Raw genomic sequence first — 133,738 nt, 5'->3', positions numbered from 1 at the left:
AGGTTCTGAACACTTGGAAAACGTATATGTGAAGCCTCTAGAAACTATAGACAAATAATCAAAGATAATAGTTTCTATTTTGGTTTTGTAAAATTTTACAGTTAAGATGTTGACACGACAATAACAAAAAGCAAGCGATAAAAAAAAAAAGCAAGCGATAAACGGATAATATCTATATAGTTACATTAACATAAGATGCATGAAGCATGATCATATTTAATATCAATAAACTTGGGTTCCACACTGCCATATTCCGGCAAAAACACTCAACCTTTTATGGTTTGGATTTAGGCTGAGATGGGCTGTGACCTTAGACACATAAACCAAATAATTCTTCGTCTGATAGAATACTTTAACACTTGTTTCGTAGTAATGCCATAATAATAAAATATAATTATATTTTATAGCTTAACTTCTATCTTAAATACGGTAATAAATTGATCATTAAATTAGCAAAAATAAAATTGTCAGTAATTTATATATTCTTTATCAGATTCACGTACATTAAAAAAAAATTGATAACAAATTTTTTTCATTGTATTTAGCAAAAAACAAAAAAAGTAATACAAAATAAATTACAAATATCACGAGCAACGTCATGTGGTACAATATAGATGTCAACTTAGGATGGACCTACAAGGGCTAAATTATAAAGAGGAACAAAGGAACTAGAACTTTGTGTTGAGTGTTGAAGAGAATGAGGACTGAGGAGTGAGTGGGCGTGGCTTGGCATCATCTCCCACGAGGGACTTCGCTCCCACCTCCCTTATTTCCTCATTAATGTCAATCTTTTCACAAATTTATAAAAATAATTAAAGATACTAATAGAATCTATTGCATTATTAAGAATAAATGTTATATACTAGACCCCCTTCTTAAACTGAATATTGTGATGTTGAAGCTAGTCATTATCACATTGCATATGTGGGCAAGGATCTATAAAGATGAAGGAAATAACTGAACAGAAAGAAAAATATATATTAGGAGCAATAAATTACTTTCAGGAGCTTTCAAATTAAATCTTTTGATGGTTAAAGAAATACTCACATAACTTTATCAATTATATTGGTACTATTTGTCTCACAAACAACAATTTTATTTTTAAAATAGTCATTTCTTTTCAGAGATTTCTATAGAAAGAATATAAATATTATGATATTTATTTCAAACAATATATATACATATTATATATATATATATAATATCTCACATTCTTACGATTTATTTGTTTATTTTTGTATGATATGGGTAACCAAATTCATAATTTTAGTATTTTGTGTGGAAAATGATTACCCAAGCTTACATTTTGATAGTTTTCTAATTAATAAACTCGCAAATTATAAGAGTGTTGTAAGTGCAACGGTCTTTTGGTTACGTAATAATAAGTTGGATCTTAGCTAACCGATGTTACGTCAAGAGTGAGCTCATGCAAACTAGATGAAGAGTCTTGCAGTATCTGAATTTCATATAATTTATTATATATTAAATAATATTACGACAAGAATCTAACTTTTGTGAAAATCCTACCGATGATTCTTCCACATAAGGAAAATAAAGAAATTAACCACACACAAAATACAGAAACGAAAGAAAAAATATATTCCAAATGAAAAGCTAATTCCTTATCAGGGGTATGTGGACCCATAATTTTATATTATTGTAACAAACAAATGAAATACTTTTATTTTTATATACATAGCCAGGTGTAATACGGGTTTTCTAATATTCTAGCACGCAAATTCAATAATTTGCATATAGAAATTTTATAATAGTCTTCAGTTTTTATATCCTTTCAGTTAATCTCCATAGAAATTTACGGCAATGCTATTATTAAACAAAGGAGTATAGATTAGATGCAAGTGCTTATTTAACAAAAACCAGCCGGTATTAGTTTACAAAAAAAAAAACAGCCGGTATTTCTCTATACCAAATCCAAAACGGAATAGTCATAGATTAGTCAAACAAAAAAAATTGCGGCAATGCTTACGTCGCAAATATGACGATAAATTATTTTCTTAACTCAAATATTATTTAAACTACATCTGGTTCCGAATAAGAACAGTTGCTTTAATTTTTTTGGATTTGAGTTATTCTTTGTGTCCAAATGTGATATATACATTGGTGGAAATTGATGGATAAGATTCGTCCCTTTCGAGAATTCTGGAATTCTAAATATAACATATAAATAAATATAATCATAAAATATTTATCAGTCCTATCTAATAAATAATATATATTTATAAGAATCTTGAAATGACCCCTTTACAGTTTCCTTCTATATTATAACCTTCTATACAGTTTCCTTCTACTCAGCAAAATTAACAAGCTCATTGTGAAGAGCAATCATAACAAAAAATCCACACACGAAACCCTAGTTCGTAAACATTTATCATCACAATGTCTGGTGTGTGGGTGTTCAACAAGAATGGAGTGATGAGGCTGGTTGAGAATCCTTACAACCAATCCGGAGGAGATTGGTCGGAATCTTCCTCCTCAGGTGGTAGCCAGCAGCAGAGTATGAGGAGGAAGATTCTTGTCCATCTTCCGACTAGCGAGGTTGTCTCTTCGTACAAATCACTTGAGAGGATCTTGAAGTGTCTTGGATGGGAGAGGTACTACAATGGAGACAACGCCGACCATCTCCTCCAGTTCCACAAGAGAACATCGATTGATCTCATCTCTCTCCCTCGCGACTTCTCGAAGTTCAATTCCATTCATATGTATGATATCGTCGTCAAGAACCCTAACGTCTTCCATGTCCGAGACATGTAGTAGCCGATATGAAAATTAAAACTGGGTCAATTTGATTCTCCAGATATACTTGCAGGCGTTTGCTTTGCTTTATTTACTGTTGTGGGTTTGTTCTGTGTTGGTCGATGTATGGTGGTCTCAAGCTAGAGCCATTTTAATAAATTGTATCATTTTGTGATTTGAATGAGCTTGAGTCATGTCTCTCAAAGATGAAATAGTAAAGAAGACAAATAGTTTACCACACATAAATCGACAGTCGAAAAATTTACAATCAATTATGTACAGCATTCTAGTATAGCAGTTTCTCGACTAGTCTTCACTAAAACAAGAAAATACGTGCTTTATGAATAGTAACTACATCTCAACATTTCACCAATTTTTTTTTTTAAAGTACTAATTACTTTCTTTTGAAAAACATTGACGTTAAATTAATGATGATAACTACAATGATTGATTAATCATAATAAACTCAAGTTAAAAATCTAACCACATGTTTAAATGGGAAATTAATAAAAAAAATTGGAAGTTAACAGGAAAATAATAATTGAGAAAGGTTAAAGTGAGAAACATGTTTTTAACTGATAACAGTTTGGGCAATGCCCTAATCTTCGTCTAAATCCGGGACCAGCTTTTGTTTAGACTCTATGACATGGCTGAATTACCATGTGTTAAGCTACTAATCTTAACGCACCATAAGTAAAGGATAACTAAGTTATCTAAATATATATACAAATATATATCGTATTATAAGTAAAGAATACATTCAGAAAGAAAAAAATGTCAAAAGATGTATATAGATACACGGCCATACTGAAATACAAATGTAAATCTCAAACAAGACGAAATCTAAAGAAGGAAAGTCAAAAGATGTCCAATAAGAGAAGGTCCCCAAATGTTTGGGAAGACAATGGATAAAATGATGGGAGCACGTGATCTCTCATACTTTTCTACTGAATTTTGACAGATGTCAGTTTCTGATTGCTCATTTCCTCATTTGGTCACATGCTAAATGATGGGCGCACGTGATACCTAGCCTTTCACTTAGAATCTACGCACGTGTCGATTCCCCCATTGCCCATTCTCCCCACTTTGTCACTTCCTTGTCAATTTCGAACAAACTTTCTTTCTTCTATCAAATAAATTCACACATTATCCTTTTTCGTTTAACACTCTATTCGTCCCTTCTTACTTTTTCATAAAAAATATTTATTTACTCCCTCCGTTCCTAAAAAATGTATGTTCTAGAAAAAAAATTTGTTTCAAAAAGATACATTTTTTATCTTTTCAATGTATGATTTTATGAAAAATTGTAAGTTTCAAAAAAATTAATAGTGTTTATTGAATTTCTATTGGCTAAAAATTATGGAAAATTGTTATTCACAAAAAATAATGCATATTTAATGAGTTTTTTTAATATATGTGAAAAATCTAGAATATGCATCTTTTAAAAACAGAGGGAGTAGTTTGTATTATTTTGGTATTAATTTCTTGAACTAACATCATGGGTCTAAAACTTTTATATGAGGAGTATTTAAAATAAGGTTTTCATGAAAAAAAAACGAAAAGCTTTTTTCAAATGAGATATTCAGAAAAAATTGACGAGAACCCTATAATACATTTGTAAAATTATAAGCTTATAACTATTCAATCTTTTTTTTCTATCAAATTGCATAGAAAAGAGTCTATACAATTTCCCATGGATAGAAATGTTCTAATATGCTGGACCATTATTTCTTCTCAAACAAGTTCCTGGTTAGGATTATTTACCATTCGGATGTCCAAATTCGCTATTTGTGTATATGAGATTACCGTTTTGATCCCCAAATCTCTTTACACAGATACATAAACAATGGAAGTGATCATACAAGTTTTTCGCACAAACAATATTTATTTTTTGTTTACAAAACAAATTAGCTATCCCCTTGATTTCCTTTGGTTTTGAAAGAACATATCTTATTTATTAAAATAGAAGTCTTGACATTTTTCATGTGTGATATTTTTAACTGGCCTATTATTTAGCAAATTAAATGTATTTATTTAATGCTAATAATATTTAATCTTTTAACTACTTTAATCATAATACTTTTTGTTATTTTTAATTTAAAAATTAATATATATATATATATATATTTAAAAATTCTAAAAAATCTGTTGAAAAAGATTATAACAAGATTTAACTGTCAAAAACTATATATATATATATATATATATAGATATATATTCACTAATTAAGTAATTAGTAACGAAACGTAATTATACATCAATATGTATATTCAGTTATCTTTCGTAATTGAAAAAAACATATGTCATGTTTTATCTATTTTATAATAATATCTATCATTTTAAAATAAAACCATTATATTGAACTATAAAATTATTTTAAATTGATAAGTTAATATATTTTATTTTCATAAATATAAAACATCTATATTAAAAAATATAATATGTTGGCAGAACGGATTAACATTAGTAATACATATATAAAAATTAATATATCTTAAACTTGTATATATACAATAATTTATTATCTTAAATGAATAAACATTAAAAAAATTGCTAAAGAAAATATACCGCTTTGGATTACGGCCAGAATCATAATAAATTAAATACAAAATAATTTTTAAATATGTTGTTTCATGCATAAAAATTTTGGTTTGATAATCAAACATAAATTCAATAGAACAAATATATAATAATAAGCAACATATATATGTGATGATTTGAAATAATTAATTAATTTACATCATGAAAATTATAAAATTATTATATTTAAAATAATTATATAAACATTTAAATATATGCATAACATTAAAAATATATACTAATTATGTAAATAAAAAAAATATATATATATATATACATAAATGTGAAAATAAATACCCACATGGTTGTACGAGTCAAAATCTAGTTATACTTTTATAACACATTGCATAGGTTAATATGCTTGATCATAATTTTATTTTATTTTATATCTTTTTTTTTCTAGTTAGAGAAAACTAGTTAAAATTAGCTAATTATTAATTAATCAACATATTAACCTCATCACTTTTTTAAAAAAAAGGGCATTGACCTCATCACTTTTCCACGGTAAACTTAGTGCACAATCAATCATCACTTATTTCGTTTAATGTAAGCCACTTGTCCTACTACAAACTCTCTATGAGTACCTTAATTATACCCCTTTTGTGTATACCCCTTTTGTGTCTAGTTCTTGAATACCATTTTTTTGTGTTGTGTGAATAAATTATGCTGCACTTATGTTTTGGGTTAAACAGTAACTCTACTTTGTTATTTCAGATTGTGGACTTGTACAAATTGGTTGAAGACTGCACTTGATATGCCGGCCGTTCAAGGTATAGGATATGTCCCGTTTGACTTTTTTATGGTCCTGTGAACATGATAATATCTCTAGCTATGGATTTAGCAGTTAACAAGTTGTATGATTCCGAAAATATATTCCTTTCACTTTCAATACAGATTCACTTTCACTTGTTACTCTTCTAATGTAGTTGGGTACATATATATATATATATATATATAGTAGAAACTCAATAAATTAATATTCGATAAATTAATAAACACCATAAATTAATAAATTTCTCCGGTCCCAAGTTGGACCGGTTCAAAATATGACACAAATCGATAAAATAATAAGACAATATATATCTTTTCAAAAAATCCAATGTAAATATGTGGTCCCATTAAAATTATAAATTAATAATTTATATGTATATACATCTTTTATAAGTACAAACCAACCATTATATTATTTATTTTATATTAACCATGGAATTATCTTTGTATTGTCTTAACATTTAATATATTTTGATGAGATTTAGTAAAATTATATCTAAAAACACATTTAAATTCTTTGAAACATATTTTATATACACCAAATAATATAGTAAAATTAATACAAATGTCGAATTTCAAAATGTTAATTAATGTATATACATTAAAATAATAAAAAAAAATTTATTTTAGAAAAATATATCTTAAAATAGAAATAATCTAGAAAATGAATTTTTTTTGTAAATTATTAAAGTCCCAACATTATTAATTAATTTATAGAGTTTTTACTGTATATACATGAACATTAATCAACATCATTCATATCAAAGTTGTAGTGTTGGTACAACAATACTGATAAATATTAAAGGCCCTATAAATTAAATTAATAAAATTAATAATCTCTATAAATTAATACTAAAGTTCCTAGAAATAATCTTTATAAATTAATAAAATATTAAAGTCTCAATATTATTAATTAATTTATAGAGTTTTTACTGTATATACATGAACATTATTCAACATCATTCATATCAAAGCTGTAGTGTTGGTACAACAACATTGATAAATACAAGGGACCTTAATACAATCTGGTTCTCAGATCCGGTTAACAACATTACAAATTCTATAGTCTATACTTTTCAAACATACAATCCGGTTAGCCAATTTGTACTTAAACCGTTTCCGCGGTAAACCATTATAAAGAAAAAAAAGTCTCTGTGCCGCCAAATTGGGAGAAGAAGAAGAAGAGGAAAGGGACCTAAGCACAATTGAATCTCACTAAGCTATGCAACCAAAGATCAATTCTTTCTTCAAGCCCTCGTCTTCGCCTCCTATCGCCGCCTCAGTAACACCAGAAACAGACGATGGCTTAACCGCCTGGGAGAATAATCGGAACGTCATCGTCAACACCTACGAGCGTCGATCTCCCAAAGCCGATGGGTAAAGGAACTATCTTTTGTGGTTTGATTCTCTTCAGCTTCTTCGAGTTTTGTGGGTTTCTCTTAAAATGTTTGGTGGCACTCCAGAAGTGAAGTGCTTAAGGAACCAATCGAGGAGCCACCGAGGAAAGGACCTTCCTTTGCACCTAAAACACTCAACAAGAAGCGTAGCTATACTCAGTTCCACTTAGAGCTGGGCCAATCTGACTTTCTTCTCAGATATTGCGTAGAGTGTGGAGCTACGTATGCTCCTGGAGATGAGTTGGATGAGAAGAGCCACCAAAGCTTCCACAAGGACTATATGAACGGAATCCCTTTTAAGGTGACGTTAAGACCCATCAAAGTTTTTATGTTTTTTTTTTGTTTTTTTGTAGAGGTTGTTTGATAAAGTTTCGGTTTTTATAATTGGGTTTCTCAGGGTTGGCAGAACGAGAGAGCCTTCACATCACCTTCTTTGGACAAGAACCGTGTTGCTATGGTGTTGGAAAATGATTCTCCTGCACATAGGAACAAGGTTCATACTTTTCACAGTTTTTGTTGCGCTGGTTCATGTAATGGTTCCTTCATTTTGAAGATCTAATGGGTTATTGTTTGCATTTTTCAGGTGCAAGAGGTTGTGAAGATGATGGAGGTTGTGCTTGGTGAGGATTGGATTCTTCACAAACATTGTAAGGTAATGAGTAGCTTTAGTCTTTATCCACGACTTAACAAAATCTTTTGTATAGATTCCATAGCTCATACATGATTATTTGGTACTTGCTACAAAACACTTGCTTTACTTATCAACCTCAGGAAGAAGACATTGACTTATTGTGATTCTATGTCTATGACTAGCACTGTAATCACAAGAAGAGTTTCAAGAGCTAGCTTGTTGTGTGCTATGTATAGTTCTTTACTTTCACAGCGTTTTCAAGAGTTACTTTGTTTGTGCAGGTTTATCTGTTTGTTTCCTCTCAGAGGATCTCTGGATGTCTAGTTGCAGAACCAATCAAGGAAGCATTTAAGATCATAGCTCCTCTTGATGATAAAAGACAGTTAAAGAAAAAGAGATCATCGCCTTCAACCACCATTCATTTCGGAGACATTGTGTTGCAAAGAGAAGTATCAAAAAGATGTCCAGAATCAGATGATAGATTAGACAACAGAGCCATTGTATGTGAAGAAGAAGCTAAACCGGCTGTTTGTGGAGTTAGAGCTATTTGGGTCTCACCTTCCCACAGAAGAAAAGGCTTAGCTACACAGTTGCTCGATACAGCGAGGTAAAAGAATACTCTTAGCAACCAGTCTCTCATTGTAAATGTCGAATCAATGTTTATGTTGGTGTAAAAACGCAGGGAAAGCTTTAGCAATGGGTGCGTTTTGGAGAAATCTCAGTTGGCGTTTTCACAACCAAGCTCTTTGGGAAGAGCTTTTGGATTTAATTATTTTGGAACTTCTTCTTTCTTAGTTTACAAAGCCCAACTATCTGTACCATACCCAATACTTTAGGAAGGCCCAACTAAAAGCATATTGACTTGCTATCATCTAGAATATTTATTATTTGTCATTTTAAAATTAAACATATAAATTAAAATTAAAATATATTTATTTTTATAAATAAAATAATATTAATTATCTATTTATGCATATTCTAATCGATGATAAAAATAACTACATCATATAATTTTTTTTTAAGTTTACATTAATTATTAAAAAATTTATCTTTCATAAATTAAAAGTTATAATCTTAAATGATAAATAAAAGTGTAGAACAGAAAATAAATCTTTTTATGATTTAACTAGAATTTCAAAATTTATATATAAAAAGAAAAGGCCACAAAAGAAGAAGGTCACAAAGTAAAAATTAAAAAAATGTTTTTTTTTTAATATTAGGTGTAGTGACATTTCTCTTTGTAAAATCACAAGTGACATGTTTTCCAACATTATATCAATCAATACATCATTTCCCTATGCGATCTGAACATATACTAAAATATTATAACCAGCATTTAAAAAATATTTAGACTAATCAAGTAAACCTTTATTTTAATAATGATTGAAAAGGTAAAAGTAGTACATGGTGGACTGAGAGAGGAGAGAGATAAAAAAAAGGAGGAGGCTTTGCTTGAAACACTCTATCCCCCACAAGAAACCCCCATCTCGTCTTCTTCCCCTTGAAACTGCTAATCTCAAAGGTCAGCCTTCTCCTTCTTCCTTCTTCCTCCTCTTCGACTTCTCGATTCGATCCTTCTCTGTTGATATTGTTGCTTCTCAGATGTGTTTGCTTATTTATTGATTTGGATCTGTTTCTAGCTCTTTTTTGCTTAGGGTTCTGCTTATAGGTTTCTGAATCGGTTTGATTTTGGAATCCAATTCTCATTTCTGCTAGTCTCCTTAACTGGGTTTGTAGTGTGTATTCACCAGAGACTGAATCGTTTCCAAAGGTTTAGGCTTTATGAGTCAGCCTCCATCGAATCGTCTCTCTGCATTCTTATTCACAGGCTGTCTCCTTTTACTTGCATACGCAGGCTGCTTTATCAAGGAATGACGTAGGTAGAAGGGTTTGCATCGAATCTCTGTTTATAGACACTTGACTTAAAACAAGTTTGGAACTTTATGGCGGCGCTACAACATGTTTGCGAGAACCACCTTCAAGCAAAGACCTTTTGCAGCCAGGTGAGGATCAATTGGGACGACTTAGTTTGTCCCATTTGCTTAGACTCCCCTCACAACGGCGTGCTTCTCCAGTGCTCATCTTACGACAACGGATGCCGTGCGTTCGTCTGCAACACAGACCACCTTCACTCCAACTGTCTGGACCGTTTCATCACCGCATACGGAACAGACCCACCACCTCCTCCTCCTGATGAGCCAAGGTCAAAGGTCTTAGAAGAGAGTTGCAAACCTTTGTGTCCACTCTGCAGAGGAGAAGTCACCGGGTGGGTCATTGTGGAAGAAGCTCGTCTCCGTCTTGACGAGAAACAACGTTGCTGCGAGGAAGAACGGTGCAGGTTCACGGGTACTTACACGGAGCTTCGCAAGCACGCTCAGTCAGAGCATCCGGACTCTCGTCCTTCCAAGATCGATCCCGCGAGGAAGCTCGACTGGGAGAATTTCCAGCAGTCGTCTGAGATCATCGACGTGTTGAGCACGATTCACTCGGAGGTTCCGAGAGGAGTTGTTTTAGGAGACTATGTGATTGAGTATGGAGATGATGATACTGGAGATGAGTTTGAGGATGTGGCTGGCAATGAAGGAAGCTGGTGGACATCTTGTATATTTTACAAGATGTTTGATAATATAAGGAATGCGAGGAACAGAAGAAGAGCAAGGAGAGGAGGGAGTAGCCGTTCTAGCTATGATAACTCCAACTCTGATGACAGCTCGGTTGCGTCGATTGAGTTCCCGGAGTATAGAGTAGATGAGATTGATGATGAGTTCATCACCACTACAAGTGGAGTTAACAGAAGTAACTCTGTGCATCAAAGGTCAGATTCATCTACTACATAGATATACATTCTTGTTTTCATAGTTTATATGATGGTGTTACGTGATGGATGTTGCTTGATGCTATTGGTTTTTACAGGTTAAGAAGACATCGTTCCCGTTTCTATGAAAATTAGGTATCATTGCTGTTTCTACACTCTGTGTTTTATCTTCTTATTTTCTATACATTAAACTTCTTGTTTTTATTCTCTCTCTGTCACCTGGAGATTGAAGCAGACCAGCCTATTCGTAGTCAATGGTGGATGTTCTTGGTTTTGGACCTCTCTCTCTCTTCCTTTCTTTTGTGGCAGTAGCATTCTTGTACAAAAACGTAAACAGAAAAAGTTTTTTTTTGGATATTGTACCGTGTTTCGTCTCTTACATTCGTCTTTCAACAATGAAGATATATATTTTGACCCAAAAAAAGAAAAATATTTTGAGAGATGGAATTGTTGCTACACATCACATTTGATAATAACTGGCACAAGCTCAGAAACTAATATGAGACATTGCTTGACATTGCTTAGTAGATTGTCTAGCCTTGATCAACTTTTGTGTACACCACATGAATTAAAAACTCAATTTTGATTCATTGTTAATTGTGGTTCAAAAAAAATATTCATTGTTAATGATTATAGTTAAACTTTAATCCCATCGTATTTAAAAGAATGATGTTTTATATTTTTTTTTATATTTAAGAAATTGATGTTTTAGATTTTTGTTAATGTATTTTGTTTAAATTTTAAATATAAACTTAAGTGTAAGAATATGAATGGTGCAATATTGATTGATTGAAATAAAGGCAACAAATAAACACAAAAATTTATTATTTTTAATATTAAAACCTGACCTTTAAAATACAGAAAAAATTATTATTTCAGTACTTTTTTTTACTTCGCTAAATTTTATCAGGGGAAATAAATTTTAACAGTTGGCCTGTAATATAGGAAACTAACTTTTCACCCAATAATAAAAAAAAAATAGAGGAGAACAACAACAAGACGACAAATAACGACCAAATTCCTTAATATTCCGATTAATCCCTCTCAACGAACTCTCTCCCTCCTCCTCCTCCCATGGACTCCGTCTCCGGCTACGCCGGTCCACGTCAGCCTCGAACCGGAGGCAAGATTGTTCGACCACGCCGGACCTCCGTCGTTAGGACGCCGTATGACCGCCCTGCTCCAAGATCTCGGGATCCTCCTCAGCAAAACCCTAGTTGGATCTCCAGGCTCGTTTACAAACCTGCCACCGCCATTGCCTCCGGCGCCGGGAAATTCATCTCTTCCGTCGTCTTCTCTGAGTCTTCCTCATCTTCTTCGGAGGGTGAGGATTCGTCTTCAGGTATGTGTTGTCTAACTCAAAGCTTCCCACTTTTAACAGTGTGTAATAAAATTCATTTGTGCTCAGACAAGTTTAGTTTGAAAGATTGAAACCTTGGTCGGAATCTGAAACTTACCGTTTGGTTTCAAATTTTGAATTTTGATTAAAAGCTTTCTCCTTTTGTTCTCTTTCCTTCAATAATGGTTGGTGAAGTACTGTTACTCTATTTTAGCTAAAGTTACTTACTTTAAAAGCTGTCAACTTCGTATTAATCCTCAAGCTCTAAGCTTTTTCATATACGGATTCAATTAGGTTTGACCCATCATTATGCCCCGTCTGAATTGAGAATGTAGCTCTAAGCTTTTTTCATATATAATGTAGTTCTGGATTGAGAAAACTAGCCAGCTTTGCGTCTTCGTTTCTCTCTTTTGAAGTAGTTTCATATGGTCTCCTCCTTGTTTTCAGATATTGAAGGTGATGAGGATGTTGAGAAGAACATCACTGAGTTTGCAGAAGATGAAACAATGGTAGAGTTACTAACCACCCTTGTCGTTTATGTCAATGTTTTGAACGTGGTTAGAGACAGTGTTCTTATGATCGGTTTTCTCAAATCCATGGTTCACACTTCACATAATTGATTCAGCTCTTTTTGACTAGTGGTTGGTGTTGTTGAAGATTGTAGTTTAAGTTTTTGGTAGTTTGGTACTGAGTCTACCTTTTCACTGGTTCGAGCTTTTATTGCGCATGTGTAGATGGTTTCGTAGAAGTAAAGTTCACAAAGCTAACGTTTTCCAACAATGTAATTAATGGAAGCATGATTTAAGTTTATGTGGACTGAGTATGATGTGTGTTTGGTGTTAATAGGACCTTGTGAATGCCCAGCAATCAACCATCCAAAGACTCGGTTCTAAGCGTGTAATTGAGCAGCTTCTCATGCAAGAAACATTTGCAAGGTATTTCGAAGTGTCTTTTTTTCGTAGCCATATATTGAAAATATATTATATATGTGACATTTATTTAATGATGTCTATGTGGTTTCAGGGAAGAGGGAGATAGATTAATAGATATCATCAAGGCGAGGGTTGTAGATCATCCCAGTGCCCTCGCTTCTAATGAGGGTAGGCATAGTGACAATGGATTGACAAGTGGTATGTAACTGATGGTAGACTGTGCAATCTAACTGGACTAGTCTATGTGATAACACATCTTCTGGCTTTTTTATTTCTAGAGGTGAATGTGGGTGAAATGTCCAATAAAGCTGTCATGGAAGCAAAAAGATGGTTGGAAGAGAAGAAATCAGCATCCAATTCAAAATCCAAAGTAAGTTTTGGAAACTCTGCTCTTATGTCTTTGTTTCCCTGAGTCATTACTTGCTGTTATACTAAAATTCAATGTCATGCTTTCTCTCCATTTGATTAATGATTATGAGTATGTCTATCTGTCGGAATTAGTTCATAAGAATTGTTCATCTTCACCATTTTACCACTGCTTTAGTAAAAACATCACCATCTCCAGCAAAGTTATGTTCAATCTCCAGGCAACTGAAGATGGTGCTGGATCTCCTGTGGACGTGGCCAGGTCATATATGCGATCTCGTCTGCCGTGGGGATCTCCGGCTGCAAACAACTCAGAGTTTCGGTCACCATTACCAGCAGGGATGCAGTTTCTTAATGAAGGGACACCGTTTCCTTATAGTGCTGGAAACTTATCCTCTTCCAAGGTACATCAGAAAGCTTTCCAATATATTATGCAGTGCAGTGCTTACTTTTCTTATGATTAAATGTTTTTTTTTTGTTCATCTACCAAAAGAAAAGTTGCATACGAGCGTGTACTTCTAGAGGCTCTCTAGAGTTATGAATATGCATTCTGACTTTTTTGGTACCAAAATTGCAGATGAAAAGGAGATCCCGTTCCAATCCGTCATGGAATATTCAAGATGAAATTCGTAAAGTCAGAGCTAAAGCAACAGAGCAAATGCTTAAAACTGTATCCCCAAGTAGTGTAGCACCGTTGGAACCTAAACATATCACCTATGTTGATGGAGGTATTTTTTTTCTGTATGTGGAAATAGTTTCTCAGCAAGAGACAACATGAAACAAAGCTGTAACTAATTTTGCTTCCCGTTCTTTCAGCTTTACGAAATGAACAAAGCGGGGTTCCACCAGAGTCAACGATACCGACCTCTGAACATAATCAGGTAACAAGCAAGCACTCTTAACACCATGTCTTTCTATGACAAAAAAAAATTTAATCTCATTTTGAATTCCCTCCTTGTGTGTGTTTACTTGATTGAAGACTACGGAAGCTAACCAAGACGTTGAAGAAACAGGAGTTAGATCTCGTTAGTTTCTCCCTTCATCCTTTCCTTGTATTCACTCCCTCGTGTTTGATATCATATAAGTCTGTCTGATGGATTCAATTTCTTCTGATAAGGTGGAGTTGTTTTGGACATGAAATTGATCTCCACACAAGGAGTCAAGACATCTGAAGATACAACCGCTCCTCAAAGGTTTCTTCTTGTCAGATCCTTTTTTTTTTCAGTGTATTCATTAAGTTTCTCAACCGTATTTGATAGTAGAACCGGTGTACATGACGACTTGATCCAACCTAGCTCGACTATTGGAGACACCACAAATGGTAACACACTTTGGATTTGTTACTACCATTGGTTTTGGATGATGTTTAGTTTGGTTCTCTTTATTTACTTGCACTCTTATATGCAGCTGTATTGGCTCTTGGAGCAACTGGGAACCTTTGTATCCCAAAAGATGTGTTTGAAACATCAAAAGAAGCTGATGAAGTAGGGGCAGCACATCCTGCTTCTAACGGTTTCCCATCTTCATCACCTAGGTGAAAACACAAGCTCCTTTGTATGGTTGGTCTGACATGATAATAAGATGACATAAACAATGCCTTTGTTTTTTGCAGTTCACCAGTGGCTATGGAAGGTGAACCAAAACCGAAACCACCAGATGAAACCGAGGCTTCTCAGCATGTAGCTGAAACTCCTGATGATGTCTCAGATGGCACGATTGACAAAGAAAACAATAACAGCGACTCGAGTGGCTCGCATGAAGAAGAGTGGCTCCCAGGAGACCAGTCTCTACCGAGCTCAAACTCGGCAAGTAGCAGCCCGGATACTAGCAAGGTCCTGGCGTACACGAGAAGAGGAAGAGGGCGAGGTAGGGGAAGAGGTCGAGGGAAAGGACGGGGAAAATAAAGAGCTGTACACAACAAGAACAACCCAATGCAGTAGGAGAGTATTATGAGGTAGGAGGAGTATGTGAGACATCTCTTTTAGATTTCAATCCCACACTGTTTGTCTCCTCTACCAATGTCTTTTGTCATTTCCTTATCTCTTTAGCTTCTTTTTTGTAGTCAAACTGTGTCTCTGTTTATTTTTATTTCTGAATCTTTAATGTTTGTGTTGTAAGTTTGAAACTGGAGCAGCGAAACAAACTTTTTTTGAACACAATAAGCAAATTTTATCAAGAGAGAGAGACAGAGAAAAAAAACACAGACAGAATAAGGAAAAAAGTTTCCTAGCTACACGAAGTTTACACTAATATGGTGGAAACCATCCAGTGTATGAGAATGTGTCAACAACTACACGAAGTTTATGTTAATACATGTCACATGTACGAACTAAATAATAATATGGTGGCAACATCACAATCGGTTTTAATTGATTTTAAACTAAGTTAATGGGGTCAATCCGTAATTTACTAAACTTAATAAATTTAATATTTTTTTTAATTTTAATAAACTTAATTGATTTTGTTAATAAACTTAATAATTAATTAAACTTACTTAATAAACTTAATAAATTTACTAAACTTATAAAAATTAATAAATTTATTAAACTTATAAAAATTAATAAATTTATTAAACTTAATAAAATTAATCATTTATTAATAAACTTAATCATTTATTAATAAATTTAATAAAATTAATCATTTATTAATAAACTTAATCATTTAATAAACTTAATAAACCTAATAAATTTGTTAAATTTATCAAGTTTAATAAGTTTATTAAGTTTAATAAATTTATTTTTATTAAGTTTAAGTTTATTAAGTTTATTAAATTATTAAGTTTATTAAGTTTAATGAATTTATTAAGTATATAAATTATTAAGTTTATTAAGTTGAATTTTATTAAATTAAAAAGTTTATTAATAAAATCAATTAAGTTTATTAAACTTAATAAACCATTAAGTTTATTAAGTTTATTAAATTATAAAGTTTATTAAGTTTAATAAATTTATTAAGTATAATAAATTATTAAGTTTTTTAAGTTAAAGTTTATTAAATTACTAAGTTTATTAATAAAATCAATTTAAGTTTATTAAACTTAATAAATCATTAAGTTTATTAAGTTTAATAAATTACAGATTGACCCCATTAACTTAGCTTATAATCAATTAAACCCGATTGTGATGTTGCCACCATATTATTATTTACTTCGTACATGTAACATGTATTAACATAAACTTCGTGTAGTTGTTAACACATTTTCATATATTGGATAGTTTCCACCATATTAGTGTAAACTTCGTGTAGCTATGAAACTTTTTTCCACAGAATAAAAAAGAAGAAGAAAACGAACAAAACCCAATAAGCAGCGATCGAAAGGGCAATAATAAACACACAGAAAGCGAAACTTTCAGACATTCAAATCTGAGAGCAAGCAATACAAACAAGCCCACCAAGAATTGATCCGACAAGCCGATAGAAGAAGAACACTACTGGTTTGGTCGGAAGAAGAAAGTTACATACTTTTTTTCTTTTGTTCGGGTTTTTGTCTGAATTCGAAATTCCGGTCAATCTGAGCAACAAAAAAAAAAAAGTTGCTCAATTTTCAATCTTCCAAACACTTGTTTCTCGTCTTACAAAGCTTTGGGTCCCGCTTCTCATTGCCCGCTTCCCCCATCTTCATCAATTCGAATTCGTGTGCTCTGTTCAACTCCACTGATCTCGACTTTCTCCAGCTGAAATTTCCGGTAATTCTCGACTCCTCAGCTTCTGAATTGGGCGTGGAAGAGATTAAAAAAAATGCAGATTCGTGTTCTCACCCGCTCGTGAAGTTGGTGACTTTTTGATTGATTTGGTAACTTTTTTTTGAGTTAGGGTTTGTAATATATATATACTGAATCAGCCAAGGTGGAGATTTAAGCTTCTTGGAGTCAGCTGAATAGTATTACTTGATGAGATTTGGCTTCGCACTAAAAGCTTCAGCTAGGTTCTTGAAATGCTCCTGGGTTTGAGTTTGAGAAGCTACAATAAGTTAATGAGTTGGATTTATTGGTGTGAAAGATAAGCTTAGACGCTGAGAGGCTGCGTCTCTGACTGTTTCCATCGGTTGAAGAAGAAGAAAAGAAGAAGAAAGAGAAGTATGCAACGTCCTGAAGATCATCCCAGGATTGATCTGGCCGAGCTGAAAGCGCATATTGTGAAGAAGATTGGGGTTGAGAGATCTAGAAGGTATTTTTACTACTTGGGGAGGTTTCTGAGTCAGAAGCTTACTAAGAGTGAGTTTGATAAGTCGTGTCACCGTCTTTTGGGGAGGGAGAATCTTCCTCTACACAACAAGTTGGTTCACTCCATCTTGAGAAACGCATCTCTTGCTAAATCCCCACCTCCTGGTCACAAATCTTTGGTGCTTGGGAAAGAAGATGGACCTGATAGGAATGATCATGTTCGGTCAAATGGGGTGTTACATAAGGTTCGGTCTGGAACGTGTGTGGGGACAGTCAGAGATAGGCCTAGTCCACTTGGTCCAAACCATCAGCCACTTTGTAGTAGAGAAGACAAAAGTGGTAATAGAAACACTGAGAACGAGGACTTTGGTCCGTCTGCTTATCATAAATCAAGTCTATATTCTGATGAAAGAGGTCTGAAGATACCGGATAAAGGTCAGGCCGTAGATGATGAAGCTCAAGGTGAGCGAGGCAGATTGGTTGTTTCCAAGGGTCCTGTAACGGCACCTCTAGGGATACCATTTTGCGCAGCTAGTGTCGGTGGGACCCGCAGAACAGTTCCAGTTTCGACCAGGGCTGACGTCACTAGTTGCTATGAGAGTGGTGGATTATCAGACGCAGAGATGATGAGAAAGCGGATGGAGAGTATTGCAGCAGCACATGGTCTTGGAGGAGTTTCAGCGGAGTGTTCTAGTATGTTGAGCAACGTGTTGGACGTGTACCTGAAGAAACTGATCAAATCATGCGTTGATTTGTCTGGAGCTCGGTCACGATGGAGCAGAGAGGAGATTGTAAATGGAGTGTGGCCGAGTAATAGCTTGCAGATACAAACTGGCAACCAATTGTCTGGCATAACGCAAGAACAGGATTCGGTGTCTTTGCTTGATTTTAGAGTTGCAATGGAGCTAAATCCAACTCAACTTGGCGAAGACTGGCCGTTGCTTCGGGAGAGAATGTTATTGCGTTCGTTTGAGGAACGAGAAGGGGTGTGAAATTCAAATGTTTGTGATGTTGGATATTTGCAAATTGTCTGAGGAAGCTGCTCTGGTTCAAAGAAACGGGCCAGTGGTTTTGGTAGCAAGACGGTTCAAAGAAATGGACCTGATGGCTGAGAGAGACACATCTAAGTCCTGCAGCCACAGACTCGGGCCACTGTATATGAATACGAAATATACGTGTTGTTGTAAGGTCATTAATAACTTGGCCACCCCAGCGAGTTTCAAGCTCTGTGTAACAACGCAGGCTGATAAGGGAATCAAGAGAAAGTTTTGGTGGAGATACTGTGGGAGAAAGATACAAACAAACAAGCATGTAATAGCTGCTGTATTGCCTGTGTATGTAACATAGTCTTAGCATTGTTCAGAGTTGATAGCTTGTAAACGCATTGACATCACTTTTTACTTTTTACATTTACATTTTTTGTTTTCTCCTTTCAATGAAAAAGTTATTTTCACAGTCCTCGATACACTGTGTTGAGAATATGCAGAAGGCTACTCTTCGAAGGTCTTTTTGCAAGTTTTTCTTCAACAGAACTTATTGCATCTAGAGATCCAAATTCCAAAGTAGGGTGTAAACCGCTCATTACAAGACCTTTGTTCCACATTGATCAAAGCTAAAACCTTACTTATGGATTCATTTGTAGGGGAGGAATCGAACCTATAACCTACAACAACATCACTTACCTCTCTCATCTTCCAAAAATCCAAAACGTTGAAGAAACTCAGCATTAAAAAAAGAAAAGCCAGACAGCACTCTAAGCATTAGCTTCTAACCACCCATGATCATCTTGGTGTGATTCTGACCCTCCAGCTTCGAGAGAAGCTTCTTCCTCACCCTTCTCTTCTCCGCCTTTATCTCCATACATCTTTCTTCTTGCTTCCTTACGAGCTTCCCTACGAGCCTCTTTCTTAGCTATATTCAAGTCTTTGAACCCTTGTTCGAACTTGGCTTCGTCCTCTGGATTGAAGAAGGCTACTTCCATTTGACCTAGCTCTGCGTATCTTTGCTCCACTTTGGTTTTCCAGAAAAGACCCATCTCTGTGTCCATCTTCTGGTATGGTGTTTTAAGCAGGTACTCGTCTATCCCTCCTGCCTTGTCGATGCAGCGGAGAGCGTGCGTTGTGACTTTGACTTTAATGTGGCGGTCGAATATGTAGCTGAACAATCTCTTCTCTTGGACGTTCGGTTTCCAACATCTTCTTGACCTGTTCGCAAATCACACCACAAAGTCACAACTTTCAGATTAACAAAAAGTTACAAAACCATTCAGACTTATAGAAGGACTTAAAAAAACATATACGTATTCCATTTACATAAATTCGATCAAGAATGCAAGTTTCGTCACACAGAGGTACATGAATCCTCTCCAAAGTGGATAACTTTAGTCACGCAGAGGTACATAACTCCAAAGTGGATAACTTCGTCAGACAAAATGTAAATGAATCCTACATTTCTATCTCTCTAAAGTAGATAACTTTAGTCACACAGAGATACATGAATCCTACATTTCTATCTCCAAAGTGAGAATCTTTAGAAAGGCATGCATGATCTCGAGAGCTAGTAGATAGTTTCAAACGAAAATCAAGATTCATTTTAACAATCTAGTAAGCCTCAAGAAACCAAACATTTTAGCTTCTTAGATGCTATTCATCTACACCAAAAGCATCACAAGCTCTAAAAGCAAAGAGATAGAGAGGGGGAAAGAGACTGACTTGTTGCCACCGTCTTCACTAACGCGGTTGCCGTACTGGATATGGCGGCCGGCGTAGAGACCGCGCTTGGCTCTGCCCATCACGACTTTGGAATCCGGAACACAAGCCTTGAGCTTCTCTTTCAGCTCCGGCGTTAGAGTCTCCGCTCCGACCTTCTTCACCAGCTTCTTCATCATCTCCTTCCCTCTGAACGCCATTTTCCGTTTCTCCTCCTAAGATCACAGATCGCGAAACTTATCGGCGAACGCTGCTCCTCTCTCTGTATAACCTGGGGAAAAATGGTTTAGTTTCTGTTTTTTTTAGCCGGAAGAAATTAACCAGTAAAATCCGGTAGGCTAATTCGACTAACCGGCTCGATTCAAACCTCGGTTACGAAATTAACCGAAGAGAAGAAGACCTGAAGTGAACCGGACCACATAATCGGTCTCTAGCCAGTATATGAAGAAAAAACAGAGTCGACGTTTTTTTAGCTGGCGCCTGGAGGTCACGACGTCGTTCAAAGTTTCTGATTTTTGGGCTTTTTCTCTTGTTTCGTTCACTCGTAGACCCAATTTAATTTCTCCTCTTAAACTACGGTCCGCTATTTCAATTTTCCATATAAAATTTCCCCTTCATTTAGATATACATCTTGATAATGGTTCTCATTGTTGTGGAAATACCCACCAGTATAAATATATGTAAATGGTAACCGTAAAATAGAATTAATGGAATCAAAATAGGTGGAATAAGATGAATGAAATTAGTTTTTTTTTTTGTCAACGAATGAAATTAGTTTAAACTATTCATTCATAATCAAAATTGCAAAGTAATGTGTAGTAATGTTTTTCTTTGTATTTATTTTTTGGAATGTTTTTGGAGTTGATGAAATGAGAATGTATTAATACATTCATGTAAAGTGGTAAACCAAATTATAGTATTAGTGGATAAATTACTCCACACTATCCAAAAATCAACAATTTAGTTGTAATCTAATCATCTTTTCTGTTGATTAGGGTTTTCTAATTAAATATCTTGTCTTTTTTTATTATATGTTTATACTATCAATGTTTAGTTTCTCAAGTAGCATAGTTTTGCGGTTGACGATTTTTTTTCACAATGTCACGTTGGTGTTACAAGTGTAATTGTTAAAATATATTTTAATAAACAGTTAAAATAACACTTAATTTAGAAAAAGAGAGTTTAATTCGTAAAATTTAAATTCCATTTCTATTCCTTAGATATTAAACTTTAAATTCTAATCACGAAATTCTAAAACTTACAAAGAAAATGTATATTTGTTTTTTTTTTTTTTTTAATAAATGATATTCTAAGAAAATGTCCTAATTTTGTTATAATATAACTTAGTGTTATTTGAGTCTAGTTTTTATTTGTTATGTGGTGACCTCCTTTTCAGATCAATAAGACATTTACTTACTACAAAACTAGGCCAAACCATTTAAGTAATTGTTTGTTGATTTTAAAGAAAATTGTAATAATTACTATAAAATAATTGATCTTTTTTTTTTATGTTCTATTGTGAATATGTCTCATTGTGGGATAATTTATGTTTTGTGATGTGTGATATGTCTCATCATGGGAAAGGATGTGCGGATATCTGATTTTGAGAGCAATAAGACCATTAATTACTCCACCACTTGGTCTCACCATTCAAATATTCACTTGATTTTAGGGAAATTGGTGAATTATGTGTATGATTTGATGATTATGAGAGTTATTGGTAACTGAATTCTAATGAACTTTGAAAATTTTGAGATTCCATTATTGTTGGTTTTTGGATTTCAAAAATCTTAATAAAATATATTGTTATTGATTTAAGAATTTTCAAAATTCATTCAAATAAAAGTTCGAAAAAAAATTATAAAAAGAAGTTTGAATTTGAAAAAGTATAATTCGAAAACATAAAAAAACTTTTAAATTTTTAAATTTTATTATTTTATTAAATAATTATTTATTATATATATAGAGAACAAATGTATAAGAGTCTTTTGTCATTTAATGAAGAATATATTTTTGAAACTATTTATTTAATTGTGGTAAAAATGATTAATGATACCATGAAAGTGGTAAACATGAATTCTTCCTAGAATTTTTCAGAATTCAAAATTTTATGTACCAGCATTATTATAAAAGGTTATAAAACCTAAACTAACAAATGGATTATATATTTTAGTTATCTTCAAAATACAAATTACATTTTATCAAGTAATATTTGGCTATATAAACGTTTATCAATAGATAACAAATTGTTTCATTAAATCTTAATTATCAACATATAAGATTGTTGTCACTGCTAAAATTGGATGAAACCGATCATCACAATAGTAACATAATTCTAAGAAGAACGGATATCTAATTAAACTTTTACAATTTGCAATAATTTTATTTTTCGTTTTTATAAATTAAAATAAAAAGAAATTTAACCGCGTTAAAAAAAATCTAGTTTAATAATTATAATCAAGCTCGGTTTATAAAGATTGGGCTTATATAATGAAAACAATTAGACACGTAGAGGAACACTATAATAGCTCAACTTCTATAGAACTGGGCTTTCCATCAATCAATCAATCACTGGGCCTTTTAAGGTTCACTCCATCGTTCCCTGCTTCGTTTCCAAATCAGGCAAAGCAGAAAATAAATATCGCGCATCTCGACGAGTAAACACAAGACGAATCCAATCCACCATCGTACGTACATTCTCATCTCACTTTCCGCGTGAGTGTTCGTTTCACGAGATCCGAAATCTCTCTTGGATCCATAGCTTAGCGACTCCGTGGATCTCCTCCTCTCTCTCTCTCTCCGGATCTCCCACCTTGAGGTTCGTCTCTCTGCTTAACCACGACCTATGATCCAGATTTTATGTAGAGATCGATCTCCTTTTCGCCTTTTCCTTTGTGTAAATCTACAATGTATCGGTTTTCTCGGACGTTCTCTGTTTGATCTCGATCCGATTCCCTTAGGAACCCGATCTTCGTGTTTATGCAGCTGAGTGAGACTGCAAACTATGTAGATTCGATCGATGCTCTTCAAATTCGATAGAGAGATGTGCATTCGTTTTGAAATCTTACTGGATCCGAAGCTATTTTTTATTTATTTATTGAAAATGATATTTGTTTAATGTTTTGATCGTATTTGTAGCTGGATCTGAGGATTCGACATTACCGATTTTTCTTCTGTAATTGTGATTTGATGTGATGTTTGCTCATAAACCATGAATTGGAGAACAGAGTTCTTGATTGTAAAAAATTGAATTTCCAAATGCGGAGACATGCTTCATACATTGTATAGAAATTTAAGTAGAGTGGTGTAGATTATTGCTGAGTAGGTATGTGGATACTATTGAACTTCTTGTATAAGATTTACTTGACGAGCTAGTAAGGTTCTTGTGCTCAGTAACTGAAACTGTAAACCGCACGAAACATTAACATTTTACTTATCTTGTTTTTTAATATGTTGATCTGTATGTGAAATTCTGATTTTTGGTTCCTGTTTTCTCTATGCACTTTCTATATGCCTTATACTGTAGTGGTGATTCTTCTTGCATGATGTTCCGTTTTATTTGAGCTCAAAGTTTTTCTCATTTTGGTTTCTCTTTCACTCTCTGTGCAGCGACCGTAAAGATGGACAAGTCTAGTACTTTGCTTGTACATTATGACAAAGGGACTCCAGCAGTTGCCAAGGAGATTAAAGAAGCTCTAGAAGGAAACGATGTGGAAGCGAAAGTTGATGCCATGAAGAAGGCGGTTATGCTTTTGCTGAATGGTGAAACCATTCCTCAGCTTTTCATAACTATTATTAGATACGTGCTGCCTTCTGAAGACCACACGATCCAGAAGCTTCTGCTGCTGTACCTGGAGTTGATTGAGAAAACCGATTCCAAGGGGAAGGTGCTGCCTGAAATGATTTTGATTTGCCAGAATCTCCGGAACAACCTTATGCATCCTAATGAGTACATTCGTGGAGTGACACTGAGGTTTCTCTGCCGGTTGAAGGAGACTGAAATAGTGGAGCCTTTGACTCCATCAGTGTTGCAAAACCTGGAGCACCGTCATCCTTTCGTTCGTAGGAATGCGATTCTGGCCGTCATGTCGATCTATAAGCTTCCAAACGGCGAGCAGCTTTTCGTTGATGCACCTGAAATGATCGAGAAAGCTCTGTCAACAGAACAAGATCCGTCCGCCAAGAGAAATGCGTTTCTGATGCTCTTTACCTGTGCTGAGGAGCGAGCTGTGAACTATCTTCTGAGCAATGTTGACAAGGTTTCAGACTGGAATGAATCGCTTCAGATGGTGGTGCTGGAGTTAATTAGAAGTGTGTGCAAGACTAAACCAGCAGAGAAGGGGAAATATATTAAGATTATCATTTCTCTGTTAAGTGCCACTTCGTCTGCAGTTATCTATGAATGTGCCGGGACGCTTGTTTCTCTCTCATCTGCCCCTACTGCTATTAGGGCTGCTGCCAACACCTACTGTCAACTTCTTCTTTCTCAGAGTGACAACAATGTGAAGCTTATTTTGCTCGATCGGTTGAGTGAGCTTAAGTCATCGCACAGAGATATCATGGTTGAGTTAATAATAGATGTGCTCAGAGTACTCTCAAGCCCAAACCTTGATATTCGCAGGAAGACACTTGACATTGCCCTTGATTTGATTACTCATCACAACATTAATGAGGTCGTTCAAATGTTGAAGAAAGAAGTTGTAAAGACACAGAGTGGAGAGCTTGAGAAGAATGGAGAGTACAGACAAATGCTTATTCAAGCAATCCATGCTTGCGCGGTTAAGTTCCCCGAAGTTGCAAGCACAGTGGTCCATCTTCTTATGGATTTCTTGGGAGATAGCAATGTGGCTTCAGCACTTGACGTGATTTCATTCGTTAGAGAGATAATAGAAACTAATCCCAAGTTAAGAGTTTCAATCATAACCAGGTTGCTGGACACGTTCTATCAGATTCGCGCAGGAAAGGTCTGCCCTTGTGCACTGTGGATCATTGGGGAGTATTGCCTTTCACTTTCGGAAGTTGAGAGTGGCATTTCAACCATTAAGCAATGCCTTGGTGAGTTACCATTCTACTCTGTTTCTGAGGAATCTGAGCAAACTGAGGCATCAAAGAAGATTCAGCCAACCTCTTCTGCCATGGTGTCCTCGAGAAAGCCCGTGATTCTTGCTGATGGTACTTATGCTACCCAAAGCGCGGCCTCTGAAACCACATTCTCAACACCAACAGTTGTTCAAGGAGCACTGACTTCTGGAAATTTGAGAGCACTGCTTCTAACTGGTGATTTTTTCCTAGGAGCAGTGGTTGCGTGCACATTGACCAAACTTGTTCTTAGGTTGGAGGAGGTTCAGCCATCTAAAACTGAAGTGAACAAGACAGTCACACAGGCGTTGCTGATCATGGTTTCCATGTTGCAACTTGGGCAGTCTCCTGCTTCCCCACACCCTATTGATAATGATTCATATGAGAGGATTGTGTTGTGCATAAAACTGCTTTGCCATAGGAATGATGAGATGAAAAAGATATGGTTGGAATCCTGCCGCCAGAGTTTTGTCAAGATGATATCTGAAAAACAACTTAGAGAGATGGAGGAACTTAAGGCAAAGACCCAGACAACTCATGCGCAACCTGATGATCTAATTGACTTCTTCCATCTAAAGAGCCGGAAGGTAATATTACTTTCCAAACTATCGCTTGCTTCATTGTCTTTATTATTATTATTATGAGTTTTTTGGAAATCTGTTCATTTCTTATACGTAGATTCTGCTTTATGGGTTACCATTTTCTCAAATTGAAAGATAACAGAAGTTTATAGTGGCTGGTTACATTTTTTTGGGTCAGTACATCAAATTACTGATGATAAGTTTTTTTCAGGGAATGAGTCAACTTGAGTTGGAAGACCAGGTACAAGATGACCTAAAGCGTGCTACCGGAGAGTTCACCAAGGACGAGAACGATGCGAACAAACTCAACCGCATTCTTCAACTCACAGGATTCAGTGATCCAGTCTATGCTGAAGCATATGTGACAGTCCATCACTACGACATCGCACTCGAGGTTACTGTTATCAACCGTACAAAGGAAACTCTTCAGAATCTGTGCTTGGAGTTAGCAACCATGGGTGATCTCAAGCTTGTTGAGCGTCCTCAAAACTATAGTCTTGCACCTGCAACGAGCATGCAGATAAAGGCAAACATCAAGGTGTCGTCCACGGAGACCGGAGTCATATTCGGGAACATCGTCTATGAGACATCAAATGTGATGGAGCGAAACGTCGTGGTTCTTAACGACATTCACATTGATATCATGGACTATATCTCCCCTGCTGTTTGCTCAGATGTTGCCTTCAGAACCATGTGGGCAGAGTTTGAATGGGAAAACAAGGTCACACACAAAAACCTTTTTACACTTTGTGTTGAGTTTGGTGTTTAACCATTTGCGTTGTGGTCTTCATGTCAGGTTGCTGTGAACACCAAGATTGAGAACGAAAGAGAGTTCCTCGACCACATAATCAAATCTACAAACATGAAGTGTCTCACTGGCCCGTAAGTTCAGATTCTTATTTCTTCTTTCTTCTCTTATAGACCGAAACTCTTCTTACTAACCAATGCTTTTGTCTATTTGCAGATCTGAACTAGAAGGAGAATGTGGGTTCCTTGCAGCAAACTTATACGCAAAAAGTGTGTTTGGTGAGGATGCTCTTGTGAACGTGAGTATCGAGAAGCAAACAGACGGAGCATTGAGTGGCTACATAAGGATAAGGAGCAAGACGCAAGGGATTGCTCTAAGTCTTGGAGACAAAATCACCCTCAAACAAAAGGGTAGTAGCTAAGGTTAGCTAGTTCTTGATTTCCACTTTGATCTATTCATCTTGAATCCTCACACACCTTACCATACCCAATTGATTGTTACAGGCTTGGAATGGTGGGGCACAAGGTAAACAGGTTTAGACTACGTTCGTTTCTCTCTTAGAGCAATTTTTTTTGTTGGTTTAACCTGTTTACTACGGAGGGAAGCGTTTAAGACTTTAAGCAATAATGTAAAGATTAATCTGTTATCACTCCTTGGCCGGTATAGTTTCCGGTATGGTACGGATTGATTCTTACTCATACGGCTGAGTGTGTTCTTCGTTTTATAGTACTTGGACGATTTCGTGTTATTTGTAATGTCTTTTTTCTTTATATAATGTCATTTGTTGCGGGAGATTAAACCATGATTTTGGTGAAATGCTTTGCTTTTTCTATTTTTTTTGTTTATCCACTATAGTTAGGGGTGTTAATTCGGGCTGATCCGGCCCGGTCTAAACCCGGTGAGTCCATAAATATTTGAGTCTGACTCGGGTTTTATAGAGCTATAGGGTTTTTCGGGTTTTTTTGGCTTTTTGAAAAATAATTTGTTATTGTTATTTCTATCGTTTTAATACATGTGAATTTTCACCTAAGAAAACAGTTTCATATTTTGTTTTAAAATATAAAATGAATTTAAACTTTTCTTTTTTATCAATTTTTTTTTTACTTTTCGTATATTTTAAAAACATATTATAAACAAACCAAATTTAATAAGATTTAAATAATCAAATATAAACTAAAATTAAATATACAAGAACAAAATTTATGAAAAATATGGTCAAATTTATATTTGTAAAATTTAAAACGTGACACTTGTAAGGGCAATTGTCAATAATAGCACATTTTGAAGTTTATGTCTCAAAAATAGTACTAGAAGGAGAAAGTCACAAAAATGACATTCATTAAAGGGTAAAATATCTCTAATACCCTTGATTTAAAATTAAATAAACAAATAAAAATAAATAAAATAAAAATAAAAAAATGAAAAAAAAAATTATAGTTTCAGATTATATGTTTTCAGATTCGAAATTTTTATAATTTTTTTTTTGAATTTTTTTTTTAAAAATTTTTTTTTATTTTTTTTTCAAAATTTTCTTTTTATAATTTAAAAATACTTTTTTTGAAACTGTTTTTTAAATTTTTATTTTTTTTTTAGTTTTTATTTTTTATAAAATTTTAAACCCTAATTCCAAAACCCCACCCCTTAACTCTAACCCTAAGGTTTGGATTAATTAACCCAAAGGGTATAAGTGTATATTTACCTCTTTAATGAAACCTATTTTTGTGACTTTGAGCCTTGAGTGCTACTTTGGGAACAAAAACTTGGTTTGATGCTATTCTAGTCTTTTTCTCTACTTGTAATGATCAAACAATAAACTGCATTAACAACTTTTATATTTGTTTTATTAGAGTTTAGATAAAAATATTAAAATAATATATTAATACTAATAATAGTTTGATTGCAAGAATGGTAATATTTAAGGTAAAATATAAAATTTTAAGTTTTTGAGATGGTCTTATCCACTTAGGCATAAAATATCCAACGCCCAATGAATTTAACCTGAAATACTTAATTTTTTGGGGTTTATAAAACTAAATCTAAATCTGGTAATTTTTAGGACTAGACGGATTCGGGCTGGGTGGACTCGGACTGCGGGCTTCAGCCCTAATTAATATGTCTAACTATAGTCTCTCTTTTTTATCACGAATTTATCCACTATAGTATAGTAGTTATTATGAGAAACGTTATTAGCGATGCAAATAAGACAAAGCAGAACCATTTTTGTTGGTGAAAAAAGAAAGAAAGAATATGCCTGAGAATCCTAACTATCTTATGGATTCGAATATAAGGTTGCAAATGTTGGTGTTTGCATCGGGAATTTTATATAATCAACTATTTGATGCCAGCTCTGATGAAAGAATATGCCTGAGAATCCTGAGTTCTTATAGAATATTAGTAGTTTGAATAGCCATGACTCATGCAAAGCAAAACAGCATGACTTATGCAACATATTGAGAAATTCAGAATACAAGTGGAAACATTATCTTAGACCTTTTAAGCAACAAAAAAAAAAAACATTATCTTAGACCTTTGTTCACATTGAAGACTTATATGAAAGAATATGTGTGAGAATGCTGAGTTTTTAAGGAATATCAGTTAAGTAGTTTGAACAACATGACTCGGACTCGTGCAACGCAATGGCATGGCTCATGCTATGCAACTTATTTCATAAGAATACAAGAGTAAACCTTATCTTAGACTTAAACCTTGGTTCACACTACACCTGACTTGACCTAACCAAATTTTATGAAACATTTCTTTTTGGAATCAAATAATGGAACGATATCCATTAAAGATTACGGGCAAGTATGATCATATTGTTTAATTAGTGGAGATCAAATCATATGCACAAATAATCCAATTCATTAAACATTATTATAAGTTCAACAAATTTATTATCATCTAAATGGTTAATTATCTATTTTCCCTTCAAAAATCATATACCCATTAAATAAATATTAAATACACAATAAATACCCGTCATATCTACACGAAGTTAAGCCTACATTTTATATACCCTTTAAATAAATATTAAATACCAGTTTTCCATGAATTTCAAAGTTTGAATCGTATTTACTTCAAATTTAAAGTTCAAAATCAGTTCACACCTATATCATAAGATTTACTGTATATACACGCTTAATCATCAAACACCAAATAAAATTCAAATTAAACAAAAAAATACTTCCAGTTGACCCGAAATAAAACCTAAAACTTAAAAATTAGAAAGACAAAATCCCCAAATCATCAAACCCATTAGTGATAAAGTAATCCGGCTCTTCTCAAAATTTGAGGATTTTGACTCTTTAGTTTTCGAGTTTTTTGTTTTAATTCAGATGGATATGAAATTCATTACTTTAATCGCTATTTTCTTATAATTTATATTTTGACTGGTGTCTAAATAAACTAAAATTAATCATGGTCCGGATGTGAATAGCTTCAAACTTTAAATTTTGAAAATAAATATAATCCGAACTTTGAGTTCATAGAAAAACTAGTATTTAATATTTATCTAATGAATATACACTACAAGAAAACACAAGTTTTACGAGGGCAGTTTTCTTCGTTACTTCGTCGTAAAAGCAGTGTTACGACGAATTAGCGAGAAAACACGTTTCGTCGTTATACGTTTGTCGTAACGCATATATCCTCGCTAATTCGTCGTAAGTTAGCGAGGAAATAATTTCGTCGTAAAAGCGAAGGAAGATATTTCGTCGTAAAGACCACGTAAAGATTCCACGTAAGTACGTCGCTAAGTTTCCTCGTAAATACCACGAAAAACTTTCCTCGTAAAATCCACGTAAATAAATACTCGTAAAATAAACGTAAATACCTTGACAGCTTTCCACGTAAAGAAAACGTAAAAACCTTGATAGATTTCCACGTTATTTCCTTGTAAATGTTTCCTCGTAAAAACCACGTTAAGCTTCCACGTAAAGAAGCCGCAAAATTAGCTACGAATTTACTTCGTTTCATTATTTTATAGAAATATAAAAAATTATAATTATAAATATAATTTAAATTATTTAAATTATTAATAAAATTAAAATTCTAAAAAAATCAAAACCAAAATATTTTATATATAAATAAGTTTTGAATTCATAATACAAGAACCGAAATTAAAAAGAACTAAGGGTGGTCGTTAATTAATCGCCTCGTAGAATTCATCACTCCTCGCCTGAACATCCGCCTCGGCATGTGAGTCGTCGGTCGGTGACTGGCCTGGGATAGGATTTTGTTGTCGCATGGTCCTCAACAAAGTCGCCCATTCCGGATTTGTGGCCGCTACAACGTCCAAGAAGCCCTCGAGTCCACCCATACGAGATCGCAGCTGAGTAGACTCTCTACGCAGCTGAGTAGACTCTCTACGCAGCTCTTCGGACTCCCTACGCAGCTGAGAGACTTCATCATCCCGTCGCTGAACATAAGACGATGTCGCTCTCGGAACATCGTTGACGGAACCAATCCCCAACGTCCGTCCCTTTTTTTTAGGGACAACCTTAAAAACAAAAAATAAATTTTGTTAGTAAAAATTTAAAGTTAAATTAAATGAATATTTAAAAAAATTAAAATTTTAGAAAATTTACCTCCTCGTAAAGCTTATCCACTTCAGGTGTGGATAAGGTGACGGGTAATCCATCGGTGGACTGTTGGGTCAGCTGGGTCTGGCGTTCTTCAACCCGAGCAGCCAAATCGTTGTAGATTTGCTCGGACTTGCCATCTATAAATCGGCCCGCCTTGTTCTTGTGGGTCCTCTCGTAAAGTTGCATAAGAGACGGGAATTCTCCCGTCTCTTTGGCCTAAAAAAACATTTAAGAAAGTTGTTAATTAGAATATATATAAAAATATACTAAAAATTTAATATAATTAAATTTTTAATTACCATTTCCAAACGGACACCGGCGTGGGGTTTTTGGCCCGTAGTGTGAAGCATCGGCCCGTTCCCGTGCTCATCGACTGTGTTACGGGAGTTAGAGCAAGACTGGGCGATTCTAATGGAATCAGGAAGACGCCAATATCGGATGAGGCCATCCCAGACATCCGTGGTGAGCTCAGCTGGTTTGCCACGCTCATACCCCTTCACGATCCAGTCACCCTTCCAGTTGGAGACCGTGTCCAACAAGCGAACTTTCGCCTTCGCGTCAAACTTCTTCCTCACCCTCTCAGTGATCCCCAAGGCCCAATTATATTTTTGCTGTTGGAAAAAATAATTTATAATTAGTTTTTCAGAAAAAAATATATATATAAATAATAAAAAAATTTAAAGATATATATTTAATTAATAGAACTTACAGCGTAAATTTTGAACCACGTCTTTCTGACGTAGTGGGGCGTCGTTTTCCAGTTCGGATGTGCCATGGAGAAGTAACCTTTTATCGTGTCGGTTACGTCCGATGCAAGACATCCGTCAATCCCCCACCTGAAAAATACAAATTTAAAATATAAATTATTTTTTAAAGTTATAAAAGAATTTAAAAAGAATAAAAAAATAATGAAACATACCATAAAGTTCCGTCCGGTCGGTCGGGGTCGATGACTGGTAAACCTTCTCTGCCTGGCAGACGGGGTCGATGACTGGTAAACCTTCTCTGCCTGGCAGACCGAGAATGTCCTCTACGGTGTACTGCGAGTAAGGAGCACTCGGAGGCACCATCAAATCGGGATGAATCTCGGCCGCGGGCATCGGAGGTGCCGGCATCGTAGGAGGCACAGGAGGAGGAGGCATCTGGGGAGGCACGTGAAGAACCGATGGTGCACTAGAAGAAGGAGATCCAATGACTCTCTGAGTGTACTGAGTCTCGGGGACAGTCTCCTGACCCGAAGAACCGGGAGCTGAAGAAGACGACGGGTCTAAACGACTACCCGGCTCACCGAACATCTCTCTGTAATGGGCAGTAAGTCTACCTTTTCGAACCTGAGAAAAAAATTTAATTTTTTAAATTTTCATGGACATATACTTTCCCAACATTATCCACCTAATCAACACTAAATAACATAAGATCCGTAAACCTATCTAAATTCCCTATACTAACCACCTAATCTATCCTAAACTAATCAAACTAGAGAGGAATTAGAGAGACTTACCATTGCTACGAATTAGGGAGGAAGTGGAGAGGAAGTGGAGAGGAAAGACGGAGCGAGCTCGCTCGGGATTTATATAAGATTACTTGTCCTCGTAATTTCTTCGTAAACTTACGAGGAATTACAGAGGCCCGCGTTTTCAGTTACGACGAAATAGCGACGAAATACAAAGGCCCGCGTTTTCGTTAACGACGTTTTTACGACGAAATGGGTTACGTGGAATTAACGAGTTAACCAGTTACGAGGAATTAGCGAGCCTTTATTTTCTATAAATACCCACAACTTTCCTTCTCAAACCATACACACAAACTCACAAAACATACCCTATCTCAAATCACACTCCTCACCAAAATACTTTTCAAATTAGAAATATTTGAAAAAAAAAAGAAGAAAAGAAGATATTAGAATTTATGTGGGTGAGACTTAAGTCTCGCCACATATAATTCCAGTATCTTTCTTTTTTTCTTTTTTTCTAGTTTTTATACTATGAGGAAGTAGCAAGTCCCGCTTTTCACCAATTTAGAAAATTTGGAAAAAAAAGAAGAGAAGAAGATATTTGGAACTCATGTGGTCGAGACTTACGTAAGTCTCGCCAGATGTGATTCAAGCATCTTTCTTCTCTTCTTTTTTTAGTATTTTTAATATTTTCGTCGTAATATCGTCGTTAGTTTACGACTCTTTTACGACGATTTTGGCTTACGTGGAATTAGCGTGCCCCGCTTTTTTTAATTTCGTCGTAAACTCCTTGTGGCCTTACGAGGTGTTTACGACGAAATCATCCTACGTGGAATTAAAGAGTGCCTCATTCGTCATTTACTTTACGTGGTATTTACGTCAATTTACTTACGAGGTCTTTACGACGATTCTGTCCTACGTGGAATTAAAGAGTGCCTCCTTCGTCATTTACTTTACGTGGTATTTACGTCAATATACCTTACGAGGTCTTTACGACGATTCTGTCCTACGTGGAATAAACGAGGATTACGTCGTACATTCGACGTCAAATTACGAGGAATTAACGAGCAGTACGTTTAAATCCCTAAAATCCGAAACCCCAAACCCCAAAACCCCATATTCCTTATCTTCTACTTCATATATTCCAAACCCCATCTTTATTTCCATTCCAAACCACAATTAAACACATTGTTAGTCGTATATTATTTTGCAAACTAGACCGTTATAAAATTATTGTGATATAAAACACTACGAACCTGCAAGTGCTTCATGTACGTTTGTTGGAAGTAGCTCCGCAAATGCAAAGGGCAGTAGTCGTTGCATAAAGACATGACAATCATGACTCTTCATCCCAGAGAACTTTTGACCCTTTTCAACACATCTAGAGAGATTTGAAACATACCCATCGGGGAACTTCACTTCTGATGCCACCCAGTTGAACAACACCGACTTTTTTTCTGAAGACAGTCTGAATATCGGAACGGGAACTTGTCCATTGCTTTTAATATGTAACTCGCTTCTTGAGCAAATATCCGGCAAGTCCAACCTCGATTTTATGTTGTCTTTTGTCTTCCCTGGGACATTCAATATTGTATTCATGATGTTCTCAAAGAAATTCTTCTCTATATGCATCACATCGAGGTTGTGGCGCAGAAGAAGATCCTTCCAATATGGCAACTCCCAAAATATACTCTTCTTGTGCCAGTTGTGATGAACACCGTAAGAATCAGGCATATTACGAGGGACATGCCAATTACCACCCCAACGAACTGTTTCGTTAGCTCCGTAGTAGTCGATTTGTGCTTCAATTTGTTCTCCAGTTAGATATGGTGGAGAAGTGTCTCTCACAACCCTTTTGTGCCTAAACAAATTCTTGTTTCTTCGGTAAGGATGGCCAATGGGAAGAAATCGACGATGACAATCAAACCAACTTGTCTTCCTACCATTCTTCAGTTGAAACGCATCTGTCGTTCCATTACAATATGGACAAGCAAATCTCCCATGTGTAGTCCATCCAGACAACATCCCATATGCAGGAAAGTCACTTATGGTCCACAAAAGCATAGCTCGCATCGTAAAATTCGTCTTCGTTGAACAGTCATACGTCCTCACCCCTGTTGACCACAAATCCTTCAACTCTTTTATCAGTGGTTGTAGGAAAACATCCAGGGACCTTTTTGGATGGTTCGGACCAGGTATCAATATCGTCAAGAATAGCAACTCCCGTTGCATGCACATCTCCGGTGGCAGGTTGTATGGCGTAAGAAAGACTGGCCACAATGAATATTGTCTCCCTGACATTCCGAACGGACTAAATCCATCTGTGCATAATCCGAGATACACATTCCGGCTATTGCTAGCAAAATCCGGATGTACTTTGTTGAAATGTTTCCAGGCTCTTGCATCTGATGGATGAGTCATCTCACCATCCGTCTGAGTATGCTCGGCATGCCATCTCATCTTTGCAGCAGTCTGCTCTGATTGATACAATCTTTTCAATCTGTCTGTAATTGGTAGGTACCACATCCTTTGGTACGGTACCCTATTACGTCCCCGTCCTTGCGGCTTGAATCGTGGCTTCTTGCAGAATCGACATACTTCTAGCTTCTCATCATCTCCCCAATAGATCATGCAGTTGTCGATGCAGACATCTATCATCTCCGAAGGCAACCCAAGACTATAAACTAATTTCTGAATCTCATAATAAGAATCAGCAGACACATTGTCTTCCGGCAAATACTCTTTAAACAAGTCCGCCCATTCGTTCATGCAACTTTCAGGTAGATTGTGATCAGTTTTAATATTCATCATTCTAGCAGCCAACGACAATTTAGAGAGACCTTCTCTACAACCACTGTTAAGTGGTTGATTCGCCGCGTTTAACATTCCGTAAAACTTTTTTGCATTTATATTAGGTTCTTCATCTTCATCATGAGCTACGAATGCATCAGCTACCATATCATGAACCCTATCATAATCTACCATCTCCTCCTGATGGTAACTATGTTCATTATGCAAATGACGATTAACCGGTTCTTCCTGAAAATTGCTATTACTACTACTAGCTTCATTCTGATCATAATTATAACCTTCCCCATGTTGAAACCAGATATAGTAATTTAGCGTGAAACCTCTATTTATTAAATGCTTCCAAACATTTTCACGGTTTGCCAATTTCGAATTGTTGCATTTCCGACAAGGACAGAACATCTTACCACTTTCTTGGGCGAGCGGTGTTGAATCTGCTTGGTGCATAAATGTCTCCAGCCCCGCAAGGTATTCTTTCGTCACTCTCCCGTTAGCATCTCTATGCATATACATCCAATTCCGCAACTCGTAAATAGTCCCAGAGCCAGCCATTTTTTTTTCTTTCACGTTTTTTGTTGTTGGTGTGTTTAAAATGATGTTCCAACATCCATATTTATAGAAAATTTCGAATCTGGTAGTTGTAATTTTACTATGAAATTACGACGAAAATTAATTGTATGGCCAAAAAAAAACGTGAGCCACCTACCAAGTTGGTGGATTCAAAATTTCCTCGTTAAGTACACGTAAAATATTTCGTCGTAAAGCACTCGCGAAATTTACGTGGCTTTTACGAGGAAAAACTATTTCCTCGTAAAAGCCACGTCAATTTACATCGTCTTTACGACGAATATTTTTTGTCGTTACCTTACGACGAAATAACGATGCTTTTCTTTCTCAACGTACTTTCCTCGTAAAATCAACGTTTTTTTACGAGGATTATTTTTCCTCGTTAAACTTCCTCGTTAAAGTTACGTTTTCTTGTAGTGATATAAAATGAGGTTTTAACTTTATAAGAATATGGGTGATATATGATAATACGATAGTTAAAAGATCGGTAACCCACATCTTAATGACTAGACAACTATTCTATCAAATCTTCAATCAATTATTGCCAACGAAACTTATTCTACGCTGACAACAGAAACAAACAAACAAACAGAACACAAGTGGAGAAAATAATGGATTATCGATCATCATCTTGAAAACTAGTTAAACATAAGCAGCTATGAGTTTGAACCACAAAATCTCTATTATTCGTTGTCATCTTCATCCTCTTCTCTTGCAACTTACTAATTTCATCATCACTACTATCATCATTATCATAACTGCATTTGTGATCCTCCTCATCAGACTCTTGCAATGCAAGTAAAGGCATGGAACTAAGGTTATTATTAGTCTTGGAGTAGATGCTAAAAGAAGACAGTGATGATCTCCTTAGCTTGTTAGCAATAAGCAATCTCCTTCTCTTGTTCAACGGACTCTCCACTTTCTCTAGATCCTTGGCCTTGCTCGCTTCCATTAAATTCCCAAATGATTTTGATTTCCCTAGGTAATGATTTGATAACCCTCTCCTAAAAATTTAAAACAACAACAAATAATAATTAAATTTCGGAAAATTAATTAAATTTTGGAAATTTTTTTTCTTTTTTTTTTGACAACAATTTTGGAAATTTAATTGATTGATTAAGGAAAAACGTACTTAATAGGAAGAGAATCTTCAAGAGTGGAACCAAACCATGTTCCTCGTGACGAAACGGCACCGTCCTCTTCCTCGTTTGCGCTGCTTTCCCCCGACACGACTACAGATGATGAAGAACTCTCTGATATCTCCTCCGACAGAGACTTAACACATCTCCTTAATCCGATCCCGCTTCCACCGCGGCTAGATTCCTCCGTCAAGAACAGAGCCGCCGGTGCAGCTTTATCCTGCACCGCCGTACCAGCTTCAAACGTCGAACCTGCCAGAAACTCCATTTCTCAGTTCTTCTAGCCTTCTCCTCTTCGACCTCGTCTCCTCCTGTTTATCCACCAACCGGACTTAGCTGTCATCAACCGGCGATGAGCGCAAGTTAAGAGCTCGAGTTAAGAACTAATCTCCGGAGAGAAAGAAAGTTGGCGTATAAAGAATTTATTATATACGCATAGCATGAGTCACAGTATTTGAGTCTCTCTGTGTAATTACGCGTAAATGTTCTAAAAATAGAAATAGTACCCAGAGGGAAAAGACGCTAACGGCGACTTTGACGTTTTTGACAAGTTAATGATGTGGTGGTCTCTGCAGATTGGCTAGCTCTCGGACCTTAGCCGTACGTTTCGGAGTTACTGTCTCCGTTAAGTCCGATGCTGTCCGATGTACCCGATAGTTCAGTGGTCGTTATAACAGCCAAAAACCTTATCCAATTCTCATTATTACTGATTTTCAGTTTGTAAAAAAGGTAAAAGTAGTAAATTTATGTCAGTGAAACCAGATAGGATTTGAACTAATTCATAACGTACTGAATTACTGAAATGATATCTACACGGATTTAACATAATTAGCTTAGTTTTTGCAAGTATAATAATAATTTGAAAGGCACAAACAAACTTTATCAAAGTGAATTTTGGACACAATGATGTCTAAATGCATGAAGCAAAGGGTCTCTCTTGAATGTGATGATTGTATGCAAAAGATTGGCAAGGTGTGAAGAATCTCACTACAGTACTGCCCTCAGGGGTGTAACCAAGTCTAACGAGCTTCCTTGGAGATAAAGAAAGAACAAGGAAACTGTTTTGTTCATACATTTTCCATTATTTAAAAAAAAAATTCATAAAATGTCACAAACGTAGCACAACAATTAAGAACAAGAACATTACTGATCTTCTAGCTATCTCACTAAATAGAATAATCTTAACCCCTAACATGAAACCTCAAGACATAAATGAACTAAGGGGACTTGATCAATGACTAAAAAGCTATACCTAGAGTGACAGTATCTTATATACGTATAAAAAGTCTACATCTGCTTCTCCACTGAAGATAATCCTCCCAGGAGATGGAAGAGCAGACACAACATGATCACATCTTCAGACAACGGAACATGGCTTCAATCATACAACAGCTGAAGTAGTGCGTCTAAGATCAACATCGTTCCTGAGTTTCTCACTCGGCGGTGTACCCTTAAAACTCCCATATCTCATAGGCCTAGGTATGTAAAGAGAGCTGAGAATCTTCTCCAAAGCCACCACAGTGTACCTCACGTACTTGCTCGAACTAGCGTCTTTCTCAACCAACGGCCCATAGTTCTGCATATAGCTTCTGTAAACCGGCACAACAGCTTGAACTATCTGCTGACAAACCCTCTCCCTCAAATCTTTCTCAGGCACGACCCACGTGGACTGCTTCTTATACATCTCATCAAACGCATCGTTAAAAGACTTCAGCCTCTTCTTGACGAGATCACGCGCCGTGGCGTGCCCGCCAGAGAAGAGTATAAGCCCTTCCCTGCTCAAATGGCTTGGGAGCTTACCCCAAGTGTCTCTAAGGAAGACGGTAGCGTAATACTCTTTGTACTGATCATGCTCCTTCAGCCAGGAGTCTCCTAACTGATCTCCAATCCTCGTACCCTTTAAGCTCTTGTATAGATGGTAATGATTGTTCATACCGAAGAAATGAGCTAGCGTTTGATCCGGATAGGCTTTCATCCACGAGTCCATGTTCTGCTCAATCATTTTGATGATTCTTAGAATCTCAACCGTTAGCTGATTCTCTTGAAACCTCTCTGATCTCCAGCTCTTATGTATGAGCAGAACTTGAGTGAGCGTTGATTTGTACTTATCTCCTACAAGTTTATTGCAGTAATCAGTCACAAAACTGACTAGCCTAGGCAGACCGCCGTCGCTAGGCGGCGGGATCTGCTTCTGAATCTCCACCTGAACCAGAAGCTCCCAGAAGATCTCCGCCGCGCCGTCTATCAGCTTCTTGATGAGATCTCTAGTGAAGCTTTGGATCTCAGCACAAGCTGCTCCGCCGAAGAGACGGTTAAAGTCTCCCCTCAGTTTGTTTAAAGAAGTGAAGATGTCTAACAGCTTCAGAAGCTTGATTGGATCTTTCTTGGAATCGGTAACTGTTTTACCAAACTGGAGAAACGCCAGCATCCCCGCTTGAGCAGCGATCTTGGAGAAGCAATCCATCCACACATTTGAACCGAATCTCTCAAACACATCGTTGCAAAGCTTGAACTCTGCTTCGAAAAGATGCTTAACAGCAAACTCTAGATGGTTCCCCCACTGAGATATATACCCTTCTATGCTCTGCACGTCGTTGAACTCGGTTACTGATATGTCTAGATAGTCTAAGTCAAGCGCTTGAAGACTAGCTCTAACGTTAGAGCTCCTCACTTCCACGTATATCGAAACGCACTTTTCGAGTCTGTTATTCACTCTAAGTCTTCCAAGAACGGCTTGCAGTTTGTGGATTACGGTCACAGGCAGCTGAGACGGCGCAATGCACGCTTGCTCTCCTAATGACGGCGACGGAGACGCCATGGGAAGTGGGACGCTGTTGTCCTTCAACAGCCTCCTGAACTCGTTCTCAAGCTTGTCCAAAGCAGCGTCCCTAAGCCCGCCGTCAAGGCGAGCTTTCTCTTGTTGAAACTCTCTCAGACCTCTCAAAGACTTCTTCAGATTCGAAAGATACTTCTCATCAGCAACGCTGTGGTCTTCCAGATACTCGACTATGTCCTCCAGCCACTGGATAGCTAACCCACAGTTCTCGCCTAGGAACCTCAAGGCTTCCTCTAACCGCTTTAATACGGCTAAGTAGCCGGAGAGATCGTTCTTGGGGTCTGATAGCAAAGACTTCTCGAGTCCGTGGACAGCGTCGAACACCTTGAGGACTGCAGCTGCTGGACCAACGGCTCGGTTAATGTGGCCACCGACAGCTACGAGAGCTTCTCTGTCTGCTCGTATGGGTCTTACAGCGGCTTCAAGGGAAGGTAGTCTCTGCTCAATCTCATCAAATCTAGGACCGGTGCGCTCCAAAGCTACACCAATGGCTTTAGATTTCTCTAGACTCGATTTCAAATGGTTAGCTGCAGTTATTAAGCTATGTATCCCTCGTTCCACCATAGCAGGTTCCGCCATTACTAAACTTAAATCAGAATAAGAACCCTAGAAAACTCAGACCTCTCACTCCAAGAAAGCAATTACCTTTCACTTAATAAAAATGGAGACTTTCAATAAATCAAACCAAACCAAACCCAGAAGCTACTTAGCGATAACGCTAGACAAATAAACCTCCACAGCTACCAAGCAACCCCTGAAACAATAAAGTTTTCACCTTTTTAAGAGGAACAACACAAATGAAAGGGATCAAGTAGAGGGAATGTCTTTTACTGTAATGGGTCGCCGGAGCAGAGTCGATCCGGCGGCAAAGGCGTGAGCTTGGCGGAAGAAACGAAACGGCTTGAGATTCTCCAGAGAGAGAGAAGAGAAAGAGAGAAACTTTTTATTGTTTTTTTGACAGTTTTTTTTTTGGCCGACGGAAACTGACAAAGTGCATGACAGTCGAGCACAAGGTTTCATACAGTATCACTTGCGAGTTGCGACTACTTTGGTTATAAACGGAGCTTTCTATTTAAAAAAATTAGATTCATTAAAGTTATAATAACATAACTTTTTGTTTAATAATTTCATTTTTATGTTTTGCTTTTTCTGTCGATAAAATTATGCTTCATTTGTGATTTACTTTTAGAACATTTTCTTTAAAATGTGTATGGACTTTCCGAATCTTTTTTTTTTCTTTTTGCCTTTCTGATTTAGTTTCGTAGACTTGTGATCATCTGCTTTTAGTGGTTACCATTTTTCAACTTTGTGGTAACGTAGGAGTTAGGCCTAAATTTAACTCACTTTGCTTCCAGCATAAATGATGATTTTATTCTTTTGTATGCATTTTTTTAAGTTTTAACATTTGACCGTTGAAAAACTAAAAGTTTAACATTGACCAGATGAAAAATTCATTAAAAGCATTTAAGTTCAATACTTCCTCACTATCCTAACAGAAAAGTGTTATTTTAATATAAATTTTTAAATTAAAACCCAACTTTAACAATATTATTTGAACATGTTAATTATAAAATTAGTGTATTTAAAAAATATAATTTTCATATAACAATAAATAATTTAAAATATATGTGAAAACTTTCTAATTGACACTATTTTTTTGGCGTCAGTTGACAGTACACTATTTATAAAACAGAATATGGTTTGTCTTGAGTTGGTTTAACTTTGGTTGGTTAGATTTGGTTTAGGTTTTTTCTAACACCTAATAGTTAGTTTAATTAATGTGATATGTATGACTAGGGTATATACTTGAATGAATCATACGTTATGTATGACGTCTTCTTTGCTTTTTCAACTATGCTACATATATGATATATCTTGCTGTATAGGAAAATGCATAAATGTAGTATGTGGGGTTTGTCTATTTGCCTCACACTTCATGTTGAGGGCTTTCTGTGTCGCCGTGTCGGCATGATAAAATGTTTAACAAAATCCGAGTAAAACGAATCATGTAAACCAATAGAGAGGTTCATATAAGTACGAGTTACCTATATGAGCTTTTCTATAAAAAAAGTTACGAATTACCTTGTCAAAACTAATGTCAATACAAAATAGCGGTTTGATTGGACCGCACTAGAAAACAGATCTCTGCCATTTTCTATTGTAAGTATGGCAACTAAGATAACGAAGATAAGTGCATGTCAGAGAATAGAAGATGTGGCCTGAATCTGATGATATTATAAATGCTTATAGATTACACTTGCAACACGCGATTATTTTAGAAATTTGTCATACCATATAAAGTCCCAACTGTCACACACTCATTACACATTGTTGACTGTTACGTATAATTATAGATTCAGTTAGCCTTTTGATCATAATGATCAAAATTGATGTAATCGCGTACGTCAGTCGTCAGACTCGTCCCCAAGTTGGTTCAATGTTCATGTACGAGGAAATTAAATAAAACAAAACAAAGGTCCAAAGATATGTTTATGTATTGAGATATAATGTTTATAGTCAAGTCGTTTGGTAGAAGATAATTAAGTTTTACGCAGGGAAATGACCTGCGAGATCCCTCACCGACCTCGTCAATACTTCTTGCTCACTGAGATTCCTAAAGCGGCTATGTTCTTGTACTAATAGGTGTTTAAGATGAGCTTGACAAGTTCCACATGGCACTCCATTCAGGGGCAGATGTAGCTTACGACAGACGTGCCCCTGATATTTAATTTTATTTAAGTAATCAACTCAAAAGCTTGATTTAAAAAAAAATTGGCTCAAATTATATGATAATTCTCCCGGCTAATTTAAAGTTTATAGTAGTTTTCTCAGTAACTCGGTTAAAAGTTCTCCTATATCAGCTACCGATTCCATTACCGATTGATTGTAAGAATCTCTAGTCACATGACTCGCGTTTATTATGTAACTCATCATTTTGTGTCTGTGGATCAACCTCCTAGACGCAATCTTTGATCAGCTTAACTACTTGTGTCGGGTTGACTTTTTGTTACTCCTTGTAGACAGGAAAGACTAGATTTCTGATAGGTCATTTGCCAAGAGATATCAATGTTGATCTAGAAACATAAACACACAAGAGAACACAACAATACACGTTTTTTTTTTAGTAGATAAGTCTACCTCTTTTTGTCTTTTTCATTTTTTTAAATAGAGAGTACAAAAGCAAATAACAAAAATTAGAAAGTGGAGTCATTAACTCCTTACAAAATGGGAACAAGGGAAAGTGGAGAACTGTTTCCTACAAACAAGGAGGAGACTAGTTCTCGTTATTGAATAAGTAAAACAAATGAAAGAAAAGCCACAAGACTCTTAACTGTTGACTTCTTTGTTGCATGTATCCTATCAATTTCCGATGTGGCGATAAGTGCTATGGCAGAGGAGAAAATTCCATTTCTTTATTATTATTTGTTTGTTAGTGTTTTCTCTCTTAGAGTAGGTTGGTTGATTTTACGTCTTTGATGACCAAACGTATTTACGTGGACCAACACCAAAAAGAAACTTGCATATACCAAACAGAGTATTTACGAACATGACGTTTGATTTTGTCTCATCTTGATAAAATGTATTGGAATAGAATATCCCACATCGAAAATTTAATAAAACCTTAAGTAATATATAAAAAGTTTAGATCAACCTACTTATTACTAATTGATTTTAAGTTGGAATCCCTTAACAAATCTGAATCTTTCAAAGTATTCAAACTAATTCTCATAACCGGTAAAAGATAAGTATAACCCTATGGTTTAACTTTCAAGTAACTTTTTTGTTTTATTTACAAAGGTATCTAAAGCCTTGGTTTTGAAAGATTTTGCTGAGAAAGACAGATGAACATTTGTGGCAACAAAGAGCGTACACAAAACTCTTTTACAAATCTCAAATGAGGACTTTTGTACCACATGTTTTGGTGTGGTCGTCTTTGTAAACACATGTTATCGTGTATCGTATTTCCGAAGGTGGGACAAAGTGTTAATGGTCTTTGAACTTTCCTCCCAAACAAGAAGCTGAAACTTTGACCATTATGTTTTTTTCGTACCCTTAACAGAGCGATAAGGTTTTGATACATCGTGCCAAAGTGTCTGTCTTATGGATTGATGTTGATATACTTAGACACATGAAAAATGGATTAAAAATTGTCTAAAGTATTTATCAAAAGATAAAATTGTCACACGCAACTTCGTTCAAGACTCCAAGCTCAACTGCATACATTAATATAGTTGACTCTTAACTTGTCTTCTAACTAACACAAGATAATAAATTGAATTCACATTTATTTAAAGATACGTGACTTCAACACCCAACCTGAACTAACTCATTAATAACTCATTTGACTTTCTAATCATTAATCCCGTAGTCAACTTTACTTTTATTTTAGAAAAAAAAACTTTACTTTGCCACCAACTATATACATCATTTGTATTAATAAAACAAAATAATGATTCACGGAAAAAATGAACATAAGTCCATAATCTTGCGCAATTAATTCCATAACCACTACCTTATACCCATATCGGCAGATAATCTAATTTTATAATGCACCAGGATAATATTTTATAAAAATACATTTCACCAGATTAATTGTGTCTAATCAAAATAATTTTTCTTTAGTAAAAGATTTACAAACCAACCCCTCTAATACTCTCAAAAACAAAAAAACAATACAAGTCAAAGTCATGCCGAAGCAAACACCAAATCATTAACGCCTGAAGAAGAAACATTCTCCTGCATCGCGGACTGGTTATGACGGTGCTCTCCTTCATAAGTCACAATAAGCATCGTTGAATCATCCAAAGCTCGTTCCACATGTTTTCTCGCTGGACACCCTCTAAACGTACTGCACTTGTAGTAGCCACTGGATCATAACACATATAAACACCGTTAGATCTTTATATCATGAACATATCAACGGTTGATAATAGAAGGGTGTATGGTAGTTACCGTGGGTGTGGTGAGCCTTTGATCGGTTTTTGACCGTACTTCCTCCATGAATACTCGTCCGGTGGAATATCGGCGATCTTTGAACTTATCGCCGGCACCCTCACGGTTCTCTTCATCCGATTTTTTCTACTGTAATAAATAAAAGAAAGAAAAATATATTAATTAAGGAAATCTTTTTAATTAAACAAGACCTAATAATTAATTTAACGTGCGCTGTGTAAGCTAGAATGAGCTGGATGCATGAATCAGGGTGTAAAAGTCAACGGTCAAGACCACCCCTGAGTTCTTACAGAACTTTAATTGTCCCTGGTCATTGTCGGAACCAAACCGATAACCGGGAAAATATACTAAACCAGGAATTTATCAATCTAATTGAATAATAAAGTGGCGGTAATAGTCAACTAAGCTTTGAATATTCGCAAATTAAATAACTGAAGTGCGCAGTTGTTAAAGCGACAGGTGGGTGACGTAACATACCGTCTTTTGCAAGGGCAGCCAGAGCCGGAGATCTTGCCGGAAAAGTCCCCCGAGAGCGAGTGCTCGTGCTCGAGGCATTTTTTTCTATAAGGATGAGCGGCTAACGGTGGCCTCCCGGAGGAAGTGACAGGCTGCGACGGAGCAGACGTGAGGAAGATTGAGGATCCCTTTGAAACGCTGCCGTCGCCGGTTATCCCCGACGACATGCACGACGAGCTTAAAGAGACGCTGAAGTTCTCCTTGGAGAATTCAACAATCTCAGAGCTCTTGGATCCGAAGATGGTAGGTTTGGTGAAGTCGAGTGTTAAGCTCGGCTGATTCGAATGAACTATCCTCGACGGAGTCGCAACAACCGCCGCTGGTCTCGTCGGTTGAGAAACTATCGGAGCCTCCGTTTGAGCGATTTTCACGATCTGACTCTGTTGTTGTTTCTGAGGAGACGCCGCGGTGGAGTGAACCGGTCCGCGCCTGAACCGGGCGTGACCTGTACGGTTAAGGAGGGAAATAACCGTTTTGAATTTGGAAACGGTGTAATCGGTTATCTCAGAGCAGTCGACGTTGTTGTGTTTGTCGGGGCGGTTAGAGAGGACACGGATCAGATGCTCCATGCTCTGTAAACCTTGCGATGCAGCCTCCTCTATAGCCGCTTGATCATCTATCTTAGGAAAGCGCATAAGATCGACGGCCATTATAATTTCACTGTAAACTTTTTTGAAGATCAGAGAAGAGGGATCAGAGAGAGAGAGAGAGAGAGAGAGAGAGATGGGGGTGAGAAGAGAGAAGAGAGCATGGCGTAATATATGGGGAAAGGAGGTGACCGGGTCAGGCTGTGAGATTAAAGTCAAACCCGGATCGTTTTGATCTAACGGCTGTGATTGAGTTGAGAGTTTCCCAGGAATAAAGCAATCAAAGTTTGGTCTCCTCTTGTAACTGGGACCCACTCGGCATCCAATTTTAATTAAAGATATTTTTCCAAATAAAAATCATAATAATGGAAAAGAAAGAGAAATAAATTATAAATAACACATAGAATTAAAAATACTCAAATTTCATAATTATTTAGCAAATTTGAAATCCAAATTTAGCTAAAAACAGTACAAACTATTGATTGATGATTAATATATTAAGATTACATTCACTCACACAACAGAGAAAGAAGGACCAGCTGGATTTTGGTTTGAGGAAGAGTTGTCAACAAGACATGGAATATGGATGATTGGGTTAAAAAATAATAATTGAGACATTTGACTTCTTTAGCTTTAATTATATTTAATGTTCTCTCTCGTTAAAATCTTATTTATACTTTCAGATTCAACAACAGCATTTGTCAGCTATAATTACAATTAACTAATTCAATAAGTTGCATATCTAATTGATTCATAACAATTAGGTTTTAAGATTTTTATGTCTCATCAAAATTTTCTTTATACTTTCAGATTCTATAGAGTCAACAATATTTGTCAGCTACTATGGATTTGTTGAATAAAGTATTCAACTTCTGAATTTCCAGAATGGTAATGTTGAAAAAATCACAAGATCTATGTGGATTAATCACATTTGAATATATTCAACACCGTTAAAAGGACATAAATAGCATCCATATTAATGTTGTGGACAATTTCTTCAATAACATATAAAGAATATTACATGTATTAAATTATATTCGGTGGATAAAAGTTTAGTTGTTTATGCATTCCAAATTTTATAGATCAATTAGTTTTTCAACTATTAGGGGGGGGGGGGGTTGTTTTAAGACTTTTATGTCTCATCAAAATCTTTTTTATACTTTCAGATTCTACAGAGTCAACAGTATTTGTCAGCTTTAATTACTGTGGGTTTTGTTAAATAAAGTATTCAACTTCTGAATTTCCAGAATGGTAGTGTTGAAAAAATCACAAGATCTATGTGGATTAATCACAGTTGAATATATTCAACACCGTTGAAAGGATATAAATGGAACCCATATTAATGTTGTGGACAATTTCTTCAATAACATATAAAGAATATTACACGTATTAAATTATATTCGGTGGATAAAAGTTTAGTTGTTTATGCATTCCAAATTTTATAGATCAATTATTTTATAATACATAATTTTTTATTAAAAATATTTATATCAAAATTCATCATTTTTTAGATTTTATAAATAGATACTTGGTTTATTTAATTTGAAAATAAAAATATTTTTACTATAATAATTACATTTTTATGATAAATTTTTTTTATATGTATATACAAAAATAGGAAAAAGAATTTGCAATAAAAATAGTAAAAGAGGGGGGGGGGGGGGGGTTGTTTAAGACTATTATGTCTCATCATAATCTTTTTTATACTTTCAGATTCTACAGAGTCAACAGTATTTGTCAGCTTTAATTACTGTGGGTTTGTTAAATAAAGTATTTAACTTCTGAATTTCCAGAATGGTAGTGTTGAAAAAATCACAAGATCTATGTGGATTAATCACAGTTGAATATATTCAACACCGTTGAAAGGATATAAATGAAACACATATTAATGTTGTGGACAATTTCTTCAATAACAGATAAAGAATATTACACGTATTAAATTATATTCGGTGGATAAAAGTTTAGTTGTTTATGCATTCCAAATTTTATAGATCAATTATTTTATAATACATAATTTTTTATTAAAAATATTTATATCAAAATTCATCATTTTTTATATTTTATAAATAGATACTTGGTTTATTTAATTTGAAAATAAAAATATTTTTTACTATAATAATTACATTTTTATGATAATTTTTTTTTATATGTATATACAAAAATAGGAAAAAGAATTTGCAATAAAAATAGTAAAAGAGGGTGTTGAATGTTTTTTTTTTTACATAAACCATTGTAGGATACAAATGTTGAATAAATATTGAATGATTAGGTAGAGGAAAGAAAAAGTGATGTGGATAGTTAAAAGGTTAAAAAGTGGGTGTTAAATTAAAAAACCATTACATATAGTCTTACAATTAATTCAATAATTTTCATATCTAAGTTGATGACCCTATTAAGGGGGTTTCATAACAGTTAGAATTTAGAGCAAATTAGCTCAATATACTGAAAAGAGTGAGATATCATTGAATTGGGGAAAAATGGTAGTGATGGGGGGAAAAAATTTGAAGGGAAATAGTGTATGGAGTGCAAATAGGGGGGAAGTTGTGTGTAGGGAGTACAAATACTCTAGAATTTAAGACTTTTACCTCTGAGCCACATATATATTATTAGTATCAACGGAAAAAAGTTATCTAAAATATTTTTTTCATTTCTAGAACCTCTTTACTTACGTTTTAGTAAACATAGTCTTTTATTAACATCTAATTCACCTAGCTATCAGCATATAGTGGGAAACAACTAATAATCATTATGTCTCATCAAAATCTTCTTTATACTTTAAGATTCTATAGAGTCAACGGTATTTGTCAGCTTTAATTAGGTTAAGTACAATGGACTTGTTGAATAAAGTATTCAACTTCTGAATCTCCACAATGGTGGTGTTGAAAAAATCACAAGATCTATGTGGATTAATCACAGTTAAATATATTCAACACCGTTGAAAGGGCAGAAATGGAGTTCATATTAATGTTGTGGACAATTTCTTCAATAACAGATAAAGAATATTACACATATTAAATTATATTTGGTGGATAAAAGTTTAGTTGTTTATCAATTCCAAATTTTATAGATCAATTATTTTATAATACATAATTTATTTTAAAAAATATTTATATCAAAATTCATCATTTTTTGTATTCTATAATTAAGGATTTGGTTTATTTAATTTGAAAAGAAAAATAATTTTTCTTATAATAGCTGACAAACCAATATAAAAATAAAGTACAGTGGCACTAAAAATACAAAGATTATTATTTCTTTAAACATATAGCCAGTGACTACCTCGGTAACCGGGTGGTCCCGTTTTTCTCGTATATGAAACCGTCAGATTTTCTGAAGTTTGATCCAACGGTCGAACTTCACAATGTTTATGATTCTATGAGCCTAAAAAGTCTCCTGCCAACTATTTGGTTCTCCTCACTTGTAGACTTTGTAATGTATCATCATATAGTAAGGATTTCTTCTAGGTAGTAGATAGACATATACTACTAGTTTATTATCTACAGTTTTAATATTCTGTAAAAAAATGAGATTTTATAATTAACCCAACAACCGGAAATATGGATATTCAATTACAAACCGATTCAAATAAAGTAATCTATTTTTACGGTTCCTGAACTAGATTCGCTCGACCAATCACCCCTGGCGCGTTCCGTTAGCTCGTAACCATAGTCTTCGGGAATCAGAAATTATTATCAAATTTTAACGTAACCTCAAGAAAGTGAGATTAACCTCGTTTCCTCGGATGCATGGGCTTCTCAAGAAGCTTTCGGAAAATAGACTTATTGTAACTGTCATCATCTATAATTAAGAACTTGACAATTAAAGTGAAATAGACATGGTAGTATCACCTGAGCGAACACCTAGACTCTAACTGTACCATCACTTCTAAAGCCAACCGAACAGCATGAAGCGGGTCGGTTCACAGACACATCAATTCTAGAAAGCATCCAAACCTGCAAGATAAGTCAAATAACACCACCACCTTTTAGAAAGCCTCTAAACCAGTCACGTGCGCACCGATCGCCGGAGCAAACACACACGCTTCTGAAAGAGAGGGTCGAGAGAGGGAGATGTTTAGGAGAGAGAAAAAGGTTTTCTTCAACTTCGTGTGCCAGTTTCAACATTTTACCTTCTTAAAATTTTATTTTATCATTTATTTTTATATATAAAATCAATTTTTTTAAAAAATAAATATTTATATTAATCAGTCCAGAAAGAACATCCAAGTCGAAATACAAATCAGACTCTAACAAAATGATCTATATCAATATATTTGCAAATCTTTCGCATCACCAATAATCACTAGACTATCAATGATATAAAATGAAGTTGTTCTTTGAATGCGGTTTTTCTTTTTGAGAATTACATGTTTACCACTTTCATAGTATCGTTATTCATCTTTACCACCACTAAAAAAACATTTTCAAAAATACATTATTCATTAAGTGGTAAAAGACTCTTATACATTTGTTATATATATATATAATTATTTAAATAAAAAATTAAAAAATAAAATAATATTTTTTTATGTTTTCGGATTACAAATTTCAAATTATTATTTTATACTTTGAAAACATTAAAAAAAAATTATTTTTAAAAAAAAATTCTTTTTGAAAATCAAAAGTTATGTTTGAAACTAGTTTTTAATTTTTTTTATATATATTTTAAGTATTTTTTTATATATTTATTAGAATTTTAAATTTCACATTCCGAAAATCATATCTCATTCCTCAACTCTAAACCCAAATTAAGTTTAGATTAATTAACCACTTTAGGGGTATAAATGTTTTTTTCTTCATTAAAAGTGAAAATAAAAATAGTTAATGTAAATATGAAAAGTGATATTACGAATATCGTATTCGTTGTAATTTTTTTTTTGTACTCTAAGTTGTTAGGGTAATAGACTATACGGGTTAAGAAAAACTATACGATTTAGCTATGTGAAGAGAACGTGTTGTGTGTCAACGTGTCATTGACGCAGACCGAAGCATTAGTTGTTATTTAAAACATTATTTTTTGTCAACGAGTAAACTATAACATGGATTAGTTGACCCGACAAGTTGTATTATTATTGTCGTGCACGTCTATCATCTATGTAGTTATATTGCAATGCAAGAAAATCTCGTTGATCTTTTTCCCACTTAATACATGAGAATGAATATGATCACATCTATTAAATTATTTCTGTTACTTATTCAACTTATAAAGTATATATTAATAATTCTGAAGTTTAATAGTATTATTACATACATGGATCTAACTGTAAATACATATTTGTGATTAGTTATTTCTTTTAACGATGATAATCTTTTATAGTAGCATTACAAAAAGGCCGAGCAATCTCATGATCCACCGACTTCTTCTATCACATGGACTACTCAGAAGTCAGAAGTAGATTAGCATCTCATACCGATGGTTTCACGAACACTATCACGGACTCAACCACGTATCCTCAAACCAAAGAACACCATATATATTCTCGACAACAATTTACGCTCATATGTTTTTCATGTTGTTTTCGCTCGGTACACACTATAAATAAATAAAAACACAAGCTATAAAGAGGCCCACGAGCCTCGTCCATTCTTCTTGTATCTTACAAATATTCTCTCCTAAAATTTGTTCACATGCTTTGATATTATGTGTGTTCTGCTACTGATTTTGTTCCTGAAATTTTGTCATTCTCCTTGATTAGTTTCAACACGCAAAATATATCATAACATATTCCTGTATTTTACAAATAATTTATACAACACAAACTAATCAAACATAACACAAATAGCCAGCAAAACACATTGAATCTGCACCAACCAGTTCCCAAAGTCTACAATACTACTTAACATTAGCACTTGTCGAATCTTTTACGATGCGAATATGCGTTCGAAGCTTCGTAATTCTAATATATCATCATTATATACATGTTCGTTAACATTATATAACTATTAGGAATTGAACGGGCCATAGTTTATTTTCAACATTGAAGTTAGTGAGAATTTTTAAAGATCAAAACAAGTTATACGTACCTCTTTATTATTAAAAAATACGATCATGATTTACACTATTAAATTAAAAACGATTATTATTTCGAATGGAACCCGCCTGATCGAACCACTGATAAGAAGGTTGGGCCCAATGTTATGTAACATTTTCAAGAAGTCAACGTAAAGAATAATAGACATGGTATTATTCTATAAACATTGACTGTGTACACACAATGAACACACGGAACTAATCCCTAAGATGCGCGAAGCCTGCCGTCTTACTGATTATAGGCCAATCAGCTGCTGTAACATTGTGTACAAATTAATCTCCAAGATCATTGCAAACCGCCTAAAACCGATATTGACCAAATGTGTCAGCCCGAACCAGGCAGCATTCTTAAAGGGTCGCAGCTTGGGAGAAAACGTCCTCCTAGCCACCGAACTCATCAAAGACTACAACAAGTCTTCTTGCCTTCGAAGCGCCATGCTCAAGATCGACATACGTAAAGCTTTCGACACAGTGTGTTGGGACTTTGTGATTAAGGTGTTAGAAGCGCAGCAGTTCCCTCCCATGTTCATTACTTGGATCACTGAATGCATCTCTTCACCGAGATTCTCAGTGGCTATTAACGGTGAACTTGCTGGGTTTTTTAAAGGGAAAAAAGGGCTAAGACAAGGTGATTCTATCTCCCCCTACCTATTCATTATGCTAATGGAGGTACTCTCCCGCTTGCTGGACAGAGCCGAATCACAAGGCTCTTATAGGTTACATCCGCTTTGCTCTTCCCCTAAGCTTACACATCTGTTGTTTGCGGATGACTTACTAGTTTTCTCTGATGGGTCTCAATCATCTACTGAGGGGATTAAAGCTGTAATGCATCAATTCAAAGAGTGGTCTGGTTTGGATACTAATGAAGCTAAAACTGAGATTTTTTATGGAGGCTACTCAGCCGTTCAAGCTTCACATCTGAGCACTCAGTAGGGCTTTCGCCGCGGGGAGTTTCCAACCAGGTATCTTGGGTTGCCCCTAAGTCCCAAAAAAATTTCGGCTGCAACCCTCCAACCTTTCCTCGACCGTATTACGTCGAAGGTACATTCCTGGACGGTAAAGGTTTTGTCGTTTGCTGGTAAAGTTACAATGATATACTCAGTGATTTATGCTATGGTTAATTTTTGGAGCTCGGTCTTTGTGCTGCCCAAATCGTTTTATGCAAAAGTGGACTCTCTTTGCTCTGGTTTTCTTTGGAAGAATAGCACTACCTCTGCTGCAGGGGCAAGAGTTGCTTGGGCTAATATTTGCACGCCAAAATCGGAAGGGGGTCTTGGTCTGAGAAAGCTTGAGGATTTTGAGATGGTTTTTAGACTTAAGAGGTTATGGCTGTTTTTCTATGGTTCTGGCTCATTATGGGTCCCTTGGTTAACAAATAATAGGTTTGGGGGCAGAAGTATTTGGTTAATCAATGATTCTCCTAGATTCTCTAGCACTGTTAGAAGCATGCTTCGGCTGAAGCAAGATCTTCAACCCTTCCTACGCTGCAGTGTCAGGGATGGTAACAGGGCCTTGTTCTGGTATGATAATTGGACGGACCTGGGTCCATTGCATCTCCTTTTTGGTTCGTCCGGTCCTAGGGATCTAAGGATACCTCTCAATGCTACTGTAGCTCAGGTAGTACGCAATGGCCATTGGAATCTTCCTCCCGCACGATCTGAGCTTGCGGAAACACTTCAGATTATCTTGTCTACGTTGTTGGTCCCCTCTCCAGTAAACGGTTGCGATGTTTATTTGTGGAGGATTCAGTCTGGTGGCTTCGGTCCGTCTTTCTCTTCCCGGGTAACTTGGGAAAGGATTAGAGCTCCAAGTCCCCTAGTTCGCTGGCATTCTGTTGTCTGGTTCAGAGAGGAAATCCCTCGATGTTCTTTTATTTCTTGGACTGCTTTCCTTGGAAGGCTTCCAACTAGAGACCGTTTGATTTCTCGGGGAATATCTGTTCCGCCAGGTTGTGTTCTTTGCTCCAATGCTGATGAATCTATTTCTCATCTCTTCTTTGAATGTTCTTTTGCGGTTGCTGCTTGGACTCGTTTTTGTGGCAGGTACATGGCGTCTCCTCCCCCGTCTCTACCAGCGATCGTTGACATGTGCCAGCAACTCCAGGGCTCTCATACTCCCCGTGCTGTAGCAGTTCTGAAGCTTCTCAATCAAGTCATCATCTACTCCCTTTGGCGAGAGCGTAATGCTCGTATCTTCAAAGGCTCATCTTTGACTCAAGAGGCTTTCTTCGCAGTGGTTGACCGTGCAATGAGAGATAGGCTCCTGTCTTTGTCTCGACCTACTGTCACTGCACCATTGCCTTCTTTGCCTGAGTTGTATTTTTGGTTCCTCTCCCCTTTTAGTTAAAGCTACTCTCTTTATTTTCTAGTGCTCTTTTGCTCCTTTCTTTCTTGTAATAAGTTGTGTTTCACAACATGTAAACTCTAAAAATGGTATAAATTTTAACATTTAGAACAAAAAAAAATGAACACACGGATTTAACACGCCTTTTGTGAAAAAAATGTTTCCTATCTTCACATTCACGTTTTGGAAAAAATGGTTCCTAACTTAAAATATTCTCATTTTTTTGTCTATGCTTTACCATATTACCAGTGTCTATATTCTATTCTATTCCAGTGTTTGTATTGGCCATGTGTGATTTTTATTAATTCTTTAAAAATATATTTCTTTTTAATTCTAAACAAACAAATACAAAGCTAACTAGTTGTCATCTATTAATTTGGTTTTAATTATTTTTTCTTCATCTGATTATATATTAATTCAAGAGTATAATACAAAATCGAATACAGACGAAAGATATTGATATTTCCATAAGTCAAATCTCAAACAAAAAAACTAAAGTCTAAACACGAAAACACAAAGAAAAAATTGGATAAATCTAAATTAAACTCCTAAATTAAAGGAAGTTATCTATAATAATAATTTAGAGTTTTCTCCCACCTCAAGCAGCCACGTCTTTTTTTTGGTGGGGCATATGTTGCCACGTGTCATCTATCATTCCGCTCACGAAAACTTTCGTAACTATACTATGGGCCGTTTGATGGGTCTTATGTAATGTTTTCTATGGTTTAGGCCCACATGTATTTAGGGCTTCACCACTCTCCGTATTCTGCTTACAAAGCATTGTCGTCTTCAAGTTACAGATGACGTCGTCTCCGATTCCAACTATGTAACGTCTGTTATTGGCAATTATTGGGTGCTTAAATCTGAGCATTTACATCAATTATACAACTCCTTCCACTCTCTAGATTTTAATCAAGCTTATCATCTTTCTAGGTAACCGCCGGAATCTTCACCTATAAATGTGTTTTCAGCCAACGATGAACGGCATCCCATATACGAAATCTGAAAACACGATCCCTGCTACTCACCAACTCAACAATGGCGCAATCCTCTATCTTACCTGGCGATTTGAAAGCTAGCCACTGTACAAATGCCACCGAGGTCTGTCTTCTGAGGTTTAGGGAGGCCAGGAATGTGAAGAAAGGGCGAGAGTTAATAGGTGTCGACATGCTACGGCTTGACGAGAATGTAATCACAGTCCTTTCCTATTAACAATATATATGAGCCTCTGAAATCCTGTTTTCTAATTATATTGTTTTCTCTTGCCAAACAGTTGACCCTATCCAATGGTCCGTCAGTGCCAACCGTCTCAGCCCTTTCCTTGACGTTCAGTGTAGGATCATTTTAAACGTTCAGCAGTTTCGACGTCACAAGGAGCAACAACAAGTTCCGTCTGTCTGAGACTCCCCTCTCCATACACTTCAATGATGGGACGTCTTTTGTAGAGCTAACCGATTCGGTGAAATAAATACCAACTGAACTGTTACGATTTCGTAGACCAGCTACGTGCATTGGCGAACACCAACAGACAACTACCTGGTATATTTTTAATCTTCTTTATCTATCTTGTCGCTTAAGAATCCTACGTTTTAATTTTCAAACATAATCGGTGAGCTAACTGCAATCAGGAGCACTAATAACGATACACACGGGTCGCAGCGCGTAATGCTTACTCTTTGCATAGAGAGGTTGTTTGTACAGTCAAACTCCAGTGGTTTGCGTGTTTTACAACTATATATTCCAACGTAACTCTCATGGAACTCTATATTGCAGTTATATCACCGTGGTCATTAGCATCTTCTTTGCCTTAACCCTTGCATTTTATAACAAACTCGAGAGCTACGGGACGGAACCAACAATTGTACTTGCCACCAGCAGAAATCCGAAAATTGTTGGAGGTCAGTAAGCTAGGGTCTCATTCATACGATAACTAAAATCTTAAACAAACATAGCTTCCATTTATTAAATTTCAGTTATGCAGGTCGATTGTTAATGTCACATCTGGAACACATCTTTACTTCGACACGGAGACCGCTGTTGGAAAAGAAAAGATTGACAAGCAAGTGACCCTCATTCTAATTAGATAGAGACCACTTGGTTCACATTAAGCATGTTTCCATCTGCTTTAGTATATTTTTTGACTGTCATTCAACACTTATCTCTTAATAGGTTGACAGGTGAAGGTACATATGAGACAACATCTTCATCGAAGGTGGTATATGCACAGAAAGAGGCCCTGATCGTTTCAGAGCTAAAGCAATATGTTATCGCTGCCGACCCTCAGGTTCGCTTCTCGTCTAATTTAGAAAGCGCTATGAATTAACCAAACTAATAGATAATGTTTTCTTTGGCATCACAGATAATTGAGTTTCTTTGACCGGAATTCTGCCAGGCTTTATTAAAGATGTTGGTACCTAATCCTAATTTAGTTATGCTGCTACCTAAATTATATAAACGATGTATTTGATATTTTGAAAACAGGAGGATGAAGAGGTTCCTGATGCTCAGCTTCCTGGAGTGAATGCACTAGCTTCGAATGGAGCTGCTGATGAGAACTCCAATGTTGCGCCCCACCATCCATGTCTGCTGATCCAGCTGCCGAAGGTGAACCATCAACCAAACAGCAACTTGATCCGAGCTAGAGTGGATCCAAGAAGGCACGCTTGGCATGAGTTCACATAGATACCTTTGATAACCATTGAATACTTATCACGTGGATACTCTTAACAAAAAGTATTAATGCTTTAGCATCTTTTTCTACTTTTGTTTTCAACTCACTGTAGTGATCAGTGTTTGAATTATTAATGCAAGTTTATTTTATACAGGCAACATTTTGTTAAGATAAGTCAAGTAGTCATGCTACCTTACGTATGAAGTTCATACTTCTAAACACTTGGTAGTCTATGTAAGCAATTGATGATAAAGTTACATGTCTACTAACTTTTTCTTAAAAAATACATAAACCATACAATTAAGCAGTGTACACTTCAAGTATTTCCTCAAAACAAGATTAAAAGCATCAAAATTACGGCATCCAAGTCTCGATGAGTACATCCAAATCTACACTGCCGGTGCCACTGTCCCTCAAATACATGTTACATGTAAATTGTTAAAGATGTACATTTGTTGAAAGGTGTTGACGTATATATATAATATATTTGACGTCCACACCACTAAAAACGTTTGTCCATGTTATCCAAGAATAAAAGTCAAAAGAATAAATATAAACCATTACATTTTTTAAACTCATTTATTTAAAATTTTGTGTTCTCTTAAAAAAAACCATTACATTTTTTAATTCAATTATTAAAAATTTTACGTCCTCTTAAAAAAATATAGTGGTTCTTTCAACTCAAACCAGCAAAATTAAATTTACAATACAATCTTAGAAAGTTTTAAATTTATCATATTCAATTTAAAACAATATTTCAAATGTTCTATAAAATGTTTTGATCAAATGTTCTATAAAATAAAAATATATTTTAAAATAAAACAATTTTTTCGTAAATTCACCCGCCCGTAGGGCGGGCCAACCCCTAGTAGATCATAGAATAAGACATTTGATTTTGGTTTTCATCTATTATCTTTTTTAAATAGTTTTATTTTTAGCGAAGATGTGTTGGACCTAGGTTTAGAATCCTCTTTCTACCGGGTGGTTAGATTATTTCTTTCTTTGTTATGGTGTTCTAATTCGGGTTTTTTTCTAACTCTTCCATTCTGTGATCATACAATATGTCGTTTGAGCTACCAACATTTGGTTTATGTCTTTATGAATCACATGCAACTATCCAAGTATATTTAATACAGTGAAACATTTATAAATTAATAATGTTGAAACTACACCAAAACTATAATTTTTTTATTAATTTATAGAAATATTAATTTATCGATATACTAATTGAACTAAAAATTCAATTTAAAACTATAAAATTATATTATTTTATAGAGATTTTTAGTGTATATTAATTTATAGAGTATTAATTTAAAAAAGTTAAACTGTACATGTATTATAATTCATAGTGTCTACTATGGTATGTCTGTTGTAGGTTTTTCACAAAATTAGTTTCCGTTACGATAAAACAATATAATAGACCTTGAAAGAAAGCCGCAAGGACGAATATGTAAAATAAAAGCTATCATGAGTGTAGAATCCAATGTGGACTTCGTGTAAATTTATACATTCTCCATTCATGCTTTTCTATTATTATTTCTAAATTCAAGTAACGTTGGGTGTCGATATTTTTGATTTATATTGTTTTTTTTTTGTCAATTTTGATTTATATTGTTATTTATTGTTTAAACAAAGAAGCTGCACATGGGTAGTCTCGGAAGATGAAATGTAATACAAAATAAATTATCATATCACGTCACGTAATATAATTTTAAAAGTATACTGCTTGACTTTTGTGTTATATATGTAATTTAAATTAACTGAAACCTATTAAATAAATATACGAATAAATATTCGTATCAGTAGAGGTAGCACAGATCAGAGAGTACCATATTTTTTAGTATTTGTGATTTTCCGACTTACTTTGTTTCGAAAAAATACAAATATTCGGTTTTTCGGATATCCAGAATTTATAGATATTTTGGAATATTCACGAATATTTACAGATACTTTATTTACTTTATACAATAAAGTAAATTTATAAAACATTATAAAAAAAATTTCTCTTAAAATAAACTTTAAATAATATAAAATATAAGCTGAAATTAATGAAACAATGTGTTTTATGAATTTTTAAAATTAATGAATTTTTCGTATAAAAGAAATATTTTTAGAAAAATTGTAGTTCTCGTTAAAGATTTTTATTTTTCTTAATTTTGTTTTGTTTTATAAGTAATTATATATAAAATTATATGCTAAAATAATAATTTTATAAGATTATATATTTAAAATTCTACATTTAGTCATAGATATGCATCTATATGTATATAAACCGGAGCGGTCGGATATCCTCCGCCTCTAAATATTTTAGTATTTGTGATTTGCTTCGCTTTTAAAAGATATTTATTTTTAATAATTGTTTTGCTTCAGAAACTTACGAATATCCAGATTTTCGGATCGAATCGAAATAAATAACGAATCAAATCAGATTTAACAGATAAAATGTCCGGCCTTAAGTATCAGCTAGATAGATTTGATTCTGTTTCAACAAATGTATGAAACATGCTTCATATGCTATCACATCTCCTATATAATAAGCGAAGAATAATAAATATCACTATCATGGGCGGTTCAATTAGTTTAAGATGTATTTATCCTGCGATGACATTTTGGTTTGCAAATTTAAGGCGTGAGACAATCATTAATTCAATTATTATGCATATATTTTTATTAACCATCTGCACCATATATACATCTTTTCTTAAAAATAAATGAATTCTAAAAATAAAATTGGGTTTCAGTCTAATATATTCCTCTAAAATATAAAAGTACTATTTTTTGGGAAAAAAAAATCATGCATAATATCATACTACGATATAGTACTATTTGATAGTACTATTTGATCATAAAAAAATTCATAGTACTATTTGATCAAAAAAAAAATCATCATACTACAATCCAAATATCCAATCTCAATAAAGAGCCAATCTCTGGCTACGGTTAAAATTGGAACTCCTCGGTTAGGTCTTTTTCAGAGGTTAGGTCATTGTCCTTGTAATATTGTGGTTTGAGAGACAGTTTATCTTCACCGGTTATGGTAAGATAAATTTGTTTTCGTGGTGGTAAAGTGATCGGTTGTTAGGTAAGGTAATGCAGGATCCAAATGAATGATCCTAGATGATGTTATATCTTTTATTCATATATCACATTATGGTTAAGTCTCTGTTGAGGCACTGTGGTCACAATTGCTTATAACAAAACATTTGGATGATAAAAGTTGAAGCTGAGGTAAAAAAAATATCATACACAATTCTCCCCTAAATATCTAGTAGTATAACTATGAGTCGATGACAGTCTAGGTAAACAATAATTCACAAAATTTTGGATGTGATACACTATAATTTTTAGTATGTTTAAAATATATCCAGATCAGACATTAATCATGCATATACTAAGATGGTAGATTATGTTTGATGAATGATTTTTTTTTTTATGAATGATTTTATAAATGGGCACTTTTCAATTATGATATTCTTTAAATTATGCTACTATTTCATTAGTGTTTTACACTTTATACTTAATTAGAATTATGTTAAACAATTGTAACTAGTGGACACAATCATTCAATATATTCATATACTCGATTAAAGTTGACAAAAAGACTAAAGTTTTGTATTGTTTGTAATTTTTAACCTTTTTTATCAATTAAAAGACTAATGAATCCATGGTTTTATATATCTGAATTTTCTGAGCAATATAAAATTTATTTTTTGGTGTGCAAACCGAATCGGACCAGAAGTTCTCATTTTTTATGAGCTTCCAAATCAGACAATGTCTTAGCCGGTTTAGCCTTTTTCTGCCGGTACTTGGCATAAGAGTACCACACACCACCAGCTGTGTTGACCACCAAACCGGACACGTTCAGAGCATGTACTTCAACACCACCCAAGAGTACAAAACCGAGCGTCTGGAAAATCAAAAGACAAGAAGATACGCAAGACTGAGAAAATGATGGCCTCAAGATACTAGCTAGATGAGAATATAGTATACTCACAGTGGAACCAACGCCTTTGAGGACACCAACGATGGTTGTTGTCAGTGCAGAGTTCACAATGGTGCAAAGAAACATGGTGAAGTTGAGGACAATGCCCATAACCAGTGAAAGAACAAGCATCACCAAGAACGGCAAATATGAACACTGCAGAAGAGAATAAAATAGTTTGAAACCTTTTAAAGAAGAGTAACTGAGAAAAGCCGCAAGAGGCATATGTCAATACTCTAAACGAAGTTTACACATAAGTCCCACTCTTTGCGAAAAAACTCTCTCTCTCCCGTAAACTCAGAAGCCGCCTCCTTCAACCTGAAACCCTAGCTCCGGCCTACCCTTGCGGTGGTGCCGGAGGCGAAACTCCTTCTCCTTTCCTTTTTTCCTTTTGCTCTTCTCCTCCTCAATCAATCCTAGCCGATATACTTGCTTCTCTGAACCAGTTCGAGCTTTCGCCGAGACGCGGTCTTGCTCGACGGTGACGATTCCCGACGTCTTTGGAGAGGCGGTGAGGCTTCCGTGAGACTGGGGAGAGATGAGTCGGCGTTTAGGATCGAAGACCTTGTCAAGATCTGGTTTTCACTTTTTTCAGATCTTCGACGAGAGCTTCATGACGTCGGCGCGTGTACCGGCCTGACAACTTCTCTAGCTCGGATCTACCTTCTAGCGTGGAGGTGAGACAGACGGAGAAGATTTTTACAGTGCGGTGGATGAAGGATTGTACCCTGGTCCTCGGGGACATCACGCTCCAAGATACAAGCTGATGGAGTAGTCAACCGGAGGTCTGGTTTTGGTCGGGAAGCGTGGCGAAGCTCTACTTCCCTGCACCGGAGTTTGGTCTGAGGTCATCCCGGTGGTATGAGTTTTGCACCTTCTGAAGCTGTGATACGAGGCATCGGTCATGCTAACCGCACGTCAAGGTCCGTCTTTCAGTCCGGATGTAACTGTCCGGTTTTTTGGCTAAGGATCGAGGCAGTGGAAGAGAACGGGTATGAACTGAGACTGAAATGCACCTTTTAGGTGTTGAGGCGATTGATATCGAACTGAACTCGGATTATTGGAAGATCAATTGCTTGTTCTCTGTATTGTTAGTCAGTTTAAGTCTCATTGTCTGTTTGTTTGACACTGTTTTCGCATCGTGTGGTCTAATTTAGGGTTTAAGAGACGGTTCATTCCGGGTAGTGGTGAAAAATACAATATCGGATTGATTCGGGTAGCGTAGGATCCTTGTAAGTGTTCCTGGGTGGTACTAGATCTCGATATTGTATGTGGGGTGAAAATCTTGTGAGGTTGTAATCTCGTTACCACAAATTGGTTAATGAAAGTTGAAGTTGAGCCAAAAAAAAAAAAAAACTGAGAAAAGCCGCAAGCTTAGGATGATGAAAGTTTCTGACCTTTGCGAGTAGAAGCGATATAGAGTTTGGGAATTCGCCTGTAACAATGATGAGGAAGGACAAGAATGGGAGGGAAAGGAAGCTGTTATAGAACATTATCTCTATCGAGGAAAGCCCGTCTTCTGCTCCAGACTTCTCCACCAGCACGAGGTACATGGTCTGCAAGCGACAAAGGATGAAACCATAATCTCTTTTATCATATGGTTGATGGGAGGATTAATGCAAGAGAGAAGGGAAAGAAGAATGAAAACCAACCTGGAAGAAGACAGATGTTAAAGCCAAACCATACCCGAAAAGATCAAAAGAGAAATCTCCAAGAGCGGCAATCACACAACCTGCAGCCGTCAGTAGTACAGATAGAGCAACCTGAAATTTGAACAAGAGATTACATAAACATACATAGATCAAATACTATTCCATAAACATATCATATAATGGTATATATACCTGAGTAGTCGGTTTGCCTTTACCAAAGAGATAACCAGCAATCAAAACAGCGAGTGGAGTGAGTCTCTTAATAGCAATATACATAGGAATATTGACTCCTTTCAAGCTAGCAAGAGCAAATGCAACATTAGCATTGTAGAAGATCGAAACAGGAAGAAGCTTTTTCGCAGTAGCCAAATCGATTCCTCTGGCTCTTGTGTACCCCATTCGTCTGCCACAGTGTATAAGCAAAGAAGTCGCCAGTTGCTAATACATAGCAAACAAGACCAATTCATTGTTAGCTTTTTTAAAGAATTGAGTAATCTAAATTATCAAACACTGACGCATGATCAGAACCTGTAGTGTAAGAACAGTCATGGAGTGTGGATACTGCATGATGACAGCTTTGTTGATGAAGACCATCGCCATTGAAGCAATGCCATAAGAAACAGCTGCGATTAAACTGCATCAAGTAACGAACAGAGTATTTAAAGCTTACTCAAATGCTCTGTTCTCAACATGAATCTCGAGATCAAGATCTACCCAGATAATGCAAGCTCCCAACTTTCATAAAGCCCTCGATTCATTAGACCAGTAATTACTAAACCCACGTCCTAAACTGATCAAATTCAATTCCAGAAACTTTTCTTAACTGAATTGAAAAAAACACAGCAAATCAAACGAATGTTAAATGCACAGATCAACAAGGAAGAGTAGTACCTAATGGACGAGGTGGGCTCCATCTCGGGTTGAACCTCCATGGAAAGAAGAGTGCTTTCGAGGTATAAATCTATGCACAGAGATCAAGTGAACAATCGCGAAATGATTCCTCAGAAAACACGTTTCTTAGCTGCTTCAACGTGATTCAAACGCATTACAAGGAGAAAATTGATTGTTTAATCAGCTTTTCATTTTCTAGTTTCTTGCTCTCTGATTTTCCTGGGATTGAGGATCTTAAGCGAGCTCGAGTCAGTGGTACATGGAGTAAGTAAACACTGAAAAGTCAGCAACCTTCTGAGTGAATGAGAAGGTCTTAAACACGTTTTAGTTCACCAATAAGCCTATCTCTGGGGTCCATTTCAAGAGGTTGGGCCTAAAGGCCCAATATGGACAGTGAGCTCGTAGAGAGCGCCGCTGGTTACTAATGTAAATAAAAGTTGATCCATAAATCTTTCAGACAAGCCACTGGTACTAAAGCAAGACTAGATCATCTTTATAGAACTCTACAGAAGTAACAGTACTTGTTCCTATTAAACCTCTTTTTCTTTTTAATAGTTTTGGTGTAGTGTAGGCTTTTGTCATAAACTCATAGGTGATGATGGGTAGTTTGATTGTTGATGGGTGGAAAAGTGAGTTAGAGTGTGTAAGAAAAAAGAGATGATGGGTTTACATCAATGTCAAAGATTCACATCATGTTTTTTTTTTGTTTTTATTAGATTCGATACCACTCTTCTGTAACGTAACTGTATATTAAAAGCCTAACTCCATCATTGTGAGGAAGATCAAACATTAAAAACAGTTTTGTTGCTCTCAGTTGAACAATGACTATTCCTCCTACATTTTCTCTGTTTCACCACAGATTTATTACAGGAGACAAACCAGTTCTTGTAATGCTTCTTCTTACATGATCTTTTGTTAGTTTTCTATCTTTTTCATTTCATTTTGTTTTATTTTTGCTTTTGGTTGCAGACTGTAGACGATGAGTTCTTGAGGAAGCACACGAAAGTGTTGCTAATATCAGACTCGTCAGACAAGATTTGGAAAGTGAAACTAGACGGAAGCAGGCTCGCCGGCGGCGGCTGGGAAGAGTTCGCCAAAGCTCATAGTTTCAGAGACGGAGACCTCTTGGTTTTCAGACACGATGGAGACGAGATCTTTCATGTATCTGTGTCCCCTCGGTCGGATTCTTGTGACATAAGTCACCACGCGTCTCCTAGCTTGGTTGATACTGACGATGTTGAGACTGATGATGACTATTCTGAATCTGATGATGGAGAAGACGAATATGATGATGATGACGATGGAGGAGAGGATGACGCAGGTAAGGTGTTTCCGTTTCTTGAAACGACATAAGTGGTACATGTTTTGAGTTTTTGGTTTGGTAGTAAAATGTAAATGAAGATTGTTGTGATTCAGGGAACATTATGGTGAACAAGAACACAAAAGCAGGTTTCTCTTGTATCCTCAGAGCACGTGTCACACCTTATAGCCTCATCAAAGATCGTTTGGTAACTAATTACTACACTCCTCGTTTACCTTTTGTAAGTAGTCAAGTGTATGATACTGTGAGTGATGTATTATTTCTTTGTTTTTTTTCCAGGATCTTTCTAAAGACTTTACGGTTGTGTCGTTTAATGAGCACAACAAGCCCTGTGAGATAGATCTAGTCAATGAGAAAGGAAGAAAATGGACACTGCGTCTTTCAAAAAACAGCACAAGTGGTGTGTTTTACATCAGACAAGGCTGGGTTAACTTCTGCTCCGCTAATGGGTTAAGTCAAGGTGACATCTGCAAGTTTAAACTTTCAGAAAATGGTGAAAGGCCTGTGCTTAGGTTGTGTCCATCTAGCAATAGCCATGAAGAAGAAGAAGAGTGCCTTGAAGCAGATGCAGTGAAGACTTCTTCTATAAGAGGCTGCAGCAAAGAGAAGAGAAAGGGAAAGAAGAAGAACAGTCCTTCTCAGTTTTTGACAGTAAAATTAACACCCAACCGTTTACAGACCGGGCAGCTAGTAAGTTCATGAACCTTTGTCATGAGTTTGTAGTGTCGACAACGTTACTAATTGTTGAATCTTGTTTCAGTACATTTCATCGGTTTTCGTAAATGAGAGTGGCATTAAGAAGTCTGGGGAGATAACTCTGATGAACAAAGACGGAAGAAAGTGGCCATCTTATCTACAGATGACAGGACAGTGTGGAAGTGAATGGTTTTATCTGAGACATGGCTGGAGAGAGATGTGCAAAGCTAATGGAGTTAAAGTAAATGACTCGTTCGTGTTGGAGTTGATTTGGGAAGATGATAACCCTGTGTTTAAGTTCTGCTCTAAGGTAAACCACCAACACAACTTTGTGCTTATTAGTTAAACTTAGAGCTTAAAACATGGTAAAAACGTCTCGTGAGGTCCTTTTCAGGCTGAAAACAAGGGAAATGGAAACGGAAGACTTCGTAAGAAGAGAGCTTGTGAGACTTCGATAGTAGAAACTGAGAGACGGAAGAGAGGACGCCCTAGGGTTTCAAACACTAACTCAAGTAACTTGCAACGCACGCGACAAGAATCTTGCTCAGTCTCTGATCAAGTTGCCAGCGTGAAGCTGAGCATTCTAGACACTCTGAACACTGTAAGACAGTTCCGAGCAGATATTGAAGCAAGGGAAAAGAATCTGGAAGCTTCATCACTCGAAGTTGACGCCTTAGGTACTTGCTTCTCTTGATATCATCACCTTTTGTTCATACTTATGTTTATAACTTTTGGTTGATGAAACAGGGGAGAGGATACTGGGAATCAGCCAGATTCTCAACAATAATCTGGTGTAACTTGTACGTGAAGAGTGGTTTAAAGAAACAAAAGATTATCTGCAACCACTTAATGTATCCAATGGTGGTGGTGTTGCGTGTTCCACAAGAACCGCTTCTTTTCTCCAAACTAAATTAGATTTCTTTTTCAGTATTTCAGACTTGCAACTTTCTAGAGACTGCTCATTTTTTTTGGTGCTTTTGTAGGTTCTTTGTCATATCTCTAAGAACTATCAATTATATAATGCATTGCGAGTTGGAACATTTGGTACTATGAATATGAGTAACGATGAATGAGGAACCAAAAAGTTGAATTTAAAATGGTCTTTTTAACTAAGAGAATAAATCAAGAAACACAAGTCCAAAGTGGTGGTGTTACTACCCATGTCATGGATGTAACAACTGAAACAAGAGCTTGAAGTAACTTTTTTTTTTGAATGCCGGAGAAGCGAGGAAGGAAACAAAACTAGAAATGAGATTCTCAAGCAGTAACGGAAGGCTTGGCAGCAGCAGAAGAGAGTCTCGACCTCTTCTTTGCCAAACTCTCACTCCTCTTGTCACGTTGTTCCTTCAACCTTGAGGCAAGAAGCTTCTGGTACTCAGCTGCATCAGCGTTAGCCTTGGCAATCCTCTTCTTCTTGTCGGCGATTCTAGCTCTCTTCCTCTGAAGTGTCAAAGGAGTCACAAGCCTCTGGATCTTGGGGGCTTTGCTCACTTCCTTACCTGTGTGTAATCAATCCCCAAAGAAGTGTAAGAGACCATTATTATTTTTAAATCTCAAGATTGTTGGTTTTTGATTCTCTTTCTTACCTTTCTTGTTTGTGAACTTGCGGCGGTAAGTGTTGACGTACTTCCTCACATCATCCTCCTTGGTGAGGTTAAACAGTTTACGGATCTTGGAAGCTCTCTTAGGTCCCCTCATCCTTGGCTTCTCGGTATCGGTAAGCCCGGGAAGATCCTTCTCACCCTTCTTAACAATGACAAGGTTGAGAACAGAGAGATCTTGGCTGACAATGCAACCACGAACAGACTTTCTTCTCCTCTCTCCAGTCCTCCTCCCATGTCCTCTGAAGCAAGGAGTTCCTCGGTGAAGCAAAAGGCGAACACGGCCAGGAGTTAAAACTCCCTGCTTCATTGGGAAACCTTGCTTGTCACACCCACCCATGATCTTGAAAACGTACCCCTTGAACTCCTGCATACAAACAGAGTTTCACCATCTGATTCAATCTCAAATAATCATAAGAGATTAATTAAGAGAATAAAGATAAAAACTGTACCTCGCCCAAAGCGTCTCCACTGACTTCTTGGGAGAGTCTCTTATCATAAAACGCACGGCTGCAAAAACACAAATTTCAAGCTCAATAACTTATATCCACAGATCATAAGACCTTATTAAAATCCAGAAATGTAGACATATTTTGGTCGTGTACTAAAACATATAAGAACATCTCAAGAACAACAAACGAAAACTAAATGAAGACAAATGTGGTTCTGTTCACTAACTAACATCCATAGATCATAAAAACTAACTAGAATCCAGACATGTTTTTGGGCAAACATGAAACTTAGTTTCTGTTATGAAACTTAAATGAAGCCAAATATTGTTCTGTTCACTCGAAATTAAGCCTAGAATTTTCACAGTTTATCATTCAGAAGAGCAAAAGACCAGAGAGAAATAAAGATTCTTACAGTTTCTGGTCATCGTCGATCTCGAGCTTCTTCTGGCAACCAGTGGTTGGATTCGCGACGTTGAACTGAAACACGGAAACATATAACAAAATGAGCAAACGAAAATCAATAAAAATTTAATACTCTCTCTCTCTCTCTCTCTTTTGCAGCGTACCTTCATCTTCTCAGGTCTACAAGAGCCGCGAGCGAGTGACGGCTTTGGCAATCGACAACGCTTAGGGTTTTCTACACTAGTAAAGCCAGCAGCAATTTATATGAAAAGAAAAATATAAGGTTTATTTGGTTTTGTGTTCTAATGGGCCGTGTGGCCCACTTTGTTTAGTTTTGTATTTTTGAATTTTGTTACATTGCTATAAAATTAAAATAAACAAATACTCTTTCCATGTTAAAAAAATATGTTTCATAAAGATAACTATTTATATTTCTTAATATCTAGCTGTTAAAAAAATCGTCTAATTTCTTTATTATTTACTAATAATAAACTATAAATTTCAAAATTTTAATTTAGTTCAAGGAAATACTTTCATTTAATTTTACTGAAAATTGACAATTACAAAATGATGAAAAATCAATGTTTTGATGATATACAACAGAGGAGTTAATTTGGATTGTTGTTGTGTATTTTTGCATATATAAATATCTTATTCTTGTATTCATTTTTTTTTACAACAAAACATTTAAATACTTATATTGACTATGTAAACCAAATTGGTAACTTCGCATTCATATGAACGACGAAAGACGGTTGACTAGTTTTATTTTGGAGTTTAAAGATGTCTAGTTTTATTTTGGAGTTTCATCGACCCTACTCCCTAGTGAGGGTACCTTCATCTTCTCAGGAGAGGCGTGCCTACAGTGTATTGAAAAAGTCATTCGCCTGAGGCCTCCGATTAATATAACTGTTTTTAGGGTCCCAAAATTTAAAATAATTTCTAGTATAGTGGTTTAGACTTATTTAAAAACAAAACATTTCTACGAAAATTAATTAATTCATTTTTTGAATTCATGTATTTTTTCTATATGACATAATATAACATATTTACGTTATAAACTAAATTCTTTTACAGTATTAGACTTTTATATTTGGTGAAAATAATATATCATATTAAAAAATTATTTTCATTACGGTTGTAAATAAATTTATTTTTAAAACTTCCTTAGACCCCCTAAAACTCTTCGCACGGCCCTGCTTCTCAGGTACGGCCACAAGAGAGAAACGGCTTTGGCAATGGACGATTAGGGTTTCTATGCTAAGCAAATGCAGAAACCTATACGAAAAATATTAAGGGCTTTATCCCCTATATATTATTTGAGAAGCATTGCAACATTTTTTATAGCCACGTGTCATCACTAGAATGATTCTTAGAATCCTTAGAAAAATAGGTTGGTCCATCTAAATATATAATAAGCTTTTTATTAAACCACAATAAATACATTATTAGTGTGCTTTATTATTTCCTTAAATAAGATAACGGAATTGCCTAATGTGGCTAAAGTATATATGACAATTAATGATTTTGAATAATAAAGATTTGATCAAAATAAGTGTGTATTATAATTATATTTGTTTAATTTTAAGCTATTAAAATAAATTAAAAAATCATAGTAACCATATAATAAAAATTAAAAAAATATTTAAATATTATTTTTTGAATTTTTAAAAACGAGTATAAATTACTAAAACTGTTAAAAGTTTCACATTTAAATTTTGTGATCTATGATTTAAAACTTTTGTTATGACATGATACAAATTATTAAAAAATAATATAAGTTAAAAGTATCATTTAATAAGTATCAAAAATAAAAAAATATATAAATATATGTATCATTTTAAATTAAACTATATGCCATATAAAAATACATAAATATCTTAATTTTGAAATTTACTTTGGACATTTTTTTGATAAAAAATTTGAAACAATATCGACAACTTAATTTTTTAAAATATTATAAATTACTTAAACCATTAATTCCACAGTGAAAATTTTGTTATCACTAATTTAGACTTTTTGCTATAACAAATACAAATGATAAAAAAAAATATGAGCAAAAAGCATCATCTAATAAATATTAATATTAAAATATATTATATATATGTTAGTATCATTTAAATTTAATTATATATAATATCAAACGGAAAAATATTTTTTCGATCTATAAAATTTATTTATATGTTCACACCAATTTAATTATATAAGTAGTAGATAATGAATTTTTAATTATTCAATATATATTTATATTTCATAATATGTTATAAACATATTATATATAAAATAATTTATATATATTATGTTCATTTCGCGCAAGGCAGGTCTTAATCTAGTTTGGTTTGTATTCTAAAGAATGGGCCGTTTTGGCCACTTAATTAGTTTTGTTTAAAATTTTCTTTAGATACAGGTGGTTAGTACCACGGAATATGATTATTTATACAAAATTATTTATTTTGTGTTTATTTACGTATTATGTATATAATTAAATTAGATTAAAAACACAAATCAAAATAATACGTCTTGTTAATTTATAATATTTTTTGGTAAATAAATCAAAACAATTATTTTATTTATTTTATATACTATGTAGCTAAATTTTATTGATATTGACATAATATATAGTATTTTAATATAAATATTTATTATCGAGACTTTCTACTCATATGATATTATTAACATTTGTAGATTTGATATAACAAAAAATTTAAACCATTAATCATAAAAAATTAATGTGAGATTTTTAATGCAACTTTGAAAATTAAAATATTAAGGTTTCAATGCAAATTTTGAATTTAACTTATTTATGTATTTTTATATTTTATATAGTTTAATAATATATATATATAATATGAATATCTATTAAATGAGATTTCATATTCGTTATTTGTATCTTTTTATAACCAAAAAAAAAGATTAAACCATTGATCACAAAAATTTTAATGTGAGACTTCTAACATTTTTAGTAATTTATAGTTGTTTTGAAAAAATTAAAATATAACATATAAGAAAAAATATAATTTTATTATATGGTTAATGCAATTGTTTAATTTCTTTTAAATAATATAAAAGTAAAAAAGGGAGAGTACATAAAATTATTATCAAATCCTTATTATTCATAATCATTAATTGTCATATATATGTTAATCATATTAGATAATTCTGTAGATTAATTTGGAATCCCGAACTTGGAATCTTGAGGCAATTAAGGCTTTGGTGGATCCTCATGATGCACAAATTATTGAAAGTATTACATTAAGTAGACATCAGATGGAAGATAGGAATGGATGGCATTTCACTAATAATGGAAAATATTCGGTCAAATCAGGGTATCAAGTGGAACGGGTCTATCCTGACAAAGAAAAACCACCAGAATTTTATGGGCCCACAGTGGATACGTTAAAAGCTTTCTGTTGGGAAGTGCGGTGCCCGCCGAAGTTAAAGCATTTTTTATGGCAACTCCTTTCAGGTTGTATAGCGGTAATGAAGAATCTTCGGGGGAGAGGACTACAAGGGGATATTTGTTGTTCTAGATGCGGAGACCCGGAGGAATCAATAAATCATGTATTTTTTGAATGCCCTCCAGCACGTCAAGTGTGGGCATTATCTAAAATACCATCGAATCCAAGTTCTTTTCCTACTTGTTCGTTTTTTGGTAACATGGATTATCTTTTTTGGAGAGTTACTCCAAAGATGGATGACCACCAATTCGCATGGATATTATGGTATATATGGAAAGGTCGGAACAATAAAGTTTTTAGTAATCTGGATATTGATCCAAGGGAAACACTTAGATTAGCAGAAGTAGAATCGACACTTTGGCTGAAGCACAGGTAATCACTGATCAAAGAAGGGAGAGGCAAGTGCAGACCAGACCTATATTAGAAACTACAGGACGATGGTGTTTTATAGATGGTTCGTGGAAAGAGAAGGAACTATTTTCGGGACAAGGATGATATAGTACCTTACCGGGTTTTGATGGTTTATTGGGAGCAAGGAATGTAAGGGCGTGTCTATCACCTCTTCACTCGGAGGTGGAGGCGTTGATTTGGGCAATGGAATGTATGAAGAACTTACGACAGTTTCAGGTTACGTTTGCAACGGATTGTTCTCAATTGGTGAAGATGGTTTCGGAACCAGAAGAATGGCCAGCATTTGAAAGCTACCTGGAAGATATCAAGCTTTTACGAAGAAGCTTCATCAACTCAGACGTCATCCATGTATCCCGAACGGAGAACCTAAGGGCGGATAGTTTGGCACGTAGTGCTAGGAAACAACCGTCTTTCGTCGTTCATATGGATGCAGAGTTGCCGATTTGGTTTACAGAGTCAATATGAATCTGTGAATGTCTTGCTGTCAAAAAAAAAATAATAATAATAATAATTCTGTAGCTTTTGTATATGGAAAAAATGGAGAATATTATTTTGTACACCACTAATCAATTTGATAGTTAGTTTAAAAAATATAATATATGTTTAGATGGACCAACATATTTTTACATGCTCCTCACGAGTTGCTTCCTTCTTATGAGGTGGAGTCCTTCGAATTGGAAGCTTCGTTTCTTCTTGGAGATTAAGTTTCCTCTCCAGTTATCATTCAAATCTATTTAGGGTTCATGTTCTTCGAATTGGGGGAAATAAAAGACATAATTGTATTTAAGCTGATTAAAAAAACTCATTTAACGTTTTCTGTTTACTGCTCGACGTTGATTTTTTGGGGGTTTAATTTTATTAAGTCAAGTAGGAATTGGGGAATTTATTTCGTATGCAATAATTGAAGAATTTATCTGTTAATTTCAAATACTTGGAGAATTAAATGGTAATTTTCCCGACTCCGTGGTTATATTCTGTAAATTCTCTTTTGTCTTCTATTTTTTGTTTATCTTGTTTGGTCTTCTCCTCAGCTAATTCTTCTGCATCTGTTCTCTTTCACAAGATGCCCCACCCCCTTACTACGTCTTGGTCTAACAGTATTATATATTTTCATAAGCTGGTAGTTTCGTTTAGGATAAAAGAAAATCAATATCATTAAATGTAAACAAAAAAGATCAAACGTAAATAAATAGTCGATTAGTTACTTTTTATTTTTTTGAATTATATAGGATATTCTGGCCAGTGCCGGTCCGGATTCATCAGACACCTAAACCGAATAAGAAATATGATACCCCTTACCTATAACTAAAATTTACTAAATTTTAAGCATATAATCAAAATAATATAATATTTTATATATTATTAAAATTTAAGCTTTTTAAAAAGTACAAAATATCAAAGCTCATCTTATATGTTGTTTTCCTTTATATTTGAACTTCTTGATTAATTTTGAATATTATTATAATAGCATTTTCTACGAATACAAAGAAACAAAAAAAATTGTATAATCTATTGATAGAGCAAAACTTATAATAAAATATGCTAACATCAACTTTACAAATTTTATTTTTTTTCATAGATTTTTAAAAATATTAAAACCCTATGATATTTTTTATGAATTTCATAAGTCTTTAACAAAATTACAAAAACTTACAAAAAAGAAATAAAGAAAAAGCAAATGTACATGAAACTTCCATGGAGCTATTTTAGCAAAACACCAATTACGATACAGTGGAACATGAGCCTGACAACTGATAATTCTAATTAACTGTTATGATGTTTTTAATTCAAACAGCTATTGTGGCAAAAAAGAAATAAATGAAAAGAAAGATGGAGAAGATAAATCATCTAATCTATTAAAATAGAGTCCTATTTTTTATCTACCATTTACAAGTTCTCATTTATTTTTGGACTTCTTTTAGAATAGCACGTGTTTGGACATAGAAATGTGTTTGGTTCCTTGGATATCTAATCTATTAAAACAAAGTTCTATTTTCTATCTACTTTTAACAAGTCATACTAGGATCCTCTAAAAAAATAACATATTTCATTATTTACATTAATATTAAGACAAATATAAATATAAATTTATTTTTAAATATAACAAATTATGTTGAAAAAGAATCTAACAAAATCTTACCAACTTTCTAAATATTTTTATAAAATAACACTTAATTAATTTCGTAAATACTAATATAACTTTATAATTCAATGTTAATTAAAAATTTATTATAAAACAAGAAAATAAAATTCTATACTATTTTATATATATTTAGTTATATTATATCTAATCTATTAAAATAGAGTCCTATTTTTTATCTACCATTTACAAGTTCTCATTTATTTTTGGACTTCTTTTAGAATAGCACGTGTTTGGACATAGAAATGTGTTTGGTTCCTTGGATATCTAATCTATTAAAACAAAGTTCTATTTTCTATCTACTTTTAACAAGTCATACTAGGATCCTCTAAAAAAATAACATATTTCATTATTTACATTAATATTAAGACAAATATAAATATAAATTTATTTTTAAATATAACAAATTATGTTGAAAAAGAATCTAACAAAATCTTACCAACTTTCTAAATATTTTTATAAAATAACACTTAATTAATTTCGTAAATACTAATATAACTTTATAATTCAATGTTAATTAAAAATTTATTATAAAACAAGAAAATAAAATTCTATACTATTTTATATATATTTAGTTATATTATATATTATATTAAAATAGAAGTACTATATGAATTAAATATGGGTAAATTTATCTATTTTATTTTTAAAATATTTTCATTTAAATAAATTATCACTCATCATCAAAATGTATTTAAATTCGTAAACTATATTATATTTTTTAGAAAAATAAATTTATAAACATAAATTCATTAACATAGGTTAAACTATTATATCTACAACAACTTATTTTTTTTATTTTGAAACTCTCAACAATATATTGTTTAAAAAATTAATAATATACAAAAATATAATAGTTTATAACTAACCTTTAGTTCATATACTATTTAAAAATATGTTATTAGAAAACTATAGAATTTTAATTATTCATTCAAAATATTAATGACAAATCAAATTTTAATTATAAATTTAATATTTATATTAATTATAAACATATTCTGAGAGATGTATAAAAAATCTTACCGAAATTAAAATTATTTATATAAAATAATGTATTTATTTAATAACAAAACAATTTCAAAAATCATATAATCTCCCACCTCAAATATAGTTGTATAATTTTCTAAACAATTTTGACAAAATATAAAATTTTAAAAATAAGTATGCAAACTTAAAATGATAATGTTTTAAATTTTTCAAAAGGTATAATCATAGATAATAAAGAATAACTTCTTGAAATGTAACACGGAAAAACAAACTATGTTATAAAAATTAAAGTAATCTAATATTTTGAAGTCTTAATTTAATAACAAAAAAAATTAATATCATAACATCCAAAAAATATTCTGTATCAATAAAATTTACTAAAATAATATGATGGATGCTACCATATATACAATTTACTACAGTAATAGGTTTATATTCACAATATATAACACTAAAATTAAAATTATATACTTAAAATGTTTATAATAAATCAAAAGTATACATTCATAAGATGAAAAATATCCGCACGAATGTGCGGGTCAAAATCTAGTTATTTAATAAAACAAAAGAAATAAAAATAAATAGGAAAGTTGGAACAGGTAACCGATTCTTCCGTGATGACTAAAAAATCAGGAGAAGAAAAGTGCTCTTGGGAATTCGAACCTAAGAGCATGTCCAAAGGAGTATCCAAGACACTTCTAAATGATGTATCTAAATGTTTATGTGATTAAATTTAAATAAAAAAGATATAATTTAGATAGATATTGTTCTATAATTGGAGGTTTTGGATCCACTTGTAAATGACATGTGTAATTTTGTGAGAGGTGACATTTTGAAATTTAGAACATTTAATTAGTTCTACCATTGGAGGGGCTAAAATTAAAAAGTATCTAAAATTTTTAGTTTAATTATTTTCACTTAAAAAATTGATTTAGAACTCTAATGATGGATCTATTGTTGGAGATGGTCTAAGCATCAGGGTATACATCCACAATAAGGTTAAAACAACCCACTAGGCCAAAAACAGTTTTATTTAACTTGGCGCCCCTAAAATACTTATTATCTGTAGCGCCTAAAGTCCAAGCTTTATGGGCTTTAGCCCAATGGCAGCCCTGATTCTGACTTATAGAAATGGTCCAGACTAATCACGTGTCGGTTTCCACTTTTGTTGTTATGCAACATGCAGTTAAACCTTTGTTGTATGCTCTCTCTCTCACTTTTCATTTGCAAGTTGCACATGTCTCCACTCCTCGTTAGATATTATTGCGCATGGGCCATCCAGTTTATTACCAGATTTGTAATGGATGTTGATTTGTTCCGAACCATGAGATTAGCGACACTCTCGAGGTTGTGCCGAACCATGAGATTGTGACAATCCGGATATGTATATAACATGATGGTTACGTTGTATTCTTCGTCAAGTATACATGAATTACTTACCTTATTTCCTTATCACATTACATCGATAAAATATTATGATATATTTTCTTGATATATTTACTTGATTTTAATTGACGCAAGCAACTTTTAGACCATTTTAAATATATTTTGCATAAAATATTATAGTCATGATTACCAAAAAAAAATATTATAGTCAGAATAATATATTAAAGATTATAGCCAGAATAATATATTACCAAGAAAAAAATATTTTGCATAAAGATTATAGTCAGAAAATATATGATAGTCAGAATAATATATTAAAGATTATAGTCAGAAAAATATTATAGTCAGAATAATATATTACCAAAAAAAAATATTATAGTCAAAAAAATTTTTTTGCATAAAATATTATAGTCATGATTTTAAAGATTTTTCAAAATAACTGAAGATGATGGTTTCATTAATCCGCATGAAAATATTAGGCAGAAACATTGGATCACCGGTCACCAAACCAAATGTCGGTACACTTGGTTTGATATCCCTATAAAATGACACCAAGTGCAAATGTTGAACTCACTCTCTCTTCTCATCTCTACCTTATCTATTTTGTTCAGTTACCAGCCAAATAGCAACAATGATAAACCATCTTCAAGGTCTTTTAAACAGTCACTTGAATCCCGGTCTAACCAAACAAGAAGAACAAGCTGACCAAGAAATGATGAGCTTACAAGCATTGAAGATCACAACCACATTGGCTTTCCCCATGGTTTTCAAAGCTGCTTTAGAGCTAGGCGTCTTTGACACAATTGCTGCCAACGGCAAAGATGCGTGGCTCTCGTCTTCAGAAATAGCTTTTGGTCTACCAACCAAGCCCACCAACCCGGAGGCGCCAATGTTGCTAGACCGGATGTTACGGTTACTCGTCAGCCACTCGGTCTTGAAGTGTCGTATAGTTGAAACCGGAGAAAACAATCTAACTGGAAAGATCCAAATGGTATATGCAGCCGAGCCGGTTTGCACGCTTTTCTTAAAACATGGTCATGAGTCGGGTTCACTCATGTCCCTATTCATGGTGCACCATAGCCAAGTCTTTTTCGAAACTTGGTACGCATTTTATTATTTGAAAATATGCATGCCAATTTAGTAGTTGATTCTCAATCGTATTAAATTGGTTAATAACCTTCTAATTACACCAATCTACGGTAAAGTGCTCATTATTCACACTTTCAATGAAGAACCGAGGACTTGTTTTTCAATGCAGGACACATTTGAAAGATCTGATACAAGAAGGAAAAGATACATTCATTTCTGCTCATGGCATGAGGATCTTTGAATACATCGGTTTGAATGAACAATTCGCTTGTATGTTTAACCATGCAATGTCAGAATCTTCTACCATGATCATGAAGAAGATTTTAGAAGTTTACAGAGGATTCGAAGATATTAAAACTTTGGTGGATATTGGAGGAGGACTTGGCACCACACTAAATCTGGTTACTTCCAAGTATCCTCATATTAAGGGTATCAATTTCGACTTAGACATGGTTTTAGCTCAAGCTCCTCTTTATCAAGGTACTATCTTATAAGTTACATTTGAAATGCTTGTTTTTCTACGAATCTCTTAAGGATATTGTTTTGATTTGTTTAATTTTACCAAAAATTGGTTGTAGGTGTGGAGCATGTAGCAGGAGATATGTTTATAGAAGTTTCAAAAGGAGATGCTATCTTTATGAAAGTAAGTATATATAATTTGCATATGAATGACTTACATCTTTAACAAGCATATATAATGGTTACTTCAAACACTGATTTGCAAATTAAGATGGATAAATTGATTGCAGTGGATACTACATGACTGGGCAGATGAAGATTGTGTAAAGATTCTAAAAAACTGTTGGAGAAGTCTTCCTGAAAAGGGAAAAGTCATAATAGTAGACATTGTTACACCAATAGAACCAAAACATGACGACATTTTCTCCAACATTGTTTTCAGCATGGACATGTTGATGTTAACACACTGTTCAGGTGGTAAAGAGAGGTCTTTCTCTCAGTTTGAAGCTTTAGCCACTGCTTCAGGTTTTCTTAACTGTGAAATCATTTGTATTGCATTTTCACATTGTGTTATTGAATTCCACAAATAGATGCAAAGTTTACAAAGCTAAGGCAAATGGATCCTATCTGCGGAAATTATAAAAACTAAAAACAAGTCTTTCATGGTTTTACTTGTTTGAATAAATATTTTATGTGTTGGTTGATTGTATTTGTTTCAAGATTGTTGTATTGGTTGTGTGTTTTTCAGTCAAGAGTGTGTTCATCGTTTTGTGTCAGCAGTATGTAATAATTCTCATCAATGTAAAATATGTGGTTTGCATTAATTAAGGCTTAAGGCTGGGTGGAATATAGTTTTCAAGTTTTCAACGTCTTTCAAGAACTAGGAAACGAATAACAAAATTCACGTGCCATAAATCTAATACTATATAAATTTTTATATCACCACTTACAAAGAATACATAAAATTTGCAAGGCTAAGAGGAGGCTTACAAGTTACACCAGTTTTAATCATTTTGGTAAAACACAATTTTAATCTTTCATACTCGTATGTACCTCGTGGAGAAAATTCTACGATAGATTAGAAGTGCTAGATCCTTTTTATAAGATGTTAATTTTTATAGTCTAAGACTATCTCAAATTTAAATAATAGAATAAGTGTATGATGTCAAAAAAAAATCAGAAACCATAAGTACACTAGGATAAGATGGTGAGTTTATTTGTATATTTTATCGACAATTTTTTTAATATATTTTATCATTTTATTTATACATATACAATATTTTTTTCCGAGTGAGCGGATCAATTTTTATTAAAAATTGTGGAACTAAACTATAAATAATATATTATGAGTTGATCAGATTGTACATTAAACAAATTATGACACAAAAACCTTATTTTTTTCCACCGAACACATTCTTGAAAAAATGTATACCAATGTCTCCATAGTTGAATTATTTTGACATTTATCTTCCATATGGTTTTGAAAGGTTTCATATCAACTATCGAATTGACACATGTCATTTTAATGTTTTTAGTCGTATGCTTAAGGAAAATTTACATTTTTGTAATTTAAAGTTCGTTTTAAAAAATTTAAAATATAACATATAAGAAAAAAATCTAACATATAAGAAAAATATAACATATAAGGTTTCTTCATTTTTGTAATTAAAGTCATTTTAAATTTTATTAAATATAACATATAAGGTTTCTTCATTTTTGTAATTTAAAATCATTTTAAAAAATTCAAAATATAACGTATAAGAAAAAATCTATTTTTTATTATATAGTTAATGTGATTGTTTATTTATTTTAATGATATAAAATTAAACAAAAATGAAGAATGATGCAAAAATTGTTATCAAATCTTTATTATTTATAGTCATTAATTGTCATATATATGTTAATCATATTAGTTAGTTCCGTAGCTTTTATTTAAGAAAAAAAATACACATTTCTTATATTTTGGGTTAATATAATGTTTTCTAGTAATTGAATTTGGACTAATATTTTTTCAATTGATTCTTAAGCTGCCACATAATCTAAATGTCATCCTAATTAAGTGACACCTAAGCATGACTCTTTTTAATTAGTACAAACTTAAGATTACAATTTTTTAAATAGTCCTCCATTAATATATAGGGGATGTGCCACATTAGAGGCTTGGAACTTGACCTAATTTTGATTCACCAGCCTCATTGTCTTTTTTTTTTTATATTAGGTTTACAAGTGATACAAAAAGGGAAACCAAAGCCTATTCAGATAAAGAAGACATAAAAGAGTGTACAGAAGTGAACTAAGCTTACATATTTTAAGCAACAGTCTCACACACAATTTACTTTGTTACAGAACTTAAGCACAGGAGTTGCATCTTTCTCCCGTATGAGTTCCAACACAAAGGACTCTCCTATCTTCACACCATGAGCTTCACAAAATCCTTTCCAGCCTCTTCCTAGTCTCAGTTTTCCGCATTTGTTTTCATTCGTAAGATGCACCATCCAGTTTACTCCGTCTTGACCCATCAGAGTTATCTTCCCTGCTTTGTTGATGCCATTCACCCGCGTGAAACGTAGTGGAAGCCTCTGCACAAAAGATTTGGTTGTTGCAAAGTTATTAACCATAATACATATCAAAATCATATTAAGTAATAGACAACATATAGTACTTACAAGTTTATTGCTTTTGATAGAGTATTGTGTAACAGTTAATGTCACAAATGGGTTCTGACAAGGTGAAGATGAAGCCTCCTTCTTAGAGAGTGAATGTACATCACCTTCTGAACAGTCTACATGCCTTGTGTTGCGGTTGGATTCAGAAGGGCAAAACTGAAGAACAGGCTTTTCTCTGGTTCCAACTAGTTTAAACTTGAAGGGATCTCTAACTTTTAACCCGTTTGCATGGCAGAAACTTCTCCAGCCTCGTGAGATAACAGTAGTCTCGTTTGTTTCGTTGCGTCTCAAAACTAAACACCATGTTCCACCATTATCGTTCTTAAGAATCATCTCACAACATTTTCCCTTCAGACCATTTGAGTTCACAAACCGCCTTGAAAGATACTGCAAACATCAGATTAAAAAAAACACGCACTACCACTTTAGTTCCAATTATGACTATTTTTGTTAAATCTGTACTCACCAGCGTATCATTACGTAGGCTAGAAGGCGTGAGGGATCCCACAAGATAAGAATGTGTATTGTCCTCATGTCTATGTTCTGCTTGGTACAAACGTATTACAGGCGTTTCTGAGTTTCGGACCAGTTTGAATGTATAACGACCTCCATTAATCCCATTGGCACGACAAAAGCTTCTCCAACCTTGTCTGAGATAAGACCCGCTTTTGTCGTGAACCAAACTTAACTTCCATGACCTTCCCTTTTCGTTAAGAAGAACAATCTTACAGTACGTATTGCTCAAACCGTTTGACCTCACAAAACTAACTGGAACATACTGCAACACTCATCACAAGTAAGCAAAACAAACTAATCTCTCAGTAAATCAATTTAAACTAGTTGTGTGAGACTCTAACCAGTTTATCCTCATGCAAGCTTGAGACTGTGACATTTGCTAGAAAACAAGAACAAGAATCTTTTTTCCTTGGGTTCTTCTTCGCTCTCTTCTTCATTGGTTTGATATCTGAAGCTAAAACAGTTTCTTTATTATCATCACCGTCATCAAGGGTTGTGTACTCAACCTCACAGCAACTGGATCCCAGTGCAGTGACATGAAACACCAGTTCTCCCTCGTGTCTGAAAACAAGAACATCTCCAACACGGAGATCATGAGCTTTGACGAATTCTTTCCATCCTCCGGCCGTTTATTACCACTTCCCAAGTCGTATCCGAAGCATCTGATCTCAATCTTGCAGTCTTGTCTCCGTTTCTTCCTTGGACATGCTTTGAGAAGAAGGCTACAGGAACGTTCTGCAACAACATGCAAAAGAAAAAAAAAACAAAACGAAACCATCTCTCACTATAAGCAAAACTCATTGAAGAGGACACAGAGACAAGAGTAGAGAGAACCATGTGTGAATGATAGCCAGGAAGAAGAGGCTGGAAGAAATGTGGGTTTGTTGGAGATTGAAGAACTGCATCATCAGCCATTGTTGAACACCACACGAAACTTTGACAAAGAATTTACTGTAATAAGCTCTCTTTTTTTGGTCTGAAAATGTTTATATTCTCAAAGACTTTTGTCTCGAACCTCGAGGCAGAACAAGTTACGAAAATAACACTCTAAACATTGATTTAAAACTAGAGAGAGTCAAACAAACTCTTAATCACAGTTTTATACTAAAACTTAAGAGACATTAAATTAAAAATACTCTTTTATGTTCTTCAGACATCAACTGTTTCGACTTTGACCTTGGAACAAAACTTGAGAACAGGAACTGTGTCTTCCCACACCAACTCCAACACAAAAGACTCGCCAATCTTGAATACATCATTAGCTTCACAGAAAAGTTTCCATCCTTTCCCCAATCCTCTTCTATTATTGTGTGGTCCATCTTGCACCAGCTTCGTTAATCGCTTCACACCATGTTTGTCCATCAAGATTATCTCCTTGTACTTGTTAAGCCCATTGATATTCGTGAAAGCTATAGGAAGAATCTGCAGAATGTTTGACAGATCAATCAGAAAGAAAGATAAAAAGGCGTAAATCAGAAGTGACATTGCTTACAAATTTGGAGCTTATGAAGTTGTAACGTGTAAGAGTGATTGTGAGGAATCGGTTTCGCCTTGAAGACGATGAAGCTACCCATTTAGAACGCTTCTTTGTCTTTCTACTCCGTCTCCCTCTGCTCAAGTGTTTGCTCACTAGTTCAGAACACTCTTCTTCAGGACAAACACACATCATTGGAGTAGTTTTTCCATCTCCGACCAGATTAAACACAAATAAGTCTCCTACTTTTCGTCTGTTATCAAGACAGAACCTTCTCCAACCTCTTCTGATGTAATACATTCCGCCTGACTCTCTAAATTTCAAACTTGCAGTCCATGAGTTTCCTTCTTTATTCACTAGTATCATCTCGTGGCATCGTTTGTTCAAAGCACTTGAACTCCTAGCTCCCACAGGAAGATACTGCAAACCCACCCAAGTATATCAATCATGAACATGGTTTATACTTGCAAACTAGAAGAAACAGAATGTAAGTACTCACAAGTGTGTCTAGTTTTAGATTTGAAGCAGTGACTTCTGATACAAAACAATAGTCAAATGAGTAGGAAGACATTGGCTCTGTTTTGGGTTTTAGACCATTTCCTGAAACATAAGACACAGTTTCGTTTTCATGTCAAAAACATTTCAAGAATTGTATCCTCAAACTTGGATTCAAGCTTACTAATCTTGTACTGACGCTCATTGTCATCTTCGTCATCATCATCAATGTCAGCTTCTTTCTTGATGATGTGAGACTGTGTATATTGAATCTCACAACAGCTAGGACCGAAAGGAGTGACACTAAACGCCATGTCTCCTTCGTGTTTGAAGATAATGATGTCGCCTATTCGAAGGTCATGTGCTTTGGCGAAGTCATTCCACCCTCTGGTGAGTCTCCGGCCGTCTATTTTCACTTCCCAAGTTCTGTCTGAAGTGTATGATCTTAGTTTCACTGTTTTTTTCATGGTTTTTCCTTGTATGTGCTTTGAGAAGAAGGCAAAAGGTATTGTCTGCAAACCACAAACGGCAAAGTTAATCAGAACTGAGTCTAAAAAGAGGGGACACAAATAGAGGAGAAACAGAGAGACTGTACTAAGTGAGTGTCGAAACCAGGAAGCAGAGGCTGGAAGAAATGCGGATTGGTCGGAGACTGAAGTGGTGGATTCACCATCTCAAACAATTCAAAGAAACTGAAGAGGATTCTTTGAAACTTTTTCCTGGGAAGATAGGAAAAGAAAAGGTGTTTTCAATCACTTTATAGAAAAGCTTAGTGTATTCAGACTTTCTTGTCTTCCTCAATGGCTATCGAGGCAACGTGAATGAATAGTAAAAAGCAAAAAAGCAGTAGAACTTTGTTTTTTTCTGTTGCAAAGTTAAGGAAAAGTCAAGTAAAATTCGGTTCACCAATAAAACAGAGAGAGATCCTTTTGGGTGATAATTCCAAAGTTATCTACTGAGATTTCCAAGTAATTGTTACACATTTGACTAGGGAGAGAGAGAGTGGTTACAAAGAGGGATTGTTGTTAGCAGCGTATTATAATTAATACCAAGAACTCAGAAATCTTATTTATCAAGGAGAGAGAGGAGTCAAGAAACAAACAACAAAAAAGAATATACATGTGAATAGGAAGAGAGAGTGAGTTTTGTTTTCACGGAAACACAACATAGAATCACGGATCTCTCACACATAATCATTCTTACTAGGCAAAATATGGTCGAGACTTCCTGTTTGGTTTCTATTCCTCCCTTGTCGCAGGATCAATTCCGGTGGAAGGGCTATCAGCAAAATATTCTGGATGCTTCACGTTCACACCATACTGCCAAACCAAGTTTATTCATTTGGTTAGGTTCCCACTTAGTAGTAAATATGAGAGGGAAAAAACCTTACGTATCTGCCCCTATACTATTACTACTGCAATCCAAAATATCAAAACTACCTAGGCATACTTCTGAACCTTTTTTATATTATTAGCTCTATGCCATTTGTATCTAGAGAAATGGTAAGGCGCCTCACTTGCAGCTTGTCTAGAAACAAAAAGCATATAAATTTCTTATGTGGGTCAAAACCACCACTAAAAGCATGAACTTAAGAGAAGACGAAGCATTTACCTCACGCAAAGCTTTGGAAAGGTCTTCCATTGTCAATACTAAACGTTTATCCTGTTTCAAGAAGGTAAAATACTCACGACATGATCCAAGAGAAAAATATCAATACTATTTATTGCCGCACAATCCAAAAACGAAAGTGAGCCGGAGGTTACCTTTTGCTGTTTTTTGTCTTTCACAACTGGTGCTGGTCTAGCCTTGCAGTGCCTGTTTATAATTTACAAAATGAAATTATGCAATAAATAATTTTATGAGAAAATATAGCTTATACATATTTTCATCTCATTTACGCAGAACAGGCTGCTTCCTTTTGTCCAAATCAACTAGGAAAATGGGTATACAAGTTTACTGAGAAGCGAATGAAAACTTACTGAAGGGCGTCGCTGGCAACATCTGCAACAAACTTTTGTGTAGCCACAGCAACTAGCCTTATTCTGTCAAACCAGTTGACAAAAACATCACCACAAACTAACTAGCAAGGATACATACAGAAAAAGATTACGGAAGTGGATAAAACCCAACAACTCAAAGTCCCAATGCTAAGATCAAGTCGAAAGAAACAAAAATCAACTCTCCCTCATTCTTCCATGCATAAAATCTGATCTTCACATATAATCAAAGTGTCAATCTTTTTAATCAAACAGGCAGTTCTTAATCATACCATTTCCGCAGAAAATATAAACCCAACAGCTCAAAATCACAATGCAAGTCTAGGAAAATAAACATGAACTCTCTCATTGCATACAATCTGATCTTCACATATCAACAGTCAAAGTGTCAATCTTTTCCACTGGTAATCAACAAAGCAGTTCTAAATCATATGATCACCACAGGAAAACATAACTCCAAACATGGAAAGTAGTATATCGCAGAAGAAGTCTACATGTGGCAAACCTAGAACATCTGAGATGATCCTCCTATTCAAGACATTAGATAAAACTGCTGGTAAACCATTCTAAAACCCAACACCGTGATATCAACTAATCTGCTATTAGTTGCATACTATTTGATGTTCAAATAGAATCAAAGGGCAAATCTTTTTCCTCAACTAGAAATGACAAACCTAGAACATCTGATCAAACTACTTGTAAACCACTTTTAAAACTCAACACCAGAACATCAACTGATACCTACAATCGTACGTCAGGGCACTGAAACCCACTCTTAGCCAAGTAGTGCTCCACTAGATCATCAGGAATCTGAAACAAAATTTAACAAATCCATGAGCCCAATCAATACCCAGCAAGGCCCAATCAATGAAAAGCCGGAAAGGTTGAAACTTTACAGTAGGAGTGTAATCCATGAGAGACCCAAGGAACTCTGTAAGAGCAGGATCATCTTCATGCTTCGCCTCGCCAGATTGTTGGCCGTGATTCATCTCTCTCACCACCGTGAGCGAGATTGCGAGCCTAAACGAAGCTGCGACGCGATAAAAGCAGCGAATTGAGCTGAGACGAGGTAAAGGGATCGGAGAGACGACTACTGAGTCGCCGTTGGAACTCTACCCTAAACCTCCGACTGAGTCGACTCGAAGCTATCGCCACCGGTTGGTTTAAACAGTTGAGAAAGGTCTCACCTAATGGGCCTATATGATTAAATTAAGCCCATTCTCTCCTTGACATCCCCGAGGCTAGACTATCCATTCGTTTTTTGGGTCTTAATGATTTTTGCACGACTAAAATTTTATTAAATTATTATAAAGTCGAGGTCAACGTAAATTATTACACGAGCTGAGCATGAACCATATGCTGAAAAGATAATAATGAAATACAATCCAAATGCTTATACACGGACAAATATAGTTCATATACATATCCTTTGGGAAAAATATATAATTTTGTCTCTGAGCAAACAATTGTTTTGGGGTTTGAATGGTGATGATGATACTACTATATAAAAGTAACTAAATTCAAGGCTTTTGAGACTATCCACCTCAGCCAAAATATTCTCATCCAAAAAGAATTAAAAATAAATGTCATTTAGAAGATAATTAACTAATATAAAACTTTTGATATTTCTAAAAATTTTAAATTTGTAACTGCTAATTTATTAATAGAATCATATATCTATATTGAATTATGTTCTATTTTTAATCGTTACTTTAAGAGTAAATAAATTATTAATTTATAATATATATATATAGTTTATAACTTTATATTGTAGTTATAAATAAAGAGAAAATAACCGGGAAAGGTGAAGAAGCTCATATAAAATTATGTAATTAAAATGGTAAAATGGTGAATATGATGAAGTGAATCTAAGAAAATTTGTTGTACAAATTATGGTGCTTTCTTCGTCCACTATAATGATTTAAAATAATATATATTCATATAAATAAGTCAATATTTGTTGTTTTTTTTTGTAAGATGTTAAGATTATCATTTTCTGAAAGGTTACACTGATCCAAAGAGATTAGTTTGTGGAGCTAACCAAACGAGGATTATAGTGTTTACTTTGGAAAACGTAATAGGTTGAACGATAGATGGCGTGCGTGTTTTTTCACATGGAAATCTGCACATATATTAAAATTGTAAGATTTGAATCATAGAGAAAATATAGTGTATATGACTGAAGTTGATTCATTCCGAAACTAAAGATGGCTAAAATTCTTCTTTGTCAAAATGCATAGATGTGAATCTTATATGAATAGAGTTCTCAATTGCTTATAGCAGTGTAATAAAATCCGTGTGTAAAGGAAAAAAAATGTTATATAAGTGAAAACAAAAATTATGATTTTTTTCTTGTGCCTATAGGCGCTTCGCAATTTGAAGAAGAAAGAACATATTGTGTGAAAATCTTTGGCTCGGTCAAATTTTATCGAGTTGTTTATAAAACTGTTGTTATATGATTCATGTAAATTTTCAGTGTTGATTTAAAAGCCCAAGAAAACCCATCTATACTGACTTTTTGATTTTTTTCTGTGATTTAAATTTAAAAAAGATAAAACTTTCGATAAGTTATGTAAACTCAGAACAAGTATTTAACTTTAGAAAGCATTTACATGTTTCAAACTTATAATATATACACATATAATGTTTAAAATTATGTATATAAAACCTGTATAAAATGTGCTTAAATATGTTTCTCTTCTTTAATGTGTTAATTGTACTATATATAACATTATTTTAAAATTTCAAAAAGTTTATGTCACATACAAAAACCATCAATAAAAAATATAATTCTCCATCTACAACCAGAAAAAAGAAAAACTATAAACATATAAATTTAAATTAAGAAAAACTAACATTGGAAAAATAAAAAATTAATGTAAAAGAAAAAAACCGACAAATAATATTATAAATAAAATAAATTTATAAGACACAATCCGCGCGAAGCGCGGAAAAAATCTCTAGTACTGATAAAAGCAAGCATTTAATTTCGTTTTTTTTTTTCAAATTATGTTTTGTGATGAATCAGTCATACGTTGGAAACTATCCATGAGGGAGATGGAAAAAGCTGAGTATACTCAGGAATATCTCCAAGAAGTATAAAGCCTTGCTCACCAAACTCAAACACTTGATGTCCATAGTATCCAAGCACACCTTTGAAGATTATAGAGTTTGGTTTGAAACCAGGGACCTGATTAGGCAAGCAAGACAATGAGAAATGGTCGTCCAAGAACAAGACTCGACCACCAACATCTTCCATTTGAATCCAATCGTTTCTCTCCTCATTTAACTCTGATACTTCGAACCATCCTTTTTCCGCTAGAAGATGTGGTCTCCGATACTCTTCTAAGTTACGGGTGCACATCTCTACTAGTAGGAGTTTGTCCTCAGCCTTGACAAACTGTAGAACATATACACATTATATACACGTCAATACGTTAGAAATTCGATTTAGTAAGTTTAGAGAAGTTATGTTCCCCCTTACCCAACGTTTCCTTGTCTTATTGCAAGGCCTTGACCGACGAAACGAACTCACCTCTAGAGTTGGCTTGACCACTTTCGTGACTCCAACAGTATCAATGACATAAAATTGTCCGTTAAACCACGTAATCCCATCTGGAAAAGGACCAGATGTTGTCTCGATCTCGGTCCAACGATCCTCAAATGACCTATACATGCCAAGACCTTGGAAAGACAGCCTTCCCAAAGCCATGAATTCCTTGTTCTCTCCGTCTAACCGCATAAAACCGATAGGCTGTTCACATTTATAACTACCAGCAGGACCATCAAATAGATCGCACCAATAGGTGTAACAAGCGACATGTTCTTGAACTAGCTCAACGACTTGAGAGTTGAGCAAGTCAATTAACAGGCTTGGATATGAAACTCCCCATTCGGAGGAGGTTCTTCTATTGAGCAAAGATTGCAGAGCAAGTGCTCCATTCTCCTCTTCTTGTAGTTTAAACAGCCTACGAGGAACAAATTTTCATCTTAGATCTTATATTTTTCTCAAGTAGGGCAAGGCTAAATATATCCGTTTTGTGAAAAATATTCCATATCCATGATGAGACTTTGAGTAACTGGTTTTGAGATAAAAGTCCATGAGAATTAACATGGTATCAAAGGTCGAACACACCTTTCCCCACGAACCAAAATCGATACGACCAATCAAATAAGGTTTGATCGATTTAGACCAAAATCGGTCCGACAAGAAGTTAGTCTTGGCTGATCTAACAGAAGTTAATACTATATTGGGATATTTTCTAGGTTAATGATTGATATATTCAACACCGAAAATGATGGACATTGAGTAATCAATAAGTGACATGGCCAATCCACTCATTGTCACAAGTCAAAATATAGAAGGATGTGAAATTTCTAACACATTAGTTAAAATTCAAGAATCAATTCAAAAAGGAAACAAAAACGACCAACATATATATGGATCAAGAATCAATTCAAAAACAAAAACAAAAACTGTTGTGGGAGAAATTTAATTACCAGAATCGGGGAGGATCGTGAGAAAGAGATGTGACAAGATAAACACGGCTCCTCAAGATATGGCAATCATCTCCGCAACCACCAGCATCTGGGGGAAGAGGACATCTAAGTGATGGAATTGGTCGGAATGTTTGAAGACTACATGATCGCCACCATGAACATACCGATCGAAAATGGATCAGATCGAAAGGGTTGTCAATACGCAGAGAGATCATGTGGATGATCTCCGGTGGCAACTCCGACCAGCCGGACATCTTCTTCTTGTACTTGGGAATAGTAATGCAATTAGATACGAGAATATAAAGATCTATACTCTTTTAACTTGTTTGACTTTCTCTGTTTGTTTTCTTGGGGTTGAAGAAATGTGTTGACTTTCTTGCTTGCCGTCTAGTCCAAGCTCTATAAGACTATAAGTTAAAATAATTAACAAGCGGGGACTCCATTATTCTCCTTCCAATTCCAAATAGAATACAATCTCACATATATCATTGTTATCTCATATATCTGTCATTTTGACCAACTAGTTTGCAACATTTTGGTAGTTGTTGTTGTCACGTTTACATTCACTTGTACTTTCAAGTTCAAGTTCAAGTTTTATATGCTGATCCAGTAATGAACTTGTCATAATTTCCTCATTTTTGTAGGTGTGAACAACTCATCTCATTACGTAATGGTACAAATTTTATGGTCTGCTTTTACAACATAAACTGTTGCATCGGTATGCCTTTCGGTTTATGAAATTTATTTTTTTCTAGATAAGTATGTATTTCTGTAGAGAAAAAAAAATCGGGTTTTAAGGCTGTTATAAATACGAGTCTAAGAATTTATAAAATTATTCATTGACATAATAATAAAAAATCTTAAGCGAGTATTTGCCTCAGTTCGTTTTATATTATCTTTCTTTTACTTTCTTCAAAGTTGATTTGCGTTTGTTCACAACATAAACTAATCAAAGTAAATTATAATTAGCAGCCAAAAGTCTTAGAATTGCAAAATAATTACTTAGAAGTAATATTCATGTTTGTCAATATATATGAGATCATTCGTTGGAGAGAACCCAACCTGGGGGAGTTCGAAACAGCTCAATATACTCAGGTATATCTATTAAGAATGTTATATATGGAGCCACTGATACTTACCGGAAGTGAGCTCATTGAGCAGCTTGCCCTGTTGGGACAAAAGATGGGACTGGGAGAGACATGATGAGTGTTGTTATGTGCAGTTTCAACTTTTGATTTACCCTATTCTAAGTATATGCATTTTTATAACATACAATTCATTTTCTAGTTCTATTATGCAGAGATAATCTTTATTGGAATAATAATAGTTCACTTATACCAATGTTGCAAATCCATTTTGGAGATGAAACTCAAATCCACAGATATGTTTCTTTACATAGCCAAGTAACCAATGTATAACAACAACAAAAGTGACACGAGACAAGAAAAACAACGTTCGTGCAAAAGAGTTTTGTCTATATATATTCTCGATCTTTTTAAAACAATATATAACCTTCCAGATCCAGTTGTTTCTTTTGAGTAAATTTTGAAACTGAGAAACCCAAAGGTACGTTACCAATGTTAGAACTAGGTTGATGGGTCACTGGAGCTTCTGTCTGGTATAATACCGTGATCGATTGGGATACTGTTGCTGCTGGTACCTACTGCTCCTGTCTGGTCTGAGAAGAAACGTACAACGACACAAGTTATGTTGTCTGCACTTCCTCTTTGGTAAGCTTCGGTCATCAGTCTCTTTGCACCTTCCTCGGGATCTTCTATCAACTTGACCATGCCCACGGCTTCCTGAAGGATAAGACAAGATTTGAACAGAGATTCGATTTTTTGAAAGGTTAGGACAGAAAGCAAACGGTACTTCCTACCTCGTTAGATACAACATCCCAGAGACCATCACTCGCAAGAATGAGAAACTCCAGAGAGCTATCAACTTTTTCCTCCTGAAATTTTCATATATGTTCATGAGTGAACGAAGACAGGATAGGTGAAGTCATTATAAAATAGTATACAATGTGGGCATGAAATAACACAAATAGTCACTCCTTTGCCCCCACAGTTGAGTTTATTCACACAAGATAAGTTATTAGTAGCAAAGGGTCGCTAGGAGATTATTGTACAAAGCCAATACCTGTATCTCCGGATCAGCAACGACATACTGCTTCAATAATCTATCGCCAAATGCACGAGAAACAGCAAGAACTCCTCCAACTCTCCATGTTCCTTTTAGCACAACACCAATTAAGTAGACATATAAAAGCATGTAAGAAGTAAGATTTTCATTAAAGGTTTTCTCACCAGCCCACATGACAAATCCTCCCGCGTCTTCAATTCGTTGGCGCTCATCACTTTGATCAGGCTTGTGATCTCGGGATACAGCAATAGCTTTGACAAACCAAAAAAAGAAATATATTATTACTAGACAAGACAACAGGACGAACATTCACAACTTTCTCCTAAACAATGTATTGTTTAACGACACATTGCAAGTTTCATCTACAAGAGTGCTATCACCTACAAACGTCTTCTAATCTCCACTTGAGCCCTCCCTCAAGAAAAAGATACAAAGATTTGGAAAAAAATCATTACCATTGCCACCTCTGCATATGACGGCTCTAGAGTCCCCTACATTTGCAACAAGTAAACGGTCACCAACTAAGATGGCTGTTGAGGCCGTAGAACCAGCATCTCTGTTCTGACTATTTTCTGATTTAAGAAACTCCGAGTCCGTTTGGTTGTATGCATCAGCTGAAATAAGAAGCAAGCAAATTAAAAAAAAATCGGAAGGGTAAACAAGGCACCTTGCTGGGGGATCTCTAATTAACGAATCATCTAGTTGACAAGATTAAAAAGAGAAAAAACAAACCTATTGCTGCAGTAGTGTCAGAGATGAACTTTGGATGCCTGATCAGATTACTGAATAGATTTTGCTTCACATACTCAGCAGCACGTGCACCTCCATGTCCTGCACATAAAATATCAGCTGCATCACTAAATTGACCTCTTTAGAGCACCTTACCATGTAAAAAGGTAAGTAAACAATATCATAGTTACTAGTTCAGTAGATATCAACGAGTTATGGTTCCATCAAAGACACCAAAAAGACCAACGATTTCCAATTTACAATATACGTTCCTACATGATATTAGAAACTTTAAAGTGGTACTGGAGAGGGAGGGAGAGACGATGGATAGTACCATCAAAGACACCAAAAAGACCAACGATCTCCCCATGAACGCCATCGATTCGAGTCTCATAGAAGTCCTCCATGGAAGATCTTTTACCAGGAGAGCTTGCGTATCCATAGCTGAACTTCCCGTTCTGACTGCACATAACAAGAAGATATTTAAAAGAAAAAAAAACAATTACGGTCAAAGCCTTCATATATGAAAAGAAAAAAAACAATTTATAAGCGATAATGAAAGAAGACATAAGGTTGACTTTAAGTAGTCTAGGAACGATGGTAACGCCTTAACATATATAATCAGACATCTTATAATTCCATTTTCTAAGTAAATCTATCATATCTTCTCATCTTTTGTAATCCTGAAAGTGAACCTGAGGCCGCCGCCGCTAACAGGTCCATCGTCGGCGTGAACCTGGCTCGAAGATGTCAACACTGAATTCAGATATCCCATAGTACCACCTCCCAAACACCTCTTCTCAATCGAAATTCAACTGTTGAAGCTGCTCAAACTCCCTTCTTCCGCGAATCAAACACCTAAAACGACGTCGGAAAACAAGTCAATACACAGAATCTATCACCAAATGCTCACCGGATCAAAATTTAACAAAATGACCTGCTTAACTATAAAGCCAAAAACTAATGTGAATAAATGGATTGAGCAAGCACGAGATCAGCAGATCGAGAGAGAAAATGAGGAGAAAGAGTTGTTGTTAGAGCTTACCAGAGGAAGTTTTCAAAATTAGCTAGGGATCCACCAATCGCTCTGTCCTTTCTTCGTTTGACAAACTGGAGACGACGAAACGAAATCAATAAATGACAGATGGTTAATCTAACGAAATCAATAAATGACAGATGGTTAAACTGGAGACGACGAAACAAAAAGGTAAGCCCCTTTTTTTAAATCTGGTTAATCTAATTAAATCTCTTATATAAAAAAATCTGTACTAACAATAATGATTTTTGTCGGTAACTAAATGATATTTATAGATCCATAAGCTAAGGAGGTACCTCGTGGGCCTAAAAAGATGGTTATTATTATTCCCTTCTTCTTCTTCGTTGCTTCTTTTATACCCCCACTTTACCGTGAAACGAAGCTAGGATGAATCAGACCGCCATTTCACTAGGATCATGACACGTGTCTTTCATGCAGATTAGGATCTACGGTTAGCCTTACCGCTTTGCGATGCATCAAAATAACCTTACAGAGTACCCATAAGCCAAAGTGTAAATTATTTAATTTTTGTGCTGCCATGTTATTCGAGTCAGCACATCTTCAATATGAAGCTTAAATTTTGGAATTATTTATTTTCTTTGATCACATAAGAAGTAGAAGTATACTTCAAATATAAAAAAAGAGTTGAAGATACTCTCTAGTTAGAGAAATTTAGTGAAAAGGTTAGTAAGCTAAATTGTGCTATAAAATTTAGAAGCAACCAAAACTCCAAATCTAGTGAAAAAGACTACAGACAAAATATAACTAATAACCAAAAAAAAAAAAAATCAGGTTTCATTCTTGCTCATGGTTCGAACGGGACAACTTTCATCACATCGATCAACTCCTCAATGGTCTCATAAGCATACTCTTTCTCTTCCACACCAAGAAGATTTTGCCTTTTGGAGTTTCTCTTCCTCGTGCAGCTTCTTCCATCACCCTCCTCGGATAGTAACTTCCCAAGCCAATGTACTTCAGGAAGAAAGACAAAAGTGCTCAGCTTTCTCGAAAAATGGTGGTTGAACATAACTAACTGCATATGTTAGACATTTTATGATTCATTTGTAGGAACAAAAACCTCGTTTTCTAATCACAAAATACCCACTAATTCCAAGATTGACGATTAAGCAAGCATAAATTACCAAGAGAAAGATTCTGACCATTGGAATGGAGATATAATTCATGCCTATTCTCTTGTAGGGTCGTCGGCTTTTGCTTCTGCTATCTCTTCCAAATCATCAGTATCATCGATTGGGATTTCTTCACTATCATACGTTTGAAAGTCTGCAATACACAACCATACATGTTTGTTTTCTTGATATTTGCACTAAAGGTAACTCTGTCATTGGTGCTTGATACAGTTTCATTACAATCAGATAGAATGAGTCAATGAACAACTTTCACAGAATATATCAAGAAAGCCATAATCTTTACCTGATGGAGGAGCCGGTGAAGCAGGGATCGCGGTTCTTTCCCCTGTTACTGGTGAAGAATCAAGGAGATATGGAAGACCAAGGAGCTCTAACAAAGACAGAGTCTGAGGATTCTGCGGGATATCTACACAATTCCACAAGATAAAACATGTTAACCAATTATTTTTTTGTACATAATCCTCTAACATATCCAGCGCATTTAACTTACCAGGCATGGAATCAAAGATACGCTGTGAAGGGTTATGTGCAGGGACTGTCCTTACAAACTCAAAAGGTTTAAATTGCCTTTCCTCTAGCTTTTTTCTCACACACTCGCGGCTCTCTTGTATATTCATTGACGCAGAGCTATTTCCGCAAAAACAATACGTGAGTAAAAAGATGAATGGGAGAGATATAAACATGTCTTAGTAAGTGGTATACCTGAAATTTGCACGTCTCTCTGTTAGTGGGAAAACAGAATTGAACATTCGTGTTACTGCTAGCCACTCTTCGTCGTATAGGACTTCAAAAGGTCCAGGCTCTGACTCGATATCAATGATCTAACGAACATCATAAGAAGTTATAAGATATCCTTTGCTTGAAAAGAAGGTAGAGAGGAGAGAAGAGATGAAGAACCTGTAGAAACTTTTTCCCTGGGCCGCATTTATCTAAGGCAAGAAACTTTGTCACTGAGCCATCGCTCCCGTGTTGAACAGAAGCAGCGAATTTGCAGTGTAGGTGAGCTGAAAACCAATACCGTGGCTTCAGTTTTTCTAGCAGAAGAGCCGCTGGTTTACTTCCAAGAGTTCTTGCCTGTATCTGTTATAGATTTGATCCAATCATCTCAAAACCAAAACGAAGAAGTAGAAACCATTTCCTAATAGTTTATCACTATTTACCTCTTCTTGGAAGTAAGGCTTTTGCTGAATAAGTGCTTTTGAGTCTCCATAATCAGTGATTCCAACAGGCCAGTCGTGTGAGAGGAATATATCAAGCGGCTCTTCAAGCTGCATCAACTTGTGGACATCATACTCACGAACATGATAGACTGATCTAATAGTGTTCCTGTTGTATGGCGGCCGCTCAAAGTGTCCTACTCACAAACACATAGAGAAACAACTCAGAAATCCGTTTTTTTTCTAATTCAAGAACTGGACTATTGTTCTTGTCTAAGAGACTAACCTGAATGGTAATCTCGGCCATTGAAAATACCAGAAAGACCTCCAATACGCAGATTACCGAACTTCACAACCCCGGCATAACCTAGAAAGTAGATGTTGGAGGCAGCCCAACCACCATAGTACCTAGATCAACCAACCAATAAACATCAAGAACACATTTTTCAGCTTCAGAATCCTAGTCAAGACCGAGTCAAAGTAGTAGAGAACTTACAACTCCCACAAGTAGTTCGAAGCCTCGTGATTCCCGCCGATGAAAATGGTGGGAACCGGGGCAACTTCTTGGCCGGAGTAGTACTTCCAGAAGGACTTCATCTCTCTGTATTTTATAGGTACGCTAAGGCTATCCATGTCTTTCTCATTTCTAACAGCCTAGTCAAGACAAGTTGTTTTCACACTAAGAAACTTCCCCCGATAAAAAAAATAGTATTCATAGAGTTAACCTGGAAATCGCCGCAGCAGAGGAGGAGATCGACTTTAGTGCTGTGAATGTGTTCATGGTGTTGAATTGTTTTGTACACACTGTCAAGGTCTCCATGCATACACCCTTCAATAGCAATCTTCATCACTTCTCAGTGTTGTTTTGCCCCTAAGAGTTATAACACGAGCTCAACGTTCATGCTCCTCCTGAGTTTAAAAACAAGGCAAAAAGAAGAAACATAGTTATTATTGTCAAAGTTTGAAACTTTTCAGCATTGACATAACTTTACATCTAAAACAAAGATCCATAGATCAAAATCGAGAGAGTAACAACACTATCCACAACCAAATCGCTTAGAAACTAATTAGGATCAAACGTGCAATCCCTCTGTGCACAGATAAAACGTGTACATGCCCAGTTTCAATATCGATTCTTACCGTCGTCTCACGCGAAACGAAGGAATGATTAGTTGGTGGTTCCTGGATAACCCAGAAGCAGACGAATTGAGTAAGAGTTACAATAAAACCAAACGACGTCGTTTCCATAAAAATGAAACGGTGTCGGCTAATAGTAATATTTTATCTACACCGTTCCCACTACATGGACATGAAAATAAAACAAAGAAGCAATAAAGGTGAAAAGAAAAACACCAAAGGGACGATGAAGCTACTCGAGAGTGTTAATTTGTGAGCACCGTTGCATTCTCTTGTGATATAGGGCAAGACTCATCCCGTGGAAGAAGAGATGTTAGTTTTACAGATACAAAAAAAACTACAAAACTGAAGAAGGCTCTTTTTTTTTTTTTTTTGGTAAAATGTAAAGATATTATTACAAATTTTCGTTTTTGACAGAATTACAGAGAATAACGCGAAGCAGAAAACAAGAAAAACTAAACAACGACTCAATTTAGAAGCAAAAGCCACACAAACACACTACCACAACTGCAGTCCCGGAGTCGACTAATTCGCACCAACAACTTGCCGCAAAAAGATGAACCAAGTTCAACCGAGAGCCAGAACCTGGTAATTTTGACCTCTCCGATAAATCCGCTCTTAAAGATAATGGCCCACCTGAGAACAGCTCGCCGATAGCGTCAAATCACCTGACCACAAAACAAACAGCAACAGCAGCGACCTAACACAACTTCAACAACCAAATCGAGCTTTTATTTTGCCCGGATGCGACCTGTACATGGTGCCGATCCGAGGAAAACAGGCCGCAACCTCTGTACTCCATAACCTGAGCCCAACCTGCACACAATTGTCTCCCTCACCACCACAAGAAGCTCAAGTAAGCCCATGTAGTGCTGGGATGTGAGCGAAGACCGAACGCAAGCTGTGATCGTCAAAGACACGAGAACCATCACACGTCCGTAGCCATCGAGAACCGACGAACTGAAACTGGAGCTGCTAAAGCCATCGCTTGCACCAGCAAGCATGAAATGAAGAACAAGGCTAATTCCCAACCGAAACCCACTGAATTCGACAACACTACAAGAGGTGCCGACTTCGGATAGAATCAAGCCGGGAAAACAGATCATGAACCGCGAAGAGGAGGTTCGAGGTGAGGAAGAAGAGCACACGGCCACTGAGACGGCATAGACGACCATCCTTTAAACCACGAGCTAGACCTTGCGCGAGCCAGCCACTGAGCTTGAGCACCAACCCTACTGTGTGTTCAAACCCACAACCTGCCGCCGTGGTAGAAGGATCCACCGGCACACACCACACCAATAGAAAGAGAACCCAAGCTCGACGAAACAACGAGAGCCGAGAAACTCGATCCCAAGCCGAGCGACCCCTTGGACCTGTAGCGGCGAACCGCCGTTGACCCGTAGAAGCCACGCCGACCCTCCCACTCGAAGACAAAGGAAAGCTAGACGAGATCGAACCGTGAAAAATCGATCTCGATCCAACCCAAAAACCCAACTACAGCCACCACCAACCTCTTAACCCACTCGCCGAAGCCACAGAGAGACGAAAAGACCACCGGAGAAGAAGCGCCTCTGCAGCGGAGCACTCACCGGCGTCAAACCCTAGTCCACGACTCCGTGCATATCGAAGGTAAGAAGACTGGTGAAGCGGCAGCAGCAAAACGAGAATGGCAATAGAAAGAGGGCCCTCCGGACGCCGCGCAGTTACGCGCCGTCCGAGCTCCGGGGGAATCAGATCTCAGAAAGTCGTCTTCAAGAGATAAGATGGAGAGAGAAAATGAGACTTTTTATTTTATAATTATGTCTGATGAAGGCTCTTATTTTTGCTCTTACAGCTTCAAGGCGGAGCAAGAACGATGAACATGTACTACGATGGTTTGGTGGCGAAACTGTTGTACTCTTTATTTCTATTTAATTTTGGTGGTTTCGATGTTACCTATAACTCTATTAGTATATCTATGATGTGACTTTGTATTAGATCTTTGTTCAGAGAGAATTTCAGTATGTTTTGTTATTTGATTTGATTTGTTTGAGGACTACTCGTTTCCGTTTGTTACTGTTCGGTCTTGTTATCACAAGATTGTGACCTAGTATCGGAGTGTTTACACCACTTTTACAAAGATTGTATTGTATGTTTTGTTTTGTTTCAAAGTTTTTTTTGAACTTTAGCTTTCAAATTAAAATGCAGAAGAAATGTAAAAGATACAAGCATAAGCTTTAGTGTTTAGAGCCCAACCAAACCCAGTTAAAAACAAAACCCACATTAAATCAAGAGACCAAAAGGCCCAATAGGATAGAAACGAAGAGATTTTTTTGCGACAAGTTACGATGGTCGCAGAGTTAATGGAGAGTCGAACGGTGAAGAAGACGATGGGGGGATTTTGATGTCGAGAAGTAGAGTTGTGATGGTTCAGTGAGATATACTAGGCAAGCCATGTCTGCATTAGTGATGAGGAGTAGGAAGTGTTCGAGTCGCGGAGGGAGAGGATTCTGTTCTTTATCTGTCTATCCAAGAGGCGAAAGATCAAATCAGGGGTGCGAAAGATTTTGCGGTGAATACGTGCGTTCCTCTCCATCCAGGTCCAATACATGCATCCTTGCCAACAAATTCTGAGGAGAATCGATCTTGGCGATTTCAAGTTGATTGATTGCAACTGTTCCATTACTCTATCCCATGATCTCTCTGGATTGAAGCCACATCGAGTTGAACAAGTTTCCCAAAGATGCCAGGCGAATCCACAGTTAAAGAAGAGATGATTCCGAGTCTCAGTAGCGAAGTTACAAAGAACACAGGACGGGTCCGTATGAAGACCCCAACCCAAGATCCGATCTCTTGTCGGGCAGCGATTCAAGACAAATAACCAAGCAAGGAAGCTATGTCGGGGAATCCCACTCCTGTTCCACACAGAGTGAAACCAAGGTATGGAGATTCCTTCCTCACAGAGCTTCTCGTAGACAATCCCAGTACTATAGCTCTTGCTAACTCTCCCATCAATTTCCCATTCATAATAATCCTCATTTTCATTTAACTGGATTGTAGTAAGCAGAGCATGGACATTTACCTGATGATCAGACCTTGCTGGTGGGAGCAACCAGTTGTTGTTTCTGTAGAGCGATGCCACAGTTGCCTGCTCTGGAATTCCCAATGAAGAGTTCCCTGGAGCTGTCAGATATGATCTCAAAGAGCCGTAAGGCGTCCAGTTATCTGACCAGAACCTAGCGGTGAGACCACTCTGAACTCTCAGTTTTATAAATCCAAAGATTAGCGAACTGAGCTTCAGAAGCTTGTTTACTTGCCAGGAGTAACGCCTATTTGGAGCTGTAATCCAGAGATTACTTATGCAACCATCCAGTATCTCCTCTTTAAACAAGGCCACCCACACTGATCCTGACTGGAAGAACAACAACCAGATAAGCTTGAGGCAGCATGCATTATTCCAGATTGCAAGGTCCTTTATTCCTAGACCCCCTTCCTTCTTTGGTTTAGTCACCACCGCCCATGAAACCCGAGCTGTATGGTGCTCCTCTATGTCACCCCTCCACAGAAACACACCACAGAGAGAATTGATTCTTTTGATACAAGCTTTAGGCAGGATGAAAGTGGAACACCAGAAGGTAGTTATACCAGTAATTACCGTCTTGATCAGTAATAGTCTACCAGAGAATGATAGAGACCTTGCACTCCAAGATGACAGCTTGCGTTTAATTTGTTGCAGGAGGACTTCACAGTTCAAGAGGGAAATCTTTTTGGTGCAGAGAGGGACTCCTAGGTACCGAACTGGAAGAGATCCCATAGGCATTCCCGTAGAGACTTGAATTTGGTCTGTTTCTGAGGCTGACATACCGGAAGCAAAGAAGGACGACTTTTGCAAGATGACTGCAAGGCCTGATCTCATTTCAAATTCACGAAGGACCTGAAGAACAGCTTGGACCGAGCTCAAGGAACCATCTATAAAGATGAGAAGATCATCCGCAAAACAAAGGTGAGTGAGTTTAGAGGATTGGCAGTTTAGATGGTACTTGAACTTCATTTCTTGAGCAGCACGGTTTAGCATTAGGGATAAGAAATTCATTGCAATGACGAAGAGGTAGGGAGATAAGGGATCTCCCTGCCTGAGACCTCTAGTACCTTTAAAGTACCCATGCACTAAACCATTATAACCCACCGTGAAGTTTGTATTGCAGATACAAGCTCTCAGCCAGGAAAGGTATAGCGGAGGAAGATTGAGTCCTTGAAGACAAGAAAACAGGAAGTCCCACGATAAGGTATCAAAGGCCTTAGCTATGTCCACTTTTATCGTTATTCTTTTGGGGCCTTTGTTCTTATGATACCCATTAACAAGCTCTCCTGCCGGTGAAGTATTCTCTACTAATAACCTTCCTCGAACAAATGCAGTTTGGTTAGGGACAATGAAGGAAGGCAACAACGGTTTTAACCTCTTCACCAGTAGCCGGGAAACGACCTTGTAGACTGTATTGAGGCATGAAATAGGGCGATAATCGGTGATGAGGGAAGCACCAGGGTGTTTTGGAACCAGGGAAAGAATGGTGGAGTTTGCAGACGCTGGCATGAAGCAGCAAGTGAAGAAGTTTGTGATGGAGCTAAGAACTTCATTGCCAAGAATACTCCAAGAAGCTTTATAAAACCCTGAGGTAAGCCCATCCGGTCCCGGAGCCTTATTAGGGTTAAGCTTGAATAGAACTGATGTAATCTCCTCCACAAATGGGATGGCAGTCATTTGAAGGGTCTGAGAGGGAGTACAAGCGAAGTCTGTAAGCGACTGAACCCACACATACGTTGTGAAGATGACAGGAGCAGGGGCAGGCTGAGGACCGAGGATACCTCTGAAGTGAGAGACAGCATGGGAGCTCATATGGATAGCATCTGCAATTATCACACCAGAGGGGAGAACAAAGGACCTTATCAGGTTGTAGTTGAGCCGAGACTGAACCATTCTGAAGAAGAAGGTAGTGTTCTGGTCCCCTTCCTTTAACCAATTTACCCTTGAGCGCTGCTTAAAATAGGACTCTTCAATATCCCTTAAAAACTGCCAGGTTTGCAGCGCATTTTTTTCCAGTTCAAAGAGATGAGGGGAAGGAGCTTGAAGAGCTTGAACCTGCAAATCAGTCAACAAACGGTTAGCCTCACTAACTCTCTTTTGAATTTGGGAAAAGTTTTCTCTATTTAATTTTTTTAATTCTCCCTTTATTTGTTTTTGTTTCCAGCAGAGACCCGTTAGGTTCCAAACCATGCTTCCGGCCTGTGCCCATGCGTTTTGAACCACTTGGTGAAAGTCCGGGTGTTTTGAGAGGTAGTTGAAAAATTTGAAGGGCTTGTTACCAGCGGAAGGGATTTTAAAGGCAAGGTCAAGGATACATGGGGTGTGATCCGAGATTAAGGGAGGGTGAAAGAAAGCAGAGGCATTGGGAAAGAGGTTTAGAACCAAGTTGTTGATGAGAAGGCGGTCCAATTTCTTAGCAATTGGTCCTTCAGGCTGATGGTTCGACCATGTGAAGAGAGGACCTTGGTATCGAAGATCAAACAAGCCAAGTTGGGTGAGGCAATCCTTAAACTCAACCATGTCAGAAGAGAGGGAGTTTATATCAAATGAAGAGTGTTCCACTGGATGAAGAATTTGGTTGAAATCACCTCCAAGAATCCAGGGGGCTGAATGAAGGGAGAACGTCTGAGACACAGTCAAGAGGTCCACCCAAAGGTCAGTACGGTTTGAACTTTCGTTAGCTGCATATACTGCCGTATAGGTGAACTGACTGGTACCAGGGATTTTAACTTCACAGGTGATAGACTGACTTGTCTGGTGCAGTACGCGAACCGCTACCGAGTCTCTCCAAATGATGATAATACGGCCATCAGCATCCTCCGAATGGTTGGAGGTAAAATTCCAACCTCTACATAGGTTATTCATTATGGGGTTGAGGCTATGGTCTTTAATGTGGGTTTCTAAGATAGTACCAAAAAGAGGCTGGTGACTATAGAGCCAATCACAAAAAGGCTTATGCTTATCCGGGTCATTTAGACCACGGATATTCCAAAAAAATAGTTTACTATACATAGGGAATTAGTCAATGGTCTCTTCATGATGAAGAGAACCATCCGGGTCCAAAACAGAAAAAGGGTTTGGTGAAGAATCTAAAGTCAAAGGAGGATGATTAGAGAAAGAAAGTGCTTTGGTAGTTGAAGGGTGGGCAAAGAAAGAAAGTTGGGCTGAAAAGGAGGGGAAGATAGGATTAGATGTGTCAGGACGGGGTCTTTTTTGAGAGGGTGCAAAAAAAGAGTCAGGAGGGCTAGAAGGATTGAAGGGAACAATGGGAGAGAGGACAACAGGGGGAGACAAAATCACAGGAGGAAGGTTGGTAGCTAGGAGGGTAGGCTGAGTATTGAGGGAAGGGAGAGGAGGAGGGATGGTAGGGGGTTCACAGTCAATAACCATCACAGAAGAAACTGTAGCATTAGAGGAAGAAGCAACCGTAGAATCTGTAGGAGGGACAGAGCTATTCATAGTGGTTTTTGATTTTGATTTTCCAACTGTATCAGAGTTTGCTTTTCCTGCCTTTGAATGATTTTTTTCAGGTGTCTTTGCAGGTTTTTCTTTAGTCTTCTGTGGTGGGGGAAGGTGAAGACAATTTCGCATCACATGACCAAGTTCTTTGCAGTGTGAGCATGTAGGAGGAACCCATGGATAGGATACTTGGACTTCAACTATTTCTCCACTTTCTCTCGAAAATTCCACAACATAAGGCAAAGGCTTTGTTAAGTCGACAGCAACCTTGACATGAGACAGGGTTAGACTCACTAGGTTCTTAGTGAAATCATCGGTTTCCTTGGGATCACCTACCAAGCCCGCTACCAAGCTTAACCCTTCTTCATGCCTGAGATCAAGGGGAACCCCAGTTAAGTGAGCCCATATTTGGATGGTTTCCAATGGCGGAGAAGAAGCAGACGCTGAGGAAGACCATTGTACTGCATGAAACATAGATTCTCCTACATACCATACACCTTTCTCAAGGATCTTGAGCCTCAAGTATTCTGATGGAATTCTAACCAGCATGGAACGGGATAAGGGGTTTGTGTGAATCTCAACTCTTTTTCCTTTACCCCACATATGATTTAGAACACTTTGAATTTGATAGAATGGAGGTGGTCTGCCATTGAAATAACATATGATAAAATCTTTGTGGATTTCAGCTCCTTTCTGGAAGACACTGTCCGGAATGAGAACACGGGGTATGCCTTTATCTGACAGAGTCACAGGAGCTAGACGCCGTAGTTTTTTATCCTCCATCCTTCGTAGTTTTTCAACCAGCGGGGGAACAGTGGCATTAAAACCAGCAGTATTACCATCAGGAACAGAGTGAGCTGCTGGAGAAGGAGCAGGGATAGTAGGTGGGGGAATGTCGAACCTAGGGTTTGATACAGGAGGAGAGGGGTTGGTGGGGTTCCGAGTAGGAAGAGGCTTGGTGAAAGGTGAGGGAGGGATGGAGATATTTGAAGCTGAATTAGTTTGGATCGGGGATGAAGGTTTAGGAGGAAAAATTATAAATTTTTCAAGGTTTGCAGGAACAGTATTTCCAGATCCAAACTTAGATTGCCCAAATCCAGAAACAATAGAGTGATTAGAGGCAGATCCAGCTGAGCTGGACTCTACAATAGTAGGAATGGCAAGAATTGGTGGAAGCTTCACTGCAGGCCCTTTAGATTTGGCAGTTTGCAGAGAAGCACGAGAAGCACGAGAAGGTTTTGGGGAGGAGGAGGAAAGCGGGGGGAAGTCGGGGTCAGGAGGGTCAGGGGGGAGGGGAGGGATGGAGCCATCACCAGCGGTGAAACGCGACGGAGACAGGGCGGAAGCATTGCTCGAAGGGAACCAGGGGTTCGCCATTTACTGTTCACTCTCTCTCACTCTTTGTTTTGTTTCAAAGTTTTAATAAATGTTTTATTGTTTTGAAGGAAATGTTAGGTCATCTCCCACAATTTTAACATCATTACTTTTCAACAATTCCACGACGCAAGTCATTTAAATTTTTGATAAAGAAAAAGAAAGGACAAAAGCGTATGAATGCGTGATGCATACAGGATGACGTAGGGGTTACTTGCGTACGAGGCTGCTGAATCGTGAATGCTTAACCACCATTCAGAAAAGACACGTGCATGGACTATTATTTTTGGCTAAAAGTCCCATGAATTGGAACAGAACAACTACTCAACTAGACTCTAGCTATACTTACTAATTAACATAAAACAAAAACAATTTTGCTAATCTCTGGTTATACTTACTAGCACATCGCTAACTGTTCTATTTTCTATGGGATTTTTTTTTTGGGGGTTGAAATCCGCAATGATATTTCAAGAAATCTCCAACTAAAAATACATTATTATTCCGGTTGGTTCTGTTTGAACTATTACTTAGCTTGACTCTTTATCAACTTAAAGTGTTTCTGAAATATGGTATTTATTACCTATTATATTCACATGTGATGGCTGTGAGCTTCTTCGAGTCAATCGATAGCTTATTTCGTACAAACTAATAGCAACTATTTTCTGTATGGTTATAATTAATGATCCTTCCTCCACTAATTCTAATTCCATATGGTTTTCAGAATCTGTGCACTACTCTCCCGTTTATTCAAATTCACGTAAATAAATAAGTAAATAATCTAAATCTGTCATAACAACTCCCAAAATCCAATATTTTTGTTCTGTTTAGAAGTTGGACAAGTAAAGTATTGCAGTTAAACTTTTTCAAAAAAAAAAAAACTATTGCAGTTAACCCGATTAAATGAATTTTATTCAGATAAATACGTGTCTAAATCCTATATGAGATTTAAATAATTTTCTTGATATCAACTTTGAGTAGTCCCCCATATACAAAAGAAAAGGCTCAAAATTGTAAAACTTTAAAGTTAGTTTGAAAATTATGATTTCAGGAGGTTTGAAATCATTTAAAGTTTTCTTTCTCCGTTTTTGGCATTTTATATTATTTCGTTGGACGTAACACTACGGGATCAGAGCAAATTTCCAGAAACTAAAGACAAATAAAATACACGTAAGTTACAAAAAAAAAATAATAATAATAAAATACACGTAAGGTTATTGAATTGCATCATGCATATATATGCAAAGTAATGATGTCATCATGGGGACGTCGTCATGTAGAATTATCCGAGGAGAAGTTTTGGACGATGACTTAAAGATGGTCTTATTACTCCACCTAGGATCAGGGCCGGCTTAAGGCTAAGTAGGGCCCCTGGGCAAAAATATTTTTTAGGCCTCTTAATTAATTAATTTTAATATTATAGTTAAAATATTTTTAAAATAATTTTAAAATTTTAAAACAAAGTAACTAAATTTATTATTTTCTTTTTCAACTTTAAAATTTTAAAAACTTAGATTTCTATGTCAGTAAAATATTGTCAAAATTTAACATTAAAGTATAGAAAAAAAAATCTGGGCCCTTGTTATAAAGATAAATAAAATATAAGGGCCCTTTATGTTATTAAAATTTGCTGAATTTTAGATGGGCCCTGGGCGGATGCACTGTTCGCCCTGCCCATTAAGCCGGCCCTGCCTAGGATCAATAAACTACAAGTCTACAACTATCTGATTTTTTTCCAGCCATGAAAGATCCATCTATTTTATAAACTAGGGACTTTGTCTCTGCGCAAGCGCGGAGTTGTAGACAGAATTCTTGTTTCATCTCAATATTTGTTAAGTTTATTGTAGTTGTGAATTTTGTGCTTTGGGTCGATCATTGTTTTTCAAGTTTTTTAATTGTTATAGGGTTAGAGTTGTAATGATGAACTGTGTATGCATTGTTCTCCATTTATAAAAGACTAAACTATGTTAATAATGTGATTGATATAGTTTGTGGTGTTGCTTGATGTGTCACTGAGACTTATTGTTTGTTTGTTTTTTTAATTTGTTTCTTGTACGGTTGAGTGTACATAAATTATATTAAAGTTGTTGAGAATATCTTTTATTTCTGGATATTTTTTTCTCCAATTTAGTTGTGTAACTTGTGTGTATTAAGTAATATTTTTTTATTATCCTTATTATGTTTGTTATATGTTTTTTTTTAATTTTAAACTTGTTGTTTTTACCCGACGTTTAAAACAAATACATGAAAACTTGTAGAAATAACTATAAATGAGTGACAATTCTGAGTATAAGCTATTTTCATAAAACAAGAAGAGTGAGCAGGTGGAGATGTTGTTGCCGCATTTGTGTCTGTCGGGGTTGTCTCTTGTATCTCATAGTGTGGCTATGTTTGTTTCTTTTTTATTTGATGGGTAATATGTAAACAAAAATAATTGTTAGTTGTATTTATCAGAGTTCGTAACTTATTCTGTTTTTTGTTTAGGTAATTTTACTGATCTTGGTTGTCGTTGTCGTCTTCGTCTTCTTCGTAAACATCTTGTAAATCATTAAATAGCTCGCCGTGTAGTTTGTATTTGTTTTGATGACTCGATGTATGTGTCGTTGAGTTTTAGTTGAGGTGATTAGTTTGATATATTTGTTTGAAGTTTATTTGTAAGATTAGACAAAAAAAAAGATATGATCATTAATGATTCATCTTTTTGGGATTCTAGTTTTTGGTGTTTTGATTGTTTGGGTTGTGTTTCTTTTAAGTTGTAAAATAAATGTTTGTGTAAAATTAGCTTGATAAGTAAGGAAGATAAATAGACGACCACAGATCTTGGGTAGAAAATATTTTTGATTATTGATGACAGTAATATAAAGAGAATTATGTGTTGATTGTTTCTTACGGATCAATGAGGAGACATATAACGACTCGAGTTGTTTCTTTGGTGAGGTCAGAGCCTTGGATAGAATGGATTTGCTCAACCACATCTGCGATTTTAAATATCAGTTATGATATAAAAAATATAAACCCGTATGCAGTATGATAATATGCATGGGAGTTCTAGGTTTGTGTTTGCAATCACTTGGAGATTGTCGAACAATCTAATTATGACTGGAGATTGATCTCAAAAGCACCCGTGATGACTTCATCAATAATGGTTGGTGAGATGAAACGAATGAGGAATGGATGATCAGTTATCTTGTACATGCTTGAGACCTAGCAACCTCAAAACAATCGACTTTCACAATGGAACCGACTTTCAAAGATGACATGTAATGATTAGCACGTCCAGAGGGAATAAACTCATGAATAACAGAATCTGCAAATAATATTATTCAACAAAGAATCATGAAATCAATTAAAAATAATTACATTAAATAAGTGTGATAGATCGAAGATTAACTTATCTTTTCATCAACGAAGAAAATTGTAATTTTCCATAAACTCACTGTGTTTCTTGAAGTTCAGGGAATCTCATAAGCGGAGGAGGCCCGAGGCTATGCTCTGACTACTACGACCAAGACGAAAAGACTCGTAGGTTGTGTGACGGACACCGGGGACGCCGGTTTGAGGAACTGGAGAGGCAGAGAGTGATATTTTCTAGAAGATGGTTAAAGCTAAAAGGAATCAATGAGTTTTGTGGAGATGTAGATTGGGTTTATCAAAAAAGAGAATCATATATATATATATAGGGGGCTACAAATCAGGAACGTTTATGATCAATCGATTTAAGATGGTGAGATGAAGAGTTCACCGGTGAAAAAAAAATTACGAACGGACACACGACACAACTTTGTAACTCAGACTTGTCTGAGACAATAATGAAAAGAACCATAACTCATGTTAAACGATGACAGTTTACAATATAAGAAAACTATAATTTTTGGAAACTTGAGATTTTTCTTCATATAACGTGATTAGTCTCATTTAAAAATAAAACTCATAATACACTTGCAGGCCCGACCCTTAGAAGAAACCGAAGAAGCAAGGGCTTCCGACCTTCATAAATATATATTTGGTTTGGCCATCAATATACAAAATATCTTTTAGCTTAGTGGTATAAATGTTAATTTTTATATCTCAATAACCCGGATTCGTGTCATGGACTTGATACTTTTTTACACTTTTAAAAAGTGAGGTCCACAAAACGCTGACGTGGCGTGCTGAGAAGTGAGCAAAAACTTAATTATTATAATCTAGATTTATTTTATTGGTTAATAAAAAGCTTAGTTTTTATTTGTTAATTCTTATTTTTCAAAAACTAATTTATGTTTTTTTGTCTTTCAATAAATATTTTGTTACTTATACTTTTATTTAAATTTTTGTTTTATTAATCAGAGTTTTATAGTTAATTGGGAGGATCGGACCAAATCCTAATGTTCTCTAGATCCAAGATCAACTGACGCTGATATCTAATAACATTACACTGGGAGTTATGCAAATAGCTTTTTCACAAACACTAGGAGTACTAGGTGATACCCGCGCCCTGCGCGGAGTTAATGGATTAAAAGAAATTATAACTTTAATCAATAGGTATTAGAAATGTAAAAGTCATATATAGTCACAAGATTACATGTTATATAATGAGTTGAGACCCACCATAAGTGTTTTGCTTGCGAGATCGAATTTGTAATGAAGAATGTGATGAGTAGATGTGCTCAAAACAACTTATTTATATATACGATGAGGAAGGATTAGATTTCAAATGATGAAATCGTATGTGATTAATTATATAAAACATTCACGAATTCATTAACCAAAACTTGCGCTCCAAGATTATCGCCCAAATTATCTTAACAGACCATATATCCTATTGATCACGTAATTTACTTTACATACAGCACGGATCACGCAAATTCAGTAATGGAAAGAAAAATATTTTAAAGATTTGATAAAGTTAAAGACACAATGATTCAATTGATGGAATCGTTTAAAACGTATATAATGAATCGACCACAACTCTTTTAAAAAAAATATAGTATCATGCCTCATTCTTAATTAATAATTAGTATTCAATGTGTCATATATATTCCTTAACGAATATACAAAATTAAAGGATGTTCAAATTAAAAAATCCATATATGGAAATGGTAATTTACGTCTCTTTATTGCTCATAAATTAATCACTATAATTTAGGCAAAATGTATTTATGAAAATTGAGTATGAAATATTACCAAATAGCTAACAGTTTTCCAAGGTTATATACGTGAAGATCTAATAAACCATATACATATATGGTTGGGCCAACCTTTAATTTAAATTAATATAAAGAACTCTTATGATTTACAGTACGACCATATCAATTATATAATATAATTATTTTATATATATTTATATACATGATATAATTATTTTTATAGCCAATACGATCATATCAACTATATAATATTAATATTTTACATATATATTTATATAACTATTATATAATTATTTTTTGCTATATAATACGACTATATCAACTATATAATATAATTATTTTGTATATATTTATAAAAATATATAACTATATAACTTAGTTTATATCAAGACGGCTTATGTGGACATTGTATACATGTTCTATCTAAATTTTATATACAAACATAACCATGATACAAAATCGTTGATGCAACTAATGATTACAAATTTCTTATAAGGTAGGTTTATAACAATGGCAATACACGTAATTACTCTAGTAAAAGAAGGATTTTTAGTTAAAGGGTGTGAGAAGAGCTCTTGTGATGACACGTAGGAAATGGCATTTTGGTTAATAACACATGAGTGCAAGGTTAATTTATAGGAATGCTCATCTTTTAATATAAAAGGGATTTAATTAATTTTTCCATGAGCCCTAACTATTTTATTCACCAGCAACAATCTTATTAATGTTTATGGATTGTTAACAACATCCAGCGTGACCAATATCTTTAGTGGTCGTCAACTGGCAGCGACATATCACTTTCTTAAGATCAATTTAACAATGTGTATAAAAAGACTAAAGAAATTTAGGTCCAAAAGTTTAGGTCCAGTTTAAAAGAAAAGGGTAATAGGCGAGAGGTTTTGCTTTCGTAAGGATTCTTTATACTAGAAAACGGATCATTCGATCGTTAGATGTTTTAAATGGTACGAATACTTGGATTTCTACGAGTTGGACGTTTAATTTGCTAAAGAAAGATGGTCCCTATTTCAATAATGACGATAGAGTGTGAACAATAATTCCATATACAACTTCTCATTGTAATTTTTTGATATTATCTATATATATTTTGTGATAAGAAAATCCGAATTTTGCATATCACAGAGGTTGTTTTAGTCGCTGGCATGAATTTTTTTTCTGGTTAGCCCATTAGTTAACTTATGGTTAGTATTATCCACTTGTTTTATACTAGTCGATTAAATTTTCAAAAATTATGAATCTGCTAAATCTTATATATTAAAATAGAAGTAACAATTTTGATTCATGTGTGATTTTTTTTTAAAATGAATCTAATGAATCTATATTCCTAGAAAGTCATGTTACATTTAATCTCTAATCTTATCATTTAAATTTTGGGCATACCATAAATTTTTATTGGGCTATCAATAATTAGATTTAAACAATAGATGATCCATTGGATTTATAAACAGTATAAATTAAATAGATATAATTTAACGTTGTAATACTACCTCCATATGTTAATTATTTAAATATTTCTCGATGTTAACTTTTAAAATTATAAAGATTTTTTTAAATAACAAAAATCATATTATCTAACAATTATTAATCTTTACTACCTTAAACCAATGAAAACAAATTTTAAACTATATAATTTATTTTAAAAATTAAACAAAAACTAAATATTTAATTATTTACTCGATAATATAAATCTATGAAACAAAAAATTTAATTTTTTAAAAAACTTTCTAAATTTGTGAAATATTACAAAGTTTTTGAATATGACAATAAAACAATATTTTACAAATCTTTAAATAAAAACTAAAACTCACGTGGTTGCACGGATCGAGATCTAGTTAACATTAAATCTATACAAACTCCACTGTCAGCATCAAATTATACAAACCTTGAACATAATTATTTGACCGATTCAGTGTGACTTTTGTTTGATACTCCCACCCTGATTCAGAAAAACGTATGTTATGGAATTTCAACACAATTCAAATATATAAAACTTTGATTACTATTGTAATTAACTATTTTTCATAAGTTTTAATCAATATAATTTCAATAAATATAATTATTATTTTTTAAAAGTTTACAATATACTATTAAGCAGTGCACTAAAAATGTAAAAGAAATTAATTTTTTGAAACAATTTTTTTAAAATGTGGATCCTTTCGGATACGAAAGAATTTTTGTTTGTCCCCGTTTTGATATGTCCCACCGTATATCTAGAATCGGATTGGAAATTTAAGTTAAGAGCCATAAAAATTCAAATCAATCCTAGTAAAAATAATTCCAAAATTTAAAAGCTATGTGATATGTATAGTAGTAGAAAATCAATATATTAATATTTGATAAACTAATAAACATTATAAACTAATAAATTTATCCGGTTTCGAGATAAAATAATAAAATATTATTTTTTAGAAAATCCCATGTAAATATACAGACACACTAAAACTATAAATTAATAATCTATATATATATTATAAGTATAAATTAAACATTATATTGTTAGTTTTATATTCACAATGAAATTATCTATTTTCTTTAAAAATACACCAAATAATATAAAAATATATCTAAGACCACATTTGAATTTTATGAAAAATAAAAATATACACCAAATAATATAATAAAACAATATGAAAGTCTAATTTCTAAAATTAAATTAATGTATATACGGTAAAATCAATTATTTTCTCAGTTAATAAATAAAAATAGAGAAAAGAAAAAAACTAAAAAAATAAACTTTTTGTAAATTAATAACTCTATAAATTAATAAAATACCATAGTTCTAACATTATTAATTCATATAAATTTTACTGTAATTTAAAAAAAAAATGGAAACTAATACAAATATTCATACGTTGTGTCCAAAACTGGTTTATACATTCGATAATTGTTCATAATACTTTGTAAAATCTCACATTGAACTTTAATTCATTCTCCCCATCATTATGCTATCAAACTTCTCAACTACATACCACTATTTCTCTCGTAACACGATACTAAAATCATCATTTTGTGTACCAAAGTAACGACACCCATGATTATTCAAAAAGAGCATGTACCGAAGAAGTAGATTATATATAATCTTGAAACAAGTGGAAACACGTGTTTTTCTTTTTTGCAATGAAAGTAATCTTTTGTAAAATAAGAAATCGCGATATATAGATCCTAAAAACATTCATTCAGTTCATCAAAGATTGCATCGAGTTTATTCATCGACGTGCATGACGCATGGAATTCTTATAACACGAAAACAGTTAACAAACATATTTTTTCAAAAAAAAAAAAAAACAGTTAACAAACATATGTACCCATAAACTTATTGGGTTCTACTTGGAACCGTTGGGTCATATCATGCATATGAATACACATCGATTCGGAGAAGAAAGTAATTTACAACGGTCGAAGGAAAAAGAGAAATATACTTATTCGAATATTTCTAATGTAAAATTCCTTCCGTCTTGTCAGGCTAGGGCAGTAAAATCAAAACTCATAATTACCAGTTTCCAATAATGTTATGGAGCAACCCTACTGTCTGAAAGAAACGGGATGATTAAGATGACACTATATTATTAACTTGGATAAAAATGAACGACAAGATTTTTGAACGAAATAAAAAATGAAGGAAAAGAAAAAAAAACAGGTCGGTGTCGGAGCCGCCCTAGATGGCCAGTTGTTCACACCATAAGTAAACCCTTCTTAAGTTGGAAGTCGCGGTCGAGTCCGGTCAAGATTTTGTTGCCCTTTCTCCCGTGTGGGTCCTCCTCTTTGTCTCTAGCGCCTGCTAAATTTCCACGTTTCTGTATCATCCTCCTCCAATTGATTTTTCAATTTCTTTTCTGGTTTATTGTCTACTATGTATAATTGTATATAATAATGGTCTTTTGAAAATATATTATGAATGCTGTTGATAAATAAAATGAATAAATAAATAATTGACATAGGAAGTTATTATTAATCAATTTATTGTTAATTGTTTTTTTTATAAATTATGATCAGTCTAAATATTAATATCAGAACCATTAAATATTTAACTATTAATTTTCTGTTTCAAAAATATCATTCTATTTTTTTTATATGTGTCATTTTATGATTTTTAGTGTGACTTCACCTATTAATATTTAATCTCTCTGAATAATTAATAATTTTTTATTAAATTATTTTTATTTAGTTACTATACATTAACATATTAATATATTTTATAATTTTTTTTAATTCAGGTAGAATGTGTCAAATTGATACTTAAAAAACGGAGAAAATATATAAATATTACACTACAAGAAAACGTAAGTTTAACGAGGATAATTAACGAGGAAAAATAATCCTCGTAAAAGTACGTTGATTTTGCGAGGAAAGTACGTGGAAAAAGAGAAGCATCGTTATTTCGTCGTAAGGTAACGACAAAACAATTTCGTCGTAAAGACGATGTAAATTGACGTGGCTTTTACGAGGAAACACTATTTCTTCGTAAATACTACGTAAACTTCGCGAGTTCTTTACGACGAAATACTTTACGTGTACTTAACGAGGAAATTTTGAATCCACCAACTTGGTAGGTAGCTCACGTTTTTTTTGGCCATCCAATTAATTTTCGTCGTAATTTCACACGAGGCTATACTTTTCACACATATGAGTATGGTAGACAGCGGGCGACCAGTAACTATGGAATATGTGTGAAAGGGGAAATAGATTTCTACGGGATCTTGACGGAGATTATTGAAGTCAAATTTCCAGGGATATTGAAGCTGAAATGCGTCCTCTTCAAATGTGAATGGTTCGATCCCGTCGTCAACAGAGGTGTTCGGTCTAACAAATTCGGTGTAGTTGATGTCAACGGTGGACGAAGGTACAACAAAAATTCGAGCCTTTCATCTTAGCTTCACAAACAGACCAAGTTAGCTTCCTTCCATACCCTCGAATGAGAGATTCAGGTATAAATTGGTTAGCTGTGATCAAAGTTACACCTCGAGGACGAATTATCAGTGGAGAAGAACCACCATTGCAAGAAGAACAAATAAATGAAGTCGAGGAACCTGAACAAGAAATTGATGACATCCTTCTCAATGATCCGCATAATCACGAGTACGAAGATCTTACCGACGATGCCACAGACGAAGTTGTTGAAGACGAGTTTAATGAAAATGATGATGTTTCTAGTGATGACGAGAATGTTGATGTATCCAATTGATGTATTTGATTTTATGTAGTTTGTTTTATGAATAAGATAATGTGGGAGTTTGATTTATGAATAAGGTAATGTGAAAGTTTATTTTAATTATGAATAAGGACTTGTGGTTTGGGGTTTGGAATATATTATAAATAAGGTTTGAGGTGAAAGAATAGATTGAGGTTCAAGGGTAGATGGGTTTGGGGTTTGGAATATATGAAGTAGAAGATAAGGAAGATGGGGTTTCGGATTTTAGGGATTTAAACGTAATACTCGTTAATTCCTCGTAAGCCAAAATCGTCGTAAGGTTGTCGTAAGGCCACGAGGAGTTTACGACGAAATTTTAAAAAATAAAGAAAGCGGGACACGCTAATTCCACGCAAGCCAAAATCGTCGTAAGGTTGTCGTAAGGCCACGAGGAGTTTACGACGAAATTAAAAAAATAAAGAAAGCGGGGCACGCTAATTCCACGTAAGACTCTCTGAGTGAATGAAAATAAGGAATTGTGGTTTGGAATGAAAATAAAGATAGGGTTTGGAATATATGAAGTAGAAGATAAGGAATATGGGGTTTGGGGTTTCGGATTTTAGGGATTTAAACGGAATACTCGTTAATTCCTCGTATGTTAACGTCGAACTTACGACGAATTCCTCGTAAATACCACGTAGGACAGATTCGTCGTAAATACCACATATGAGAGATTCGTCGTAAATACCACGTAAAGTAAATGATGAACGTGACCCACTTTAATTCCACATAGGACGGAATCGTCGTAAACACCTCGTAACCAAAATCGTCGTAAACACCTCGTACCGTAAAAACTAGAAAAAAAAGAAAAAGAAGAAATATACTGGATTTACAAGTGGCAAGACTTCCAGCAATTATATTACTTAAGTCTCACCAACATAAATTCCAATATCTTCTTCTCTTCCTTTTTTCTCAAATTTTTATAATTTGAATAGGATTGGATTTGAGAGTATGAAGTGAGATAGAGTGTGATTTGGGAGTTTGGGTGTGGGTTGAGAAGGAGAGTTACGGGTATATTTATAGGGAAGCTTTCCTCGGTAATTCCACGTAAGCAAAATCGTCGTAACGTCCTCGTACCTAAAAAACACGGGCCTTTGTAATTCCTCGTAACTTCCTCGTATAATAAAACGCGGGCCTTTGTAATCTCTCGCTGTTTCGTCGTAAAAAAAAACACGGGCCTCTGTAATTCGTCGTAAAATTACGAGGAATTTGCGACGGAATGTAATCTTATATATACACCCCGAGCGCTCACTCTTTCTTTCCTCTCTACTTCCTCTCCACTTCCTCCCTGTTTCGTTGCAATGGTAAGCCTCTCTAATTCCTCTCTAATTTGGTTAGTTTAGGTAGATTAGGTGGTTAGTATAGGGAATTTAGATAAGTTTACGGATCTTATGTTATTTAGTGTTGATTAGGTGGATAATGTTGGAAAATATACTGTTGACGGAAATTTAAAAAATTAAATTTTTTTCTCAGGTTCGAAAAGGTAGACTTACTGCCCATTACAGAGAGATGTTCGGTGAGCCGGGTAGTCACCAACCGACGACTCACATGCCGAGGCGGATGTAACGGCGAGGAGTGATGAATTCTACCAGGCGATTAACGACCCTTAGTTCTTTTTAATTTTGGTTCTTGTATTATGAATTCAAAACTTATTTATATATAAAATATTTTGGTTTTGATTTTTTAGAATTTTAATTTTATTAATAATTTAAATAATTTAAATTATTTTTTTAATTATAATTTTTTTTATTTCTGTAAAATAACGAAACGAAGTAAATTCGTAGCTATTTTGCGACTTCTTTACGTGGAAGCTTAACGAGGTTTTTACGAGGAAATGTTTACAAGGAAATGACGTGGAAAATTCACGTGGTCTTTACGAGGAAAGCTATCAAGGTATTTACGTTTACTTTACGAGTATTTACTTTCGAGTTATTTACGTGGCTTTAACGAGGAATGACTTTCGAGGTATTTACGAGGAAATTTAGTGACGTCCTTACGTGGAAGCTTTACGTGGTCTTTACGACGAAATATTCTTCTTTGCTTTTACGACGAAATTATTTTCTCGCTACGTTACGACGAATTAGCGAGGATATATGCGTTACGACAAACGTATAACGACGAAACGGGTTTCCTCGCTAATTCCTCGTAACACTGCTTTTACGACGAAGTCACGAAGAAAACTGCCCTCGTAAAACTTGTGTTTTCTTGTAGTGTTATTTTAATTTTTCAAGTCAAGCGTAAAAAATATTAATGCATGAATAAGGTTCAGACAAATAAATAAAAAGTTATATATCAATATGTATATTGATTTATTCATTGCCAATTTAAATTAAAATGAAATTCCATGACTCAACTAAATTTAAATTAAATTTGACAAATCCCATATTTTCCGTCATAAACATTTGTATTAATTAGGACTGAATTAGAAGGTTCAGATATACGTGTTTTAATGTCAAACATCTATCTGTTAATATAATTATTGACGTCTATACTTGACAAATAAAGTATTACATTTGTTTCATATCAAGTGTGGTTTTGGGTTTGTACACATGGATTAATAAAATAATTAGTTTTGTATATTTTCTATATATAACATAATTGCCTATACACCTAACCATATTTCAGCCAATAAAAAATAAATTATTGAATAAAATTAATAAATTTTGTACTAAATGTCAAAAATAACAATTATTTTGTAACGAAAAAAATTCTCTACAACGACACTTAATATAAAATAGAAGGAGCATGAACTAGTGGATTACCCCTTTTCACTACTACTATATGATGTATTAAATATAAGCCTTAATTATAATCTCTACAGCTAGGACAAACAATTATTGCAATAAATACATCTTACAAGTTTTTTTCTTACTTTTGTTTATTTACTTATGTTAATAAACAAAAGATGGAATCCATATTCTAAAATGCGCCACCGAGGATCGCAAGTCGCCAGAAAAACGTTATCTGGCCATCAACCGTGGCGAATTAGGGAAATTTATTGAAAAATTCGGATCTTACAAAAAATCTTAAGTTATTGTTTGTTTCGGGCTATGAATCGACTAATATACATAAGATTTATGAAATTTGCCAAGAAAAAGCAATAAAAACGAAAAAAATTGATCTAAAACTCGTCAAAGTTAAAGAATCGTCAGAACTTGAAAACGCAGAAACCCTAATAATATAAAGCGGAAGACAACATGTAAATGACATAATTACCCTTCATTTAAGTTAAACATTTAAAAACAAGTGATTCTGCCTTTTTCCTCATTCAAACCCGGGTCTGAACCACTACACTAAGGGCCTGACTGGTTCAAACGCAGCGGTTGCGGTTGCGGGAGTTTGTGGATGCGGGCGGTTGTGGTTTCTAGCGGTTTTAAGAAATTTGTATGACTGGTACTGCGGTTAAAAATTGGTGCGCTTGCGGGTGACTTATGACTGGTTAACTACCAAATGCGGTAGCAGTCAAATAATAAATTAACAATATTTACATTTAATATAATTATAAAATATCAAAAATCATAAAATTATAATAAATATAAAATTTATATTTAGAAAGTTATAATTTTAATTTTTTTAAATTTATTGAAATTGTTTTTATTATAAAATTTTACAATATTAATTAAAATATAATAGATATATTTTAATATTTTCATAATTTCAATTAAAATTTTTTTATTAAATATTTTTACTTTTGTATATATATTATTTTAAAAAAAGAAAAAAATTTTATCCTCCCGCAACCGCCCGCAACCGCAAACGCTAGCTGGAGCCAGCTTTTGAATTTATGAGATTCGGAGCGGTTTGAAGCGGTTTGAAGCGATTTAAGTGATTGTTGCAAACCGCCGACAACCGCTACCAATCGCAAAAGCTGCGTTTGCGGGTGGTAGCGGGAAAACCAGTCACCTTCTAAGTAATCTTTGTTGCATTGCTAAATCGCCGATTAAATCCCGCAAAGTTTTCGATTTTCTCATTCGGTGTTAGGCCCAGCCCGAACATACGCGTAACGCCTAGTGTGTTTACAAACAGCGGATAGAATAGATAAAAGAATTACCACCTCCGAATCAGAGTCAATAGGTCAAGCAAGTCAAGGGAGCGTTCGTAATTCTTATATGCCCACTATGGATCTGGGAGAGCAATATTAAATAATTTTCAGCAAACTGAACAGAATATTAATTAGAAGAAACACGGATCTGACCGTATTGAAATTTTTGTATGACGTACAAATTTTTCTTCGGCATGGGGCAGTACCGCCGATATTGTTGATTCTTCTTTACTTGCTTGTTTTTTTTTTTCCTCATAAGTTATAACAAATTGTTATCATTGATTTATTTGAGGTGGTTTGGATTGAGACGTGATACTTGATAAGTCTTTGGACGGTATGTTTGATATGTCTTATAATTCGATTTCTCAGGTATTTTACCGATTTATGTTATTTGCGCCTTTTTTATCATAGTTGTTCTTTTTTGCTAACTATAAACTTAAATTTTAATATTTAGAAAGAACTCACATATTTGTTAAATATTTAACTTTTGATATCTAGAAAGGGTTCACTAATTTGTTAAATATTTACAAAGAGTTCACTTCTTTATTAAATATTTACACACTCTGACCATCAAATATTTTGTTTATATTCATGTTGATATATCATTTATGCATATATTTTTATTATCTGATTATTATAGCTTACGAGTTTAACCACGTGAAAATCTTTAAGGAATACATTTTACTAAAAGGATTCTTATTCTACATTCCAAAGAATTCGTAATTAACGAAGCATAATATATAATGCATTATAATTTAATTTGAAAAAAAAAAGTAAACTGTATACATAAACGTAGAACACACGAAACAAGGATTGATCACTCAGTACACAATATTTTTGTATAGTAGTAAACCCATTGATTTAGCCAATCACTGTAATTCTAAAGACAATGAGCTGTATGTCTTTTTTTCCCGAAATTCTTTAATGTCTTCTGGACTTTATCGAAGACAGCTTTTAAGAGTGATCGTCACTTTCCAACGACTTTCCTCCCTAACAAATCCAAAACCTCACAGACACTCTTACTAGTTATGTATTATAAAAAGAAGCCATTACCCATCCACTCAGACCACCAACTTGCGACCAAAGAAAGCAAGTCTAGACTTTAGTTTCTAAGCACCAACTACTTCTTTTGGTCTGTGTCTTTAATTATAACAATTATTAATATTTATTTTATAATGGACTGTTCTTCTTCTCTCGACATATCTCTGAATCTCAACACCAACGCTTTTGATCGTAGTTTCCCAGCAAAACTTCCGGTGAGTCCTGATTTTACATGATTCTATATCCCTTCGATTTCCGTTGAGTGAGTTTGTTTAATCATGGGTTCGTTTGAAATGTTTGACATTTCAGAAGGAGGAGGAGGTGAAAGTTTCGACTTCTGCTGGTGTCGAAAGGAAATGGTTGGTCAAAGATAAGGTTAGTTACTTTGTGGAATACTTAGTGCGGGTTATTATTGGTTAATGTATTTTAGTGGATTTAAAAAATTAAATGAAATCCAATGTTATTGGTTTGTAAATACATTTCAAATCAGGTGTTATGATTTCTAAATACTAATTAAATCTACGTGTTATTCACCGTACAAATTTATTAATGAATTTGATTTTATAGTGAATTTCTTGGATTTGTATGGATTTTTTTTCAATACAAAAACATAAATCACAGTTAAAACATACGAATTTACAAATACAAAGATTTGAAAAAAAAAACTGAAAATTGTAGAGATTTGTAATTCTTATATCAATTTCCAAATCAATTAAAATGCATAAACGGATAATACCCTTAAATTTGACTTTTTTGCAACAAACTAGAAGAGTTTTTGATGGTAATGGCGAATTTTTAAAATCTAAATGGTAATGAAACAGAGTGCAAGTGAGTTAAGAGAGGAGCTAAACAGAGTCTACTCAGAGAACAAGAAGATAAAAGAGATGCTAGAAACAGTCTGTGAGAAGTACTACGCACTACATCATCATTTGGAGAAGCTTCAAAGCCGAAAGAGCCCTGGGATAGATCATATCGAACAACCTACGAAGAAAAGAAAACAAGATCCGGAAGACTTCTTAGGGTTTCCTAATGGAAAAACTGAGAATAGCTCAAGCAACCAAGATCATCACCATCAACAATATGAGCAGAAAAATCAGCTTCTTTCATGCAAAAGACCAGTCACTGATAGCTTCAACAAAGTAAAGGTTTCAACAGTCTATTTCCCTGCTGATTTTTCCGACACAAGCTTGGTAAGTGTTTTTGTTGTTTATGTTTGCTATGGACGCATAAGAACTAAACAGTACTATGTTGTGGGATTTACTTTGCAGACAGTAAAAGATGGCTATCAATGGAGGAAATACGGACAAAAGGTTACAAGAGATAACCCTTCGCCTAGAGCTTACTTTAGATGCTCGTTTGCGCCGTCATGTCCAGTAAAAAAGAAGGTAATCCACACGTTGAATTTGATTTTCCTTTGTAATCGCCAAAGCCGGTCATGAGCATAAGCAAATGAAACATTGGTTAATGACTTCCAAAATTTTAAAAAATAATGTACATTTTTTTTTGTACATTAATTAGATTCTCAAATTGTTAAAAAAATTATGTTAAATATTTTATTATATCTTTTTATAAATTGTCTATAACCCCTAAATTTTAGGACATGTTCTGGTAATATATATAGTTTATCTCTGTCTATTCAGCTATCTAATGATGATATGTTTCTATCGTGTTGTTGTTGTAATAGGTGCAACGTAGTGCAGAGGATTCGTCCATACTGGTTGCTACATACGAAGGGACACATAACCACTTAGGTCCAAACGCTTCTGAAGGAGATGCTACAAGCCAAGGTGGATCAAGCACTGTGACTTTAGATATGGTTCATGTTGGTCAAAGATTAGATTTGGAGAAGAACGAAAGGGGAACAATGCAAGAGGTTCTGGTTCAACAAATGGCGTCGTCGTTAACGAATGATTCAAATTTTACCGCTGCTCTTGCAGCTGCTATAACGGGGAGGTTGATGGAGCAGTCTAGAACATGAATGTTTCAGTTAATGTTTTTGATTTGGTTCTCATCCTTGTAAAAAAAAGGATAGCGTTTTATTTTCTTTCGAATTGTTGATGTTACTTGAGAAAAAGATGAAAACTTAAGTGTATATAAATGTTACAAGTGCATGAAAAATCATAAGCATTCAAGAAAATTTAAATGTCACTCGTTATAAATGGTTAGAGGAAAGTTGTTTCATTTTAATTCAATTTAGGTAAAAGATTTGTGAAAATATGGTCTATTTTGAGAATATAAGCTCTAATATCGGGAGTTTAACTGAGACATATATAAAATGTTAGAACCAGTCCACTTATCATCGATTGGTTTTAAGCTGAAAGCCCGATCTTGGCTTAGGAATTCGGGTTCGGATCGGTTTTCCGGGTTCACCTCTACAGACTCCATCGGATTTCATGGATTTTATATATGTTCAGGTCGGATGCAAATAATAATAATACTCACTACTCGGATTCTGGTATTTTTGAATAGTATATCAAAATAAACATAAAATTAAGTTCAACGAAGCCCCTCAGCGAGAGTAGACTGTTGTATGCAAAGCGGGAGACTCATAGATTCGGCGAGAGGTTGTATCTTTAACACTTTAAAAACGTGTTTACTTTCTCTCATAAAGGTAAAAAGTTTTGCTATCAACATGAAAATTCTGTCTAATCTGTGCTCCAGGTTCTTGAAAGGATTTGATTTTTAATGAGAGCTTGTATTTGGTGGGCTATGCTGTACACTTATACTTGGTGATATAATTTATGAAGTTTTTTCTTAATCTTTGTGCAGAATCACAAAGCAGAGAAGCACCTTTGGAAAATGGGCATTTGGCTCTTTCTTGTTGTATCTTGTTGTTGCAAGTAAACTGAACTTGATAAAATGGCAAAAACCTGCGAATTCAAATGGATACTAGATTTTGACCCGCGCTTTCAAAGCGCAGTATCGTTTCTTTTTAAAATTTCATTTAAATTAATAAATATTTGTCTAATCAATATTTTAATAGATTTTTTTATTTGTTTATAGTCAATTTTTATAATATTGTCTTCTTTATTTTTTTAATCCTTATTAAAATTAAAATGTTTGTCCTATATTATCCTACGTAGATCATGTTGGTTTGTTCGAAGGTGTGGATTTGAATAGTAAACCGGTGTTACCTATTTATAATATTGATCGGATTCAAAGCAAGATGTTAGGTTTTAGGAGAAATTTGGGGAGAAAGTTGGAGGATCTTCTCTTTAAAATCGAATCTTTCTATATTTTAAGATTAGTTTTTGGAAAATTCAGTTACCAGGTCAAACAATTAAAATATTTTTTTGTGTGTTCATCAAGTTGGGGAATGTTCTTTTTATTTGATTTGATTCCGTAAATCTCTAAGTACGAAATGAGATTTAAAACGACTTAATGGGCTTAAAAACGAAAATGTAAGTAGCAAATTGGTTGGGCTTTTCATTTTCGAAAAATATTTAAAACAATTGAAAAAGGAAATTGAATGTTTTGTAATTAATAGGAAAATTCAGGGGCATATTCATAAGAAGTATTCTGCTTTAATAGTATAGATGTTTCTTCTAAATGCAAAAGTAAAGTGCAGAAGAACCAAGTGGTGGTTACCTTTCTTCTCAAGTCATTTCAAATTTGGCATTATCCATTTTTCAAAGGTCATCAACGAGTGTTCTTCACGAGGAGAACTCAGAATGTAAGGTCTCAATACCAGAGGATTGCCTCATAAACCAGAGATGGTGGTGAGAGATGAAAGATATGGAGTGTGTCCGAAAGAATTAGAGAGAAAGCTGCAGGAGCGACTAGAGACAAGGAAACAAGTGGAGTTACTGAAGCTTGAGACTTGAAATGGATTTCTCTCACAAAAGACAAACAAAAACTATCATAAGACAGTTACAAACTTGTCACTTCTAATTAAGAAGATACATTGTTTGCTCCAGCGAGAAGAAAAAAGAGAGTTCGACAACAAAAAAAGGCCATTGCAGGGATCTCATTGGAGTGTTGTAGACCTGTAGAAATACTTTATTGCAGGCAATGAGTAACAGTAGTTTCCTCAGAAGTAAGGCTCTCGTTGAGCTGTTGGAAGCTTCAGCTCAGATTCTGAATCATCGGCATCCGTGGCTGGCGAGAAGTAGCAGTCCACCATGTCTTTGGTTACATCTTCTAGGCGCGGAGGATCCCACTGCATATTTTGGAGGGAAACAAACCATACATTTTCAAAACGTTAAACATGAAACATCCATTACCAAAGGGAGATGCAAGTGTAGATAGGTTATGATGTTCTATGCACCTTTGGAGCAAAGTCTTTATCCACCAAACGGGCTCGAATGCCCTATCAACATCAACAAAAGTTCAATATATGAAGAATTACGAAGAATAATGATGCTTTGATTGAGATGTTGGTGACTGGTTTTACCTCGCAGAAGTCACCAGAGACAGTCTTTGAGACTCCACAGAGAGAGATACGGTACTCACGCGTGAGACACTGATCAAGAGTTTGAAATCTACCTTCTCGTATCTAAGAGGAGAAAGAAACCGCTAGTAGAGTCAGAAAAAATGAAATGCTTTTTGACAAAGGAAAGGAAGAAAAGGACTCACAGATTGTAAAGTAATCTTTAAGCTCAAAGGAGAAGCTTCTTTGACTTGTTTGAGAGTTTTCTTGCACCACTCATTCCCAGAATCAGCAACCTCGTTTTCCTGAAGCCACAGATAGACGTTAAAGCTTACAGTATGAGAAAAAAAAAATCTAATCTAGACAAAGATCTCTCACCATAGCCTCAATGATTTCTTCAACCGTGTCAAGCCCAAAGTATCTATCAATCATCTCGATCCTGAGAAAAAAAATTTTCTGGTTACACACTCCTGGAATATAGTTCAAATAGATTTTAAGACATGGAGACAAGTTAAAAAGTTTACTTGTGAAGTACACTGGTATTGTCAGGATAAACTAGATCACTGTATTGAGCAAGAGAAGCCTCAATGACAGTAGGATCATCCGTCAACAGTTTACCAATCCTCTCTTCGACCATCCCAAGTCTCTGCCACAACAGCCAAGATAAGAAAATGCGCTTAGGAGGAACGAACACAACATGGGGACAAGGTAAGGAAAATGGATCGAACCGAGTGTAAGCAAAAGTGGGTAGCAAGGCCACATGCTATCATTTCGACACCATCAAGTTTCTGCCCTGTTAGAGCCAAGTATTCCCCTGAACAAGAAACCACAAAAACACAGAAACATCAAAACATTGCAGTTGAAAGTATTTGTATGTCAATCAGATTTAGTTTTTGAAATTATCTTTAATTTACAGATATGAAGAGTATGAATCTAGTGGAAAGATCATCCAGAAGTGAGGTTCACCTAAATAGCCAGGAAGACGTGAAAGGTAATAAGAAGCTCCTGCATCAGGATGAAAACCAATTTGAACCTCTGGATGTGCCAACACCTGCATTAGCGCGGTTTGTCAGAAGAACACATTAACCACTAAAAAAATCCCAAGGTACAAGAGAAGAAACAGTCTCAAATACAAAGAGAGAAGAAAAACTAAAATATGACTAAGACAATATTTAAGATAAAGAGAAAAAATGGGGTCAAAAACCACAAGAAGGGAGCTTTTAAGTATAAGGCCACATACAGTTTTATCTGTTGCCACACGAAACATCCCTGGAATTGAAATGCCACCACCACAACCCATGGTTACACCATCCATTATAGCAATCTGCATTACGTCAATAAAACTTAAATCATGTCACTATTTGCATCATATCTACAAAATCAGCTTCATGTATTATTGAGTAGTTGAATCAATTAAGCAAGTCAAGCTTTTTTTAGTCAATCATGGTCATACGAACGTCTAAACATATAGCATCGAGGGAAAGTCAAAAGAGGCTCACATTTGGTTTCAAATATGTTCCTTGGAGGTATACAAAATTGTACAAGCTCCCGAAAAAGTTTTTACATTCTTCAGTATTCCCTGTAAAAAGGAAAGCGACAATACATCAGTAGCTCTTCACACTAACATCACAAGATTAACTCTGGTCAAAGCGGCTTCAAGCTAAGGAATGGAAAAGTTATTCTGAACTTCAGAAAACCTTTCTAAGTATTTTACAATGAGAACTAAAACAAGAGATGGGACCTTCATTGATCGAGTGATAAAGAGGCAAGACATCTGCACCAGAACAGAACGTTTTTCCGCTACCCTTCAGGAAAAAAAAAATCGAAAAAGTAGCTTAATCAAGGGTTACAAGGACACATGAACCAGTGAGAAGCTAGAAGAGAGTAGCATGCATACCTTCATCAAAACAAACGAAATAGCAGGGTTCTCTTCCCATGACTCGTATAGCCTCTTCAACCGACCAACCTAGAAAAAAGACCAAACATTTTAAAACAAACAAATAAGCTTCAAGACTCCAAGATGATTTAGTAAAGCTCCAAAACAATACCATAGGAGCAGAAAGAGCATTGAGAGAAGAAGGTCTATCGAGAATGGCAGCTCTTGATTTAGCTTTCCCTTCCACCGAAACCTTTAACATATACAGAAAGGAAGTAGATTTTCATTTCAGAGAGACAAAAATACACAAACACTAACGACCAACCTAGCATTATAGCATCAAACCAATCACATAGCAATGTTCTAACCAAAACAAAAATACATAAAGTCAGCATCTTTCTCAAAAAAATGAAACCACGAGAGATCCCATTTATGAAAATTTAACATTCAGATCAATTACATTTAAGGACTAAGTAGAAGACAAAACCTGGTCTTGGACATCGGCATCTGAAGCGGAGTAGTTTGGCAGGGCGGAGAAGCTTCTTTTTCCTTGGGAGACAGACCGAACCCATTGTAGTGGTTTAGTGACTCTCCTCAAAGCTCTCACTGTTTGCATCTTTGTCTCCGTCGAGAAGACGGCTCTGGTTACGGAAGGAGGAGGGTTTTTTGGCGTTTGAGGTTTTTGCGGCGGACGGTGATTCTTAGCCGTCAGATCATTTGACACTATGATATGAATCTGAACGATGGATTTAATTTATGGCCCTATATTGAGCCCACATAAGGCCCAATAGTTCACAGCTCAACTAATCTCTCACTTCGGCGCGTTCATTACAGACGTAAATCTTTGAATTTGTACTTACATCTCGTACCCGAGTTGCTTCAAATATTTTACATGATTGAATTTTCGGATTTTTGAAGTTCAACCTAGTGAACTTTATTCGGGTTTTATACATGTTTAGATGGGATTCAAATACATATTTAAAGATTATGAACTGTTTAAAAGCATTTTTTATTCGAACTTACTTAAAAATTTTAGTGAACAGAATTTCTAATTCGTATATTTTCATGATCAGACCAAAATAAACACAAATAAATAATCATTTCAAATCATATTTATTGGATTTTCGGATCAGATTTATTGGATTATCACATATTTTAAAGTTTTTTTCAAGTACTAGTTTGGATTTTCGGATCAGATTTATATTGTCGTCCATCTTTTTATGCTCGTAAATCAACATTTGTTTCTACCTAAAAGCCTATTCCATATATACACTTTCTTTTTTAGGGACATTAAGTGGACTCGCCTAATTTTCATCTTCTAATGTTACAATCTTAGTTAATGCTAATCCCCTCGACTTTGTATCAAGCATGTGAATCACCAATAATCGCATATACTGTATTAAACTTGCCACAATTTTGTAGTTGATCATTAATCATCATATAAGTGACATTTTATTGTAAAAGCTACAAGTACTAGATAAAAATAAATAGGTTACTACTTTGTGTTGAACTCGTTATGCCATTAGATTACACAAAAATATAAAAGTTCGGACAAGAACATTAGCTAGAATACAATACAAAAGGTAAACGAAATAAGATTCTTAGAGGCTTTTACTTTCTTGGATGGGTATCTATTAGTATAAGATAGATAGCGGTTCAGCTTGGTTAAGTATACCGGTTACGTATGTGTAAACCGAGAGTAAAATCACTATATAAGTGATTCATTTGTATGCTTTTACGTTTAACAGAAATAACAAACATTCAGTTACAACTTCATCTTCTTCCTCAAGCGTAAACTCTATCATGGTATCAGAGCCAGGTTTAGCCGTCCCTGTCGCCGCTTTAGCTACATCAGTGGCACTAGCTTCCGGTTTCTTCTTAACGTACATAACAGTGTACATGATAGCACCTGAGATAGCTAATCCAGCTAGAGCCATGGTGGTGTAACTGTATGGCAAGTTACGGCGTTGGTGGAGAACACCACCAGGATTACTCCCTGGGGGCCTCTTCGATGATTCAACCCCGGCAGCTTTCACTCCCTCCGAGCTCATCTTCGTCGTATCCGCCGTTTTCCTCCAGTCATTTTCTCCGGCCATTTGCGTCTACAATAATTTCTTGAGAATGTAGTAACCAAAGTAGAAATGGGTTTGTTTTAGTAATCGGTTTTGGAGATGGTAGGTGTCATGAAGACATGTAGTGTAGTTGAGTTTGATAATGTGTCTCGGTAAGTGACACCTAGCTGATTCTGTTTGTTTCCTGTAATAAACGTATTAGGCAGGTGTCATGCCATAAGAAAAGTAAGTAGCTAATAGCCAGGTGCCCAAAATGTTTCATTTGATAAATTATGTTTTACTTTTTATGGAGGTTTCTTTTTGATCTTCTGCTTCTTTGTGGGCTTTGGGAGATGCATCTTTAATTCAGTTTTTAACGTATAGGCCTAACGTCATAGAAGCCCAGTTTCGCTAGCAAACAAAAAGGAAAAGGTTAAAAACAGCTAACTTGACCAGTCTTCCTAGAAGACTGTGTTTCAGTAATGATCAGATTTTATGTTTTGTCCCTTCCCTATACGTTACGTTACCTTTCACCAACGGCTACATCAACATTTCATCTTTACTAAAAAACATCAACGGCTAGTTCCCAAGTCTCTCTAGGTCTATAAAAACTACACAAGATTCTCTCAGACCCTTCATCTCCAACACATTCAGATATACACATCACTAACACTTTTGAGGTGTTAAATTTGAAACATATGGCTTCTTCTTTTTCTCTTCCGGTCATCATCTTCTTTTGCATCTCATTCTTCTTCTTATTGTCTGTAAATGCAAATGAGGTTACAGTCGGTGGAAAATCCGGTGACTGGAAGATCCCTCCTTCCCCTTCTTACTCATTCAACGAATGGGCTCAAAAGGCTCGCTTCAAAGTCGGTGACATTCTCGGTATACCTTCAATGCCTCATCACCTTTCTCCTTTTCCACTCTTGAATATTACTCTGTTTATGACATTGTCACATGTTTATTCCAGTTTTCAGCTACGAAGCGGGTAAAGACTCAGTGCTGCAAGTGACAAGAGAGGGTTACGAGAAATGCAACACCACGAGCCCGAAAGCTAGCTACAGTGATGATGGGAACACCAAGGTGAAGCTAGAACAACCAGGTCCTGTCTACTTCATCAGTGGAAAAGAGGGTCACTGTCAAAAGGGTCAGAAGCTACGCCTTGTCGTCGTCACTCCTCGTAGCTCTGCTTTCTCTCCGGCTCCTTCTCCATCTGACGGCCCCGCGGTTGCTCCTAGTAGTGGTGCTGCTAAGCTCACCGGCGTGTTCAGTGTTGTTGGCCTTCTTCTTGGATTCTTGGCCTTGTTCTGAGAGAAGCTTATTTATTTTTGTTGTAATGAATTATATTCTATTTATTTAATTTCGAACACGAAGGCATTGAACCTTTGTTCTCTTGCTAGTCTTGTTGTTACTAATTCAGTATTCACAAGATTAAATTAATTTTATTCATATAATCAGAATGGCTTTTGCACTAGTTTCTGGATAAGTTATAGTGGACCTATCAACAATTTTAACAACAGTGAAATTAAAGATGATTAAGACGTTGAATTAAGTTAATACCCAAAAAGAAGAAGAAAACTTTAGAATGAGATGATGTAGCTTGACAAGTTACACAGCTAATACAATTAGAGCTCCACAGCATTGGCAGAACAGTCTATGTACAAAACATAACGTTGTGTAAATGTCATATTGCTTTGTTTTGTGTTTACATGATGATGATGATATCTTCTTTAAGGCCAACAACATAACAAGTCAATCATTCCTTCAGTATCACTATCACAAATGAACTTTTCTGGAGAACAAGATGATTACCAAGTTCCATCGCAGGCAAGAACAAGGAAGATATCATTAGATGTGACACAGAGAAGATGTTTCAGGAGAAAGAGAAGAGGCGTTAGACCCACTTTCAGTGTTTATATCTCGACTAGCGGTAACTATATATTTGCTTTTCAGTTGGTAAAAACTTAGTTATGCAAACAAGTTGCATTGTGTGAAGAAGAAAGGTTACCGATAGCTCTTGCTAGATTGAAGCTTCCATTAACTCAACCAGATTTCAGTATCCTTTCTTTCTCAGCTTCAAGATCTGGTTTGTGATCTCTACAAAGATTGTACGCTTATACACGCACACAAAAACACACACTTTAAAAGCCGAAGTATTAATCAAAGTGCTTAATAAACCTCTACTTTTACCTGAACCCTTTAATTCTGGATATCACACAACGTTAGTCACCATCATTTGAAACAACAAGCTGTGTGTGTCTAATAACAGCTACACATGTTGTGATCCCAGAGTTAGGTCCAGGGAAATCAGAATGACGAGTACCCTGTTGTGATAACAAAAGCACAAGTCTTAGACATCTAACCTCACTTTTGCTTAGTTGTACATAACACTGAAGAAGTGAGACTGAAAAAATACGCAGGTAGCAAATGTTTACTTCCTCAAAAGCCCAAGCATCAGGTTTATAACAAGAACCCTTGTCACCGAGAAACGCCAGTTCTCGCCATCCTCTCTGTCCTTGCATCATCTCATCTATTCTATAACAACAAGAAAACATTTTATGCAGAACTTCAAACAAAGAGTTGACTCTTGTTGCTTCAGAATCAAGTTGATATACACAAAGAGTTGCTTACAGAAAAGGCTGAAACGATCGATAGCGTTCTCTGATCAAATGCATTTTGAAGAGAAATCCCTACTCAAAATTGTCCTTTGATTGCTAGTGTAGTTGTTTATTTTGAAACGGCTGATTAGAATATTAGTTTTTTCAATTTTCTCTCTCAGATATTGTCAAGTATTACGGTTGCATACATCTATTACACCAAAGTAGATTACATTTAAAATTTTCAAAAGAACTCATTTTTTGGGAGTGTATATCACGAAGATCCAATTGCTAGGATGTGTACATTTTCTAACTTTCTAGGTACTAATACTTGAATACCTTTAGATGACTAATACCATTAAACTTGGACAATTCCTGGAACGTGTAACGAATAAAATTATTACACTGTATCCCAATATATAGTGGACTTGGACGATCCTACTCACCTTAAAGTTTTGTCAAACAGTTCAACATCTCGTCTCTACAACAATCATATATAAGTAAACTATATGCCTATACGGCAATATGTTATTAGAACAAAGCATAAAAACCTAAATCAACATCCCAAAAGGTTACAAATAGGTTAACGCAAACACTTGCAGTGATCTCTTTGGCTTCGCATTAACATTTTGAATCGGACAGCGACCAAGATGTAGACGATCCTAAACTGAACATAATGAACAAAATGCATCAGAAGGTCGATCAACAGCACAACCTTAAATAGCCACCTGATCATAGCATGTGCAATCTGGAAACAAACCAAGTTGCATGTCGAGTAAATGAGGTAAATCAAGTAGCTTGTCAACACATGCATAACCCTTACAAACGTTATGTTCGAGTCATTTTGATTTTGTCTTTCATAGCGCACCCTGTAATGCACCATGTGATTCTAATTTTCCCATCTGAAGGCAAACAAGTCTTGGTGACAACTTTTAAATTACTGTAATGCTATACATAAATGTAAATACTTTTAGCAAAAAATACAAATAAATAAGTACTTTGCAAACTGTACTCCATCAAGAATGATTCGTCGCTATTTTCCAACAGACTCAAATTACAAATATGGGAAGCTTAACGTTCTATATACTTGTTATACTTGACACTGAGGATTAAAACACATTTCGCACGCACCAAAAAAGCAATATCTTTCTCTTGACGAAGTTAAAACCCAATTGTTGCCAATTTTGCCAATTACAGGAGTACATGTACTACCTAGTTTTTAACGTATCTGCGTGGGTGGTCTGTAAAGAGTGGAAAACAAGACCGAAAGTAAGAACTTCATGACAAAGAGACACGTAGTGGTACAAGAGAGACAATAATTAGATAGTACTTCACATGATTTGTAAAATATTAATAACCCGTCACTCAGAAACAAATCCCAAGGTGAACTTCTTTTCATCCCTGCCATATGTATGAAAATATATAATTTAAAATGAAAACTTGGAATAGTGTTTCGGCAGAAAGAAAAAAAAAACAGAAGGTTAATCTTCTTTAAAATTTAGTCATGGAAATGCATAAATGAAGCATTCGTAAAGCAATTAAATTCTGTAGATTTCTTATTCACTACTCAGTATATTGAATTGATCTCTGTCAGATACTAATTACTCTTCCGGAACCCCAAAATTATTTGATGCATTAGACAAGCACACAAATTAAAAAAGGTCTATATCGCCATTTGGAGGATTAAATGCATAGATCATGTTACCAAGAAACAAGCCCAACATGTTCCTAGACCAAGAACCAACCCCACAAGAATATTATCACAAATTCACAACGTGATTATTTAGCAAAAAAATAAATTCACAACGTGATTACATGGAATCAATTACATAAACTAGATAACATCTTATTACACAGTAAACTATATACAACAGGATAATTTATATGCATATAGACCTCAAGGAATCAAAATGTACGAGCATACAATATAAGTAATCTAGAAAACCAACAACTGAAGATCATGAACATAGAAGTGATCACCATATGAAGCAAAAGGATAAATCTTATGAATCAGAACCTAAGTCAAAGATTACAAAGGAAAGGCTAATGAGAAACATAAAAAGGGAGGAATCGAAGACCATATATTTAATAATATAGCATGGATCGAGGAATTGAAGGATTCAAAAGAGTTTAGGACCAGCCTGAGAAACTAGCTTATAACGTTAATGGTCCCATATTAATCTCGCTTAACCAAAGCCTTAAACACACATAGATTTAAACTTTTTAGATACTAATGATCTTATAAAATATAAAGAGAAA

At 35.1% G+C, this 133,738-nt stretch overlaps 26 protein-coding genes, 2 long non-coding RNA genes and 1 pseudogene across 51 annotated transcripts in view; 11 read left to right on the top strand and 18 right to left on the bottom strand.

Moving 5' to 3' along the window:
• Positions 1 to 3,619, top strand: part of LOC103835495 (flowering-promoting factor 1-like protein 1) — a 5,568-nt gene extending 1,949 nt beyond the window's left edge. The window contains exon 1 of the mRNA XM_033278011.1: positions 1 to 3,619. This exon is cut by the window's left edge and continues 1,949 nt beyond it. Within this exon, the coding sequence (XP_033133902.1) occupies positions 2,398 to 2,772 (375 nt within the window). The 5' untranslated portion in view covers positions 1 to 2,397 and the 3' untranslated portion in view covers positions 2,773 to 3,619.
• Positions 3,620 to 6,038: 2,419 nt separating this feature from the next.
• Positions 6,039 to 9,287, top strand: LOC103834613 (protein CHROMOSOME TRANSMISSION FIDELITY 7). The gene is made up of 6 exons (XM_009110683.3): positions 6,039 to 7,482; positions 7,569 to 7,803; positions 7,900 to 7,995; positions 8,086 to 8,154; positions 8,415 to 8,740; positions 8,816 to 9,287. The coding sequence occupies exons 1-6, from the start codon at positions 7,328 to 7,330 to the stop codon at positions 8,967 to 8,969; spliced, it is 1,035 nt and encodes a 344-aa protein (XP_009108931.1). The 5' UTR covers positions 6,039 to 7,327; the 3' UTR covers positions 8,970 to 9,287.
• A 171-nt stretch (positions 9,288 to 9,458) lies between these two features.
• LOC103834612 lies at positions 9,459 to 11,388 on the top strand. 3 transcript variants are annotated; one of them, XM_018654029.2, is made up of 4 exons: positions 9,459 to 9,655; positions 9,989 to 10,948; positions 11,047 to 11,083; positions 11,181 to 11,388. In XM_018654029.2, exons 2-3 carry the CDS (start codon positions 10,077 to 10,079, stop codon positions 11,081 to 11,083), a joined length of 909 nt encoding a protein of 302 aa, XP_018509545.1. In that variant the 5' UTR covers positions 9,459 to 9,655; positions 9,989 to 10,076; the 3' UTR covers positions 11,181 to 11,388. The 3 variants fall into 3 exon arrangements, with proteins under 3 accessions (XP_018509545.1, XP_009108930.1, XP_018509546.1); XM_009110682.3 differs by having other exon boundaries at positions 11,174 to 11,388; XM_018654030.2 differs by having other exon boundaries at positions 11,184 to 11,386.
• A 469-nt stretch (positions 11,389 to 11,857) lies between these two features.
• Positions 11,858 to 15,763, top strand: LOC103834611 (protein KAKU4). Of its 5 annotated transcripts, none has more exons than XM_033278008.1 (13): positions 11,906 to 12,290; positions 12,735 to 12,796; positions 13,134 to 13,222; positions 13,311 to 13,417; positions 13,498 to 13,589; positions 13,807 to 13,989; positions 14,163 to 14,313; positions 14,402 to 14,466; positions 14,583 to 14,610; positions 14,703 to 14,778; positions 14,845 to 14,906; positions 14,993 to 15,119; positions 15,198 to 15,763. In XM_033278008.1, exons 1-13 carry the CDS (start codon positions 12,023 to 12,025, stop codon positions 15,487 to 15,489), a joined length of 1,602 nt encoding a protein of 533 aa, XP_033133899.1. In that variant the 5' UTR covers positions 11,906 to 12,022; the 3' UTR covers positions 15,490 to 15,763. The 5 variants fall into 5 exon arrangements, with proteins under 5 accessions (XP_033133898.1, XP_033133897.1, XP_033133899.1 ...); XM_033278009.1 differs by having other exon boundaries at positions 11,907 to 12,290; positions 14,848 to 14,906; XM_009110681.3 differs by having other exon boundaries at positions 11,913 to 12,290; positions 14,565 to 14,610; positions 14,848 to 14,906.
• A 1,874-nt stretch (positions 15,764 to 17,637) lies between these two features.
• On the top strand, positions 17,638 to 19,203 carry LOC103834610. The gene has a single exon (XM_033278010.1). It carries the CDS (start codon positions 17,664 to 17,666, stop codon positions 18,738 to 18,740), a length of 1,077 nt encoding a protein of 358 aa, XP_033133901.1. The 5' UTR covers positions 17,638 to 17,663; the 3' UTR covers positions 18,741 to 19,203.
• A 67-nt stretch (positions 19,204 to 19,270) lies between these two features.
• Positions 19,271 to 20,830, bottom strand: LOC103834609. The gene is made up of 3 exons (XM_009110677.3): positions 20,809 to 20,830; positions 20,460 to 20,727; positions 19,271 to 19,952 (listed from the first exon to the last, which is right to left on the bottom strand). Exons 2-3 carry the CDS (start codon positions 20,654 to 20,656, stop codon positions 19,502 to 19,504), a joined length of 648 nt encoding a protein of 215 aa, XP_009108925.1. The 5' UTR covers positions 20,657 to 20,727; positions 20,809 to 20,830; the 3' UTR covers positions 19,271 to 19,501.
• Positions 20,831 to 23,016: 2,186 nt separating this feature from the next.
• On the top strand, positions 23,017 to 27,693 carry LOC103834608 (coatomer subunit beta-1). 2 transcript variants are annotated; one of them, XM_033278005.1, is made up of 5 exons: positions 23,017 to 23,274; positions 24,066 to 26,122; positions 26,328 to 26,837; positions 26,913 to 26,998; positions 27,081 to 27,285. In XM_033278005.1, the coding sequence occupies exons 2-5, from the start codon at positions 24,077 to 24,079 to the stop codon at positions 27,283 to 27,285; spliced, it is 2,847 nt and encodes a 948-aa protein (XP_033133896.1). In that variant the 5' UTR covers positions 23,017 to 23,274; positions 24,066 to 24,076. The 2 variants fall into 2 exon arrangements, with proteins under 2 accessions (XP_033133896.1, XP_033133895.1); XM_033278004.1 differs by lacking the exon at positions 23,017 to 23,274 and adding an exon at positions 27,368 to 27,693 and having other exon boundaries at positions 24,077 to 26,122; positions 27,081 to 27,286.
• Positions 27,694 to 29,010: 1,317 nt separating this feature from the next.
• On the bottom strand, positions 29,011 to 30,554 carry LOC117127482. The gene is made up of 2 exons (XR_004450542.1): positions 29,392 to 30,554; positions 29,011 to 29,354 (listed from the first exon to the last, which is right to left on the bottom strand). It is a non-coding gene; the product is annotated as an uncharacterized LOC117127482 (long non-coding RNA).
• A 6,203-nt stretch (positions 30,555 to 36,757) lies between these two features.
• LOC103834606 lies at positions 36,758 to 38,212 on the bottom strand. Of its 3 annotated transcripts, none has more exons than XM_009110675.3 (3): positions 37,921 to 38,212; positions 37,408 to 37,750; positions 36,758 to 37,279 (listed from the first exon to the last, which is right to left on the bottom strand). In XM_009110675.3, the coding sequence occupies exons 2-3, from the start codon at positions 37,680 to 37,682 to the stop codon at positions 36,892 to 36,894; spliced, it is 663 nt and encodes a 220-aa protein (XP_009108923.1). In that variant the 5' UTR covers positions 37,683 to 37,750; positions 37,921 to 38,212; the 3' UTR covers positions 36,758 to 36,891. The 3 variants fall into 3 exon arrangements, with proteins under 3 accessions (XP_009108923.1, XP_018509551.1, XP_033132503.1); XM_018654035.2 differs by having other exon boundaries at positions 37,408 to 37,725; XM_033276612.1 differs by having other exon boundaries at positions 37,444 to 38,212.
• A 261-nt stretch (positions 38,213 to 38,473) lies between these two features.
• On the bottom strand, positions 38,474 to 44,517 carry LOC103834605 (exocyst complex component EXO70A1). Its single transcript, XM_009110674.3, has 2 exons — positions 41,082 to 44,517; positions 38,474 to 41,004 (listed from the first exon to the last, which is right to left on the bottom strand). The coding sequence occupies exon 2, from the start codon at positions 40,827 to 40,829 to the stop codon at positions 38,796 to 38,798; it is 2,034 nt and encodes a 677-aa protein (XP_009108922.1). The 5' UTR covers positions 40,830 to 41,004; positions 41,082 to 44,517; the 3' UTR covers positions 38,474 to 38,795.
• Positions 44,518 to 44,936: 419 nt separating this feature from the next.
• Positions 44,937 to 46,369, bottom strand: WRKY11 (probable WRKY transcription factor 11). The gene is given in 3 exon segments (NM_001302055.1): positions 44,937 to 45,117; positions 45,204 to 45,332; positions 45,681 to 46,369. Coding segments are annotated over 3 exon segments (999 nt in total).
• A 14,649-nt stretch (positions 46,370 to 61,018) lies between these two features.
• On the bottom strand, positions 61,019 to 64,167 carry LOC103834601 (UDP-galactose/UDP-glucose transporter 7). Of its 2 annotated transcripts, XM_009110672.3 has the most exons (8): positions 63,876 to 64,167; positions 63,513 to 63,618; positions 63,177 to 63,422; positions 62,985 to 63,095; positions 62,703 to 62,888; positions 61,597 to 61,614; positions 61,345 to 61,534; positions 61,226 to 61,257 (listed from the first exon to the last, which is right to left on the bottom strand). In XM_009110672.3, the coding sequence occupies exons 1-8, from the start codon at positions 63,914 to 63,916 to the stop codon at positions 61,226 to 61,228; spliced, it is 930 nt and encodes a 309-aa protein (XP_009108920.1). In that variant the 5' UTR covers positions 63,917 to 64,167. The 2 variants fall into 2 exon arrangements, with proteins under 2 accessions (XP_009108919.1, XP_009108920.1); XM_009110671.3 differs by lacking the exon at positions 61,597 to 61,614 and having other exon boundaries at positions 61,019 to 61,257; positions 61,345 to 61,488; positions 62,730 to 62,888; positions 63,876 to 64,156.
• Positions 64,168 to 64,319: 152 nt separating this feature from the next.
• On the top strand, positions 64,320 to 67,125 carry LOC103834598 (B3 domain-containing protein REM1). Of its 2 annotated transcripts, none has more exons than XM_009110667.3 (7): positions 64,320 to 64,762; positions 64,845 to 65,196; positions 65,277 to 65,383; positions 65,476 to 65,886; positions 65,957 to 66,202; positions 66,287 to 66,569; positions 66,640 to 67,125. In XM_009110667.3, exons 1-7 carry the CDS (start codon positions 64,697 to 64,699, stop codon positions 66,687 to 66,689), a joined length of 1,515 nt encoding a protein of 504 aa, XP_009108915.1. In that variant the 5' UTR covers positions 64,320 to 64,696; the 3' UTR covers positions 66,690 to 67,125. The 2 variants fall into 2 exon arrangements, with proteins under 2 accessions (XP_009108915.1, XP_009108916.1); XM_009110668.3 differs by having other exon boundaries at positions 64,323 to 64,762; positions 65,292 to 65,383.
• On the bottom strand, positions 66,963 to 69,220 carry LOC103834600 (40S ribosomal protein S6-1). 2 transcript variants are annotated; one of them, XM_009110670.3, is made up of 5 exons: positions 69,183 to 69,220; positions 68,358 to 68,422; positions 67,946 to 68,003; positions 67,479 to 67,860; positions 66,963 to 67,391 (listed from the first exon to the last, which is right to left on the bottom strand). In XM_009110670.3, the coding sequence occupies exons 1-5, from the start codon at positions 69,186 to 69,188 to the stop codon at positions 67,150 to 67,152; spliced, it is 753 nt and encodes a 250-aa protein (XP_009108918.1). In that variant the 5' UTR covers positions 69,189 to 69,220; the 3' UTR covers positions 66,963 to 67,149. The 2 variants fall into 2 exon arrangements, with proteins under 2 accessions (XP_009108918.1, XP_009108917.1); XM_009110669.2 differs by lacking the exon at positions 69,183 to 69,220 and adding an exon at positions 68,512 to 68,618.
• An 8,087-nt stretch (positions 69,221 to 77,307) lies between these two features.
• LOC103834597 (indole glucosinolate O-methyltransferase 1) lies at positions 77,308 to 79,101 on the top strand. Its single transcript, XM_009110666.3, has 4 exons — positions 77,308 to 77,830; positions 77,988 to 78,298; positions 78,397 to 78,461; positions 78,568 to 79,101. The coding sequence occupies exons 1-4, from the start codon at positions 77,361 to 77,363 to the stop codon at positions 78,865 to 78,867; spliced, it is 1,146 nt and encodes a 381-aa protein (XP_009108914.1). The 5' UTR covers positions 77,308 to 77,360; the 3' UTR covers positions 78,868 to 79,101.
• Positions 79,102 to 80,504: 1,403 nt separating this feature from the next.
• Positions 80,505 to 82,391, bottom strand: LOC103834596 (annotated as a pseudogene).
• A 99-nt stretch (positions 82,392 to 82,490) lies between these two features.
• LOC103834595 (B3 domain-containing protein REM7) lies at positions 82,491 to 84,353 on the bottom strand. Of its 3 annotated transcripts, none has more exons than XM_009110664.3 (5): positions 84,024 to 84,353; positions 83,613 to 83,940; positions 83,433 to 83,533; positions 82,952 to 83,353; positions 82,491 to 82,881 (listed from the first exon to the last, which is right to left on the bottom strand). In XM_009110664.3, the coding sequence occupies exons 1-5, from the start codon at positions 84,099 to 84,101 to the stop codon at positions 82,609 to 82,611; spliced, it is 1,182 nt and encodes a 393-aa protein (XP_009108912.2). In that variant the 5' UTR covers positions 84,102 to 84,353; the 3' UTR covers positions 82,491 to 82,608. The 3 variants fall into 3 exon arrangements, with proteins under 3 accessions (XP_009108912.2, XP_033132817.1, XP_033132818.1); XM_033276926.1 differs by having other exon boundaries at positions 83,628 to 83,940; XM_033276927.1 differs by having other exon boundaries at positions 82,586 to 82,868.
• Positions 84,354 to 84,470: 117 nt separating this feature from the next.
• On the bottom strand, positions 84,471 to 86,690 carry LOC103834594 (transcription initiation factor TFIID subunit 10). Its single transcript, XM_009110663.3, has 7 exons — positions 86,467 to 86,690; positions 86,322 to 86,431; positions 86,171 to 86,235; positions 85,408 to 85,470; positions 85,192 to 85,243; positions 85,040 to 85,090; positions 84,471 to 84,747 (listed from the first exon to the last, which is right to left on the bottom strand). Exons 2-7 carry the CDS (start codon positions 86,412 to 86,414, stop codon positions 84,667 to 84,669), a joined length of 405 nt encoding a protein of 134 aa, XP_009108911.1. The 5' UTR covers positions 86,415 to 86,431; positions 86,467 to 86,690; the 3' UTR covers positions 84,471 to 84,666.
• Positions 86,691 to 88,430: 1,740 nt separating this feature from the next.
• LOC103834593 (putative F-box/kelch-repeat protein At5g24040) lies at positions 88,431 to 90,714 on the bottom strand. The gene is made up of 3 exons (XM_009110662.2): positions 89,926 to 90,714; positions 88,910 to 89,393; positions 88,431 to 88,825 (listed from the first exon to the last, which is right to left on the bottom strand). The coding sequence occupies exons 1-3, from the start codon at positions 90,177 to 90,179 to the stop codon at positions 88,454 to 88,456; spliced, it is 1,110 nt and encodes a 369-aa protein (XP_009108910.1). The 5' UTR covers positions 90,180 to 90,714; the 3' UTR covers positions 88,431 to 88,453.
• Positions 90,715 to 91,237: 523 nt separating this feature from the next.
• On the bottom strand, positions 91,238 to 98,133 carry LOC103834592 (probable protein phosphatase 2C 59). Of its 5 annotated transcripts, XM_033276929.1 has the most exons (10): positions 94,132 to 94,180; positions 93,843 to 93,909; positions 93,495 to 93,633; positions 93,134 to 93,261; positions 92,803 to 92,901; positions 92,526 to 92,684; positions 92,235 to 92,321; positions 92,068 to 92,159; positions 91,805 to 91,879; positions 91,238 to 91,727 (listed from the first exon to the last, which is right to left on the bottom strand). In XM_033276929.1, exons 3-10 carry the CDS (start codon positions 93,572 to 93,574, stop codon positions 91,512 to 91,514), a joined length of 936 nt encoding a protein of 311 aa, XP_033132820.1. In that variant the 5' UTR covers positions 93,575 to 93,633; positions 93,843 to 93,909; positions 94,132 to 94,180; the 3' UTR covers positions 91,238 to 91,511. The 5 variants fall into 5 exon arrangements, with proteins under 5 accessions (XP_033132820.1, XP_033132821.1, XP_009108909.1 ...); XM_033276930.1 differs by lacking the exons at positions 93,843 to 93,909; positions 94,132 to 94,180 and adding an exon at positions 98,120 to 98,133 and having other exon boundaries at positions 93,495 to 93,632; XM_009110661.3 differs by lacking the exon at positions 94,132 to 94,180 and having other exon boundaries at positions 93,495 to 93,657; positions 93,845 to 94,070.
• Positions 94,457 to 97,582, bottom strand: LOC103834591 (lariat debranching enzyme). 4 transcript variants are annotated; one of them, XM_009110658.3, is made up of 11 exons: positions 97,284 to 97,582; positions 96,869 to 97,052; positions 96,640 to 96,797; positions 96,430 to 96,551; positions 96,147 to 96,340; positions 95,884 to 96,066; positions 95,689 to 95,807; positions 95,477 to 95,613; positions 95,270 to 95,392; positions 94,978 to 95,119; positions 94,457 to 94,868 (listed from the first exon to the last, which is right to left on the bottom strand). In XM_009110658.3, exons 2-10 carry the CDS (start codon positions 96,989 to 96,991, stop codon positions 95,022 to 95,024), a joined length of 1,257 nt encoding a protein of 418 aa, XP_009108906.1. In that variant the 5' UTR covers positions 96,992 to 97,052; positions 97,284 to 97,582; the 3' UTR covers positions 94,457 to 94,868; positions 94,978 to 95,021. The 4 variants fall into 4 exon arrangements, with proteins under 4 accessions (XP_009108906.1, XP_009108908.1, XP_009108903.1 ...); XM_009110660.3 differs by having other exon boundaries at positions 94,457 to 94,807; XM_009110655.3 differs by having other exon boundaries at positions 94,996 to 95,119; positions 97,284 to 97,581.
• Positions 98,134 to 103,359: 5,226 nt separating the features above from the next.
• Positions 103,360 to 103,800, bottom strand: LOC117127518 (leucine-rich repeat extensin-like protein 5). The gene has a single exon (XM_033278080.1). It carries the CDS (start codon positions 103,798 to 103,800, stop codon positions 103,360 to 103,362), a length of 441 nt encoding a protein of 146 aa, XP_033133971.1.
• A 135-nt stretch (positions 103,801 to 103,935) lies between these two features.
• LOC117127517 lies at positions 103,936 to 104,783 on the top strand. The gene is made up of 3 exons (XM_033278079.1): positions 103,936 to 103,955; positions 104,083 to 104,191; positions 104,413 to 104,783. Exons 1-3 carry the CDS (start codon positions 103,936 to 103,938, stop codon positions 104,539 to 104,541), a joined length of 258 nt encoding a protein of 85 aa, XP_033133970.1. The 3' UTR covers positions 104,542 to 104,783.
• On the bottom strand, positions 104,556 to 105,177 carry LOC117127516 (leucine-rich repeat extensin-like protein 5). Its single transcript, XM_033278078.1, has 2 exons — positions 104,640 to 105,177; positions 104,556 to 104,584 (listed from the first exon to the last, which is right to left on the bottom strand). Exons 1-2 carry the CDS (start codon positions 105,175 to 105,177, stop codon positions 104,556 to 104,558), a joined length of 567 nt encoding a protein of 188 aa, XP_033133969.1.
• A 15,543-nt stretch (positions 105,178 to 120,720) lies between these two features.
• LOC103834590 (WRKY transcription factor 18-like) lies at positions 120,721 to 122,564 on the top strand. Its single transcript, NM_001302040.1, has 5 exons — positions 120,721 to 120,801; positions 120,896 to 120,961; positions 121,408 to 121,776; positions 121,855 to 121,971; positions 122,271 to 122,564. The coding sequence occupies exons 1-5, from the start codon at positions 120,721 to 120,723 to the stop codon at positions 122,562 to 122,564; spliced, it is 927 nt and encodes a 308-aa protein (NP_001288969.1).
• A 1,820-nt stretch (positions 122,565 to 124,384) lies between these two features.
• LOC103834589 (3-hydroxyisobutyryl-CoA hydrolase-like protein 2, mitochondrial) lies at positions 124,385 to 127,573 on the bottom strand. Its single transcript, XM_009110653.3, has 14 exons — positions 127,319 to 127,573; positions 127,004 to 127,084; positions 126,853 to 126,921; positions 126,697 to 126,760; positions 126,455 to 126,534; positions 126,196 to 126,279; positions 125,922 to 126,006; positions 125,684 to 125,769; positions 125,480 to 125,601; positions 125,334 to 125,394; positions 125,162 to 125,260; positions 124,980 to 125,081; positions 124,854 to 124,895; positions 124,385 to 124,745 (listed from the first exon to the last, which is right to left on the bottom strand). The coding sequence occupies exons 1-14, from the start codon at positions 127,445 to 127,447 to the stop codon at positions 124,617 to 124,619; spliced, it is 1,233 nt and encodes a 410-aa protein (XP_009108901.1). The 5' UTR covers positions 127,448 to 127,573; the 3' UTR covers positions 124,385 to 124,616.
• Positions 127,574 to 128,302: 729 nt separating this feature from the next.
• Positions 128,303 to 129,181, bottom strand: LOC103835489. Of its 2 annotated transcripts, XM_033276894.1 has the most exons (2): positions 128,648 to 129,181; positions 128,303 to 128,465 (listed from the first exon to the last, which is right to left on the bottom strand). In XM_033276894.1, the coding sequence occupies exons 1-2, from the start codon at positions 128,925 to 128,927 to the stop codon at positions 128,443 to 128,445; spliced, it is 303 nt and encodes a 100-aa protein (XP_033132785.1). In that variant the 5' UTR covers positions 128,928 to 129,181; the 3' UTR covers positions 128,303 to 128,442. The 2 variants fall into 2 exon arrangements, with proteins under 2 accessions (XP_033132785.1, XP_009109921.1); XM_009111673.3 differs by having other exon boundaries at positions 128,303 to 129,181.
• A 234-nt stretch (positions 129,182 to 129,415) lies between these two features.
• On the top strand, positions 129,416 to 130,354 carry LOC103834586 (early nodulin-like protein 1). The gene is made up of 2 exons (XM_009110652.3): positions 129,416 to 129,767; positions 129,853 to 130,354. The coding sequence occupies exons 1-2, from the start codon at positions 129,581 to 129,583 to the stop codon at positions 130,191 to 130,193; spliced, it is 528 nt and encodes a 175-aa protein (XP_009108900.1). The 5' UTR covers positions 129,416 to 129,580; the 3' UTR covers positions 130,194 to 130,354.
• A 93-nt stretch (positions 130,355 to 130,447) lies between these two features.
• LOC117127242 lies at positions 130,448 to 131,654 on the bottom strand. 2 transcript variants are annotated; one of them, XR_004450150.1, is made up of 3 exons: positions 131,514 to 131,654; positions 131,318 to 131,417; positions 130,448 to 131,206 (listed from the first exon to the last, which is right to left on the bottom strand). It is a non-coding gene; the product is annotated as an uncharacterized LOC117127242 (long non-coding RNA). The 2 variants fall into 2 exon arrangements; XR_004450149.1 differs by having other exon boundaries at positions 130,448 to 131,417.
• Positions 131,655 to 133,738: the final 2,084 nt, after the last annotated feature.

Source organism: Brassica rapa, chromosome A08, assembly GCF_000309985.2.
Source record: "Brassica rapa cultivar Chiifu-401-42 chromosome A08, CAAS_Brap_v3.01, whole genome shotgun sequence".
NCBI classification, from domain to species: Eukaryota; Viridiplantae; Streptophyta; class Magnoliopsida; order Brassicales; family Brassicaceae; genus Brassica; species Brassica rapa.
This window is presented reverse-complemented; position numbering and strand designations above follow the sequence as displayed.

Bases quoted from the DNA above. Each gene is read 5' to 3' on its own strand.
- LOC103834590 (NM_001302040.1), top strand. From the start codon at position 120,721: ATGGACTGTTCTTCTTCTCTCGACATATCTCTGAATCTCAACACCAAC. The intron at 121,777-121,854 runs GTAAGTGTTTTT...TTTACTTTGCAG, and splicing joins ATTTTTCCGACACAAGCTTG to ACAGTAAAAGATGGCTATCA. The intron at 121,972-122,270 runs GTAATCCACACG...TTGTTGTAATAG, and splicing joins CATGTCCAGTAAAAAAGAAG to GTGCAACGTAGTGCAGAGGA.
- LOC103834598 (XM_009110667.3), top strand. From the start codon at position 64,697: ATGACTATTCCTCCTACATTTTCTCTGTTTCACCACAGATTTATTACA. The intron at 64,763-64,844 runs GTAATGCTTCTT...TTTTGGTTGCAG, and splicing joins CAGGAGACAAACCAGTTCTT to ACTGTAGACGATGAGTTCTT. The intron at 65,887-65,956 runs GTAAGTTCATGA...ATCTTGTTTCAG, and splicing joins GTTTACAGACCGGGCAGCTA to TACATTTCATCGGTTTTCGT.
- LOC103834608 (XM_033278004.1), top strand. From the start codon at position 24,077: ATGGACAAGTCTAGTACTTTGCTTGTACATTATGACAAAGGGACTCCA. The intron at 26,123-26,327 runs GTAATATTACTT...AGTTTTTTTCAG, and splicing joins TCCATCTAAAGAGCCGGAAG to GGAATGAGTCAACTTGAGTT. The intron at 26,838-26,912 runs GTCACACACAAA...TCTTCATGTCAG, and splicing joins AGTTTGAATGGGAAAACAAG to GTTGCTGTGAACACCAAGAT.
- LOC103834610 (XM_033278010.1), top strand. From the start codon at position 17,664: ATGCAACGTCCTGAAGATCATCCCAGGATTGATCTGGCCGAGCTGAAA.
- LOC103834611 (XM_033278006.1), top strand. From the start codon at position 12,023: ATGGACTCCGTCTCCGGCTACGCCGGTCCACGTCAGCCTCGAACCGGA. The intron at 13,223-13,310 runs GTATTTCGAAGT...ATGTGGTTTCAG, and splicing joins ATGCAAGAAACATTTGCAAG to GGAAGAGGGAGATAGATTAA. The intron at 13,990-14,162 runs GTACATCAGAAA...CCAAAATTGCAG, and splicing joins GAAACTTATCCTCTTCCAAG to ATGAAAAGGAGATCCCGTTC.
- LOC103834612 (XM_018654029.2), top strand. From the start codon at position 10,077: ATGGCGGCGCTACAACATGTTTGCGAGAACCACCTTCAAGCAAAGACC. The intron at 10,949-11,046 runs GTCAGATTCATC...TGGTTTTTACAG, and splicing joins AGTAACTCTGTGCATCAAAG to GTTAAGAAGACATCGTTCCC.
- LOC103834595 (XM_009110664.3), bottom strand. From the start codon at position 84,101: ATGGTGAATCCACCACTTCAGTCTCCGACCAATCCGCATTTCTTCCAG. The intron at 83,941-84,023 runs GTACAGTCTCTC...TGTGGTTTGCAG, and splicing joins CTGGTTTCGACACTCACTTA to ACAATACCTTTTGCCTTCTT. The intron at 82,882-82,951 runs GTAAGCAATGTC...AACATTCTGCAG, and splicing joins ACTTCATAAGCTCCAAATTT to ATTCTTCCTATAGCTTTCAC.
- LOC103834592 (XM_018653861.2), bottom strand. From the start codon at position 93,368: ATGTCTTCTTTCATTATCGCTTATAAATTGTTTTTTTTCTTTTCATAT. The intron at 92,322-92,525 runs GTAATGATTTTT...GGTTTGTCAAAG, and splicing joins CATATGCAGAGGTGGCAATG to CTATTGCTGTATCCCGAGAT. The intron at 92,160-92,234 runs GTGAGAAAACCT...TTGTGCTAAAAG, and splicing joins AGGATTTGTCATGTGGGCTG to GAACATGGAGAGTTGGAGGA.
- LOC103834593 (XM_009110662.2), bottom strand. From the start codon at position 90,179: ATGTCCGGCTGGTCGGAGTTGCCACCGGAGATCATCCACATGATCTCT. The intron at 89,394-89,925 runs GTAATTAAATTT...TGTTCCTCGTAG, and splicing joins CACGATCCTCCCCGATTCTG to GCTGTTTAAACTACAAGAAG. The intron at 88,826-88,909 runs GTAAGGGGGAAC...TATGTTCTACAG, and splicing joins ATAAGACAAGGAAACGTTGG to TTTGTCAAGGCTGAGGACAA.
- LOC103834613 (XM_009110683.3), top strand. From the start codon at position 7,328: ATGCAACCAAAGATCAATTCTTTCTTCAAGCCCTCGTCTTCGCCTCCT. The intron at 8,155-8,414 runs GTAATGAGTAGC...TTGTTTGTGCAG, and splicing joins TTCTTCACAAACATTGTAAG to GTTTATCTGTTTGTTTCCTC. The intron at 8,741-8,815 runs GTAAAAGAATAC...GTAAAAACGCAG, and splicing joins CAGTTGCTCGATACAGCGAG to GGAAAGCTTTAGCAATGGGT.
- LOC103834586 (XM_009110652.3), top strand. From the start codon at position 129,581: ATGGCTTCTTCTTTTTCTCTTCCGGTCATCATCTTCTTTTGCATCTCA. The intron at 129,768-129,852 runs GTATACCTTCAA...TGTTTATTCCAG, and splicing joins CAAAGTCGGTGACATTCTCG to TTTTCAGCTACGAAGCGGGT.
- LOC103834597 (XM_009110666.3), top strand. From the start codon at position 77,361: ATGATAAACCATCTTCAAGGTCTTTTAAACAGTCACTTGAATCCCGGT. The intron at 78,299-78,396 runs GTACTATCTTAT...AATTGGTTGTAG, and splicing joins TCAAGCTCCTCTTTATCAAG to GTGTGGAGCATGTAGCAGGA. The intron at 78,462-78,567 runs GTAAGTATATAT...AATTGATTGCAG, and splicing joins GAGATGCTATCTTTATGAAA to TGGATACTACATGACTGGGC.
- LOC103834601 (XM_009110671.3), bottom strand. From the start codon at position 63,916: ATGGAGGTTCAACCCGAGATGGAGCCCACCTCGTCCATTAG. The intron at 63,423-63,512 runs GTTCTGATCATG...GCTATGTATTAG, and splicing joins TGACTGTTCTTACACTACAG to CAACTGGCGACTTCTTTGCT. The intron at 61,489-62,729 runs GTCAGAAACTTT...TCTCTTCTGCAG, and splicing joins TATCGCTTCTACTCGCAAAG to TGTTCATATTTGCCGTTCTT.
- LOC103834594 (XM_009110663.3), bottom strand. From the start codon at position 86,414: ATGAATCACGGCCAACAATCTGGCGAGGCGAAGCATGAAGATGATCCT. The intron at 85,471-86,170 runs GTAGGTATCAGT...CTGGTTTGACAG, and splicing joins CAGTGCCCTGACGTACGATT to AATAAGGCTAGTTGCTGTGG. The intron at 85,091-85,191 runs GTAACCTCCGGC...TTCTTGAAACAG, and splicing joins AAGACAAAAAACAGCAAAAG to GATAAACGTTTAGTATTGAC.
- LOC103834609 (XM_009110677.3), bottom strand. From the start codon at position 20,656: ATGGCGTTCAGAGGGAAGGAGATGATGAAGAAGCTGGTGAAGAAGGTC. The intron at 19,953-20,459 runs GTCAGTCTCTTT...ATTTGCGAACAG, and splicing joins AGTGAAGACGGTGGCAACAA to GTCAAGAAGATGTTGGAAAC.
- LOC103834591 (XM_009110658.3), bottom strand. From the start codon at position 96,991: ATGAAGATTGCTATTGAAGGGTGTATGCATGGAGACCTTGACAGTGTG. The intron at 96,341-96,429 runs GTTAGTCTCTTA...GTTTGTGAGTAG, and splicing joins TGGCCGAGATTACCATTCAG to GACACTTTGAGCGGCCGCCA. The intron at 95,120-95,269 runs GTAAAGATTATG...TGTGTATTGCAG, and splicing joins TTCACCGGCTCCTCCATCAG to ACTTTCAAACGTATGATAGT.
- LOC117127517 (XM_033278079.1), top strand. From the start codon at position 103,936: ATGACCAAGTTCTTTGCAGT. The intron at 103,956-104,082 runs GTGAGCATGTAG...GACATGAGACAG, and splicing joins ATGACCAAGTTCTTTGCAGT to GGTTAGACTCACTAGGTTCT. The intron at 104,192-104,412 runs GTTAAGTGAGCC...CATATGATTTAG, and splicing joins TGAGATCAAGGGGAACCCCA to AACACTTTGAATTTGATAGA.
- LOC117127516 (XM_033278078.1), bottom strand. From the start codon at position 105,177: ATGGCGAACCCCTGGTTCCCTTCGAGCAATGCTTCCGCCCTGTCTCCG. The intron at 104,585-104,639 runs GTAATACTGCTG...AAAACTACGAAG, and splicing joins AGCTCACTCTGTTCCTGATG to GATGGAGGATAAAAAACTAC.
- LOC103835489 (XM_009111673.3), bottom strand. From the start codon at position 128,927: ATGGCCGGAGAAAATGACTGGAGGAAAACGGCGGATACGACGAAGATG.
- LOC117127518 (XM_033278080.1), bottom strand. From the start codon at position 103,800: ATGAATAGCTCTGTCCCTCCTACAGATTCTACGGTTGCTTCTTCCTCT.
- LOC103834600 (XM_009110670.3), bottom strand. The intron at 67,861-67,945 runs GTACAGTTTTTA...GTTTGTATGCAG, and splicing joins GTGGAGACGCTTTGGGCGAG to GAGTTCAAGGGGTACGTTTT. The intron at 67,392-67,478 runs GTAAGAAAGAGA...GATTACACACAG, and splicing joins CAAGTTCACAAACAAGAAAG to GTAAGGAAGTGAGCAAAGCC.
- LOC103834589 (XM_009110653.3), bottom strand. From the start codon at position 127,447: ATGCAAACAGTGAGAGCTTTGAGGAGAGTCACTAAACCACTACAATGG. The intron at 125,770-125,921 runs GTGAACCTCACT...TTTCTTGTTCAG, and splicing joins ACGTCTTCCTGGCTATTTAG to GGGAATACTTGGCTCTAACA. The intron at 125,395-125,479 runs GTAAACTTTTTA...TTTTTTTCTCAG, and splicing joins AATACCAGTGTACTTCACAA to GATCGAGATGATTGATAGAT.
- LOC103834606 (XM_009110675.3), bottom strand. From the start codon at position 37,682: ATGGAGTTTCTGGCAGGTTCGACGTTTGAAGCTGGTACGGCGGTGCAG. The intron at 37,280-37,407 runs GTACGTTTTTCC...TTAAATTTTTAG, and splicing joins GAAGATTCTCTTCCTATTAA to GAGAGGGTTATCAAATCATT.
- LOC103834605 (XM_009110674.3), bottom strand. From the start codon at position 40,829: ATGGCGGAACCTGCTATGGTGGAACGAGGGATACATAGCTTAATAACT.